Genomic DNA, 133533 nt, shown 5'->3' on the forward strand with positions numbered 1-133533 from the left:
CCCCCCCTCCTATTCACTTTAAGCAATTTATTTTTCCCTCCATAACCTCATCAACCTCCACCTTCCCCTCTTCCTCAACCTCTCTCCCTATGTGTTCTCCTCCTCCTCCTCCTATACCTTGTTTCCCTAAAAACCAGTCCGCGGTCTTTGTTTCTCCTCCTGCTTTGCACGTCCTCTCTCCTCCCCGCAGCCTTGTTAAACAGAGCACCACATTAGCCCCCCTCCTGCCTACATAAGGGGGGGGGGGGGGGGGGGGCTGGCCTGTCAGCCCCAAGCCTTAGTTAATCACTCAGCCGGCCAGGCAGTCCGGCAGCTCGCCGCTAGGTCCCTGGACGCTAATAGCAATGGCTGAGAGAGAGGGGGAGGAGGAGGGGGGCGGAGTGGACTCATTAGGAATACAGGTATTTAACCGGTTCAAACCGGGAAACGCATCTGTGTAACCACTTAAACCGTTATTTTATACTTTGGCTATTCAAAAATAGCAGATATACAAGGTCATAGCACGCTACGAGCTTGTACATGTAGATCTGCTATTTTTGAAAAATTGTGAAAATGTGCGCAAATCCTTTTAATATATATATTTTAAAACGAACATTTTTAACTAAAATTTTGCTTCTGGGGGTCCCTGGAACAACATATTTTGAGATGGGGGACCACGGCCAAATATATATCATTTTGGGGGTCCTTGACATGAAACCATTGATAATATAGCAACATAAGTTTAAAAACAATCTGATTTAGAAGACATTAGAATCCCCAGAAGCAAAGATTTTAGTTAAAAATGTTTGCTTTAAAAATATATAGATATTCAAAGATTTGCACAAATATTCTAAAAAAAATATATAGCAGATCTACAAGCTCATAGCGCGCCCTCGGTGCCGCGTTATGAGCTTGTATATTTGCCATTTTTGAATAGCCAAAGTATAAGATAATGGTTAAAGTGGTTAAAATCTTAAAATGACACAGATGCGTTCCCGGTCTTAATGGGTTAAGGAAATGGTCCATTTCAAATCAAAGGTTCATTTGTCTCTCTGTGAGACATGAGCCAGGTTATATTGGGTTAGTTGCAAATTAGAAGTAGCTGTGCCGTGCTGTTTTTGCTACAGGCTACACGCGGGCTGGGCTGTTGACACTATCAATTTGATAAGTGATAAATACTTCTCATGTAAGGATGGCATATTTTATCCCAAAAGAGAGGGTTTGCTTTTTTCCCAGCCGAGGGTTTTTCTTTTTTTTGCTGACTGCTATGTGCCGGCAGGGTGGGACTGTATAAAGTTGAATTATGACCTCTATTTGCACAATGACAATGCTTGGAATAAGAAAAGGTTGCTGTCAAAGGCTTTCGGGTTTTATCAATGCCTTTCAGCATTTAACCCCTCACCACCCCGTTCTGTTTGCTTGGCTCAGTCAATATTGTGAGGGGAGAGAAATAATCCATTAAAACACTTAGACCATATATAGTTTGTTGACCAGGGTCCCCCAGGGGTCAATACTTGCCCCCCCCCCTCCTTTTATCCCTCTATACCAAATCTCTTGACCAAAAACAGTGGATCTACAAGCTCACAAGTCACAACGCACCACGTTGCAATGTGACGTGAGCTTGTGAGCTATTTGGCTGAACGTTTGCCTATTTTTCCAAATGTTCGGCTATTATGACATGCTCAGAATAGGGTGTGTGGTTCATGTAGACTGGGATCCAAACTGCTTCGCTATACGTTCGGCTGAGTTTTTTTCTCACTCGCTAATATACAGTCTGGAAAGCCTCCTATCTCTGTGCACAAACGAGTGAAAACGACTCACGGCTTCTGATTGGTCTTTAGAAGGGGGCGGGACTAGTGTTGTCCAATGTAAAACTCAAGTCACTTCCTGACTTGCCTATACGTAATTTACATACGACTCAAGTAGGAGGAGGAGACTGATAAGCGAAGTGAGAAAAAAAAATAGCCGAATGTAGGGAATCAGGCTACTGTAGGTCCATGTGGTTAAAAAGATGTGTGTGAACAATTTCCTGCCTCAAGTTCTCTTTGCCACTACACAGTAAAATCCTCAGCGTTAATTATAATCCATCTGTTAAGAGTTTAAACGTTTAAATGAATTGTCACTGAGGATTTTTTTCCTGTGTGGTCATGGGTCAAAATGACCGGTCCATCCACTCTTCTGTCTGTGTCTTCCAGTGCAAATCTGTTTGATGGAACTTAAATAGAATAAAAATAATAATAAATGCATTACTGACAGAGAGATTAGAAATGGCGAGCTAGCCTGTACAAGATGCAACGGCACACCCTCGTGTGTGCAGGGGGAAGTCTGGACCTGTCACCATGTCGACATCGCCACTATTAGAGGAGCGTACTCAGGTGCTGTGGCATGGCAGTCTCCAGTGTTTACCGTGGGAGCATCATTAGCCCGGCGTTTCACAGCCTCCTAAAATGTCATATATCCACAGTAATGAACTGTGAGAGCAACGGCGTATTCCCAAACTTCCCCTGCAGCAGCATACACATTAATCCAAACTGCTCGGATTCCGCAACTCCAGTCCCTCCGCTCATTAACTGTGGCAGGTATCAAGATAGGAATAATGAGGAAGTGCCCGCAAGTCAGGACATGTATTAACCCGTCCGGACCGGGAACGCGTCTGGGTGTCATTTTTTAAGATGTCTTTGGGCTATTAAAAAATAGCAGATCTACAAGCTCGAGTGCCGCGCTATGAGCTTGTAGATCTGCTATTTTTAAAAAATTGTGAAACATTTAGAAAATATTTGAATATATATATATATATATATATATATTTTTTTTTTTTTAAAGCGAATATTTGTAACTCAAATCTTTGCTTCTGGGGGTCCCCGGAACAAAACATTTTTAGATGGGGGGTACGCAGCCAAATACGTATTTAAAAATGTTTTCTAATGTTTTAGGACCCCCCAAATTATATGTACTTGGCCGCCGGACCCCCATCTCAGAATATGTTGTTCCAGGGACCCCCAGAAGCACAGATTGGAGATAAAAATGTTCGCTTTAAAACACAAATTGTCACGATTTTCCCCCAAAATAATGGATCTACAAGCTCGTAGATCTTGTAGATCCGTTATTTTTGGGGAAAACCGTGACAATTTTCTGAATAGCCAAAGAGATCTTAAAATGACACAGATGCGTTCCCGGTCTTAAAGGGTTAAAGAAATAGAAAGAGAGAGAGAGAGAGAATGAGAGAGAACGAGAGAGAGAGAGAGAGAGAGAGGGAGAGAGAGAGAGAGAGAGAGAGAGAGAGAGAGAGAGAGAGAGAGAGAGAGAGAGAGAGAGAGAGAGAGAGAGAGAGAGAGAGAGAGAGAGAGAGAGAGAGAGAGAGAGAGAGAGAGAGAGAGAGAGAGAGAGAGAGAGAGGGGGAGGGGGAGGGGGAGAGGGGGAGAGGGAGAACGCAATGTCATAGATGGGTAAATATCCCTGAGGAACAACCTAGGCTCAGATGGGGTACAAAAACTGACAAAGTGCGTGCATTCACAGCGCTTGGAGTTGATGACAGCCCCTTCTAGTGTGAAGAAAAACCCAATCATGCAGAATGCACATTACAACGTGTCTCTGTGTATAAGCAAAGACAAACGCTCGGTGAATTCCCTTGAAGAAAGACACAGTATCTTGAAAAGGAGGGCATGTTGGCAACAGAGACAGTACAAAATAAATGCTCATAATAGTTCTGTTATGGACAGTTTTGTTCAAAACATTGTTCTTTTCCACTCTCTACGCTGGACCTGGCTTTCTGTGTGAAATACTGTAGTATAGGCACTAGGCAGTGGTGTAAAGTGACTAAGTACTTTTACTCAAGTATACTGTACTTTTTTTTTACAATTTTGAGGTACTTTATTTTACCTCACTGGAGTATTTCCAATTGTCTATACTTCTACTTCTACTCCATTACATCTCAGAGGCAAATGTTGTACTTTTACTCCACTACAATTATTTGAAGACTTTAGTTACTTTGCAGATATAAATCATTACATTATAAAACATTCATTAACCACTTTAGCCCTATTTTATACCTGGGCTATTTGAAAATAGCAGATCTGCAAGCTCACAGCGTGTCGCATCGCGACGCGTTGTGAGCTTGCAGATCTGCTATTTTCAAACATTTTAGTACTTTTGTTACTTTAAGTACATTTTGTACTTTTAGTTTTTAATTTTGAATTCCGGACTTTTACTTGTAACAGAGTACATCTACATTGTAGTGATACTTTTACTTAAGTAAAACATTTGTGTACTTTTTCCACAAGTAGGGTGGAGGTAGGAGTAATATTTCTTTATTTCCATACCCAAGGAATCAAAAACACCCGCTCACTGCCTTACTGTAACCTGCTCAATAAAGATACATTTAATAGGGAACGTTTCGGTCAAGGAGCTTTGGATCTGTTTCAGACATAAGAGGGTCCTTGACCGAAACGTTGCCTATTAAATTGGCTATCTTTATTGAGCAAGTAAAAAGACAGTGTACAGGTGTTTTTGATTCCTTGGATTACTACTCCACCAACGCACCTGTCACAAAGACTTTTGATGTTTAGCGCTATACGCTACCAAAAAGGGTGAGGTTGCTTCTGCGGTTGATGTGTGGAGTATGAAGATTTGCCTCTCAAAAATATACCTCTAAAACTAAAACATGAAGCAGCTGTGTGAAATGGAATATGAAAGGATATCAAACCAGATCTTTGCCACGCCTGTCTGGCCTGTCAGTTGTGGCTTGTGAGCTTGTATATCTGCTATTTTTGAATAGCCAACTTATAAATGGATAAAGTGGTTAAAATGATTGTGACGCTACATCAACTACTTTTGTGGGGACCCCCTGGAACCACCCCAAGGACCCCTGGGGGTCCCCGGACCCCACTTTGAGAACCAATGGTTTAGAGGCGCCTCGATATGTGCAGATCAGACTTCCCCTTGTTTGCCCTTTTTATTTAATTACATTCTTTTTGCAAACTTTGGAAGCCAATCGTAGCCAATTGGAACGCAATCTGAAAAATCTGACTCTCACATCTTAATCACGTGATTTCAGAGAGAGAATGTATGGAGTTCTGGACAAGAAGAAACGGGAACTTTTTCATGCGTGGGCGACTTTCCCGGTTCCAGCATCCCCAGACCTGGCATATATACAGTAACCTGATGGACTTATCTCTTATGCCTTCTCCTCCACACCCACGACTTCCTCTTCTTATCTTAGCACAGCAGACAGATGGGTAAGCACAGCTGAAGGTAAAAAAAACATTAATCGTGGGTGTATTTCATTTAGGTGTTAGTTGTGTGCCAGCATGGACAGCTCTCCTGTAACAGTTAACTTCATGCTGGCACACATGAAACACAGACACCGGTATACCTTAACCCATTGTGACCGGGAACGCATCTGTGTAATTTTTTTGGCTCTTCAAAAATAGCAGATATACAAGCTCATAGCGCGGCACGAGTGCCGCGCTATGAGCTTGTAGATCTGCTATTTTTTGGGAAAAAAACTTGAAAATGTGTGCAAATCTTTGAATATATATAAATACATGTTTAACCCGCGGCCAAATACATCATTTTGGGAGGTCCTTGACATGAAAAAGTTTGAGCACCACTGATATTATAGCAAAATAAGTTGTTTTTTTTCTTTGAAAAACTGTTAGGATTTAGAAGACATTTGTAGAATCCCCCAGAAGCAATAAGATTTGAGTTGCAAACGAAAAAATCAAATCAAACATATACTATATTCAAAGATTTGCACGCATTTTCAAGATTTTTCAAAAATAGCAGATATACAAGCTCATAGCGCGGCACTCGGTGCCGCGCTATGAGCTTGTAGATCTGCTATTTTTGAATAGCCCAAAGAAATCTTAAAATGATACACAGATGCGTTCCCGGTCTGAATGGGTTAAGCTGCATTTAACCTTTCAAAATGTCTGCTGTGAATAAGGTCCATTGTCTGTCTGTCTGTCTGTATGTCTGTCTGTCCTGTGATCCAATACCATGCACCAACACTACAGCGAGAACATTGGTTCTTAAAGTGGGGTCCGTGGAACCTCCATTTGTCCTTGAGTGGGTTCCAGGGGGTCCGGAGTGAAATGTGTAACAGTTGTGAACCAGGTTTTCTGTCTATTTCTGTCAAATGTTGACACATCTTTTCCTATGTGGGTCCCTGGCACAACATTTTAAATGGGGATCTGTGGCTAAATACATATAATAACTAGCAAAGTGCTCCTCGGAACACAGGTCAGGGGGGGGCAGCAATGTTCTGAATTCGCCAATCAGGCTGGAATGTGAAAAATCGGACGGATCGGATGGATCCGTCTTGATCACTTGACTAAAGAGATAATGTAGCGATTTGCGTGATGATTGGACAACATTTGTAGGAGTAATTGTTACGGTCCGCTCCTCGGGCCGTGGACTTTGATGTTCTTATTTAGACCGCCATTGCCCTTATATGGTCGTGGACACTTTAGGCCTGTTCTGTAGGCCTGTCACGGTCCGCTCCTCGGGCCGCGCACTCTGACTTTATTATTTAGACCTTCCTGCCCTTATAAGGTCTTGGACTTATTAGGCCTTTGTTCTGTTCTGTATGTAGTCTTGTTATTCTGTTACTCTGTTGTTGTAGCCCTGCTGATGTTCTGTACCTTATTTTGTAGTATTGTTTCCTGTTGTGCCTAGTTACTGTTACCTGTCTTGTCTCACCTCCCTGTTGATTAGTCATGTTCTCCTCCTGTGTCCTCTTAGTCCCTCAGCCTATCCCAGTGTTGATTGTCTGTTGAGTTCACTGGTGTCTTATCATTTCCCTGTCTATTTAAGCCCTGTGTTTGCAACCTGTCCTTGCTTGTTCATTGTTTCCCATGTTGCGTGTAGTTAGATCTTGAGTTCAGTCCCTTGCCTGTATTATTACCTTTTGAGTTAATAAACCTGTTAAACCGACCAGTTCTGCCTCTGTCTCTCCTGCACTTGGGTCCTACAATCCTGCCCTGACTCAAACCGTCCGTGACAGTAATATGTTTTGCAAAATCAGCCTCCGGTGGTGCTAGAATATGGCAGATGTGGAAAAATGTGGCATTACTTCCTCGGCACAGTGGGAATGTGAGTGCAAAATTTCACAGAAATTGCATGCTGTGTTCGTGATATGAGGCATTTTTCAAAACGGAGCACTCCTCCAAACTTTGGAAGACATTTTTAGCCAATCAGGAGTCAGGATGGAATATGAAAAATCTGAAAGACCCTTTTCGTTTAATGACTATAGAGATACTGTTTACCGATTTGCTGATGTTTGGACAAAATCTGTAGGAGAACTGTCAAAAAATGTTTTGAAAAAAGTGGCACTATAACAGGCCAATGTGAAAAATTGCCCGTTTTAAAAGAGTCCAGGGTCTGCGCTGCTCTCAAATCGATAGGAAGGCTGTTCCACAGGCGTGGTGCTGTCGAGCAGAAGGCCCGGTTCCCCATTGTGCGTAGATTGGTATCGGGGACATCGAGGAGGAATCTGCTCACAGATCTGAGGGTGCGGGTGGAAGTTTGTAGAGGCTCACTTTAACATGTCTTTGGCTATTTTTGAAAAATCTTGAAAATTTGTGCAAATCTTCGAAAATATATATTATATTATTTTTAAGCGGACATTTGTAACTCACATCTTTGCTTCATGGGGGGGGGGGGGGGGGACAAAACATGTTTGAGATGGGGGTCCGCCGCCAAATACATATCTAAAAAGGTTTTCTAAAATTACAGTATGTTCAACATTTCCATGTCAAGGACCACCCAAAATGATATGTATTTGGCCGCGGACCCCCATCTCAAATGATGTTGTTCCAGGGACCCCGCTTAAAGCACAGATCGGAGTTGAAAATGTTCGCTTTAAAACACAAATTATATATATTCAAAGATTTGCACAGACTTAAAAAAAAAAAAAAAAAGATCTACAAGCTCATAGCGCGGCAGTTTATATATCTGCTATTTTTTGATAGCCGAAGAAATCTTAAAACGACACAGATGCGTTCCTGGTCTTAATTAGTTTCTGTAGGGATGTCCGTTTATGCAGTTATGAGTGATTAACAGGAACTAGTAGTGGATCTTGGCTGAAACGGGGAGCCAGTGCAGTGAGAACAGGATGGGTGTTATTATGTGATTGTGCTTACGGACTCTCATTAGGATCCTGGCAGCGCTACTCTGGATGTATTGCAGCTTCTGAGTACCGGTACTCTTGTTTGCCAGGAATCCCAATGAAGAGCGTGTTGCAGTATAGTCCAGTCTAGAGGAGATATCAATTTGGGCGTCCTTGACGTGAGCATGTCTGAGAACCAGTTTTATAGAGCAGTGGTTTTCAACCATTTTCATATCAAGGAGACATTATTTATTTGGTATTTGATCCCTGGAAACACTGTTTGATGAGATTTAGACTCACAGACCCAAGACTCAGAATATTTTGTTAGTTGTTGGATAAGATTTTGTCCACAATTCCATGCTGTATTGATGTGGTACTACAGGAGAGATGACAGGCAAACGTTGATCAAAATAACATTTCTTCTACATTCTCTAATTGTGACTTCTTGTAAATTAAGTAATGCAGATGTTTAACAATATAGTCCATGAGCCAGACAAGATTTCATTATCGAAAGAGTGGGCAAAACCATACCTATATTAAATTGTTTATAGGGTCAATATAAGTAAATAAATATATGATAACCTTTCCACAGGAGTAGCTTTTTCATATTTATCACACATTTTGTTATTTTCCCTGACAGGTGAAAAAATGACAAAATTTAAAAAACAGTTATCATAATGAAACTTCCCCAGTTGATTACTTACATGAAGACAATGATTTATCGTATTACAAGTTTTCTGAAATTGTATATTTAAATATGCAAATTAGACATTAGGAAAATATTCCCGAATTTGCATAACTTTACAGAATCAACATTGGAACATTGGACAAAGCCAGAGTCAACATTCTTATTTCATTTTGTTAAGATGTTGGAGTCAAAGGTTTTTAACGAGGGAATATTCAATATCTAGCTCAATGTTGGGGCTCTGGCTCATGGACTAAATGCTTAATTTGCATATTTAAATATACAATTTCAGAAAACTTGTAATACGATAAATCATTGTTTTCATGTAAGTAATCAACTGGGGAAGTTTCATTATGATAACTATTTTTAAAATGTTGTCATTTTTTCACCTGTCATGTACGTATGGGGAAAATAACAAAATGTGTGATAACCATGAAAAAGCTACTCCTGTGGAAAGGTTATCATATATTTATTTACTCGTATTGACCCTATGAACAATTTAATATAGGTTTGGTTTTGCCCACTCTATCGATAATCATTGCTCAATCTTGGGGCTCTGGCTCATGGACTAATAACTTGAGAGCGTAAAATGAAACCAAATAGACCCTTCATTTTACACTCTCCAGAGTCAAAGATCTATAAGGGTCCATTTGGTTACCAACTCTCCATCATTTAGCTGGGGACCCCCTGACCACTGGTTGAGAACCACTGTTATGGGCATAATTTGCATAATTTGTATGAGCTCTTGTTTTATTGGATCTTGTTTATTTGATACACTTACAGTATTTGTTGTAGCTCTTGCTCATTTGATTTTCCTATTTTTCTCATCTGTTTAAGAAAGTAGGTATAGCTGATATATTGCACTTTTACCTTAGCGCTAGGTATGCTCTTAGTTGCTTGTTTTAGGAGAGAATGCACTTAAGACTTCTGGTGATTAGTAGTTTTCTTGTGAATATGTAAATGTCTTTATTCATTCCATTTAATTGTGTTTTCAATCTCTTTCCCTTTGCTCTCACTCCCTGCCTCTATCCTCTCTCTCTTCTCACAGTCTACAAGAAGACGATGCTTTTTTACACCTGTAAAACTGATTTTGGGACGACAGGTTTCACTTGTGTGTTACAGCAAATTGATTTGAACAGTATTCAACTGTCGTCAGTTCACTGGTTCTGAGCACAAATCTGTTCTTTTTGCTCTGATCAGCATCCTGAAGGAAATTGGCTTATATGCCACCGTCTTGGCAGTACAGTGCTTACAGTAGCATTGACAGCAGTTTTGATATTAACCCATTAAGACCGGGGACACATCTGTGTCATTTTTAGACTGCTTTGGCTATTCAAAAATAGCAGATACACAAGCTCATAGTGCGGCACCGAGTGCCGCGCTATGAGCTTGTAGATCTGCTTTTTTAGAAAATTTGTGCAAAAACAGTTTCAGGAAAAAAACGTATGTTGCTATAATCAGTGGTTCTCAAACTTTTTGCATGTCAAGGACCCCCAAAATGATATGTATTTGGCCGTGGACCCCCAACTCAAGATATGTTGTTCCAGGGACCCCCCAGAAGCAAAGATTTTTGTTAAAAATGTTCGCTTTAAAAATATATATATTTTCAAAGATTTCCAAGATCTTTCTAAAATAGTAGATATACAAGCTCATAGCGTGGCACTCGGTGCCGCGCTATGAGCTTGTATATCTGCTATTTTTGAATAGCCAAAGTATGAAATATGGATAAAGTGGTTACACAGATGCGTTCCCGGTCTTAATGGGTTAAAGAGACAAGTATATTCAAGAGGCTTTGATGGGATGACTTTCATATAGAGCCACGTTTCAGGTAATCTTATTTCACTGACGAAAAGAACAATGACTGAATACTTTTCAGCACCTTTCTAGATCTCATAGCTCACTTTTGTGTTGACATACAAGATGTAGTATTTAAGGTTGTATTTTGACAGCACAGTAAATACAGTGTGCAATTAGTGCCCACTGTGTTTCTGTAAATATGATTTCATTGCACCTAGTATTGATGATTCCTTGCGTGTATAGTATTGTATGTCTTTATGTCTTGATGAATTGAATACATAGGACCACAATGGAAACAAGCCCCCCGGGCGTTTTGTGTTCATCATTTTAGCATTATTGTACAACTGTGCCTCTGTACTTTTTGCATTCAATCAATCAAACTTATAACTCCAAAATAACTGCCCTAGCCCTTCATGCTAGGCTAGGGCTAACTCTATAGCAGTGGTTCGCAAACTTTTTCATGTCAAGGACCCACAAAATTATATGTACTGTAGGCCTATTTGGCTGCGGACCCTCCCATCTGAAAAATATTTTGTGCTAGGGATTCTTTCAAAAATAGCAGATCTACAAGCACATATCGCGGCACTCGGTGCCGCGCTATGAACTTGTATATCTGCTATTTTTGAATAGCCAAAGTATTAAAAGAAATGATTGTGATGCTATGACATTTTGCTGGGTAGTACCCCCCATGAACCCCACTTTGAGAACCAATGCTTCTATAGACGGGTTTCCTGTTAGTAAACATGAGGATATGACCGCGCAGAGGAGGGGGAAGCCTATAGAGGGCGCCATTACCCGCAGCAGTTCTGGTCAAATGTCCATTCATAAAAGAAATGATCTTCACCGGGTTTAATGAAAGTAGATTAAATTATGCAGTTTGTAATACCTTGTTTACTCAATAAAAATGACTTGTCGGAAGTTGGATCTGTTTGTATATAATAGCAGCATTATGCCTATTCTGCCTATAATAGCAGAATTATAGGCAGAACACAACAACAGAGTGAACGGCGCAACAATTCGTTTCCCCCGAGCATGCGCAGATTGCGCATTCTGCTCTGTGATGACGTCGCGCGGAAATCCTTCTATAGCACAGACTGCAACCTGCTATTCCTCCGTAGATGGTGGGGACAAGGGTATCATTTTCCCATTTTCATACTCTAAAATTACCCTATTTTTTCCCATGCTAAAAATCTAAAAGCCCCGTGTGGCATGGCTACTGGATATTACTCTTTGTTATGTCCTGAGTGCTGGTACCTCTACTACAAAGCCACCTCTGGAGTGTACGTGAACAAAGTGCTTCCGTTCTGTTGAATAGTACATGAAAGGAATATTTGATCTGGTACAGTTGTGAGGGGTAGGCTACGCTCCTTGCCGCTGTGTCAGTAAAGGCAAATGCTGGCATGGCTCATTTTTTAGCTGCCACTATGCAGCTAGTATAATCCTTTTTTGTACTCCATCGTGCGTACACGGCAGTGTCCCTCATTGACAATAGATCAATGAGAGACAGACACTTCTATCGGCTGTTTTGGTGCGCAACACCATCGTACGACAAGGGATAAATTAGGCTTAACCCATTCTGTTGGTACAGTAGGGTGGTTTGTCCGTCCAAAATGTTCAAGCAAAACAAAAAAGAGATACTTATCAAAGGACCACAAACTCATTATTCTACACTTTGGCTATTCGAAAATGGCAGATATACAAGCTCATAGGGCGGCACCGAGTGCCGCGCTATGAGCTTGTAGATAAATCATTGCAAATCTTTGAATATATGTTTTTTAAAGGGAACATTTGTTACTCAAATCTTTGCTTCTGGGGGTCCCTGGAACAAAACATTTTGAGATGCGGGTCCGTGACCAAATACATAAAAATGTTGGGTCCTTGACATGAAAAAGTTTGAGAACCACTGAAGTTTTTTTCAAAAAATTGTTAGGATTTAGAAGACATTTTGTAGAATCGGAACCTCAGGCCTTAATGGGTTAACAGTATTGGAATTAAGGTTACAGAAACTGAATATCAAACTAAGAAATGGAAGCATAAATCTTCAAAATAACAAAAACAATCCACCCTTTCTGAAAAAGTACAAAACTAAACTACACCAACCCAAACACAAACAACAATTTACCCTCCCTAACTAAACATAAACAAAGAGCATGTTCATTCATGAAAGTCATCAATAGAATAAACGCTAGGAAGGTAATCAATATTTGCAGCCCTAATTGTGTGCTTGTTGAGATATATATATATATATATATATATATATATATATATATATATATATATATATATATATATATATATATATATATATATATATAGTCATAGTCTCTCAAAAAATGAAAAGCGTTGAAATGTTCTCTGGCATCGAGAAGTCGTTGAACCCAAAAGAAAAAAGGAAAGAAAAGCTGCTCCTATTAGTGCACACATGACCTGAATATATATTATATAATATATACCACTGGAAAATAGAGACTAATTGCTACTATTGTTGTATAGTCACTCAACGTTAAGCTGACCTGTAATGTCAGCTTGGCTTGCGTTCCAGCATGGAGCAGACCTGGATATACGCACACAGAGAGGGTCATAGTGGGCAGGCGCAAAGAGAAGCCCCTGATAATTGCCTGTGTATGCTTGTGTCAGGGCCTCTGGTGGGTGTTCATGCTGCGACTCCGGTGGAAGACGTTGCAAAATGAGCCACTGCATCAAAAAATTGAGGTTGGCAACCCTCGTTGCACGTCCAGGCGATTTTTCAAATGAGCATTTCTTGGGCCCCCAGAGGAAACCATGGCTCTCCCACTATCATAAGCAATTGGAATTGGAATAGAAATGGACTCAAATCAGACCCCCCCCCCTCCCTCCCTTCTTTGCCTGGCATGTGTAAGTAGGCTGGGGCAAGAGGGCAAGCTGTGAACTTCAAAGAGCGTTGGATAAGAGATGTGGAACAAGAAGATGTGTTTTTGTTTTCAATATAAATTAGGTTGGCATGTTTTTTTCCCAAAGCCTTTTTTTTTTTTTTTAACCCATTAAGACCGGGAACGCATCTGTGTTTTGACCATTATTTTACACATTGGCTATTCAAAAATAGCAGATATACAAGCTCATAGCGCGGCACCGAGTGCCGCGCTATGAGCTTGTAGATCTGCTATTTTTTTTTAGAAAAATCTGGAAAATGTGTACAAATCTTTGAATATATATAGTTTTTTAAAGCGAACATTTTTAACTCAAATCTTTGCTTCTGGCGGGTCCTTGGAACAACATTTTGGGTGGTCCTTGACATGAAAAAAGTTTGAGAACCACTGATATTATAGCAACATAATAGAAATAAAAATAAAAAAAACTGTTAGGAGGAGAAACTTTCACGAGTTTAAAAAAAAATAGCAGATCTACAAGCTCATAGCGCGGCACTCGGTGCCGCGCTATGAGCTTGTAGATCTGCTATTTTTGAATAGCCAAAGAAATCTAACAATGACACACAGATGCGTTCCCGGTCTTAATGGGTTAAAGAATGATTGAAGAGAGATCAGAGGAATTTGAGTCCTAATATATACAGGAAGGGCTCTGTGTGCATTGGTCTCATGTTAGCACTGACAGTACTTTTGACAGCCCAGGGGCAGAAATAGCACCGTGTGCAGAATTGGACACTTGGAGCTCTATTAATTCAAAAGTTTTGATAAATGTTACATAGACACGTGTGCAATAAACGTTTTTTTTTTTTACTCCATAGCGGTAAATGGGTCGATGTCAAGTTTTTTTGCGAGTACAAGGCAGCTTGATATATACATTCCATACATGCCTTCCTGTGCCGGACAGATGCTTCAGCTTTGCCGTGTATGTATTCTCAGCATATGGATATCTTTTTGAACAGTCGTCTGTCTGCGAATTGGCATCTAAGAGCGGGACATAAATCATGTATCGCGGTCTAATCTCTTCCCTTTTTATTATACAATTTATTTAATGTACTTCAGAGCTATCCCACAATCTGATGATTTAACTCTTTAAGACCGCGAACGCGTCTGTGTGTCATTTTTAGATTTCGTTGGTCTATTTAAAAATAGCAAATATACAAGCGCGGCTATTTTTGAAAAATCATGAAAAGTTTGCTTCAGGGGATTCCAAGAACAAAATATTTTACAAACGTTCGCTTTAAAAAATATATAATCCAAGATTATGCCACGATTTTTCAGGATTTTTCAAAAATAGCAGATCTACAAGCTCATAGCGCGGCACTCGGTGCCGCGCTATGAGCTTGTATATTTGCTATTTTTTTAATAACCAAAGAAATCTAAAAATGACATCCAGATGCGTTCCCGGTCTTAATGGGTTAAGGGAAAAAAATAACAGGCTTCTCTCCTCTGATCCACTTGAAAAGTCATGCCTGATTGGAACTTGGTGGAGTTGAGTGAGAGGCACATTTGCATTTGGCCGACCAAATCACTATTTTTATAGACCCCTTTTTGCAATTACATACCCTCCATGTTAATGTTACTTTCCAATGGAATTACTTCTTTATGTGCTCCGATGCTTGTACTCCATTAATTTGGTTTTATAGCCACTAAATTAGTTTCACTTACCCCCTCTGGCAGGGAAGCCTAATGTGCATAAAAATAACTTATGCCCCTAAACATTCGTTACGCGCAAAAAAAAAATATATTCAGCTCAAGTTCAACGCAGGTAGGCCCCGGGAATGCCAATTAGGCCTACCTTCAAAACTCCTTCGGTTTTTCCAGACACTCTCAATGTCTGTTAGACTACAATAGCATAACATCCAGGTAGAAAGTCATATGCTGATGCAAGTCATGCTTGTCTGTGCCTGCCTGTACCGTGCGATATTCTGCTAGAAGTCATAGCTAGCTGCCTGTGTGCCTGTGCCTGCCCAGGACACCTTGTCTCACCACCTACATAAAGTTTTGGAAGGGAACATTTTCTCCGGGGAACGGGCATTGGAATAATGACAATATTGTCACCTTCACCCATCACATTCTCGGGGGCGGCCGTTTCACTTTCACGCTTGAACATTACGTTTTAGTGCTACTATTAAGGCATTATGAATTAGCATTAGTGTTTTCTTTGGTGGTGGAGCGGGGTCCACTGCCATTGGGGTCACATTGGGAATTGCGCCCGCTTGCAGCTTGTGTGGTGAACTATGACGTGCTTTTAACAGTGATACATAACTCACTCTGTGGGGGACAGCATCAAGGGCTGAGCTGAGGAGAAACAAAGCAAGACTGGGATACTAGCAATAGCCAAGTACGGGGTATACTACAGTCGCATAGTCAGTGGCGTGCACAGACATTTTGAGGGGTAGGTGCTCAAGTAAATTATACTTTTTTTTGTTTACTTGGTCTGCTCTTTTTTTCCCTCTACACCTATACCTCTTTGCCAAAAATAGCCGATCTACAACGCCTCGCGCTGCGAGGCGTTGTGGGCTTGTAGATCGGCTATTTTTGGCTAAAGTTCTCCTCAGAAAAGGGATGCTAGGTTTCGAGTGGTTATGGTAAAAAGAAAAATCATATCACATAAAGATTTGGCAGACCCCCTGTAGTAACTCGGAGGACCCCCTAGGGGTCCCGGACCCCCTGTTGAAGACCCCTGCTGTAAACTGATTTTTTTTTTCTTTTTTTCAAAAGGGCACTTCTGGTCAAGAGGGCAAAGGGCAGGTGCTCTAGCACCACCTAGAGTCTATCTGTGCACGTCCCTGAGCATAGTATTTAAACAGATTCATTGATGAATGAATGTGCCTTTTATTGAATTAAATGAAATATAGATGTTTGAATGATTATGCTCTTTGCAGCAAGAATTAAAATGGTTTTAATCATTGCCATTTTTTTAAAAGATATCCTTGCTTTTCTCTTTGATCAACAAAGCCTTGAATTACTGTTATGAGTGGGTCATACTGAGGGGAAGATCTATCCCCATAGAAACACCAATTAATTAATCCCAGCCTCTAATATGACAGCGCTGCCACAGGAGAGCTCTTGTCTATACCTCTGATGTTTGAGGTCACAGACTTGAATTACTAGCTAGCTAAAAGTGTCGCTCACAAAAGATATACTATATATACTGTATATATATATATACATGTGTGTAAATATACACACGTGTGTGTGTGTGTGTGTGTGTGTGTGTGTGTGTGTGTGTGTGTGTGTGTGTGTGTGTGTGTGTGTGTGTGTGTGTGTGTGTGTGTGTGTGTGTGTGTGTTTGTATTACTATACTTGTGAGGACCATTTTCTTGGTTCTCACAAGAGAAATTGTTATTTTATGGTTGAAAAAATATTTTTAGAGATACGTTTACAATTAGAAAAAGATTCAGGTTGGGGTTAATACTAGGATCAGACATTTAGAGGTTAGATTTAGGGGTGGGGTTGTAGATTTTTCCCATTTTATACTTAGTTGTGCGGCGATGTCAAACACCGGAAAATAGCCGATCTACAAGCTCACAACATGTCGCAGCGCGACACGTTGTGAGTTTGTAGATCTGCAATTGTTTGGCTTTAGGCTTGCGGTTAAAAATGCCAAAAATATCATAAATCAATCATAAAATCGGCTTCCTAAAATGTTGATGTCCTAGTATAGTAATACAAAAGTGTGTGTGTGTGTGTTTGTGTGTGTGTGTGTCTAACTTTATAATCTTTGTGGCACGAATATAATACATTGTTTTATTATAAATGGCTGCACACACATTTTTCCACATTCCACCATTTGGAAATAATATTATTGGTATTCCTCCTATGTGCCATCTGAACCATCCATAATCTCTGTAAATTAACTTAACAACACTGACTCCTTCAAAGAATGACATTACATTAATGCTACCAAAGTATGCTTCTTTTTTGTAGGGCTTCTTGAGCTCATATATATATTTTTAGAGAGGATCCCAAACTTCCATGCCAAGGACTGACTGACACATAGCCATAGCCTCTTGTCCACTGTGTTGCGATGTAATGCGTTGTGAGCTAGTCAAAATACATGATTTTATTCCCAATGACACATTTTAAATGCTTTTTTATGCTTATTCATAATATATCTTTTTATATTTGTCTTCTCTCAGTCTTAACCTGTGCCCCTGCCCCCCTCATCTTTTTGTGATTTGTTTTTAACCCATTAAGACCTGGAACTGTGTCATTTTTAGATTTGAGCTAAAAAGCATTATTTTACACTTTGGGCTATTCAAAAATAGCAGATCTACAAGCTCATAGCGCGGCACCGAGTGCCGCGCTATGAGCTTGTAGATCTGCTATTTTTGAAAATTTGTGAAAAAGTGTGCAAATCTTTGAATATACTGTATATATTTTTAAAGCAAACATTTTTAACTCAAATCTTTGCCTCTGGGGGGTCCCTAGAACAAAATATTTTGATGGGGGTCCGCGGCCAAATACTTATCATTTTGGGGGTCCTTGATATGAAAAAGTTTGAGCACCACTGATATACAGTAGAAACATACGTTTAAAAAAAAAAAACTGTTAGGATTTAGAAGACATTTTGTATAATCGGAACCTCAGGCCATAATGGGTTAAGGACCATGGACAGCTATACATAATGTGTGCTTGTCCTTTCAGCACCATGGATAGCTCTACATAATGTGTGCTTGCGTTTCAGCACCATGGATAGCTCTACATAATGTGTGCTTGTCCTTTCAGCACCATGGATAGCTCTACATACTGTGTGCTTGTCCTTTCAGCACCATGGATAGCTCTACATAATGTGTGCTTGCGTTTCAGCACCATGGATAGCTCTACATAATGTGTGCTTGTCCTTTCAGCACCATGGATAGCTCTACATACTGTGTGCTTGTCCTTTCAGCACCATGGATAGCTCTACATACTGTGTGCTTGTCCTTTCAGCACCATGGATAGCTCTACATACTGTGTGCTTGTCCTTTCAGCACCATGGATAGCTCTACATAATGTGTGCTTGTCCTTTCAGCACCATGGATAGCTCTACATAATGTGTGCTTGTCCTTTCAGCACCATGGATAGCGCTACATAATGTGTGCTTGTCCTTTCAGCACCATGGATAGCTCTACATCAGTGGTTCTCAACCTTTTTACAACAAGTACCACCTCAGATTTTATCTGTCATTCCAAGTACCATTACCGCCAAACGTGCACGTTTCGATATTTTGCGCGCGCGCAGCGCGCGCGATTTTTTGGGCGGTTATTAGCGGTTATTGATGCTTTTTGGGCGGGTTTAGGATGGATTTAGGGCAGTGGTTTTCAACCTTTATCATGCCAAGGACCCCTAAATTGATAAACATTCGGCCGTGGACCCCCATTTGAAAATGTTTTGTGCTAGGGACCCCCAGAAGCAAAGATATCAGTTCATTTTCGCTTTAAAAAAAAAAAAATATTCAAAGATATGCAACACTTTTTCAAGGTTTTTCCAAAAATAGCAGATCTACAAGCTCATAGCGCGGTGCCTGCTATTTTTGAATAGCCAAAGCTAAGTGGTTAAAAATGATTGTGACGCTATTAACTCATGTCCAACTTGACCATACTGTACAATACCAAGTACATTTTCAAAAAGCCAAAGTTTAAATGGGGCTGAAGCGGTTTATGTATGTTTTGTCATAATAATTAAAATCCACAAAGTTACTAGTAGTAACTAAAGTTTTCAAATAATTGAGGTGGAGTAAAAGTATAATATTTGCCTCTGAGATGTATTGGAATAGAAATAAAAATATTGCAAATTGGAAATACTCCAGTCAAGTAAAATTACCTTAAAATTATACTCAAGTACAGTATTTGAGTACATGTACTTAGTTACTTTCCACCACTGTCAGCATTAGATAAGATGAATTACTCACCTTCTGAAAAGATGAAAGAAAACACACTTTTGTTCCATAGCCCCACATTGTCTTGGTTTCAGAGATCATGGTTGTAAATATGAACTTTTGCCACAAAGTCTTTATATTCCATAATGTCCCATGACCCGCGTCCGTGTTATTGACATTTTGACGATGCACGTTAGTCAAGTGGAGCTGTGTTCCGTGAGCAGAAAGCTGTCAAGTAGCCTCCAGAAAATAAATCTGGTTTCCTTTCAAAACGATGTGCATTTCAGAATAAGAGGTTTTTTAAAACGATCCTTGTAATGTTACAATTCAACACACGTTTTATTTTGAAATCATACTACTGGAAGTAGAAGTACCCAGGTAGCCTAGTTGAAACTACTTAACTTCACGCGAAAGCAGCTGTTTATGCGGAACGGGGGAGAAAAAAAAAAGTCAGACAAACAGTGGGGGGAAATCACGGATCTGTGAGAGTGTCCCGTCGTCCCGTTTGACTTTTTCTTAATGGAACGGCGTTCCGCCACCGAATCTTTTACGGCGTTCCGGACCGTGCCGGCCCACTTTCACCCCTGCCCTTCACCGTGTTTGTTTTGATCGTGGCTACCAGTACCGGCGCATTCAAAGTAACAGCCATAAATGCGCTGTTCCCACACTGACAAAGTGTTCAACAAAACCTTTTTTAAAGTAAATTTGAGTGATATTATGGTAATGTTATTTCCATTCAAAGTAGTATTTCGATAGTTTTATTATGTTTTCATATATATAATTTTTTTTTTTTTTTTCATTTCCCCCCCACTTTTTTCATTTTTGGGAAGATTCTTCCGCGTACCACCAGGGGGGGGCTCAAGTACCACCGGTGGTACGCGTACCACAGGTTGAGAACCACTGCTCTACATAATGTGTGCTTGCGTTTCAGCACCATGGATAGCTCTACATAATGTGTGCTTGTCCTTTCAGCACCATGGATAGCTCTACATAATGTGTGCTTGTCCTTTCAGCACCATGGATAGCTCTACATAATGTGTGCTTGTCCTTTCAGCACCATGGATAGCTCTACATAATGTGTGCTTGTCCTTTCAGCACCATGGATAGCTCTACATAATGTGTGCTTGTCCTTTCAGCACCATGGATAGCTCTACATAATGTGTGCTTGTCCTTTCAGCACCATGGATAGCTCTACATACTGTGTGATTGTCCTTTCAGCACCATGGACAGCTCTACATACTGTATGTCTGTCATACTTCTGTTGTGTGCATCACTGTGTCCCTTGACATGAACAAGATTGAACAGAAACATACGTTTTTCAGAATACTGTTGAGATTTAGGAGACATGTAGAATCGGCTTCAGGTCCTAACCTTGCCTGTGTGAGCTATGGGATATCGGAATTTCCCCTCGGGGATTAATAAAGTATCTATCTATCTATCTGTTGATCTACTATTGTAGCTAAATAGTTTGAAACCATGTTTAAGGTTGGAAGTGTTTAAACTGCCGCAAAATGAATACTCAAATAATTAGATATGAATTTGAATTTCTTTTATTTTTCTTCTCCTTTCCAATTGGCCCCCCTTGGCCACCACTTTGAAAACGTGTGAGTGCTATATTCTACTACTTTGTACTTTGCGTTAGTGCCCTGTTGTTCTGTGTATACGGAGCCCTTCAGTGACTGCTGGCGCTGAGATGAATTGCTCACAGGGGATAAATACAGATGCATCATTATGGCTGTCTAACCCAATAAGACCGCGGGAAAGCATCTTTAAACCATTATCTTATGCTTTGGCTATTCAAAAATAGCAGATCTACAAGCTCATAGTGTGCTATGAGCTTGTAGATGTACTATTTTTTGAAAAATCATGACAATGTGCGCAAATCTTTGTGTATTTTTTTTTCTTTTGCTTCTGAGAGGGGTCCCTGGAACAAAACATTTTGAGATGGGGGTCCGTCCACTCCGCGGCCAAATACATATCTAACTTTTCCATGTCAGGGACCCCCAAAATGATATGTATTTGGCCGTGGACCCCCACATCTCAAAACATGTTGTTCGAGGTACCCCTATTAAGCACAGATCGGAGTTAAAAATGTTCGCTTCAAAACACAAATGTTCACGATTTTTCCCCCAAAAATAGCAGATCTACAAGCTCATAGCGCGGCACTCGGTGCCGCGCTATGAGCTTGTAGATCTGCTATTTTTGAATAGCCCAAAGAAATCTTAAAATGACACAGATGCTTTCCCGGTCTCAATGGGCTAAGCGGGGAAAGAAATAGATTTCCGTGTAGTACCTTCCACTTCACACGTCTGTGACACAAAGGTTGCTGTTTTTCTCGTTCTTTCCTTTTCATCTCCTTTTATAAATCACACCTCTATGTGTCCGTGTGAATCAAAACAAATTGTTAGATTCATTGGATAAAGAGAGAGAGAGAGAGAGCAAAACATTCCTACAGTCAACAGGGATTCTGATTATTTGTTCAGGCCACATGTGAACACAAACAAAGAAAATAAGACCAGAGAACCCTGTGAAGCGTGACAAGGGCTTATTGTTAAGAATCTCTTTGTGTGCTGATTCTGGTTTGAGCAATATAGAGTGCTTTCATTGTGTGAGATAGCTGTACAATGTGAAATCCTCTGTTGATTTACCCACTTTCAACTCGGTTCTCCGTATTTTGGGCTTTGTCATTTCTAGGTGGAAATCTTTTTCAAACATTTTCAGGATTTTTCCAAAATGCAGTGGTGTAAAGTAACTACTGTACTTTTACAGTACCGTTTTGAGGTATTTTTTTTACTTTACTGGAGTATTTCTAGTTTTTTGTACTTTTACTTCTACTCCACTACATCTCAGAGGCAAATATTGTACTTTTACTCCACTGCAATTATTTGAAGTTTTCTGAAAAACAAATAGGGGTTCCCACCCAAAATGGGTTAACCACTTCAGCCCTATATACATTTCGGCCATTTGAAAATAGCCAATCTACAAGCTCACAATGTGTCGCATCGCGACACATTGTAGATCTGCTCTTTTCGAATCATTGTATACATTTGTAAACATGAAATGGCACATTCTGCATAACGAGTACTTTCTATATTTTGGTACTTTAAGTACATTTTGATGCCAATACTTTTGTACTTTTACTCAAGTAAATTTTTAATTCCGAACTTTTCACTTGTAGCATTTCTACATTGCAGCATTGATACTTTTATTCGAGTAAAGCAATCGAGTACTTTTTTCCACCACTGTCACCACGATGGGTTGTGGAGCTTATAGATCTGCTATCTTCAAATTGTCAAATAACTCTTGAGATTGTGCGAAATGTAACCAAACGGATGGATGGCTTACAAAGGGATAACTGAACACTGAGGAAACACAGTGTGGGAGGTAGACAATGGAACAGACTGTCTACATCTGCCTCCATCAGGGCTGTATTATATACAATACACTGTACCCTCTTTGAACCCCACAAACTCTCAACGACTTGAAGAGTCATTATTTTATTTCCAGGCTCGACGTATAAGTCGTTGCCTACGTAAAAGAGAATAATGCTAGCACTCATCCTTCAGATACTTACAGTATTTTATTTTAAAAGTTGTAACGCAAAGGCAACCATTTGCCATTCTGACTTTAAACCATTAAGACTGGGAACGCATCTGTGTCATTTTTTGAAATTTCTTTAGGCTATTCAAAAATAGCAGATCTACAAGCTCATAGCGCGGCACCGAGTGCCGCGCAATGAACTTGTAGATCTGCTATTTTTGAAAATATTGTGCAAATCTTTGAGAATATATTTTTAAAGCGAACATTTTTAACTCAAATCTTTGCTTCTGGGGGATTCTACAAAAATGTCTTCTAAATCCTAACAGATTTTTTAAAAATGCATCTGGCCGTGGACCCCCATCTCAAAATATTTTGTTCCAGGGACCCCCAGAAGTTGTAACAGAGTTACAAATGTTCGCTTAAAAAAAATACATATTCAAAGATTTGCACACATTTTCAAGCTTGTATATCTGCTATTTTTTAATAGCCAAAGAAATCTTAAAAATGACACGGATGCGTTCCCGGTCTTAATGGGTTAAAATACAAGTACTGTACCTGAAGGAGAGAACGTGAGTGCCAGGACTCACGTTCTCTTTACGTTAAACTGTTTGGAGCCGTGCACCCAGTAAGGTTATACCATATCGTTTGTTTAACTGAGAGTTGTGCTCGCATTCCTTCTAGTTTGATGTACAGACAAGCCACAAAGAGAGCCACAGGAGATATGTATATGCTTTGATTTGGATTGTGTCCCTGTCTTATCCATGAATGTAAATCTAAAAGACAGAAGGGTCAAATATTATTCCCTTGTCACTGTCAATGCACAGTGGTTTTAGTAGTACTAGGTGATGTGAGATGAATTTCTGCTTGCACATCATAGATCCAACATTCACACACACACACACACACACACACACACACACACACACACACACACACACACACACACACACACACACACACACACACACACACACACACACACACACACACACACTGTTTCCACATTATCATCATTATTATTTAAAATAAAACACCAATCCAGCTATTTCAGGTTCCATTTTGGATAGGTGAATGTTGCTAAATACTTGCAGTGTAATTCTTGCACGTTTCAATCTCTATGTCTATCAAAGTCACAGCTCACACTTTTTGTCAGGCGCTGAAATGAAGAGTGTGGACTACTGTTGTGTGTATCATGGTAATTACTAATTTGACAATCCTGATCACTATACTGCCTCCCCCTGGTCAGCCGGGGCGCCTGATGGAGGGGAAAGGAACTGCTTGGAATAATGTGTTCCTTCCATGCGCTACGTCCTACCGGGGAAAGTCCCCCCTGTCAGGTGATAAGAAGCGGTCTGCTAACTCATCATGCGTTGAAGGACGCATGAGCTGAGTTCGGGGCTCTCCCCAGGCTGGCAGAGGAAGAGTAGCGCCCAGGATTACACGCTTAGGCATTGGCACTGGGTGAAAAATAGGGGTTACTTTGGCTGAAGATTTAAATAAAAGTTAAAGTAAAGTAGTTAAAATAAAAATTACTAATATGACATCTTTGACATATTTCGGTGGCAATCCATGCGCTTTGCTGTGCATAGCTTTAATAGATTATTCTGTGGCCAGGCCAAATCACCTCTCATCCACGCCATCCGCAGAGGAAGAGAAAAGTCACGGAAACATTTCCGTCTAGACACGTACTGTTAAAAGGTATCACAGAGGGACCGGAGCGATGTAATGGCATCTAATGAGATCCACTTCCCGCTGAATTAATCATACCTCCTCTCCTAAATGAAATGGAATAGAAAGTTAACTTTCGCAGGCACATTTCATCTGTGCAATTTGGAGAGTTTGACTCTAATCAACAGGATTGGAATACTGCACGTTTTAAATTAATTTTTTGTTCTATCAAACACAACTGCAATAGAGCGTCGCAGTACCCGCCCACTTCCAGTTGCTGGAAGTAAATACTCAATGCATTTTTCCCATTGACTTTTCCGAAAATATTTATATAAATTAATTTAAGCCTAGAATCAAACTATCCAGGATCCTGGTGAATCATGACCATAAAACGTTTGATTCTGTGAAAAAGCTTTTTTGAATACGGCAAAACAAAGGGTATTTATTAAACATAGTATATCATATCATTAAATATAACATTTAAAAAATCACAGAAAAAAAGGTTTTATGGTCATGATTCACCAGAATCCTGGATGGCTTGATTCTAGGCTTAAATTCATTGATATAAATATTTTTGGAAAAGTCAATGGGAAAAATGCATTGAGTATTTACTTCCGGCACCCGGATTCTGCGCAACTGCGATGCTCTATAGGCTCTATGTACAGCAGCCATATTGTAAGACATTCACAGGTGTTACCAATGATACTAATGAAGGCTCTGTTCCATTCTGGTCAAACAGAGTCAGGGTGCTGATACTGTGCATTTTGTCTCACTGGAAACACTCTGCTACACCAGTGGGTCTCAAAGTGTGGTCCAGGGACCCTCATGGTTCCTTGAGGGGGTTCCAAATGGCCCCTTACGGGTGCGTAACTCTGAGAGTGTACAAATGGAACCAAATGGACCCTGTAAGGGTCCATTTGGTTTCATTTGTACACTCTCAGAGTTATGGGGGGCGTGGAAATTGAAAAATCGGAGAACCACTGTGCTACACTAAATGGAACAGAGCCTTCATTAGTATCATTGGCAACACCTGTGAAGGAAGTGATACTATGGCTGCTGTGCATAGAGCCTATACTGGATGACAAACTGGAACTTTGAAAATATGACAAGTAATTAGTTGCAACACATTTGTGCATTGCACACGAAAAATGCACAATACTTACAGACCACACATAAAAATGTTTTATTAAGTGTATTAACAAATTGTTTTATACATTTATCGATGTTGTTTTTGTAACCTTTGTTTCACAAACAACAGTATTATAAAAATAAAAGCACATGTAACATAGAATGCCTGTAACATGGCTATCGTGATCATGGTGTATTCTTTTTTTTCCTCCAGTTTTTTTTCTTAAGCAAATTTGGATTAATACAGTATCTCTATTATAATAATTACTTTATTTTTAATACAAAAAGTGAAATAGAAAACAAAAAAAAAAGAACAGATATATCTGCCATTATGTGCAAGTCTATACATGAGGGCACTGCAATAAAACGAGAATGTTTTACGTTGAACTCAGAAACGTAATGCAATGTACCGAAAAAGAAAAACAACATGCTGAAGAATGCATGGCTGGGGATAATACTTCATCAGCGAAAGCGTTTACGTATGTAGGTAATTTATTGAAATCTGTGCAATCTACGAACTTCAGCACATACAGTAGTAGGCAACATCGTCGGGGATGAATAGTTTTTATTTGATGATATAGGTATTTATTTGATATCCATAACTGTCAAGGTTATTTCATCGTGAGCAAGAAGGGGGAGAAAAACAAAATTGTGGCAGTAGAAGTAAAACCTTCCTACCATGTCGTACAAATTCATATGAAAGTTGACATGAGCATCCCAAATGCACACTCTCGACCAGTCATAACGACAATGAAAATGTCCCCCAAATGTCCTTCACTTCTGTTCCAAAATTGTTCTTAACCCTTTAAGACCGGGAACGCATCTGTGTGTCATTTAAAGATTTCTTAGGGCTATTCAAAAATAGCGGATCTACAAGCTCATAGCGCGGCACCGAGTGCCGCGCTATGAGCTTGTACTGTAGATCTGCTATTTTTGAAAAATCGTGAAAATGTGTGCAAATCTTTTAATATAAATTTTTTTACGCAAAGATTTTTAACTCTGTTACAACTTCTGGGAGTCCCTGGAACAAAATATTTTGAGATGGGGGTCCATGGCCAAATACATATCATTTTTGAGAACCACTGATATTATAGCAACATAGTTTTTTTTTTCTCAAAAAAATGTTTTAGCAGACATTTGTAGAACCCCCAGAAGCAAAGATTTGAGTTACAAATGTTCACTTAAAAATATATATATATATTCAAAGATTTGCATGAATTTTCACGATTTAAAAAAAAATAGCAGATCTGTAGCCGAAGAAATCTAAAAAAAATGACTCACAGACGCGCTCCCGGTCTTAATGGATTAGCCATCATCGGGCGCGTGTGATAACCACCGCACGGCCATCTGTGCAATTTGGACGGCGGCCACTTTATTAGCTACACAATTTGGTTGTCTCGTACTCCATCGACTTGGGCTGCTTGGCACTGAAAGTCTGCAGCGCCGCCTGGATCCTGACGACGTCCGTGGTCGACAGTTTGAGCCTGTGTCGCAGCAGACAGGAGAACAGGTCCATCGGCTGCTGTCCCGGAGGGGAGAGCCGGTTGACCCGGTCCCGGATTTCCAGCAGCTGCAGCAGGGCCGAGTCCTGCGATCCCTGAGTGTACGGGTAGTCCAGCTGTAGGATCAGATCCTGGATGGCCTCCGGGTCAAAGTGCATGCTATAGCCGTACACCTGGATGCTGTTTATCTTCATGTAGCCCAGGTTACGCCCCGGCTCCAGGAACTCCAAGGGTTCGTAGTAGACCGACCCGTTCCCGTTGGCCATGGGGGCCTTGATCCGACTCCGCAGGTAAAAGTGGACCGTCTCGAAAAACGTCTTCCACTTGTTCCCCAGGGTCAACGTCCAGTTGTAGCAGTCCAGGGGAATGTCTAGTTTAGTCCTCTCCCAGTCCGGGTAGTCGTTCTGGTCGATGGGCATGATCCAACTCTCCGAATGACTGCCCCCGAACGGGTTGATGTAGACGGACAGCATGGGCTCCAGGGTGCTGTTCTTGGTAAGGCAGATCTGCAGCGATATCCCCAGCAGCATGTGGACGTGGTTTGACTTGTACTTGTTGCTCTTCAGCGTCAGCAGCATCCTCTTCCGCCACGACGGGTCGAACCAGTTGTTCAGCCGGACGTCGTTGCTGACGAAGATCCCGTGGATGCCGATGCGGGCGTCGCGCCTCTGCAGGAGGTAGCGCAGCTCCAGGTCCTGCAGGTCCGTCTCGAAGCCGATGTAGTGGTCCGTGGAGTCGGGCACCTCGTGGCGGCACGCGCCCTGGCTCAGCATGTAGCCCTGGTTGCAGGTGGCGCAGCGCGAGCGGTTCTCGTAGGAGCAGGAGGCGCACGAGGTCCCCTCGCCCACGCTGCAGGGGATCACGCCCTGGCAGGAGGGGTGTTCGTAGGGACAGGAGCAGCTCCGGGTGTCCTCCAGGTAGGAGCCGATGTGGTTGTTCTCGCTGCAGTACATGATGGACAGGATGTAGTTCAGCCAGTAGCTGAAGCGCCTGCGAAAACAAAGACAAGAGCAGCACAGGACATAAGAATACAAGGAACATGGCTTTGTGAAGATTTAGTAGCAGGGACGTGCACAGATAGACTCTAGGTGGTGCTAGAGCACCTGCCCTTTGCCCTCTTGACCAGAAGTGCCCTTTTGAAAAAAAGAAAAAAAACATTCTTTTTTTTTCAGTTTACAGCAGGGGTCTTCAACAGGGGGTCCGGGAACCCTAGGGGGTCCTCAGAGTTACTACAGGGGGTCTGCCAAATCTTTATGTGATATGATTTTTCTTTTTACCATAAACACTCGAAACCTAGCATCCCTTTTCTGAGGAGAACTTTGCCAAAAATAGCCGATCTACAAGCCCACAACGCCTCGCAGCGCGAGGCGTTGTGGGCTTGTAGATCGGCTATTTTTGGCAAAGAGGTATAGGTGTAGAGGGAAAAAAGAGCAGACCAAGTCAACAAAAAAAAGTATAATTTACTTGAGCACCTGCCCCTCAAAATGTCTGTGCACGCCACTGTTTAGTAGTTCCAAACTTCTTTTCAGAAAATGTTCAAAGCGTCATGACATGATCATGGGAGTGATTTTGGACACATTTTGAAAAGCAATATGCATTGTCAAGTTTCTTGGTATGTGGCAGTGATGTTGCTGATTGGACAATAGTCATTTTAGTTTTAGTTCATCTTGGTACCTTTAAGCTGAGAAAAGGTATCTAGGCTTATTTCATATAGCCATTATAGTAATCGTTTGTCTTGGCATTACGCTGTCTAGAGGTTTAGGCTTGTTATGGTAGAACAATGTTAGCCGTAAAGGAGCAGTTCACCCAAAAAATTACTTATTTTCTATCAATTACACACTCCATGCAGCCTTGAATTCATGGTTATTTTTTTGTTTTTGTCGAATTTCAATAATTTGATGACCAGCGGAGACTCAAAGAGTCGCCATTGAATTGAATCCCCCCCTCCATAAAACATAAAAAAGTAAAGCAGAACCGCTAAACTCTGTTGTTAACCTGATCATCTACAATATTTTATGACTCGTGGGTTGTGTAATTTATAGGTGACTTTACATTTTGATTAACATAGCCTTATAATCATAATTGACTATTATGCAAATTGTGATGAGGATAATCAAATATAATGTTCCATGAATCAGGTGCTTCTATTATTGTCAGTAATACCTACGTGACGGTGAGACCAACATTCGACTCAATGTAGGGCAAAGATAATTATATTTATATATTCCTAATTCCTAATATTAAATTAAAGTTATATGCAATTGTTTGACGCACACTTCCATTAATCTCGAAGACTGAGCGAATCTCTTTCAAGTCAGTGCTTAAAGGTAGGGTATAAAGTAATATTTTTTGGTTGAAAACAAAACGTTTTTTGTTTAAAGGTTACAGCACTATATTCTGATAGTAATCATAGAGTGTTTGTTCAGTAACAGGAGTCTCCATGTCTCTCCAGCTCTTTGATAAACAGATAATAAATATAGTGTTCTAGTTCCAATTGTGCCTGCTCATTTCTTTGTGTCATCACTTCCAATTTCAGTTTAATCTGTATCCTGTCTGAGTTCTCTATCCTGATTGGATTAAATTGCTATCCTGACCTGAACATGCATGTTCTGTGTAATATTGATTGATTGAATATTTTATTAGGCAAAAAAAGACTTTGTCTGAAAGGTCCGTTCAAAATGTCTGTTCAAAAGGTCCGTTCAAAAAAGTCCTTGCTGTCTTGTTTCCATTGAGGTCCTTGGTATTCAATTCATAGTCATATATAGTGGCACCAACAGTTCAAATATCATCACAAAATAAAGAGCTGGAGAGACATGGAGACTCCAGTTACTAAACAAACACTCTATAACAATGAGTATTATTAGAATATATAGCTATTTAACACTTATTTTAACAAAAGAAAATCACTTACGCTACCTTTAAAGTTACAACCCTACATGACACAGAAAACAATGATTAATGTTGTATGTGGGTGAAGGTGGCAAACAGAGCACATGGTGAACAGCTGACAGGACAAACTATGTGGGGGGAAAAAAACGATGGGAGCATATATAATATGTTTCTCCCAAACATATAAATAGCTTTATACAGCTGCTAATAAGTATGACTCATGTATGGTAGATAGACCACCAATCCATCCTATTTAACCCATTAAGACCGGGAACGCATTGTCATTTATTGGTTTCTTTGGCTGTTCAAAAATAGCAGATATACAAGTTCATAACGCGGCACTGAGTGCCGGCACTACGAGCTTATAGATCTGCATTTTCTTTTTTTTATCATGAAAGTTTTTGCAAATATTATATTTTAAGGGAACATTTTTGGCTCAAATCTTTGCTTCTGGGGGTCCCTATTACAGCATATTTTGAGATGGGGTCCGCGGCCAAATACATATCATTTTGGGGGGTCCTTGACATGAAAAAGTTTGAGAACCACTGATAGAGAAACAGTAAAAAAAAACTGTGGGATTTAGAAGACATTTGTAGAATCCCCAGAAGCAAAGGTTTGAGTTTAAAGTTTGCTTTAAAAAAAAAATTATATATATATATATATTCAAAGATTTGCACAACATCACGATTCTACAATTCTACAAGCTCATAGCGCAGCACTCGGTGCCGTGCTATGAGCTTGTATATCTGCTATTTTTTTGAATAGCCAAAGAAATGACAGATGCATTCCCGGTCTTAATGGGTTAAATTGAAAAAAGTCTGTTATCATTGGCTATGGAGCCATGTGCCATGTGGGGCATTATTGTGCATCTCTGGCCTGCTCAGTGGAAGCTGTGCACAGCGAGAGGCAGGGAGTCGTCCCATCAGTCTAGCAGCACACAGTATGTAAATTGTCTCGGAGACGCGCGGCAGCCGCCAGGAGGGACAAACCTCGAAGGCAGGCGGGTGTTCAACCGCGCAAGCTGTTCATTGTCGGTCAGGCCGTTTCACTCAGATCACACAACACAGACACAGGCATAATCATAGAGCCAAGGATTCAATTTCCTGCTGTGGGTAAACTGGCTATTTTGTTGGTTAGATGATAGATGTTTGCAATCTCCCATTTAACCCTTTAAGACCTGGAACGCATACTGTATGTGTCATTTTAGATTTATTTGGCTATTTAAAAAAAAATGCAGATCTACAAGCTCATGCCACGCTACGAGCTTGTAGATCTGCTATTTTAAAAAAAAATCATGGAATTTTTTAAAAGCAATTTTTAAAGCAAACATTTTTTAACTCAAATCTCTGAGAAAATCCTAAGAAAAAAACGTATGTTTTGCTATAATATCAGTGGTTTTCAAACTTTTTCATGTCAAGGACCCCAAAATTATATATTTGACCCCGGACCCCCATCTCAAAAATATGTTGTTCCAGGGACCCCCAGAAGCAAAGATTTGAGATATTCAAAGATTTGCACAAATGTTCACGATTTTTCAAAAATAGCAGATCTACAAGCTCATAGCGCGGCACTCGGTGCCGCGCTATGAGCTTGTAGATCTGCTATTTTTGAATAGCCCAAAGAAATCAAAAAATGACACAGATTCGTTCCAGGTCTTAAAGGGTTAAAACATTTCTTTTCCCTTGGAAACACAATAGCCGCATGTCAAATGTTTTGTGCCGCTGCTCTGCTCTGGCTGATATCTGCTGAAACCTTCTCTATTCTCCCGGAACGTATTCAGGTTTTTTTATTCTCCCTGGCTCAGAATAGGCCTTTAGGGAGGGAGAGACTACGCATGACAGTATATCATCATCCGTTCATATCATGACTACATGCAGCAGTACAATGTCTAACCTTATTCGCCCGAATATCTAGCAATTTTTTGACCACCTAAACAAAAATGTCTATTTTGCTTAACTCTTTAAGACCGGGAACGTATCTGTGTCGCTTCAGATTTCTTGGGCTATTCAAAAATAGCAGATCTACAAGCTCATAGCGCGGCACAGAGTGCCGCGCTATGAGCTTGTAGATCTGGTATTTTTGAAAAATCATGAAAAGTTCTTTGCTTCTGGGGGTTCCTGGAACTAAATATTTTGGAAATGTTCGCTTTAAAAAATACATAATCCAAGATTTTGCCACAAAATTTCAAGATTTTTCAAAAATACCAGATCTACAAGCTTGTAGTGCCGCGCTATGAGCTTGTAGATCTGCTATTTTTGAATAGCCAAAGACATCTTAAAATGACGCACAGATGCGTTCCCTTCTCAGTATTAATGGGTTAAGTAAATGAAACCCCAATTAACAAAATGGTTAAACTAATTTAGAACGCCATATATCATTCAAATGGGCAGCTGATTTGGTCAAAATCCTAGTGATTGATTTGTTGACAAATAACACTTCACATACTTTATTCTAAGCTTTGTTTCTTTGTTTTTTAGTGCAAGGAAGTTCTTAATCCACAAGATGGGAAAGCAAATGGATGCATTTCTCTAGAATATGTTACGACCTGCTGCGCAAGTTGTAGCCATTCCTGTTGGCTATTTCTTTATCTCCCTTTTTCAGACAAAGACCACAATGCTTCAGTACATGAACACAGTGTTACCGAGATGCATGAATTCTCTCTTTAAAAATAAAGGAATAAATCCACCATGAACTTCGTGCAAAACAACAACAATAATAATACAAAAGCCAATAAGGAAGCAGGCAATGGAACGGAGATAATGCCAGTGTTTGAGGGAGAGCGAGAGCATTCTCCAGGCAGCGGAATGAGACGCACAGGGTGCGCGCACACACACACACACACACACGCACACACACACACACACACACACACACACACACACACACACACACACACACACACACACACACACACGCATATATATATATTACACCTATATACTGTACATATAAAGCAGTGGATATTTACTCGTAAAAACGTGTCTCACAATGTCATTCAAATTCATATGTCCTGGAACAGCTTTACTTTAGAAGCCTGCTGGTTAAAGCTTTCCTTAACCCATTAAGACCTGAATCCGATTCTACAAAATGTCTTCTAAATCCCAACAGTTTTCTGAAAAAAACGTACGTTTCTATATCAGTGGTGCTGAAACTTTTTCATTTGTATTTGGCCGCGGACCCCCATCTGAAAATATTTTGTTCCAGGGACCCCCAGAAGCAAAAAAAAATGTTTAAAAAAATCGCTTTAAAACAATATATATATATTCAAAGATTTGCACACATTTTCACGATTTTTCAAAAATAGCAGATCTACAAGCTCGTAGCGCGGCACTCGGTGCCGCGCTACGAGCTTGTATATCTGCTATTTTTGAAGAGCCAAAGTGTAAAATAATGCTTTTTTTTAGCTCAAATCAAAAAATGACACAGATGCGTTCCCGGTCTTAATGGGTTAATTCTTTGAGTCAAAGTATTACGCCAAATTAAGAGTTTGAATATTTTACTCTACAACATCTGTCTCTCTCTCACTCCGCTGCGTTTCACATGGTCCCACAGTGGTCTCATCCACCATCAATGTGCTCATAAGTCAAATTAAATTTCAATCCATCCTCGGGGCAGATCCGTGTGCATGTAGATGAAGCCTAGTTATAGGCTAAAATGAATTTCAATGGAAACCTCCTCATGCATATCTCCAGACAGAACTACATAATTCATCTAAGGATTCAAGTTAACCCATTTAGACCGGGAACGCATATCTGTGTCATTTTTAGATTTCTTTGGCTATTCAAAAATAGTAGCTCTACAAGCTCATAGCGCGGCACCGAGTGCCGCACTATGAGCTTGTAGAGCTGCTATTTTTGGAAAAGAATTGTGAACATGTGTGCAAATCTTTGAATATATCTATACATTTTTAACTCAAATCTTTGAATCTGGGGGTCCCTGGAAAAAAATATTTTGAGATGGGGGTCCGCAGCCAAATACATGGCATTTTGGGGTTCCTCGACATAGGTTTTTTTCAAAAAACTGTTCGTATTTAGAAGACATTTGTAAAATCCCCAGAAGCAAAGATTTGCGTTAAACATGTTCACTTTAAAACTATATATATGTTCAAAGATTTGCACAATTTTCCAAAAATAGCAGATCTACAAGCTCATAGCGCGGCACTCGGTCCTGCACTATGAGCTTGTATACATGCTATTTTCTAAAATCTAAACATCTAAAATCTAAAAATGACACACAGATGCGTTCCCGGTCTTAATGGGTTAAATGCTACCGTGCTGGTAGCTTACAGTAGTAGTCCTTCTTTTGCCAAAGAAAATGTAGCCTGGCGCTGTCCCTGAGCTGCATAATGTAGTGCTAATGGCTTGAGTTCATTATTAGCCTAGTTTATGGGATAACAAAGTTGTATTAGTGCCAAATGGACTGCATAGAATAAACAACTGAGCTTTTCTGTTAACTAACACTAAACTAGGCCTAATTGTGCTCAGGTCTTTGGTATTTTTTACTCACTTTTGTGTAACGCATATACATCAACACACCCCCATTATTCGTACATAGGCATGCATGCCTGTGGGCTGTATACTATGTTAAGTAAAAGTACCAATACTACAATAAAGAAATACTCTGTTACAAGTAAAAGTCAAAAACTCTAAATTTACTTGAGTAAAGGTACAAAAGCATTGGCATCAAAATGTACTTAAAGTACCAAAAGTAAAAGTACTAAAATGTTTGAAAATAGCAGATCTACAAGCTCACAACGCGTCGCTTTCTTGTAGATCGGCTATTTTCAAATAGCCTATGTATAAAATAGGGCTAAAGTGGTTAATGTGTGTTTCATAATATCATAATTTATATCTTAAAAGTAACTAGTAACTAAAGTGTTGAAATCATTGTAGTGGAGTAAAAGTACTATATTTGCCTCTGAGATGTAGTGAAGTAGAAGTAAAAGTACTGACAATGGGAAATACTCCAGTATAGTAAAACTTCCTCAAAAGTGTACTTAAGTACAGTAGGCCTACTTGAGTAAATATACTTAGCTACTTTACACCACTGCACACACACATGTACACACACACGCACACACACGCACACACACACACACACACACACACACACACACACACACACACACACACACACACACACACACACACACACACACACACACACACACACACACACACACACACGTACACACACACGCACGCACACACACACACACACGCACACGCACACGCGCACGCACACACACTGTTGTATCGACATCTGTGTTGACAAACAGGCTGAGCAGTGAAGCGTCTTCTCTCATCCTCTCACCTCTCTCTCAGCATAATGATCCTGGGCTGTGTTCGACACCTCTTGCTGAGGGTGAAGAGCTTGCTGACAATGCGTCGCGCTTTGCTGAGAAGCTGTTGGTTGCTGAGCTCCAGCTGACGGTAGCGCTGGTGAGCGGCTGGCTCCATCTTCCAAAAATACTGGATGGCAGATGTGTTGAGGGCATAGAACGTAGGGAGCCTCCGCACAAAGTTCTGGAACTCATCTGAAAGGCAGACAGATGGTGCGGAGAGTTATAAATCAAAAAGTTTGCACATCCAAACAACACATCAGGTGCTGGACAGACAGTGGTTGAAAATATACTCACAGCTCACAATGCGTCGCATCGCGACGCATTGTGAGCTCGTAGATCGGCTATTTTCAAATGGCTGAAATGTATATTTCAGGGGCTAAAGCAGTTCTGGGAGTACCCATTGTGATCCTGAGAAGGATAGGCCAGATAGATCACCGGAAACCGGCTCCCCATCCGCTTCCTGTCTATTTCCTTCTTCAAAACGCCTACAGTATATCTCCGAATCTGTTTACGGTGGGGAAAACCGGTCATGCGCGATCCCCCCTCGTTGTAACTCGCGAGTGAAATGTTATTGTTGCAGGATGTAGCCAGGGTCATGGCGCTACATGAATGGATGCTTTTTTTTACGTGGATTTGCTCGTCGTGGAGTCTAGAGCTTTAAACAGCAAAGCGAAACCAGAAAAAAAAGGGTAAAAAAAAAAGGTCCACACACTGGATCATGCTCCTGTGAACATGTACTGTAATGTATTACCACTAAAGGTGACGTTTCGAGCCTCAGTCAGTTGAAGTGCTTTGAAGTTCAAAACATCTGCTTGGTGGTGGTGGTACATTAAATGTTAATGTTAATGGGAACAGACTCTATTTTTCTGTTTCATAATGATAACTTAATAAACTTGGGGTGAGCTTTTCTTTTTTCTATCAATGTTAAAGGTCATTACACACCAGCGATTATGCGAATATACGCAAAATTCGGACTTGTTCCGAATAATTAAAAGACACCTTTTCGCTTCGCTTTTTCGCTCCATGGAAGCTTGCATTGACTTTATAAGTTTTTTTTTTTAAACGTACTGTATTATTCGCATGAAACATTCGCCCCCGGTGTGTAAGGGGCTTAACAGCTAAAAGCATTGCCCAGACTCAGTAGGTAGGTCTCTGTTCGCCAGAGGTAAATGACCAAACAAGGTCAAACTGATGGCCATAGTGGATTACTGTAACTGCAGCAGGCTTTAGCCATTGAGACCGGGAACGCATCTGTGTCATTTTAAGATTTCTTTGGCTATAAAAAGAACATCTTTGGCTATTAAAAAAAATTGCAGATATGCAAGCTCATAGCTTGTAGATCTGCAATTTTTTAGAAAAATCGTGAACATTTAACTCAAATCTTTGCTTCTGGGTTTTCTACAAATGTCAAATTTATGTTGTCATGTCATCAAACCTTTTTCATGTCAAATCACCCCCAAAATGATATGTATTTGGCCGTGGATGTCAACATTTTTTGTTCCAGGGACCCCCCAGAGGCAAAGATTTTAGTAAAAAAAAACGCTTTCAAAAAATATAAACTGCTTTAAAAAAAATATAAATTGCTTAAAAAAGTTCGGAAACTTAACTTCGGTCAATGATATCTCTAAAGAAGAACGATAGTCCATATTCACACGGTTGTAGCACTGAGACTAGTTGTGACTCTGTCCATGGTGCTGAATTCATGTTGTAACACTGAGACTAGTTGTGACTCTGTCCATGGTGCTGAATTCATGTTGTAGCACTGAGACTAGTTGTGACTCTGTCCATGGTGCTGAATTCATGTTGTAGCATTGAGACTAGTTGTGACTCTGTCCATGGTGCTGAATTCATGTTGTAGCACTGAGACTAGTTGTGACTCTGTCCATGGTGCTCAATTCATGTTGTAGCACTGAGACTAGCTGTGACAACTAGCTGTGACTCTGTCCATGGTGCTGAATTCATGTTGTAGCACTGAGACTAGCTGTGACTCTGTCCATGGTGCTGAATTCATGTTGTAGCACTGAGACTAGCTGTGACTCTGTCCATGGTGCTGAATTCATGTTGTAGCACTGAGACTAGCTGTGACTCTGTCCATGGTGCTGAATTCATGTTGTAGCACTGAGACTAGCTGTGACAACTAGCTGTGACTCTGTCCATGGTGCTGAATTCATGTTGTAGCACTGAGACTAGCTGTGACAACCAGGGACTTGCTGGCCACAGTCAGGCACCTTAACGACACTCTTGCACTACAAACACAAACTAGACGGTATGCACTTTAATTATGCACTTTAAAAATTGCTACATAATTGCACTAAGCAGTTTCTTCTACTGTCTGTACTGTATACATGTGCCAAAGCTGCAGCTTGGTCCTGGTTTGGTTCTGTTTCTTGTGTCTCTTTTTGTTCTTGTCTTTGTGCTGTTGTTTATTGTGTTGTCTTGTATGTGAGAGGAAGCACCAAGACAATTTCCTATCAAACTAGTTTTGAAATGGCAAATAAATACTTGAACTTGAACTTGAAATTCGGGAAAATTCCAGAACGGCCGCGCCATTTACGGGCCGCCAGGTGGCCGGTGGGCCACCCCAAAAAATAAAAAATAAAAAATCCTCCCGTTATAGGATTATTACGGTAATTTCCGGGGCCCAATTATTAGTTACGTTACTGTTTGGGAAGTTTTTCAGCAGTGGCATAATTTACATAGGGTGGCTGGGTTAAAACTGAATTTTGGTCCCGGCACGCCCCTGGTGACAACTAGCTGTGACTCTGTCCATGGTGCTGAATTCATGTTGTAGCATTGAGACTAGCTATGACTCTGTCCATAGTCCATATTCACACGGCGGCCATTTTGGAATTTAACATTGCGTTGCTGTGGCAACTGGGTGGCATTTCATTGACTTAATGGCAATATGGCCGCCGTGTGAATATGGTCTATTACCAACAGAAGCATATTGGGTGATTTTGGCAATTTTTTTGCAGGCGCTACCCACACGTTTGGCTGTGTTGCTCATTCCACGAATGCCCGATCCTTACAAGCTATACTTCGTTGTAAAGGTGACTAATGAACGATAAAAATGATATAAACACAATACCAATTGGTATTATTAAAGGGGAGATATAGTTGACCGAAGTTAAGTTTCCGAACGTTTTTTGAGCAGTTATTATATTCAAAGATTTGCACACATTTTCACGATTTGTGCCACGAAAAAAATGTGCCACGCTATGAGCTTGTAGATCTGCTATTTTTGAATAGCCCAAAGAAATCTAAAAATGACACAGATGCGTTCCCGGTCTAATGGGTTAATCACCGCCGTCTGCTTGGCACAGGACACAAAAATAATCACATCACATTTTCCTACCATTCAATGTCAATACCGTCATCAACGGTTTGTTATCTGAGTAAAATCAATACCAGAAAATGAGAAAATGATTCCAATTTTTGCAATTAATACAAGTTATGCTGATAACACTGTATCTGATTGGAAAACCTCTCTAGACTCATTGGATTGCCTGGTGATTAGTCAGGGCGTACTGCAGTGAAATAACACTTATTAACCCATCAAGACCTGGAACGCATCTGTGTCATTTTTTTATTTGAGCTAAAAAGCATTATTTTACACTTTGGCTATTCAAAAATCATGAAAATGTGTGCAAATCTTCGAATATATATATTTTTAAAGCCAACATTTTAACTCAAATATGTGCTTCTAAGGGTCCCTGGAACAACACATTTTGAGATGGGGGTCGGCGGCCAAATACATATAATTTTGGGGGTCCTTGACATGAAAAGGTTTGAGCCACCACCGATATAGAAACAAACATTTTTCAGAAAAGTGTTGGGATTTAGAAGACATTTGTAGAATCGGCTTCAGGTCTTCATGGGTTAAATTCCATGCAATGAATGCAGTGTATTGAGTGGTTTTCAGGGCCCCTTCCCAAAGCGCAGAGTGTTTCCCAAGTGGAGTGTTTTCTTGCTGTTCTTTTATTTTATGAAGGTATATTGTGAGTGGGAGAGGAGAGAGAGAGAGAGAGGGTGAAAGAGAGACCTGTGCGCTCCATTACAGATTATGTACAGCACATTTCTTTCTCCCTCTGATACCTGCTAAATCAGTCATGCATATTATGCGACCAGAAAAGGCTTGCTTGTTGCCTTTGCAGTCATTCCATTTTTTTTGTTCTTCGTATTCTTCTTCTTTTTTTTTTTTTTAACCCATTAAGACCGGGAACACATCTGTGACATTTTTATTTTATTTCTTTGGCCATAGAAAATAGCAGATCTACAAGCTCTATAGCGCGGCACTTGAGGTTGTAGATCTGCTATTTTTTGAAAAATCGTGAAAATTTGTGCAAATCTTTGAATATAACGTTTTCAAGCGAACATCTTTACTCAAATCTTTGCTAGTGGGGGGGTCCCTGGAACAAAATATTTTCAGATGGGGGTCCCCGGCCAAATACATATAATTTTGGGTGGTCTTTGACATGAATATATTTGAGCACCACTGATACTATATATAGCAACATATACGTTTTTTCAAAAAACTGTTAGGATTTTAGAAGACATTTGTAGAATCCCCAGAAGCAAAGATTTGAGTTACAAACGTTCGCTTAAAAAAATACCTCTTCAAAGATTTGCATACATTTTCACAATTTTTCAAAACAAATGCAGATCTACAAGCTCATAGTGCGGCACTCTGTGCCGCACTATGAGCTTGTAAATCTGCTATTTTTTTATAGCCAAATGAATCTAAAAACAGATGCGTTCCCGGTCTTTAAGGGTTAATCAGACTCACACTATTGTTGTCGGTGGAATTACAGTAGGGCCTACTCTGTTTGCTCTCCAAACGTGCTTATACTGGCAAGATTCCCAGAGGAAGGGGCTAAAGTATCGGCCGCTGCCAAAAACTAGAATGTTATTTTGCCGTGGCGGTGACAATGGCACCTCATCCCTGAAAGCCTGATGTCTTTCCTACCATTATCACCTTGTCAGCCACTGAAAGCAGCCAAAGTAACAATGCCACCCCTTTCATATGACTTCTAAAACAAAAGGGGGCTCTTTGGAGTTGAAGGCACACATCTATAGCAAACAGAGGCTCACTGTGAGTATAAAAAACAACAGTAGTGGAAAAAGTACTCAAATGTTTTACTTAAGTAAAGGTATCAATACTGCAATGTAGAAGTACTGCAATGAGTAAAAGTACAAAAGTATTGATATCAACATGTACTTAAAGTACCAAAAGTAAAAGTACTAAAATGTTTGAAAATAGACGGCTATTTTCAAATAGCCTAGCTATAAAATAGGGCTAAAGTGGTTAATGTATGTTTTAGAATGTACGTTTTCAAATAATTGTAGTGGAGTAAAAGTACAACATTTGCCTCTGAGATGTAGTGGAGTAGAGGTAAAAGTATAGACAATTGGAAATTCTCCAGTAAAATAAAAGTACCTCAAAATTGCACTTAAGTTCAGTACTTGAGTACTTAGATACCTTGCACCACTGGACAAAAAAACATGTACAGTATGTACTAGTTGCATGTGTTTTGTGTTTTGTGTTTTGTTTGCGTGTGCGTGTGTGTGTGTGTGTAAATATAAATCCCATGACATGAAAAAACTGGGAAAATATAATGGCTGATTTATACTTGGCTGTGTGGCGTATCGCACATCGAAAATAGCGGATCTCCAAGCTCACAACACAAGCTTGAAAATCGTCTATGTTAAGTGCGTGATACCAGCGCACAACTATAAACCAGGCTTAAGGGTTGGGGTTTTGTTTGTACAGCCTGGCACTGTTTTTGTTTAGTTTTTGTCTTTTTTGGAAGCCATAGACCTCAATATTATGAGTGTGGTACAAATGTTAATGAATTCATTTGACAAATTAGGCTAATTATGTTAGACTAGTGGCTTGTTGACGATGTGTGAGTAAACACAATGCTGAAACACGAGGCCATTGTAGTCCAGGAGCATGTATTATATCATAGCTAATTGGTAGAACAAAACCCAATTTAACAACTACAAAGAATACAAAGAAACTGAATTATTTCCTAATTGCATTAGTCATAACTATACACTATCTATGTCCAAATGTCCAAAGACATCTTTGTATTTTTATAAGTGCTAAATTGCTCTATATTCCAATAGCGATCATTGCTATAGAGTGTTTGTTCAGTAACAGGGTTCTCCTTCTGGGATAGTTATCCAATCAGTAGAGAGAACTCATACTGTACATGGTACAGGAGAAACAAGTGAACTGTGAAGTGATTAAACAAAACAAAACATGAGCAGACAAAATTGGAACTGGAACAGTAAATCATTTAAGCTGATTAATGATCTTTGTGGAGTTCTCCACTAATCTCAACCTGAAAATGGATTTTCTGTTTACTAAATATCTGGAGAAATGGGAGACCCCTGTTACTGAACAAACACTCTATAGCAGTGGTTCTCAAACTTTTTCATGTCAAGGACCCCCAAATTGACACTTATTCGCCCGCGGACCCCCATTTGAAAAGATAAGCCAGGGACCCCCCATTAGAGAAGATTTGTATGGCTCTCTAGCAGTGATTCTCAACCATTTTAATTTCAAGGACCCCCAGTTTGACATGCATTTTAGGGCTACAGACCCCCATTTAATGGCATTTCTATCACTTGGACCGCAATTTATATTGTAAAATCAATGTTAATTTAACTCTGAGAGTGTACAAATGGAACCAAATGGACCCTAACGGGTCCATTTGGTTCCATTTGTACGCTCTCAGAGTTACAGATCCATAAGGGTCCATTTAGTTCCTATCCATCATTTAGCTGGGGACCCCCTGGAACCCCCTCAAGTACCCCTGGGGGTCCCCGGACCCCACTTTGAGAACCAATGCTCTATAGCAAAAGACCGATTATAGTTCACCATGTAATACTGACTGCTTTTTAACTATATAATACGGTATGTACTTCATTGCTAACTTCTTCATCCTTCTGCTGCAATGCTGCATGAATGTATATTCTGGCATATTTATTCATCCATTATATTCTGTATATGACATCATCTGTATTTTAATGGTGTGGTTACAACATATAGACATACTATACTGACTGTACAGTCTGTATGTAATTCATAGATTCCTTCTTCTATTCTTTATTCTGTATATTGTTCTTTATATATCCTACTTCAGTGACATAGAGAATGTGCAATTCTAAACTCGTTGCTGTCTGGCAGAAAACCAGCTCCATTTTGACGTTTTTGCATTTTTTTCCCCCATAAATCAGGGCCATTGAACAGCCTTAACGTCTGTGTGTTGGTAAAAAAAATATTGAACCAATGAAAAGCATTAAAAAGCGCTTCTGACAAAACCAGCTAACTCCATTGGATCCTCAAATGTTCTGCTAAACCAGCTAACTCCACCTGAGTTAGCTGGTTTAGGAGCTGGTCCAGGCTCCACCCCCTTTTGACCTCAAACCTCATTGTGAGCTTGGAGGTCCATTCAGCTGTTCTTATCAATGATGAACACAACCTCCTAACTCCACTTTTTTTTCACTTCCTGAAAAATGAACATTTCGGAATTGGCTGGTTTCTGCCGGACAGCAGAGATACACTATTATGCTAGTGACCTAGTCTATGGTCAGTTATTACGCCTAATGTGAATACTGCTAATGCAGTTTTTTGCACACTTATTACAGTTTATCACTTACTCACTGTATTATTTATCACTACTGGTAGTACCTTACCTGTATTATAACCTTTTATACAGTATTAACCCATTGAGACCTGGAACTGTGTCATTTTTAGATTTGAGCTAAAAAAAGCATTATTTTACACTTTGAGCTATTTTTGAAAAATCGTGAAAATGTGTGCAAATCTTTGAATATATATATTTTTAAAGCAAACATTTTTAACTCAAATCTTTGCCTCTGGGGGTCCCTAGAACAAAATATTTTGATGGGGGTCCGCGGCCAAATACATATCAATTTTTGGGGGTCCTTGACATGAAAAAGATTGAACACCACTGATACAGAAACATACGTTTTTCAGAATACTATTGAGATTTAGGAGACATGTAGAATCGGCTTCAGATCTCAATGGGTTAATCTTGTATTACCTTGTATTATATTTTGTACTCTGCCTTGTAACACATGTCTGCCACACTAACATTACACTGCTCATACACATATTATACGATGTTACCCATTGCCTCCCTGCTTGGCACTCAGCGTCAAGGGTGTGATTGGGGGTAAGTTTGTTAACCACGGCTACTTACCTTTATCACATTTATTCTCTGCATAATGACTAGCGTTGCGAACTGTTTGTAGGGGATCATTTTAGTGGTGTTCTCAGCTTATTAAATACATTGTATATTTATTTTATTGATTTACTACTAGGGACGGTGAACATTAATCAGCGATTCATTTTCCACATCAATAAAGGCGCCAGAGTTGGGTAATGAGCTCATTTTCATCTGTAGCCTGTGGGCACGTTATTGCAATTGGTGGTCTGGAATTGTAAAAATGTTTCAAGTACATGATTGTATGTAAGTTCGAGTCCGGGCTCCCCCAGAGTTATAGTGTCTAAGTGTCCTTGGGCAAGACACTAAACCCTACATTGCCGCCAATGAGTCGGTCGGCGCTGGCTTGTGTGTGAATGTGGGGAAAGTGAGGACACTGGCGTCGACTGTTCGCTTTACTTCCCAATGCCCCCCCCCCATGTATGAATGAATGAACCATTGTAAAGTGCTTTGAGCACTTGGAAAAGCGCTATAAAAATTGCATTCATTATTATTATTTTCACATTCACTGCCAGGGGCTTTCTACTATTGGCAAGAATAGCTTCTGCCAGCATTTTTAAGCATTCTGACTATTTTTTCAAGAACCACAGAATATTTATCTCCAGTATGATCGATTCCCCTGATGGTTGCTAATCACGGAGGGTTTCACTGTGCTTAAGTGAAAAAAAAAGAAATAGTATGAAAGAAAATAGTATGTTTGGCCAAAAATACATAGTGAAACACAGGAGCCGAGATACAGGATTTTAAAGTAATAAGTTAACCAGGAAGTGAATGGAGCAGTAAATCATATCCGTCAATGGTGGTGAACGGGTGGATTTTAAATGACAGAGATGTCCGTCAATGGTAGTCAATGTGTTATTATGTAAAAGACAGTGTCAGAGATGAGGCAGCATGATTACTTAGCCTATGATTGCAAGTTTGGTTTGTGTTAAGCCATCTCTAAAGATTATGTTTAAAGGTTAGGTAAGGCTCTAACTGAGTAGACTAAACTGAGTTAGCAAACGTGCTATATATCTGTGTTGTACAACACAGTCCCCTCTAGTACAGTAGTTGCCCTTGTTGCCCTGTTACTACTATCCTGCATTATGAATGAATCGGTGGAGGAGGTGCAAGGCCATGGAAGACCGTAAAGACGAGACAAGCATCTCCAAATTAATTATTAAATTATTGTTGTCACGCTTGGTTATGAACAGCTTGTAAAACAATATGTTAAGTGGTAAAAGCTCACAGCATGCATAAAGAGGTTGGCCTGTACAGCCCCTGCATTGGGATCCTGTGGTTTCCGCGGGACCCAATGCCACGGGAGTGAACAAAAAAACACCTGCGGGTCCCAGGATATCCCGGATATTACGCACCTGAAGCCAGTGGTGTAAAGTAACTAAGTACATTTACTCAAGTACTGTACTTAAGTACAATTTTGGGGTATTTGTACTTTACTTGAGTATTTCCAATTTTCAGTGCTTTTACTTCTACTCTACTCCACATCTCAAGGCAAATATTGTACTTTTACTCCACTGCAAGGATTTGGAAACTTCAGTTACTAGTTACTTTGTAGATTTGTATTATTATTACAAAACATACATCAACCACTTCAGCCCGATATACATTTCGGCCATTTGAAAATAGCCGATCTACAAGCTCACAATGCGTCGTGTTGCGACGCATTGTGAGCTTGTAGATCTGCCATTTTCAAAAGATTTTATACATTTGAAAACTTGTGAAACGGGGACATTCTGCATAATGAATTACTTTCTACTGCTGGCACTTTTAAGTACATTTTGATACCAATACTTTTGTACTTTTACTCAAGTAAAGAAATGTAGTACTTTTTCCACCACTGGATAAATGTGAATGCATTTGTTTGTTGAGACATTCGGCCATATGATTTTGTCGCTGGAAACGGTTGTTGGCATAGTTATACAGTTTGTGTAGCCACTAAACATGTCAAAGTAAAAACAAGTCGTGCCTCACCCAACCAGACACATCGTCGGGAGGGCACAGGCACAGCAGGCATCAAATAAAGCCCATCATCAAAAAGTATGGATGTGCCATCACAACCAAAATATATGGACTGGAGGATTACCATAAAACCTCATTCATACCCAGCACCACCATGCAGCTCCATTACACAAGTCACGACTTCGGTCTTGTTTTTTTTAGGGTGTTATTTGCGGCTCCCTTTCGAAGATGGTGTGTCAAAAACAGGACAGAACATCAGGAACCTGCTGTTCCAGAAAAAACTTTGTGCATTTGGAATAGACACGTCACTGCTTGGCCATGTTCTGTTTGTCACTGACCACCGAGCCAACATAATTGCTGCCCTGTGTGTGTGCATACAGCATGGCTCAAACTGCAATGCCAATGCGTTTGCCCCGGCTGTGCTGGCCCAGACACCCGCGCTGACCGACCTATTGACCAGGTGCAACAGAACTGGTCAAATACAGCGGTGTAAAGTAACTAGGTACATTTACTTAAGTACTGTACAATTTCGAGGTATTTTTTACTTTAGTGGAGTATTTCCAATGTTCAATACTTTTACTTCTACTCCACTACATCTCTGAGAAAAATGTTGTACTTTTACTCCACTACAATTATTTGAAAACTTTAGTTACTAGTTACTAGTAGATATATATTATTACATTATAAAACATACATTAACCACTTCAGCCCTATTTTATACCTACAGTAGGCTATTTGAAAATAGCCTATCTCCATGCTCACAACGCGACGCGCTGGGAGCTTGTAGATCTGCTATTTTCAAAGATTTTTGTACTTTGACTTTTGAGTAAGTTTTGATGCCAATGCTTTTGTACTTTTACTCAAGTTACATTTTGAAGACATGCCTTTTACTTGTAACAGAGTATTTTCTATATTGTGGTTTTGCTACATTTACTTAAATGGAAGGGACTTATGGATCACCGTGCCAAAAAAACTCCCTTCCGTCCGCTCCCATTCTATCTCCTTGATAAAAACCTCCGGATCTCCTTAACTTTTTACAGTGGAGCCCTTTTCGATGCGCGATCACTCCGCAATGGCGACTCGCGTGAGAGATGTTATTGTTCCAGGCGTTAGCCTGGACCAACTACCGTCGTACACGCATCCATTGTTTACATCCGTCGTCGATTCTACAGCTCTAAACAACGCAACGTAAACGCTAGGAATGCCAGCACTAGATGTACCCTGTTTTAATAAACCTCTGGCACCGAATGAGTTAAGTAAGATATCTGAGTAGCCTATACTTCTTCCACCACTGGTCAAATATTTCAGTCATTCAGGTCCACAAAACAGCTTGAAGAAATCCCTCGAGCGATCCATCAAGATTGGAATTCAAATTATGATAATGCTGGATTCCATACTGCAACCGCACGAGGAGATCAACAGCATTACTGATGACCGATAAACCAATAATTGCAGATCAATGCAAACACTTTGAAAACAATCGGTTGCCTTCCTCAAGTTATTCAAGGATGCTATGCCAATGACCTTGAGTCTGACAACCAGTGGTGGGAAAAAGTACTTATATTTTTGACTTGAGTAAAAGTATCAATACAATGTAAAAAATACTCTGTTACAAGTAAAAGGCCTGTGTTCAAAACGTTACTTAAGTAAAAGTATAAAGGTATTGGCATCAAAATATACTTAAAGTTCCAAAAGTAAAAATGTTTGAAAATAGCAGATCTACAATCTCACAACACGTCGCGACGCGACTCGGTGCCACACTATGAGCTTGCATACTCTGAACGGGCGGTCTCGTCCTCCCAAGCTATGGTACTAGACACGCCTCTTGCCTCTATGGCAGTGTTGCCAAATTCTGCGAGATAAATAAGAAACAGGTCTAAGCCAATGGGGAGCCACTAGCAGTGTTGCCAGATTCTACGAGACAAATCAGAGAAAACAGAAAGCAAGTTGGTATACATGACTGAGTCATGTCTTGTTTTTGTTGCAATGGCAGATTGGTCTGTAACCAGGCTAAGGATAAGCCACCACCACCCAAAAAAAAACACAAAGCCACAATATGATGCATCCTGTGTTTTGGCACAAAAGGCTGTGGGGTGATGTAATAGCAGAACATCTCAGCAGTCAGCACCCACCTCTCAGAACACCCAGACAGCTGATCTTCCATGGTGGAGGCTCAACAGAGATTGCTTCCTGCCTCCTCAAAATTGGCATGTTTTATCATGAGCGTCCCTGCATCTAGTGCACCCATAGAGAGGCCATTTTTAGTGTCTGTCTGTGGGTGCATCTTGGAAGAGAGACACACAGCACAGTGCATCAGTCCACCAGTATTATTCTCTTCCTCCACAGCAATCTTAGGTAGTCCAAGTGCTTCATTAGGCTACTTTGTCAAATGACTTTATTGTATTATTCATTAGGAGTATTTAGGATGTTTTTTAAATGTGTTATTACTGTACATACACATGTGATGATGTCTGTGTTGTTGAGCAAATAGTAATTATTATTATTATTATTATTTTTAAAGGAAATACATCTGGCTATACAGCTAAAACTTTAAAGCTGCTGTTGTTCTAGTTGTTATTTCGAATGATGTGATATTTGCACGTGTGGTGATTCCGTTGGCTCTGGCCTGTTGTGGTGTTTTCTGTTAAAAGTGGAAAAATGTGTAGGCCTAGGTTAGACTACTTAAATTCATAGGTTTCACAAATTTCATAGGTTTCACAAATTCATAGGCATGTTAAAGCCCCTAACCCATTCAATCCGGGAACGCATCTCTGTCATTTCAGATTCCAGGGACCCCCCACCCCCAAGAAGCAAAGAGTTGCAAAAGTTCCCTTGAAAAACATATATAAATCTCACATTTTTTCTAAAATAGCCCAGAGATATACTAAAATGACAGAAATGCTTTCCCGGATTGAATGGGATAATTTCAGTTTGAATGTCATTCATATACATGTGCCTCAATGGCTATCACAAGGTTTCAGTGTTATTGCTTGTCAATTACTGTGAATTATTGTGCATATATTGCATGTTTGAACACGTTTTTCTAGGCTCCACTACAGCCTAACAATTACAGTATGATGTTTTGTGTAAAAGCAGTTTACAGGGATTTTCACATGGGAAGCAACAGGCACGCCTCTAATTAATTTGTTTCTATTTTTTAACATTTTTATCCCACGATTTTGTAACCCATCTTTTCACCCAGTGCCAATTGTCTAAATAATCCTGGGCACTACACTCCCTCTGCCAGCCTAGGGAGAGCCTAGAGCCAAGCTCATGCCTCCTTCAACGCATGAGAGCTAGCAAGCCGCTTCTTATCACCTGACAGGGGGGAGGTTCCCTGGTTAAACGTAGCGTGTGGAAGGAACACGTTATTCCAACCAGTTCCTTTCCCCTCCATCAGGCGCCCCGGCTGACCAGGGGGAGGCAGTATAGAGACCAGTATTACTGCATGTTTTTGTGAGGGTACCTACCCTAGGAGACACGGGGAGAACATGCAAACTCCACACAGAAAGGCCCTTTCACCAACCCCACCTAGGGCGTTGGTTATCAAAGTGGGGTCCGGGGACCCCCAGGGGTACTTGAGGGGGTTCTAGGGGGTACCCAGCTAAATGATGGACAGGAACCAAATGGACCCTTATGGGTCTGTAACTCTGAGAGTGTACAAATGGAACCAAATGGACCCGTTAGGGTCCATTTGGTTCCATTTGTAGACTCTCAGAGTTAGATTAACATTGATTTTACAATATGAATTCGGGTCCCAGTGATAGAAATGCCATTAAATGGGGGTCTGTAGCCCTAATGCATGTCAAACTGGAGGTCCTTGAAATAAAAATGGTTGAGAATCACTGCTATAGAGCCGTAAAAATCTTCTCTTATGGGGGTCCCTGGCATATCTTTTCAAATGGGGGTCCGCGGGCTAATAAGCGTCAATTTGGGGGTCCTTGACATGAAAAAGTTTGAGAACCAATAGGGTATGAGCGCTGATGACGCGGTTGAGAGAGAGTAATTCCTTTTCAATGAGAAGAAGAGCAGGCTGGTAGGGAGATGCGGAAAATCTGTCAGGTGGAGTGACAAGCGGGCACACGCCCATGAAACGGTGCTCATTTCACACACGCCGCCCGAGACGTTGAAATGAGTTGAAATAATAATGTGTTGAGGTTTTTTCTACGCATGAAAAAACAACTCCACATGAGGTGCGACCTAACGGATCCAAGCGAGAACGCAGTAAAACCCTTTAGTTCAGGCGTTATTTTGAATGCGGTCAAACGGTGGGTCAAGCTTGACATTACATGTATGTAATGTCTAAATGCATAGAAGGAGAACATCATGTCAAATATGTTATTGCAGACAGGTTATGCATCTATTTATGAATAGCCTGCTGATAAGCAGTTAGCCCAGCCCACTGTGTCTCTGTCCATTGTGCTGAAATAGTCCAATTCTCTCTCTCTTTCTCTCTCTCTCGCTCTCTCTCTTTCTCTCTTTCTCATCCTGTCATTCTGTCATTCTGTATGTATTTGATTGCAGATTAAAATTTTGTGGGGGCAGGCGGTACTTAAACTTAGCTGTTGAGGGAGCGGGCGCGGACAAAAATAAACTGCAGTGGGAACGGTCAGTAATCCAGCAGGAAGGAGCAGGCTCTAGTTGGCTGCCTTTTAGTTTTCTAGGCATGGTCTTACAGTATGCCTAAAGTTATCTAGGTTGAATTAAATAGTGCTGCACAATCAAACCCTCAGTGTGACTTTAACCTTCTTGTAACTGAGAGTGTACAATTGTAACCAAAATGGTCCATTTGGTTACAATTGTACAATCTCTAGAGTTAAATGAACACCGACGATTTTACTGTCTGGCTACCTTTTTAACACGTAGTCCCTGCCTTGCCAATGAGGTAAAGTCATTATTTAGTCATTCTTCCGAACTCAAAGAGCTGCCTTTGAGCTTCGTGTCACAGCAGGAGCTTCCTCATCAGCTGATGGTGATTCATTGCAGCGCTCCACATTGTCCTCTGTACACCTCCCATGTGTCACCTCCATTTCAGTTTCACCCAGCTCACTCCCACACACACACTATCTCTCTGACAGTGTCCCAACTTTGTGCATGTGAGAAAAGAAGACGGTAATATGAGGTGTAGGCTGTGTACTTGTTGTGCTATTAACACATCGGGTGCCAGCATTTTATAATAACAGATTACGTTCGGTGCCGAAATCTCACCGTTGAGCTGCGCAGCGCTGTTTAAGCTGTAGACTCCACGACGTGCATTCCATGAGAAAAAAAAGCATGCCTCCATTTTGCCCGATGGTACTGGCTAACGCCTGGAACGATAACATCGCTCACACGAGTAACAATGGCGGAGTGATCGTGCACACAAAATGAGTCGTTTTCCCCAGCGTAAAAGGTTTCGGAGTTATAGGGGTTTTAGAGAAGGATATAGAGCGGAAGCGGATGTGCGCCATGTTTTTTGACACGATGATGCATCTGGCCCATCCTTCTCAGATTCACTGTGGGTGATCCCAAAGCTGCTCCAGCCCCTCCCGTATGGAAAAAAACAAAAAAAACAAAAAGACACCAAACACGGTTCGGACCGTGTTCGGCACCAGAGCGCTACTATGTGAAAACACGGTCCAGACCGTGTTCGGCACCCGATGTGTTAAGCTTAGGGTGCTACAAGCTCCTGTTTCTTTTCCTTGCCTGTCCGTTTCCATTCCGTTCTTCTAAAATTAAAAAAATTACGTATGCGCGAGGTGCAGTGGTATGTGCGTAGCATGTGAGCAATGCCACTTTAAATGAGCCTTAACAGTGGAGGGCAGTGGTGTAAAGTAACTAAGTACATTTACTCAACTACTGTACTTAAGTAAAATACAGGAGTATTTCCAATTTTCCAGTACCTTTACTTCAACTCCACTACATCTCGGAGGCAAATATTGTACTTTTACTCCACTGCAACTATTTGACAGCTTTAGTTACTAGTTTCTTTGCAGATATACATTATTATATTATAAAACATACATTAACCACTTTAGCCCTATTTTATACATAGACTATTTGAAAATAGACGATCTACAAGCTCACAACGCGTCGCATATGCGACGCGTTGTGAGCTTGTAGATCGGCTATTTTCAAACATTTTTAATACTTTTACTTTTGGTACTTAAATACATTTTGATACCAATACTTTTGTACTTTCACTCAAGTAAATTTTGAATTCCGGACATTCACTTGTAACGGACTACTTCTACATTAGCCTGGCTCCACCCCCTGAATCGTTTGCCTCGCATTCAGGGTCTGGTGACGCTGTCGAAGGCGGGTGTTTCTCGGTTGAAAATCTGTACGACGAATCGGGATCGACATAATCCAGTATGAACCAATCGCCAAAGACTCTTTGAAAAAAAAAACTTTGGCCACGCCCCCATCTCAGAAATCGGCTGCATTGAGAGGGCTTTCAGACTGAATAATGGAGAGAGATGAAATGAAAATTCAGGAAAATGTCAAGCTACTTCTACATTGCAGTATTGATACTTTTACTTACTGGTACTCAAATGATAAAAATGTGAGTACTTTTTTTTCCATCACCGGTAATATTCCACACACGTGGGGGGGTGGAGAGGGGGTGGGGCGCACGCACACCGCTATAGCTGAATTAATGTACTGTATGTATACCGACAGCAGCAGCAGCACTAGTGTACAGTACCTGACTCCTCAAAGTCCTGGTTGGCCATAGTCCAGGAATCTCTGATGTGCTGCAGGCTGGCCTCCATGGCTCTCAGGTCCACCTCGGGGCAGTTACACTGGGGGTAGTCTGCGCTGCAGTGGCACCAGCAGTCGTTGTCCCGGCACACCAACTGGCCCTCCTCATTACATCCAATGTAGCTGAGAGCTGCCTGCACGAATCTGACCCGCAGGTACTGTGGCAGTATGGCCTGGAGGCCTGGAGGGTTCAATATGACAGAGAGAACATGTGCAGGTTAGAAACGTCACATGAATTATTGAAGTGTATAACTAACTAGTGGTGGAAAAAGTACTCAAAATGTTTTACTTATGTAAAATGATCGATACTGCGATGTAGAAGTGCTAAGTTACAGGTAAAAGTCCGGAATTAAAAATGTACTTGTGCAAAAGTACAAAAGTATGAAATTAAGTATAAAATGTACTTAATGTACCAAAAGTAAAAGTACTAAAATGTTTGAAAATAGCAGATCTACAAGCTCACAACGCGTCGCGATGTGACGCGTTGTGAGCTTGTAGATCGGCTATTTTCAAATAGCCTATAGGTATAAAATAGGGCTAAAGTGGTTGTTGTTGTGTTTTATAATGTAATATATTTATATCTGCAAAGTAACTGGTAACTGAAGTTTTCAAATAATTGTAGTGGAGTAAAAGTACAATATTTGCCTCTGAGATGTAGAGGAGTAGAAGTAAAAGTTTAGACAATTGGAAATACTCCAGTAAAGTAAAAGTACCTCACAATTGTGCTTAAGTACAGTACTTGAGTAAATGTACTTAGTTATCTAGTTTGGGTATTGCATAAATCTTTGAGTTTTCTACACTCTACTGCTGAGTGTCGTATACCGTGTGCAACTGTACATCTGTAAATCATTCAAGGAAATACTATATTTGTTTTTTGACAAAAGGATTACACTTTCTGTTTGTGGCAACAACCAATCAAACATAGGCGGCGGGTAATGACGGCTAGGGTAGGCTAAGCCTCCCCAAATGTTATGCTGGGAAATTATGGGAATTGTGCAAATTATATAATATATGTGCAGAGCATTATTTAGTTAATTTTTTGATAATAAATCAGTCAAATCAGGCAAAAATAAGAATGAAATAACATAACCGTAACCTCACCCTAACCCTATCCAAAATAAAGTAACCAAAAAACGAAAAGAAACAAACAAAATCCGCCCAAAAAAACGTGTTTGCGCACGACCCCCCCCCCCCAGACTCAAGACAGATCTCCTAGCCTTCCCAATTGTCAGGCTCAACCGCTGCCTATGCAATCAAATCATGGTTATAGTTTATCAACCAATCACATCACATTGACAGGTCAGGTGTCAATGCATTTCTAAACACATTATACAGTTGAGGCTGCAGGGTTGAAATCAGAGCTGATGACACCAGTCTTACTGTAACCAATCATAACTTACAGATGTGCCACTTCAAAACTTCACATGTCCTGCCATCGCCAAGACAGTACATTTTCAGGGGATTCCCAGGGCAATAAGAGGGACAAAGAAGGGCATTTAAAATGCTGAATTATTTTGATGATCACTGCTTTTATGATGCTAATTAATTTGAGCAACTGGTCAAATCACCTTTCGCCTCATAATGAGTCTGACACCTTATTCAACACACATTCTTTTGTTCTCATGTATATGGATGTCTGTTGAAGGGAAAACGGGGGTGTGTAGTGACAACTTCTTTTCAGGGGCAAAACAGTGCATTTTAAGGGCAGAAAAGGGAGGAAAACAATGCATTTTCAGGGCACTATCAGGGAAAGAACAGTAACGTGTGAAGTTTTGAAGTGGCACATCTGTAATTGCTGTCAAAACTTAATTTCAGCTCTGACCACCATAATAACTCTATGTAACACTATTGCCATCTATCACTCTTTATTTTCTATAACTATCAGCTAAGCCTTTGTCATACAACAAAATAGCCAATATACAAGCTCAAAAAAGACACCACGTGTAAGCTTGTAGATCAGCTTAATTTCCACCCCACACGACGCTGTCATATGACAAAGTATTAAATGAGACTTGGATCTTTGTTATAGGAAATGCTGTCAAATCTCACAGACTTCTACTCAAAAGATAATTTTAGAACAGATAAACACCACACTCATGGTCTTACAGCAGAATACATAACAAAAATCACCAAACGAACAGCATGACGCAACACTACACATCAGGTTCCGCCACATAATCCCCCAATGCATTACCATAGTTAAATAACAGAAGCAACACAATTAACACACTTCCGTCCGCCCCAAGTGCATCATGGGAAATCAACATAGAGAGCATCAGCGGGCACGCCCCCAGTTAAACTTGGCAACACTAGCAGCGCAGCTGTTACTAATCGACCAATTTCACACGGAAATTCAGCCAGATTGAAAATGCTTGTAGGCCTACTGTATAAGTCTCATTTTAAGCCTATACTTTGTGTGTTTTCAACAAGCAGTTAAACTATTTTTTTATGATCCAGTAGCAAAAAGTTACCGTATTAAAATTCCATTAACCCATTAAGATGCATCTGTGTCACTTTAGATTTCTTTGGCAATTCAAAAATAGCAGATATACAAGCTCATAGCGTGGCACCGAGTGCCGCACTATGAGCTTGTAGATCTGCTATTTTTGAAAAATCTTATTTTTTATTTTTTTTTGATTCTTTTCAAAAAACTGTTAGGATTTAGAAAACATTTTTAAGAATCGCCTCAGGTCTTAATTTATCATGGAGGAATATATTGTTATATCCTGTTAAACTGGAACCATTGTTTAGTGGCAAGAAGTGTAGTACCAACCATTCTAGATGACTTTAGGATATTGACAGATTTTGCAGATCCGAAATCACCCTAGTACTATTGTGGGGCGAGACATTGTTGTTGTTTTCCCCCCCCTGTTATTATCATGCACTGGGATTCACATGCAATTCGATCAAATTCATTCATTTTAAGTTTTATTTCTGTGTTTCCTAGCGCTGTTGTTCTGAAGCTGCACAGCATGAGAGGAAAGACTGATTGAGGCTAAATTAATTCCGACATCACTGTGTCGCTGTGTTGCCAGATGAACAGAAAGTGTGACAATTCCATCAGAATTTTTTGGTGGGTTCAATTATGAAAAAAGCCAACCTTGTAAATGAATCTTGTTTTCGGGGCTCTGAACCAAAACGGAACTGACAGAGTCGAGGTTGTCATAGTTACTGCATCCGAGAGGGCCCGTCCTTGTTTCGGTCACCTATAACGGGAGGAGAAGAGAGGTTGTATGACAATAATCCATACCGTTAGAGACACCCACTGACATAATTAAATATAACGGAGGGAGTACACATACTGTAAGAGGGAATTCAAGGACAGAAAGAGAGAGAGACAGTAAGAGAGACATTAACATAAGAGAGAGAGAGAGAGAGAGAGAGAGAGAAGAATGTCACAAGAAACACAATTAACAATTCCCTTTTCACTCTCTAACTCCACTTTTAAGGAACACAAAATACATTACGCATTATTTAATCTCCGCCGTGCGAATCACATTTAGGATAATGGCAAAACCAGCGAGACGACGGGGTTGAAAAATTGAGTTGTAACAAAGTGCTCCGGAGTAAACCCTTAATGGAGGTGTCAAGGTGTGATCTGTCAAATGATAGTGCTAATAATAATAATTCTCGACTTATAAAGCACTTATCTAAACAAGGTTACAAAGTGCTTTACATAAAACGAAAGAAATAAAATAAAATCAGCATCAGAATGAATTAAAAAAACAAAACACAATGACATATAAATACAGTATAAAATGCAGTGAGAAATAAAACAGACAATTACACATTTCACAAATTAAATTATGGAAAGGCACTTTTGGATAAGGTTTGTGTGCGTGCTGTCCATGGTGCTGAACTGTTGGTTTTGTGTGTTTGTTTGTGTGCGTGCTGTCCATGGTGCTGAACTCTTAGGTTGCGTGTGCGTTGTCCATGGTGCTGAACTGTTGGTTTTGTGTGCGTGTGTTCGTGTGTGTGGGCGCTGTCCATGGTGCTGAATGGATGTGTGCGTGTGTGTGTGTGCGTGCATTAAAGGACCACTTCACCCATTTTCAACCTAACTTCTGAAAAACATATGTTTCTATATCAGTGGAGCTCAATCTTTTTCATGTCAAGGACCCCCAAAATGATATGCATTTGGCCGCCGGCCCCCATCTCAAAATATTTTGTTCCAGGGACCCCCAGAAGCAAAGATTTGAGTTACAAATGTTCGCTTTAAAACAATATTCCAAGATTTGCACGCATTTTCACGATTTCTCAAAAATAGCAGATCTACAAGCTCGTAGCGCGGCACTCGGTGCCGCGCTACGAGCTTGTAGATCTGCTATTTTTGAATAGCCAAAGTGTAAAATAATGCTTATTTTTAGCTCAAATCAAAAAGTGACACAGATGCGTTCCCGGTCTTAATGGGTTAAAATTAGACACTGATTTAAGCCAGCCTGCAGCTCCTCGGGGCAGGTCGTTTCAGAGTCAAGGAACGCTGACAGCAAAGGCACGGTCACCCCTTTGTCTTCGTCCTCCACTAGAGGACCGACCACTGGGTTCCCTGCATGCCTGAGGACATCGGCGTGCGGCGCACACAGGCTCATAGGGGGTTAATAATTCAAAAATGTAATTATAGGGGCCAGGCCGTGAAGGGCTGTATAAAGCTATAATCCGTAAGTTTAATGTCCATTGTAAGGTAATTGTAACATTATCCGAAGTACAATCAAGATGGCAGCGCATATATCTATTGTCCAATCCGGTGTGGGCAATTAGTGTGGTGAGACCACCTCCAACCACTGCATACAGTATATGTGCTACTGTATTTATATTGTATTAACCAGTGGTGGAAGAAGTACTCCACAGAGTAGAAATACTCTGTTACAAGTAAAAGGCCTGATGTTCAGAAAGTTACTTGAGTAAAAGTGCAAAAGTATTGGCATCAAAATATACTTTTTGGTTTACCAAAAGTAAAAGTACTAAAATGTTTGAAAATAGCTCACAACACGTCGCCATGCTACGCGTTGTGAGCTTGTAGATCGGCTATTTTCAAATGTAAATTTTAAATGTTCAAATTTTCACTACATTTTCACTATTTTCAAATAGCCTATGTATAAAATAGGGCTAAACACATTGACTGCCCCTGATGTAAATCTACATTGTCACAAATCCAATGCTTAACTGCCATGGACGTAAATCTACATCATCTGGTGTTGTCAGTGATTACACTAGAGTGCGCTCTTCACCAACCAATGAATGCTGCTTTGACTTCCAGAGAAGGATAGATCTGGAAATTCCGTCATTTAACCCATTAAGACCTGAGGCGATTCTTAAAAATGTGTTCTAAATCCTAACAGATCCTAACAGATATACAAGCTCATAGCGCGGCACCGAGTGCCGCGCTATGAGCTTGTATATCTGCTATTTTTGAATAGCCAAAGAAACCTAAAGTGACACAAATGCGTTCCAGGTGTTAAAGGGTTAAAAAAAAGAATTCACCTGGTCCACTGCAATGTTATCAGATTTATAAAAAATAAAAAAAATCTCAGATTTCTTTTCCCATATTGCAGCACTATTTTCTGTGGAGAACCTAATCAAGAAATTAAGAGGATAAATTGTCTTCCTTTACAGAAACAGGTCCTGTTTTTCTTTTACCAGTAGAAACAGGGGCGTCACGGCCATTCACTGTGCGTACGACGCGACACCCTCACTCTCACAGATCCGTGATTTCATACCCCCCACTTTTTTTTTTTTGATAATAAATCGGTAAAATCAGGCAAAAATAAGAATTTAATAACCTAAGCCTAAAACCGAAATAAAGTAACCAAAACACGAAAAAAAAACTAACACAATCCGCCCCAAAAAACGCAACATTTTGAAAATACAGAATTTGTTTACATTTGACAGTTACAAATGTTTTTCACGCTTTTTCAAAAATAGCAGATCTACAAGCTCATAGCGCGGCGCTATGAGCTTGTATATCTGCTATTTTTGAATAGCCAAAGTGTAAAGTAAGGGGCATAGTCCACCGAAAGTCCATCCCCCCCATCTTCTGAGAGCCTGTGACGTCCCTGAGTAGAAAGACTATTGTTCAATCTGTAATAATGTCTGTATTTGATCATGGGGTATACTGTATATGCATGCTTCACTCTCCACACTGAAGCCTCTTGAAGTAGTCTAACACAGTGCTTTGCGTTTTATTACTGCCGATGATTATCTCACCCATCACTGTATTTTATATGATTAAGTGGGTTGGCCATCTCTCGCAGTTCGTAGAGAGCAACATTGTATTTTATTTATTTATAAGGCCTTGTGTGGTAAACTTCCTTTATACCTATCCTCGCTTTTAGAACCAAAGGTTACTGGACATTCAACACGTTCACAAACCCACATTAGATATACCAGTCCACGTAAGAACAGCGAACAAGGAAAGACCGCTTTCATGTATTATGCTCCACACAAATGGAACAAACTTCAGGACTCTCTGAAACTGGTGCGATTGGTCTCAATAGAGACATTCAGGGTGCTTCTTGAGGACACACTACACAGTGACTGCACCCGTTTCATGTAACACTGTGTTTATTTGCATCTGTGACATTGTAATGTGATTCAAATGTTTGTTATTGTTTCTCATTATGTATGTGTTTTATATGCCGTTATCGGGGCGTCCTTGAAAAAGAGAGCTTGCTCTCAATGGGGCTTCCCTGAATAAATAAAGGAAAAAGAAAGATTGCGTTTTTGGTGACAACAAGCTAGATTCAACTGCCCATAAATAAAGAACGGAAGATCGCGGTTACAAATAATGTCATCCGGTAGATAGAAGAGACTCTCGTCCTCTCCCCCAGACAGCTTTTGTTTATATCGTCTCCGCATCGTGGGTTTCCGTGGGTCGTCAAAATAAGGTAAAAACGTTGCCGGTGGCGGATTAATTAACCCATTAAGACCTGGAACGCATCTGTGTCATTTTTAGATTTGAGCTAAAAAGCATTATTTTACACTTTTTGAAAAATCGTGAAAATGTGTGCAAATCTTTGAATATATATATTTTTAAAGCGAACATTTTTAAGTCCAATTTTTAACACTTTGCTTCTGGGGGCTCCCTGGAACAAAATATTTGAGATGGGGCAGATGGGGGCCACATCAACCTGGCAGTTGATGTGGTAACATAGGCTACTGTACAGATTTACGGGAATGGGGATGTGTTTGTTTGTCTTGTATGTGTGCCTGTGTACAGCTAATCTCCAGCACTGCTGGACAGATCGGCGTGAAACGTTTGCACGCCGTGAAGACACTCCATCACAAGTGTTTCTAATCGACCTCATGGTGGTGCTTTTAACAGGCGCCGCTTCATGTTCTTGGCCTATAACTCTTGAACCGTAAGGTCGTACAACCAATAAAACATTTCCTCATGATTGCATGGACCATATATGACACAACTCAACCCATATAGGCCACGCACGTTTCCACCTGACTCCATTTTCTGCCATTTTGATGCCACTATTTTCATCGGCACTATTTTCTGTCAGAGGTTTTTTAGGCATCAGTTGTCTGTGGTTGAGATCTGTGGTGTAAAGTAACTAAGTACATTTACTCTACTTGTCTATAGTGCTTGGCAACGTGTCGTCACCACGGGGGGCGTGGCATAGTAACTGCAGACATACTGGTGGGGGTCAATGTTAACTCAACCTGTTTATACCCTACCAAGATGTCCGCCGCTCCAAATGACACTTGTTGACGCCCCTTCAGGATCTTTTGCTATATTTTCACCTCTACTCCACTACATCTCAGAGGCAAATATTGTACTTTTACTAGTTACTTTGCAGATGTAAATTATTACATTATAAAACATACATTAACCACATATATATATATATATATATATATATATATATATATATATATATCTAACTATATAAATGGCGACCGACTTCCGCACCCTCGGTGTCCACACCCCACAGCTCTGTTATCGAATAAACAACGCACCGCCAGACCACATGTCGCCAACTGACTCGCCACGGCGGCCGCGCTGAATTTACGCCTCGCGTAGGGGACATCTCACTGTTCACTACACCTTTTCCACCGCGCAACATAATTAATTCTACTCACCAAATGTCGGACAAAACGGAAGGGGAGGCAGCTTCGTACCGTTTACCGTGCGCACGACCTCATCACCACAACAGCAGGCAGCCGCTGCGGGGGTTTTTTCCTTTTTTTCCAAACTTTTTTTTTGGTCACCATTTTCTCCAGGCACCATTTCTGGTGTAACGTCGGGTGTTTCTTTTCACCAGCCAATCACCTTTCACGTTGCCACGTCCGTTGCCACGTCGCGCTGACGTACGCTAAACAAGCGCTGCCGTGCGCACAATGCAAACGAGCCCAAAGGCGCGCAAAAATAAGCCGACCATTGCTTAGACACAAAGTCAGACCTGGCAACGCAGCCTACGCCAATCATGTGTGAGAGATCTACAAGCTATGGGGCAGAGACGCCACCGTATCTTAGCAACAACTACAGCGCTCACTCTCATTGGTCGTGTCACGCTAAGAGCAGTCTCCAGACAATGGCATCGCAGACAGCTTGCTGTTACTGCTGTAGCCATCACAGGCAGTTGCAGCACGACGGACAGGGCGCTGTGATAGCTGCCATGTCGCTAACGCTAACCTGGTTGTCATGCCTGCAGCGGCTGTGCAATCACTTTGTCAACAATGCACGTTCGTGTGGTGAATGTCTATATTGCTGCTCAGTTCGTCCATTGTAGATGGTGTATGTTTGTGTGTGTCTTCTGGAGAACTATGTAGCTCCACAGCAACTACAGTAACTAACGTAATGGCAGGACCGCCCCGTGCAACGCATGTTAGGCTGCATTATGGTCATGTAGTAATTTCAGATAATTTCGCTCCGATTAGAGCAGTGTTTATCAACCCTTTCACGACGCCCCCCCCCCCCCCCCCCCAAATACACGTACTTGATCTGGGACCCCCCCATTCTGTTTGACTCCGTTCCACAAGTAAATATTGTCAAAATAGCCGATCTACAAGCTCGAAACGCCTCACGTTGAGAGGCTTTGTAAGCTTGGAGATCGGCTATTTTCTACATGATTGCCTCTTTCTTACATTCTTTGCCAATGTGGCCCATGTTTTCATAGCATAGTTTATTGACTACTTCTGTTGCAGAAATGGCCATTTCCTTTACTTTCGCTTTTTTATTGTCTCCGCCAGGCCGAAAGGCATGGCGCAAGACTATGTTTCACCCCCTGTCCGTCCGTCTGTGATAGCTAATCTCTCACATCGTTGACTTGATCGCAGCAAAATAACAGCCCCATGTGGAGAGTCAGTGAGAGCTGGATAAACGACGTAAAATGTGTCAAAAGGAGTCTGTACGGCTGTCGATAAATGAACACATGACGTCGGTGGGAGAGGAGATATTGTGTCTTTTGGACAAACAGCAGCGTGGTGCTGATGTTTGTTGTGTGAAGCAGCTTAATGTCAGAGTGTTTGTGTTGGAGCGCCTCAGTGCGGCTGCAGAGTTCATGTGCAACCTCTTCCAGAGAGACACAGAGACACTAGAAACTCTGCTGGGGAAAAAAAACACTGCTGGGCATTGACTTTCCTATGGACATTGATCTACACACTGCAGGTATATCTGCTACACACACAACATCAAACTACACACTGCAGGTATGATGCAGCGTTTGCATTACAGCCAGCATGCCAGCGTAGTTCCCATATGGTTTCAAGGTGGCCTAAACCATATGGACCCCATGTCAGCAATGTCAGCGGCATCCACTTCAGTCCCAACTGCGATGCCCATGCAGGCTATAAGTAGCTTCTACCTGGCCCTTAGGTGGGCCCCAACTAGCCATGTTTATGTGGGACCAAGGCGGCTCCTAACTGGGTTTGCCCATGCAGGCTTTAACTGGGTTCTACCTGGGCCCTAGGTGTACCCTAACCAACCACAGTGCAGTGCCCATCGCTCCAATTGTTGTGACGTCAGGGCTCTCAATACTGCACATTGGTGGAGGAGGAGGGGCCGCAGGGCGACCGCACACATCGCTGAACCAATGGTAGCCCACGGATGTTTCCTCTGTGGATTTACAATCTGCCCCTCTATGCCACATATCATCCGCACTACAGGGTCTTCACTGACCGAGCCACGGCCCCACTGACCCTCATGACGCTACGCCACTTAAACGTGCGGCAGCATGCGCTGGGTTGCCAGGTTTGCACAGCCTGCGCCAGAAACAAGCAACCACCTTCATGAAAAAAAAACAAACACCGAAATGGTCCGCAATGTTCCAGGGGTGTCCCCGCGCGTCCCAACACTCCACAGGGGGTCAGTGGACCATCAGGGGGTCCGCGGACCCCCTGTGGACCCCCTGAAACATAACAAATATTATTTCTTCAAATTTTTTCCTTTTTCAAAAAAACTTTTCCACAGTTTCACTCCGGCGATTTGGGTCCCCCAATATACACACGGCCACGCTGGGCCCCGTGCGCGGCTGGGGTTGAGGGGGGCGTAGCCCCCCGAAACTCTAGTATATATATATATATATATATATATATATATATATATATATATATATGGCGGCTGCACCCCACGACGATAACAGCCCTAAGTAGGTAACCAGGCCAGGCAGAGATCTGCGCTCTGAGGAGCACTTTTATAGTAGTTCATTAAAAGTCTTGGTTTGCAGCTTCAAACAATATTCAGGAAAAAAAATCTATCCTAGAACAGACAGGCAGACAGTGTAAGGTAGTTAAATTACGAGTAATTATGTTCTCTTCTCCCTGTTTTAGTCAAGAGTCTAGCAGCCAGTGTACAATTTGGAACCTAATGAATGCTTTTTGCCTAAGACATTCTGACATGCATGAGACTAACGCGAGCCATAATTGAAAGCATTTATGATCGTTTTAGGTGCCTTTTAAATCTCAAAATATATCTGATCTTGGATAATGATGGTATTCCTGAGATGATGAAGATATCTCTGAAAAAAAGATTGCAATGTGTTTAAAACGATCATTAAAATGATCACTCGTACCGCCATAATGAGTTTAAAGTCATGCCCTTTAAGACCTGAGGCCGATTCTAAAAATGTTTTCTAAATCCTAATAGTTTTTTTTACATAAGAAATATAAAAATCACACCCAGTGTGAAGTGAGCGTCCTATTTATGAGTTATTAATTTCATCATGCATCTCGGTAGCCAATCACAGCATGTGCTGCGAAGTGACGTGCTTACATTTTTTACATTATTATTCATTTCATCATGCGTCTCGCTAGCCAATCACAGCGCGTCTGTGAAGTTTGAAGTTAATTTCATCATGTGTCTCGCTAGCCAATCACAGCACGTCCTGCTAAGCTTAGCCTATGGGCGTGTTTTCCACAGCATGGCGTCACAGCGAAAGACACATTTTCACGACGGAAAGAAAAACTTTCGCCACGGATGGGTCCTAAACCCTCTTATACAGTAGGAGCGGTTGCACCGCTCAAAAAATAGCAGATATACGTATATCTGCTATTTTTTTTAAATAGCTCAAAGAAATCTTAAAAGGACACACAGCTGCGTTCCCGGTCTAAATGGATTAAGCATGTCTCAAACAATGGCATACAGTGTGCTATACATTATGCTGTTGCTTGGCATGAACTGGCATTACAATTAGGTTGGTTCTAGATTCTTTATCCATCATTACTGTCCTGAAGGTTGTGTTTGTTAACCCATTAAGACCGGGAAAGCATCTGAGTCATTTTAGATTTGAACCACTTGAACCATTACTGTACAAAATCCACCCCCTCTCAAGCTGAGAGTGGGTGGATTAGAGTTCACAAACTGATCATGTCACTTAGTGGTGACTTAATCTGAGACTAGTTTGGTTCAGCTGGGGTGGGCCTATATAGGCTCAGGTTGAACCAGCAGACAAACATTTTGTCTGAAGGGTAGAGATTCACTGCACGAAACCCACAGCTATGTGAGCACTTCCGATGCATTATAAGTGAGTTTGTTTTCTGTTTATTAGACTTTATGTTCCTTGGTTTATTTTGCTTGATAGACATTTATGCCGGTCTGCTTATGCTTTCTGTTTGTTTAAGTTACTGATTGTCTGTTTAAGTTACTGATTGTTTCTGTCTTTCACTCCTATTTAGTTCAATCATCATCATCATCATCATCATCATCATCATCATATGTGTTGTACACAGACTGGCAATAAAACACTTTGAACTCTCAATCCTGGTCTGGTCCAAATGCTCTTGTCGGCATACTGGTGTCGGGGTGTATAAGTTAGCCATGCAGTGAACTCCCTACCAAAGCTAAAGACATTTTACAATTACCATTCAAAAATAGCAGATATACAAGCTTATATGAGCTTGTAGATCTGCATTTTTGGGGGGGAAATCGTGGAAAATGTGTGCGAATCTTTGAATATACATAATTGTTTATGCAAACATTTGTAACTCAAATCTTTGCTTCTGGGGGATTCTACAAATGTCTTTTTTTTTTGTTGAAAAAAACGTATGTTGCTATAATCAGTGGTTCTCAAAAATTATATGCATTTGGCCGTGGACCCCCCATCTCAAAATATTTTGTTCCAGGGACCCCCTCCCCAGAAGTTGTTAAAGTAAAAAAATGTTCGCTTTAAAAAATATATATTCAAAGATTTGTACGAATTTTCAAAAACAACAAACAGAAATAGCAGATCCACAAGTTCATAGTGCGGCACTCAGTGACGCACTATGAACTTGTGGATGCAGAGCTTGTGTATCTGCTGTTTTTGAATAGCCCAAAAAAAAGTAAAAATCACACCCAGTGTTAAGTGAGCGGTGCTATTTATGAGCGAAGTTTTAAGTTAATTTCATCATGTGTCTCGCTAGCCAATCACAGCACGTCCTGCAAAGATAAGTATTCAGACCCTTTGCTGTGACACTTGTATATTTGCACCGCTCAAAAACAACAGTGGTCATCACAGTGATGGAAGCTCACTTAAAAAAAAAAAAAAAATGTTTTGAAGTGAGTGGTGATATTTATGAGTTATTAATTTCATCATGCGTCTCGCTAGCCAATCACAATACGTCACAGCCAATCACAGTACAGCGAAAGACAAATTTCCGCGACGGAGAGAAAAACTTTCGCCACGGATGGGTCCCAAACCCACTTATAGGAGCGGCTACCGCTCAAAAATGAAACACAGATGCGTTCCCGGTATAAACTGGTTAATAGATCAAGACCAAAAAGCTCAAAGATAACGATATGACAAAAACCTACAGTCGAGTCCTCTCCTCATCATTTTGTGAGTGTGTGTGTGTGGACTGTGTGCAATCACAGCTCAATCATCCTTGACAAATGCCTGATATAGAACACACATATACGTACTGTATATATCTAGCCTCCTAGCTGGCACCGGTGAAGACAAAGTGCCAGCCCTGTAGGGAGAATCCATCTCCCTCCCTGTCACCGGGCGAATTATATTGAAACACCAGGGCCGCTTCTTTTAATATTTTCCCAGAGGCTCAATAAAAGTAACCATATCGCCATGTGAGATTAATGACAGCAAACTGCGGGGATCCAGCCAGCAGAAAAAGAAGAGTATAACTTTTCCCCCCATGCGTGCAGAAAAGTTGCCTGTCTGTCTTTTAACCGATTTAAACCGGGAACGCTGTGTGAATCTGTGTCATTTTTAGATTTGAGGTATAACCATTGTTTTATACTTTTGGGCTATTTTTGAAAAATCGAGAATTCTGGGCAAATCTATGATTTTTTTTTTTTTTTTTTGAAGTGAACATTTTTAACTCAATTCTTTGCTTCTGGGGGGTCCCTGGAACAACATATTTTGAGATGAGGATTCCGCGACCAAATACATGTCATTTTGGGGGTCCTTGACATGGAAAAAGTTTGAGCACCACTGATATATAGCAACATTTAGATGGACATTTAGGATTTAGAAGACACACGTAGATGCGTTCCGGGATCGAATGGGTTAACATTTACTTTTAAGGTTAGTGAGGATGTACTGAGGACAGTAATTGATAGGTCGGTGTGTTTGTGCGCGCACGGTTACTTTTTTCCCCCTCTTTCTTATTGATATTACATAACACTACTCATTTCAGTAAAGGTATTTTTTTTCATGGATGTGATGGCATAATTAATTTTTCGGTGACACTGTGTGTTAGAGAGAGTATAACAAAGTGTTATGGTGTGTGTGTGTGTGTGTGTGTGTGTGCGTGTGCGCGTGCACGCGCGTGTGCACTGAGGGAAGACTTTTTGAGTAGACCCACTGCTGATATTTCCTCTTTTCTTTATAGATGTGTCGACACAATTAATTAGAAATCCAAGCGGCCTCCACAGGGATTCAGAGATTAATTTCTGAACACAGACAGATGTCCAACTTAAAGGGAAAAAATTGACCGAATGCAAATCTAAAAGATGGCTTCTCTATGCATAGCAATGAGGCCATCTGCAGCAAGAACCCAGTGGAGCAGAGCATGTGTTCAACGTTATAACCCACTCTATTAGAAACCAATTTAGGAGGAGAGAAAATATCATAGCGTATATATCAAATTGTCATATTTTAGAAATGTTCATTTAATTTCCGTATATTAGAGCAGGACACGTTTTTGTTTAAACCGAAAAGACATCCAAGATATTCCAGAGTCATATGTAAATGGGATTGATTGTCTGGGGTGAGTGTTGTGGGGAAGTATTAATATGCCATAATTGAGTGCAATATATTTGTGCTGACTGCGTTAGAAAAGCCAACAGCTGCATTTAATGGGACCAGTAATTGCACTTAAAGGATTTCCTAGAATAAGCACTTTAGTATTTTGTCTGCTGACATTGCAGACGCGACGCATTCTATCATTGTTTGATTTTTCACTTTCCCTACACACACCATCCATTTTATGTCAAACTTTTTGTTTAAAGGGATTGTAGGCAAGTTCAGAGATAAAAAAAGAAAAAAACTGTTGTCAAACACCGCCCCTACAGCAGTTCGTTTCCCCGACCACCAGGGGGTGACGCAGTGGGGGACTTCTGAACGGGCCATGCCGAAAATAGGTTGCTTTATTCGGATACAATGCGTGCCACTGCCCACCCCTGCCGGTTCTCTGAATTTTTATTTTTAAATAGGCTCTTTCATGATAAATTGACGACATATATGAAGTTAAACAACTAAATTCTATCCAAACGCTATCTTAAAAGTACATTCTGTGCCTCAAAAAAGAAGTTTGAGAGCGTTTTAAAACCGAAAGTAAAAAGTTGACACGGACGCGCACATGTGTGCGTTAATTTACGTCCCGGATACCCGGATGTCAAAACATATAAATACGGATTTCAGAAAGAGGATTGTGTTTCAATGCAGGAAAACACCCCAGCATCATTATATAGTGGCTGATAGAGGGGAAAAAATGCAAAATATATATATATAAATATATTTTTAAATTCAGGCTTAATGTTGCCTAGAATCCCTTTAAGCATTCCTGTTTCTTTCAGACTTGGACAAACATAAGAAAGACCCCTTGAAAATGTAGCTTTCCACTATGCTTGGGAGACTAATTGCCAGACTTTGCTACTTCCAATTTCAATTAATGCCTTATTGAAGGTGATCAGAAAGCACCAGTGGTACCTGCCAGCACACTATTTTTCAAAAATAGCAGATACACAATCTTGTACAGTATATCTGCTATTTTTGAATAGCCAAAGAAATCTTAAAATAACACAGATGCATTGCCGGTCTTAATATTAATAATACTATATTATATTGTAATAATACTAATCGGGCAAAGGCATGAAATGAAGTTTTCATCGTTTTCTGTTAATTTCACCTATGCATAATTCCAGAGGGGCAGAGCCATAAAATGAGCCACTTAGCGAGCTAGCGTTGTCAGATGCCTCAGTAATAATGGACTTTAAAATGCCTGCTTGTGAGAAGAAAGAAAAAAGAGAGGGAAAAAAAGGTATGAAATGACATTAATGTTTCATGAGGATCATTGCTCATTTCAAAATTGCCTCTTTTCTCTGCTCTACCCCAAAGAACCACCCTGTTTTTCCTTAATCACCACCAAGGCACAGCTAGATGACATGCAAATCCACATTTGCATCAAAGATGTTTCTGCATGTTTATTCGTTCTTTGAGGATTCCAGTGCATGTTTAAGCCATTGAGACCGGGAACGCATCTGTGTCATTTTTTGATTTCTTTGGCTATTCAAAAATAGCAAATCTACAAGCTCGGAGCGCGGCACAGAGTGCCGCGCTCTGAGCTTGTAGATCTGCTATAAAAAATTAAAAAATAAACGTGACATTTTTGGCAAATCTTTGAACATAAATATTTTTCAAAACAAACCTTTTTAACTCAAATCTTTGCTGCTGGGGGATTCTACAAATGTCCTCTAAATCCAAACAGTTAAAGAAAAAACGTATGTTGCTATAATATCAGTGGTTCTCAAAGATTTTTCATGTCAAGGACCCCCAAATTCATATGTATTTGTCCGCGGGCCCCCCCCCCCCCCCCCCCCCCCCCCATCTCAAAATATTTTGTTTGTTCCAGGGACCCCCAGAAGTTAAGATTTGAGTTGAAAATGTGTTTATATATATATTCAAAGATTCCACAAATGTTCACGATTTAAAAAAAAATAGCAGATATACAAGCTCATAGCTATTTTTTAATAGCCAAATAAATCTTAAAGTGACACACAGATGCGTTCCCGGTCTTAAAGGGTTAAAAACCACTTTGTTGCACTGGCTTACTCTCTAATGTCATCCAGCTAGGGATCAGCTTATCGGGTAAAAGGAAGAAGACGAAGCAGGGAGGAATAAAAGCAGAAAATAGCATCTGAATAAGATTATCTTTTGTACCGAAAAAGAGAAAATGGGGAACCACAGTATAAGCCACGGGGGCACAACGGGAGACCTTTACAAGTGGAAAGTGGTATTTTATACTTTTTATATATATATATATATATATATATATATATATATATAGTTATGTTTCACTGGGTCTTTTTCTTTCTTTCGTTCTGTCTTTCTTTCTTTCTTTCTTTATTTTGGGGAAGCTAAGCTACTGTATGTAACAGAGAGCGAAACCAACTTGAAGGAGAGGTCTGATATCTGCAATCATTCTAGCTTAACCCTGATGTTAAATTCTTCTGATGCCTTGTAATTTAATCTAATTTTTACTTTATGACACAGCAAAAAAAAACTATTCAAATGAATCAATTTTGTGGCCAGTAGCACTTCTCTGACCCATTCACTCACATAATTATTATCTGAAGCTCCTCCACATTTGACCACTTAGCTTTAACCCATTAAGACCGGGAACGCATCTGGCATTTTTTTTATTTCTTTGGCTATTCAAAAATAGCAGATATACAAGCTCATAGCGCGGCACCGAGTGCCACGCTATGAGCTTGTAGATCTGCTATTTATTTGAAAAATCGTGAACATTTGTGCAAATCTTTGAATATATATATATTTTTAAAGCGAACATTTTTAGCTCAAATCTTTGCTTCTGGGGGATTCTACAAATGTCTTCTAAATCCTACAGTTTTTTGAAAAACGTATGTTGCTATATATCAGTGGTGCTCAAACCTTTTAATGTCAAGGACCCCCAAAATGATATGTATTTGGCCACGGACCCCCATCTCAAAATATGTTGTTCCAGGGACCCCCCATGAAGCAAAGATTTGAGTTACAAATGTTCCCTTTAAAAAAATGATATTCAAATATTTCCACACATTTTCACGATTTTTCAAAAATAGCCAAATAAATCTTAAATATGCTTTCCCGGTGTTGATGGGTTAAGAAATAAAACTATATGGATCTTCTGGTAAAGGGGTGAACTCGGTAGAAGGTGTCGTATAGACAAAGTCAAACGGCATTTGTGACAATTTATCATCCATGGGAATATAAGACACCAACAAAAAAAAGAGCACGTAATGAATTATTCATCAGCACGAGAAAACAGAGTGCTTTCTTTTCTTTTTGTTTTGTTTATATCCTGCAATCAGAACGGTTCCAACTGCAGCGAGCTGCCGCGCTTCCCCGCTGTCACATCTAAAGAGCCATTATCTGATTTTCTAGACTTCAGTTCCAAGACATTTTCTTTTCTATTCTTTCGACAAATGAAGCATAACTCGGGCATGGCTGACTGAACGTTTAAGACTGGCACAGCAAATTGGGTCAAGCAATCCTCATCACTTCTCTTCTTCTCTTCCCCAGTAATGATGATTCTCTCTCCACCCATGCTCACTAGTAATGAAGCTTTAACACAGACAAAACCTGGGCTGTATAAATCATAAGGTAAAGCGCCCTGATTGATGCAGCATTTCCTGTCCTCTCCCCTCAGCTAAAGACCCCTTTATTACACCGCGGCAAAAAGTCTGTCTTCTTCATACGTCTTCCGTTCATTAGCACATGACACGTTAACTCATACCACCAAAATGGCTGACAAATGGAGTTTCAAAATATTGAAATGGAAACGATGATTCATCTCACCGATGTGTACTGTGAATGCATCACCCTCTTTTTTTGTGCCTATGCATCTCAATCCTTTTTTCTTTTTTTTTTTGCCTGATGTACTTGCTTCTACAATACATGCCAGCAGCCCAGACAGACATTTCTTCCATTTAAATTATGCTATCTCTTAAAACCAGTGGGTTACGTGCTTCATTTAAAAGCCCAGCTTTTTGTTTTTGCCTATTCGTCTTCATCAGCGTGAGGTAAAAATCCATGTTCTGAATTAAAGGCTGCTGATGCTGTGAATATTTCACATCCGTCACCTGGAAAAGGCCACACAAACAAATGTAACTCAGAGGTCTTTCTCTCCATTCGTCTCAATCAGAGGGGTTTTTAAGCAGCACTTCGTAGCACTATAGTGCCGCTGCCAAAGCTAGCCCCCGGATTCCCGCGGCCAATTCGTTTTAGAGAAAATATAGGGGTTTTTATCTGTGATGGACTGTATAGTGGAACATCACCGAGGGCACGTCCATGAGAAATGTACTGTGGCCCGGGAAAATGCAAGCAAGTTTTTTAGCTTTAGTCACGCCATCAAGATGGCTGAGATCAATACTGATCTCTCTAATTTTCTTGGAAGAGAGTCTGTCTCGGTGTGGTTATTGTGCTGTTCAGTGACTGCACTCAATTGCTCTAAAACCCTTATTCTCTGCAATGACCTCATCGTGATCTCAAAATTGCGGGTAATTGCAGAATCCCATTCGATCATCAGATCATCCAATCGTAGTCACACACAACCGTTGGTACATGGCTACGCATAGACTATTGGGTAAAACAAGGGTCCTTAACTCATTCAAACCGGGTAAAGCATACAGTGTAACCACTTATATTATTTTATAATTTGTCTGTTCAAAGAATTGCAGATCTACAAGCTCATAGCGCGCGCTATGAGCTTGTAGGGGGGCGGGGGGCAAATACATATCATTTTGGCTGGTCCTTGACATAGAAAGGTTTGAGAACCACTGATATTATACAGTAGCAACATACGTTTTTTCAGAAAACTGTTTTAGATTTAGAAGACATTTGTAGAATCCCCAGAAACAAAGATTTGAGTTTTATAAAATCGCTTAAGAAAATAATGATATATATATGCAAAGATTTGCGCACGTTTTCACAATAAAAAAATAATTGTAGATCTACAAGCTTGTAGCACGTTTCTTTGTAGATCGAGCTTGTAGATCTGCAAGTTCACACAGACCCAGCCCATGGTGTAGCCTTTGCACGAAATGAGAGCGACTGCAGTTCAGCAAGTGACAGAGGAATGAATGAGTCAATGAGAGACATTAGGTAAGGATAATTTAGGGGCACTTTCTCCTATGAAGGCGTTCTGGCAGTGTGTGTGTGTGTGTGTGTGTGTGCGTGTGCGTGTGCGTGTGTGCACGTGCCTGAGATGGTATACATGACCTTAGCTTCAACAACATGAACCATACAGTAGTGTCTCTATTTTGGGGACAATATTTGGCAAAAATAGTTGATCTACAAGCTCATAACATGCTGTGTGAACGTGTAGATCAGCAATTTTTGGCGAAGATATTTGGTGCAGAGAGAAAAAGGGATGAAATCTAACTTTCATCTCAATGTATCTCATAACATCCCACATCAACACATGCCATGGCATATACCATTGGTTCTCAAACGTTTTCATGCCAAGGACCCCCAAATTGACACTTATTAGCCCACGCACCCCCATTTCAAAAGATATGCCAAGGACCCCCATAAGAGAAGATTTTGTACAGCTCTAGCAGTGATTTTCAACCATTTTAATGTCAAGGACCCTCAGTTTGACATGCATTAGGGCTACGGACCCCCATTTAATTGCATTTCTATCACTGGGACCCCAAATTATATCGTAAAATCTCTGTTAATTTAACTCCGAGAGTGTACAAATAGAACCAAATGGACCCTAACGGGTCCATTTGGTTCTATTTGTACACTCTCAGACCCATAAGGGTCCATTTGGTTCCCAACTATCTATCATTTAGCTGGGGACCCCCTGGAAGTCCCTCAAGGACCCCTGGGGGTCCCCGGACCCCACTTTTAGAACCAACGGCATATACAGTATTGTGTCGTACCACATCAAATCATATAGAAGGGCTTTAATGTATGACAACTAGTTTCTTTAGTGCTTGTTATGGGCCGCTGACGTTATTTCAAACTGCAATGTATTAATCTTATCTTTACCGCGAGTCAGCGACGACGAGAAACAGCCACAGTGTGAATACAAATCCCTCTCACTGCCCAAAAGAAATATTCCCTGTGGTGCGAAGGGCAAAATCAGCAGATTAAATTCATTCTCCCAATTGATAACAGCTGACAGAGTGATGAATGATCATAGCCTGAAGGCAGGGAGAAGCAGAAAGATGCACGGGGATAGTTACATCATTGGCACATATCTCTCTTGATATGCATGGGATCTATGTCGCTTTTCCAAGCCAATAAATAAACTATATCTATGAAATAGTGGGGGTTGGAATAAACAATGCTGTTCTTTTCAGCCTCCTCAAATGCCCTCCTCCATATCAGTGGTGTAAAGTAACTAAGTACTGTACATTTACTTAAGTACTGTACTTAAGTACAATTTTGAGGTATTTGTACTTTACTTGACTATTTCCAATTTCCAATACTTCTACTCCACTACATCTCGGATCCAAATATTTTACTTTTACTCCACTATATTTATTTGAAAACTTCATGTCTTCTTTTGGGGGGCTGTCCCGCCTGTCCGGGTTTTTTTTATAAAATCCTTCAAATGTCCGGGGTTTTGAGAGTTTGGGTAGCGTGTACTGTATCAGTGGGGGGGACGTATCTTAGCAACAATGAAAGCGCTAACTCTCGTTGGTCGTGTCATGAGTAAACGAGCCAATGAGCTGCCGAGCAAACTTTCAGACGCCAGAATCCTAGTGTTGCCATGTCCGCTTATTTACCGCAACTTCTGGACAAGATTTGGCTTGTTTTTCTGGCTTGTTTTTGGAGGTATGTTTCCTTATTCCTCTCACGAGACTTGGCAACACTGCTGACAGGCTGCACGCACACAGTGACAGCAACGAGACACACACACACACACACACACACACACACACACACACACACAAACACACACACACACACACACACACACTGGACAGCACATACTGTACATAGCGCTGCCTGTTGTCATTCATTGATTCCCCGACGTGAAAGTAAAAGACGCACAGAGGCGGACGCATGCACTGCCCATGTGAGTGAATGAAAATGCCGAAACGCAAAAGCAATTTCACAGATGAAATGCAGGAATGGGAAGTAGAGTGTACTGTCTGCAAAGCTGGAACCGAATCAACCGAACGCGTGCATGCATGCGTGAAGTGTCCTCTTTTGGGAAATTCAGAATATTGGTCACCCTACTGTAGCTGTTTCCTCTCCTTTCGGATGTGTGTTGTTAAAATCATAGATATAGAAACCTAGATACCTCATTGGCCTCTGCAGTTCATTGGAGCAACCTATATTGCAATACCCTTGTATTGCTTCCGCCCTTAGTCGCGTGCGTCACAGAAGGGGGCGTTCCGTAGGCCTCTGATTGGCCTACCGAACGTCCCCGCTGGTGCGCGCCCGAGATACAGACGCCTCAGAGCCGGAGGAGGCGTCTACCTTTATATGTCTATGGTTAAAATGGGGTCTGACCCTAAACTCCTCCTAAGCTGTTCAAAATCTGCTCACCTCCTCCCCAGGGGCAGAGCTATAGGGCTTTACCAAATCAGGGTCCCAATTTTTTTTGTGTTTTTGTTGTTGTTTAGATTCAATTCAGAATTCTACAACTGTCTACATATACGCTAGGCTGCACCAACGCTCCTGATTTCGTGTATAGAGGGGCGGGTGTATAGAGGGGCGGGTGTATAGAGGCGCAGAGAGATTGCGGCTGATCCCATTGGTTCACCGATCTGTCCGTCAACCCCCGCCCCGTTAACACAACATCACGAGCGACGCCCACAGCACTCTGGTTGGTTGGGGAAATGAACACTTCCTCATACCGGGTACACCGACGCGTTCCTCCAGGCTTTTATTTTTTAGCAAAACTAAACAATACAAGTCTGGAGATCGAGGCTACATATACGCTAACAGTGGAGAGAGTGACATTATCTATACAATTGGGCTTCTAGTCTTAAATTAAACCGTTTCCCATTTTGCTCCGTCTCCCCCTCAAGGACCCCTAGTGGACAGCCTCGCAGAGGGGAGCAATGCAATTTCAAAATGTTATTACCTTTGTAATCTAAATATCTATTTATTAATACTGATCAGCATTTAGACCAAGCTAAAGGCACTTAAACTTTGCTGTGGGCAGGAGTGGGCAATGGGCGGTCAAAAAGTATATATAACTGTGGGAAACCATTGCAGAAATGGGTGGTCATGGTCAGAAATCCAGTATAGGAGCAGGTGAGTGCAGAATTAAGAAAACAGTCCTGCAAAGGCCTCTAACACACACACAAGACATGACTGATGGAAGTCAAACCTTACTTGGGGCTCCATGTTATAACCTTGAATGTGTAATATGCTTATCTCCTCTTGCTCCTGTAATATTCTGTATATATTCTTCTATTCATTTAATTTAAAAAACAATAATCTAATTTCAGATGTGTGAGCCCTCCCTAGCTCTGCCGCTGCCCCTCCATATACCCATGTTTCCCACTATGCTGGATTGTGCAAGATGAGCAAGTAATAGTTACACAAAAATAGCAGATCTACAAGCTCACAGCTTCTCGGTGCCGCGCTATGAGCTTGTATATCTGCTACTTTTGAATAGCCCAAATAAATCTAAAAATGACACAGATACTTTCCGGGTCTTAATGGATTAAATAAACTAAAAACTGTTGTTATAAACTTGACAGGACATGGGAATCCAATTAACATTAGAATGTTAATTCTATGTTGATCCTGACGGCAACGTCTGGGGACATAAATGATCAACTAATTGAGACGGTGCATAAATACTATTGCAACTGAAAACTCTCTCAACAAGGGAGATAGACGCATTTCCTTTCTGCTTTTCATCTTTACTATTCAACGTTAGGATCCTGCAGGAACAATAGGCTAATTTGAATTTCACTCTCTGTGTCGCTCAAATACCGGCAGCTACTGGCAACTTTCTTAAAGTAGATGTCTCGATGCATGAGTTGAAGCAAGTCCCCCCCTCCCCTCCCCAGGCATGACTTGACAGTGTGAGAAATAAGATGTATATCGGGAAAGCGTGCGAAGACTTTCATTTGCGTGTGTCTCATGCTCACTGCGTGACAGTTGGCAGCCATGATCATTCAGATTTTTCTGTTATGGAGTTTAAGTGGGCGTGGCTGACATCAGCAAACTCCACATCTAATGAACCAATCATAAAGCTCCCCATCAGGTGTCCCACAGGTGCCCTGTCCAACGCCTTTTTGCAATTAGCCTTAGCTAACTAAAATTGACTTTGAACTATTGTTCAAATCTGTTAAAATATAGCATTTTCAAACTGTAATGATCTGGTTAAAAAAAGAAAGAAAAAGAAAATAGGTTATGTAAGTCATCTCCGTCGGTAGGTCAGTATCTCTTGATTACACCCAATGAATGGTCTGATAAATCGTGGGGTAGGTCAGTATGTCGCTAGCCTGGGATCAGACGAATCTGCGAGTGCAAAAAAAAAATTGCACTCTGCGATTTGGGTCTGGCACCGCTCCATAGAGAATCCATTTCCTGTTCCAGAAGACGTGCGTAACCAATCAGGGCCCAGTATTCAAATAGGGGCGACTGTAATTGGTAGTTGGTTGTAGGTCTAACCAATTGCGTCGAGGGCCATTGTTTTGATCCCGCCCCTTGGGAAACAAAACGTCCTCATGGAAGCACCAGACTCATATCCACGCAGTGATATAGTCTGGCTACGCCAGGCTAGTATGTCGCCTACTTCTCCCATTCAATGGTCTGATTCAAACGTGATAATGTCCCATTCAATGCATTGATAGCATCCTGACGAGGAGCATATTTTGAATTCTCATTTTCGAATCAATGGAGCAATTATTTTTGATTTCTTGTCCACCTTTGGAGTTACATCATGGCAATGAACCCAGACCTCTACCAAAGTGGTCTTCAGTGTTGCCAGATTCTGTGAGAGAAACAAGCAACCAGGTCTAGGAAAACCAGCCCAAAAGAAGCGACTATGGGCCACACGAGTACTTTAACATGTACATCAGCTATTTGAAAATAGCAGATCTACAAGCTCACAACGCGTCGCGATGCGACGCGTTGTGAGCTTGTAGATCGGCTATTTTCAAATAAAATCTTGCGAGGAAATTATAATAAGCAGATCTGGCAACCTCTGGTGGTCTTGCCCTTTAAGCTTCTGCCACTGACTGCACTAAACACACATAGACAGACAGACAGACAGAGAGAGAGGGAGAGAGAGAGTGAGGTGCTGTACACTGTACCTTAATGGCGGTGGAGGCGATCTGGATGTGGTGCAGCTTGCGCAGGGTGCCCTCTCTGTCAATGAAGTAGGAGGCGGCCAGCTGGTGCAGAGCCTCCAGAGTCACAGCTGTTCCGTTGGCTTCAGTCACTTCAGCCGTCCTACTCAACCTCCGCTTGTCCACGAAGATCATTAATGACTCTTCCCCTGTGAATGCCACGCACAACACATCAGTGGTGGAAAAATACACAGAATTGTGTAAAATACAAATTGGTATCAAAATGTACTTAAAGTGCCAAAAGTAGAAAGTACCCATTATGCAGAATGTCCCGTTTCACACATTTTCAAATGTATGAATTTGGCTATTTTCTAAAATGTTGGAGTGGGTAATGTATGGTTTGTAATAATAATACAAATCTCCAAAGAAACTAGTAACTAAAGTTTTCAAATAATTGTAGTGGAGTAAAAATACAATATTTGCCTCTGAGATGTAGTGGAGTAGAAGTAAAATTACTGAATTACTGAATACGGATTATTTGAAATACTCCAGTAAAGTAAAAATGTAACTTAAGTACAGTACTTGAGTAAATGTACTTAGTTACTTTACACCACTGGCACACATACAGTACAGTCCATATACGAACACAGGCACGCAGACAAAAAAGGAAAGCATTGAGCACTATTGGGTAGGTCATTGCTTCTCAAAGAGGGGTCCTTGGACCCCCAGGGGTTCTTGAGGGGGTTCCAGGGGGTCCCCAGCATAATTAGTTAATATAGCATCAAAATCAGTTTAACCACTTTAACCATATAACCATATATCGGCTATTTAAAAAAAGAAATCTGGAACATTTTGGATTATATTTCAAACATTTTAACAACACAAATCGTGTATGGGGGTCCCTGGTACAAAATATTTTCAGAAGGGGGTGTCCGCAGCCAAATACATCATTTTGGAGGTCCTGGACATAAAAACATTTGAGATACACTGGGGTAGGTAATAGTGCCTGGCCTGCACTGTTAGGTTGGCTGTTTTCGCCCCAAGGTCCTCTAAATTCAATCATATTAACTAAACCAGCTTTGATTTCACATTCTATGCATCTAATGCATTCCAACTCTTTCATTACTCCTAGTCTCCCAGCTCCAGCCTCTTGCTACAGAACTTTCCCTTTCCTCTTCCGTCTCGCTTCAAGCTGAGTAAAGTCAATAGTAAGTAATGAGTTCAAATCCACTCTTCGTTATTTACCCCCCAGAGTGGCAGAGAGCAGGAAGTGGGTTCCGTATTTCCTGATAATACTATCAGTGATGGCGATGAGACTGGGCCTCCTGCCCAGCTGTCTGATGGTCTGGAGGAACTCGGGGTCCAGTGGCAGGGCAAAGCCATTGTTCTCCTGTCTCTCTAGGGCCAGGCTGTTCACCTTCCAGCGGCCGAACTCCCTGCAATGTTACACACACACACACACACACACACACGCACGCACGCACACGCACGCACGCACACGCACACGCACACGCACACAGACACACAGACACACACACACCATTATAGGAAAAGCAAAGCACTTAAACGCACAGTATAAAAGGCAAAACAGCTTACACAAATTGTGTACATTTGTATGTATGCGCGCACACATACAAAGAGGAAACATGACAAATCTATAGCATCGCATCTTAGGACCACTTATACGATGCAATGAAAAGGCACCCACTATTCTAACTCGGGAGGTATAGCACCAGCTCAGCATTACGTCAGTTAAGAGTCTCCGAGACACTTGCCAGAGTGACTAAACGCTAACGGTCCAGCAAAAAAAATTGCCAAGCACTTACAACAAGCCATCAATTTTGAGCCCATGATTCAGTCCTTCAACAAGCAGTGCATGAACTGCCGGGCACAACCTATTTTTCGGAAAACAGCCATTCCAGAAATGCACTTGAAAGTTAGAAAAAACGCAAGCAAGGAGATCAAATAAGTGGACCATTTTTCTGCTACAACGGACATGTGGTCCAGAGTAAATATGATGCCCTACTTGAGCTTCATTTTTGCACCGCCACACTCCCAACTGGGAACTGCTTGGAGAAGGTTTTCACACCAGAAAAACCACAGAGGAATATCTGGTCAATAATGAGAGCAAACAGTGTTGTATTACTACCGATAATGGGGCTAACAGCACTGTAGCCCTGCAGGAATTGGGCTGGCATTTACTAATCTGCTCTGGCCACATGGCACAATCATGGCACCTGGCGGTCACCAAGGCATTGACATGAGAAACGCGTGGCATAAGCCATGTGAATGCCCCCAAAAGGCTTAGTTCTGGTGTGTTAAATAGCATAGCCATTGTCATTTTTAAATCCAATGCTTTGGTTTATTTGAATATATATTTTTATATTAATCATTTAAAAAGCTGATAATAACTGGAAAATAATGCAAAATAATGTACATGAGATAGTTATGATTTTCAAACTGTTTAATTATATTCAGCAGTAAGTTTAATTTATCTTATCTTATTATATTTTAACGATAAATCCATACCCCACTCATTGTATTTTAATTCACAGATTACCCTACCAGATCGGGTATGAAGCAAAAGATGATGGAACGAGTTTTGGAGCAAGCTCCTGCCATTCATATGGCCGGAGTATTAGTGGCCCAACATTAATACTGACTTGGATTTAAAAGCAGGATTTAGTGGTCTTTGAATCTGTCTCCTGAATCTGTCAATGGGACACTCATACTGTACCAGTTCAAGACATCAAAGACACATTGTCATCTGTGAGGAGAATGAAATGGTCACTGCGTCAAACCGGGCGGTCTTAGACCATATAACAACGGAGCTGCTGCTGCCAGCCCAGAAATGGTACATTACCGAGGTCTTACAGAGAAGAAATACAGTGTATCCTCTAATGGAAAAGGCCTCTTTTTTATCCCTGGTACAAGAACAACACTCCCAGTGAGGAACTGAGAGATGCGCTCTCAGAGGACATAATGGAAATCCCTGCGCAGGATGATGGAACTGCGCAGCCACCACCCATTGTGTCAACAGATGGAGGAGACAAGAAAATGAAACTGCCACACCTCCTCAGAAATAAAAAAGAGACCAGACCCAGTCAACGCCCACAGAGAGACTCTGTGCTGACACAGAGTTGACCAGGAGGCCCTGATCTCTCATTTAGATCCTCGACTTGCTTGGTGGCTCAGACAGCTACAGTATACAGTCCTGATACCCACTACGGGCAAAGGTTGCCAGAATATGGCATGGCAATAAGTGCCACCAGCACTGAATCTGAGTGGGTGTTCAGCGCAGCAGGTTATTATGGTCCCCTCTGTAACATTGTTAATTATAAGTGTTATATAATTACACAAAATGTGATACAAATAAGTGCTTCTACTTGACTTAATTCTCCATGGTTCATGTGTATAAGAATACATAGTGCATTAGTTGTCACAGCTCCTTTAAGTCCCCTCCTTCCGTCCCCCGTATAAATGTCCTGCCCCACCTCCACCTTCCTTGTGTGTTTCCGTGTTGGAACGAGGTGGGTGTCTTTTGTTAACTTCTCTGTATAACAAAATAAGAATTGTACTTGCAAATGATGTATACGGTGTTTGTTTAACTTTGTTTAGAGGAGTCCTTGCACTACAAACCGAACTAGCCTGGAGATGTATTTTATGTTATTTCTTGTCAGAATAAATGGAGGTTGTCTCCAAAGACAGTTCTGGGTCAGTCTCCATTCAATACAACGCAGAGATAAAGACAACTGGTTACATCTCTATTGATGGAACTTTCAAAGGCCTTTCGAAAGGGCGGGGGAGAGAGTATGCTGCTAAACTAAAAAGGAAACATAGCCGTCCCAATATGAAGGACAGCCTTTAAGACTTTGCATTGATTCTGCAATGCTGTTATTTATTTACATTTCTGAAATGTGTGTGTGTGTGTGTGTGTGTGTGTGTGTGTGTGTGTGTGTGTGTGTGTGTGTGTGTGTGTGTGTGTGTGTGTGTGTGTGTGTGTGTGTGTGTGTGTGTGTGTGTGTGTGTGTGTGTGTGTGTGAGACAGACACTATGTCGCACACATGATGATGAGACTACTAGTTGTCTCTGCCAGGCCGAAGGCGTGGTCAAGACTATGTTACCGATCGTTGTGAAACTGCGAGGCCAGAGCAGAACCAGTTGGCCACTTTTTTCACATCGGCCTGTTATAGCGCCACCAGCAGGCCAATTATTGCAAAACACATTTTTGGACATTACTCCTACATATTTTGTCCAAACATCACGCAAATCGGTACACATTATCTCTATAGTCATGTGATCAAGACTGATCTGTCCTAATTTTCGTATTCCATCTTGATTGGCTAAGATTGGCAGGAGTTGTCCGTTTTGAACAAAATGCCTCAAATCATGAACAAAGCGTGCGATTGCCGTGCAACCTTGCACGCATATTCCCACTAGGCCAAGGAAGGCATGCCACTCTACATTTTTCAAACCAGCCTCATGGTGGCGCAATAACAGACCGATTTGCGTTGTTACCTATAACTGGACCAATCGGCGTGAAACTTTACATGCACACTCCCTAGAGAGCAAGGAAAAACCTATGCGTTGCATTTTTCACATTGGCCTGTAGCACCACCAGGAGGCAGATTTTTGCAAGAAACATTTTCTGATATTAGTCCTACAGATTTTGTCCAAACATCACGCAAATCGGTACACATTATCTCTATAGTTATGTGATCAAGGCGGATCCGTCCGATTGTTCATATTCCACCTTGATTGACTAAGTTTACCATCTAAAGTTTGCAGGAGTGCCTCGTCTTGAACAAAATGCCTCAAATCATGAACGCAGCGCATTTAATCCAAACATCACGCAAATCTTGTGATCAAGACGGATCTGTCCGATTTGTTATATTCCATCCTGATTGGCTACGATTGGCATCTAAAGTTTGCATGTCTGTGCAATAACTTCATCAACATTAATCCCTCAACTTTGACAGATTCCACTCTATAATAACTGAATGCCGAACATTGCTGGCCCACAATAACCCACCAGACCTGGCGAAGACCTGTGCTCCGAGGAGCACTTTTTATAGTACTGTATGTGTGTTGCTGTCTGTGAGAAAAATGCAGGTTGTGTTGAGTTTATTTCATAGTAGAAAGCGCAGCTGGCAAATGATTACTAATACCATCTGAAATGTTCATAATCAATGTATTGAAAAATATGTTTTATATATTCTTGACACTCCTAAATAAAGACATCTGGTGGCCTGGACCGCTGGCCTAGCGGTCTGGTCACGTAGGCTATAATGTTGCCTGACAGCACATAGCGGGTTCGAGTCCCGTTCCCTATGATCTTTCCTGTTTATCTCTACTATACACTATAAATACAGGCAAAAATATCTTTAAACCTTATTTATTCTGGAAAAGAGCATTGAGGTTCACCCTCATTTGCAATGCTGTCGAGATTACAGAACAAGATTAATATAAAAGGCAGATGTGAAAAATGCAGGGCAAAGGTTTTTCCTTGGCCTCTGGGTCATAAAAGGTTTTACGCTGATTGGTGCAGTTATAGGTAAAAATGCGAACCGGCCTGTTATAGCGCCTTCCTCGGCCTAGTGAGAGTGTGTGTGTGCAAAGTTTCACAGAAATCTCACACTGCGTTCATTATTTGAGGCATTTTGTTCAAAATGTACCACTTCTGCCAACTTTGGAAGCCAATCTTAGCCAATCAGGATGGAATATGAAAAACCTGTTTTGTTTAATGAATAGAGATACTGTGTACCGATATTTTGGACAAAATCAGTAGGAGTTATATAAAGAAAATTGTTTTGCAAAATTCTACCTCCTGGTGGCGCTATAACAGGCCAATGTGAAACATTCGGGGCAGAGGTTCTGCTCTGGCATCCAGGGAGTGTGTGTGCACAGTTTCGCTGAGATTGGCCCAACGGTGCCGGAGATCAGCTGCTCACAGACACACGGACACACTCACGGACGGACGGACAGGGTGCAAATGCAGCCATTGCCTTCTGCCTGGCGGAGACAGTAATGGTTAAATTGGTTAAAATCTAGAATTACACAGATGCTTTCCCGGTTTTAATCTGGTTAAGCAAGCATGTGGACATTACAAATGGACATGTATGCAAATGTAAAGCAGAGATACTAGGACAATCAATTCTCTCATGAAATCAGATTAAACTCTAATATAATTATCATAATTCTAATTCTTGAATCCTAGTCATTATTTTGGTCATTCAGAAATAGGCATCATTGCACAGATGGTATAATTATGGGACCAGCATCAGTTGAGGGAACATGGACACATTAATCTAATTATAAGGCAAAACAAAAATCTTGTATAATCTTTCCACATCAAACATTTATTATAATATTTGTAAATGATTAAAAAAAAATGTGGAAGCCAGTATTTGATCGTTTTTTGTCATGAAGAAAATCAACACAATGTCCTGACACTAATTCATGTAAAAAAATAAAATCTCCATCGGACGAACATGTCACACACCTAAAATAGCAGATCTGCCAACGCACAATGTGTGATGCATTGTGAGCTTGTAGAGTCTCCATTTCCGGTGTGCGAGTGCGACACTGTCGCACTCGCACACCGGAAATGGAGACTCTACAAGCTCACAACGCATCACACATGTACAATGAAGAATAAACAACGCAGGTTTTAGCCTGTCTGAATGAATTGATCTGCTCTGCAGGATAACACTGTGTAACGCTGTGTTTGGAAAAGAAGACGGTTAATACGGTGATTATCGAAAGAGAGTTTGGTTCCCTCCGTAATAACACACCAACAGTGTTATTAGACTGGAGGCAGCAGTGTTAGGGATTATGAAGGTTTTCGCTGTGTCAGTCAGTCACGTCATCTCTCTTTAGGAATGGAAAAGGGACTTGTGAGTTCAAATCTCTGGATATAAAACAAGTGTTAACATCAGCAGCAACTGAAGCTATATGTGTCCCAGGCACAGCCACAACAACAGCTGCTACAGTATAGTGTTGTTGCTGCTACAGTTCCTGAGGCAGGGCCTCTTCATTATAGAGAAAGACCAGACCACGAAAGGGGGAGCTGATTAAAGTCTAAATCCTGTTTATCACAGGGTTCCCACGCATTGTTTTTTTGCAATTAATTTACCATAACGCTTCCAAAAGATTTGATCCCATTTCCTGGCCAATAGCAATCATAATATGGCACAATAAGTGACTAAAGACTCTTACTTCAGTGTGCAATGCCTCAAAGGTTAGGGTTAGTGCGATCTGGCAACCCATTGGCAAAATAAAGGGAAACATTTGTAGGTTGGGTTTGGGTTAGCAAAGAAATTAAGCATAGAATACATTTTGGTATACCTTTGTGTCTACACATTAGAGGTGCGCGGATCACGGTTTTAGCAACGGTTACAATACCACAGGAGCAGCTGATGAGTCTGTGGATTTGTGTATAGCCCAGCAATCTGGTCAAATGCTTCTAAACAAGAACTAAATAAAATCCAGCTAACCCAAAATAGAGCTGCGAGACTAGCTCTGCATTGCTCATTTAGGACCGGTATTGAAATCATGCTTAATGAATTGTCATGGATGAGTGTTGGTGAGAGACTAGCTTGTAGCTTGATTCTGTTTTATTGATCACCAGCAGAGTTGGTTTTAAAAATAGACTGAGAAGAGATGTGATGCGGAAAGAGATTGTTTTAGACACAAAGAGTCTCCTTTGTGTCTCCTACATGGAACCCACTGCTTGTCATCAAATTATTGGCTTAGGAATGCGACAAAAACTTAAAAATATCCATGAATTCAAGTCTCCATGGGGTGACTAATCGATAGAAAAAAAGTAATTTTGGGGGTGAACTATCCCTTAAAGACAAACATTAGACACGATCTAAAACAATCTCTTTCCGCATCACATCTCTTCTCAGTCTATTTTTAAAACCAGCTCTGCTGGTGATCAATACTAAGTACCGGAACCGCTGCCTACCGGTCCGCTGGTCATCAAATTATTGGCTTAGGAATGCGTCAAAAACCTGACCTATGTTTGTTTAAATTCATTCTATTGTGTTCTTTCTAATAAAGAAAAACATCACATGGATGCAACTGGGACGTATCATCAGTGTTGTAGCCTGGGGTCATCGGGTGTTTCGGGTCTCGCAACATACAACATACACCCTCGCCCAGGTGACCCAGCCAGGGTTGATCAAGCCCCGACTTACGTCCCAGTAGCGACCCACGGTCAGTCCTATAGGGCAAGACAGGGCAGTCCGCTTCTCGGGAAGTACTCTGCCGGGACTCAGGGAGGCTCTGGCACGTGGAGGGACTAGGCTCTGTGGGTTGTCTCCTGGCCGGGCTCCTCCTTCGTCTCACCAGGTCCAGGACCTGAGAGAGCTGCGCCAGATCAGATGCACCGCCCCGATCCAAACATTTCCCTCTGGTGTGATGGTTCCTTGGGTCGATACCACTAGATTGGGCCGTCTAATGGTATTAGCTCCACTTGCGGTTAGCTGGAATGGCCCTCTTAAAGGCCTCACCGCGGGTTTGTTGGGCTTCTTCCTCACGGAAGACACAGCCTGGGGCGCTAACTGATTATTGTTATATGGATGTTAAAAAAATCTTGATTTTGTATGTACTTTTGGTATGCGGTCAGGTTTAGGCCTGGCTCAGGGAAGAGGACGCCCCTGCCATGCATAGTCCAGCATGGGAATTGTATTGAGTCTTTATTTTATTTGTGCTTGTCAATTATATTTTTTAATTGCACTGTAACTTTTTTTAATTGTACTGTTTGACCCCAGGAAGAATAGTCAGTGCTGAGGCAGTCACTAATGGGGATCTAAAATAAACAATAAACTACATTGCGACAGTGTGGGTGAGTAACATTATTTAGAAGAAAACCAACGTCAGGAAAATAATAATAATTTGACATGATGATGATGCGGTTGGTGCGGATCTATAAATAGGATGATGTAATTAACCCATTGATGTCTCCTAAATCTCAACAGTATTCTGAAAAACGCATGTTTCTATATCAGTGGTGCTCAATCTTTTTCATGTCAAGGACCCCCAAAATGATATATATTTGGCCGCAGACCCCCATCAAAATATTTTGTTCTTCTGGGGGACCCCCAGAAGCAAAGATTTTAGTTAAAAATGTTCGCTTTTAAAAATATGTATATTCAAAGATTTGCACACATTTTCACGAAATTTCAAAAATAGCAGATCTACAAGCTCGTAGCGCGGCACTCGGTGCCGCGCTATGAGCTTGTATATCTGCTATTTTTGAATAGCCCAAAGTGTAAAATAATGCTTTTTAGCTCAAATCTAAAAATGACACAGTTCCAGGTCTTAATGGGTTAATTATGGCGGGATGGATAATGGACGTGTGCACGCGGATTTGGCTGACGAAAAACCCCATCCGCGCATGCAGTAGACTCTGAGGATTCCACTCCATATTCCGCGCCACATTTTTGCTTCATCACCTAGCCCAGGGCAAACTTTATCATCCCCACTGATTGATTTATAATTGAGTGAACATATTGGGTAATGTCAGACATGCTTTGGGCCAAAAACAATAGCCAAAAAACATTTTCCAAACATTTGATTAATTACAACTCTTTTCCAGGCCTTGAAAACCATTTTTCTAGAATGATTGATAGAATGATTTCCAGTGATTTCATGAAACCGTGGAAACCCTGTTAGGAGAGTTGTTTCGCACCTATTCAGAGAGAAAATTGGCCTATTGTTCCCATTTAAATGTGGACAACCCACGGCTTCCCTCACACGAGGAGGCTTATATTCACAATTTGCTCCATGCCAGGCAGGAAAATATGATGTCTGCATGACCTCAATGCGAAGCTTGTGGGCTATTCTCTAACAAGATGAATGGCATCATGCCGTTTGAAACTCTCTTGCTCTGAGAATTGCTTTCACACCATTGTGAAAAAAGAACATTGTCTTTCTCTACCAATTTTAACCCATTTAGACCCCGGCAAAGACTCTGTGTCATTTTAGATTTCTTTGGGCTATTCATGTACAGTAGATCTGCTATTTTTGAAAAAAAAAAAAGAAAAATGTGTGAGAATCTTTGAATATATATATTTCTAAAGCTAACATTTGTAAACTTTGCTTCTGGGGTATTTTACAAATGTCAGCTGTTTTTGAAAAAAAACATATGTTGCTATTTTTGTCAGTGGTTCTCAAACTTTTTCATGTCAAGGACCCCCAAAATGAAATGCATTTGGCCGCAGACCCCCATCTGAAAATATTTTGTTCCAGGGACCCCCAGAAGCAAAGATGTGAGTTTAAAATGTATATATATATTCAAAGATTTGCACACATTTTCACGCCTTGTTTTTTTCAAAATTAGCAGATCTGCAAGCTCATGAGCTTGTATATCTGCTATTTTTTAATAGCCAAAGAAATCTTAAAGTGATGCAGATGCGTTCCCGGTTTGAATGGGTTAAATAATGGCGCAATCTCCCCTCATTTTTTGAGCCACATTTTCATAAGACGGTGCGGTTGGACGGGCTTGCAATCATGGACGGAGGCCTGCATGCTGCTTCTTGCTAGGGCTGCCTTTTTGAGGGAAGGGCCATACTGTATCATCTGAAGTTTGTTTGAAATAAAGCCTTGGAGCATGCCAGCTGCCTTTATATACGCAGAACAAAATGTGCTCTGCTGCTTGATGCATAGATTAGCCCTGTTCAAACACAGCTGGTAATATAAGCAACCGAGGGTTTCACCGGACAGAAAATAAGGCTATGGAGCAGACCGGGGCAGAGGTCAGTCTATGGAAAATGTTTTACACGATTGAGTTTTTGTGTTTTTTCTCTCTCTCTCTTTTTTTTTACAACAAAGAGAAAGGCAGGCTTTAACCAATTAAGACCTGAGGCCGATTCTACAAAATGTCTTCAAAATGTCTTCTGTTTTGAAAAAAAAAAACTACTATTTTGCGATAATATCAGTACGTGGTTGTCAAACTTTTTCATGTCAAGGTTTATTAAATATTATACATAATTTGGCAACGGACCGCCATCTAAAAATATTTGGTTCCAGGGCCCCCCAGAAGCAAAGATTTGAGTTAAAGATGTTCGCTTTAACACATTTTTTTACGATTTTTGAGTGGCCAATAGCCAAAGAAATCTTAAAAAATGACACAGATGCGTTCCCGGTTCTTAACGGGTTAAGACACGGTACTGGAGCAAACAGGATGTTTGGGTTTTGTAACACAAACACACACACACACACACACACACACACACACACACACACACACACACACACACACACACACACACACACACACACACACACACACACACACACACACACACACACACACACACACACACACACACACACACAGACAGACGCATTATAAACATACAATACTGCAATAAACCAACAAACTCCAAAAGCTTTTTGCCTTTGCTTGCAACACTAAACTTTGTTGTAGGATATCGCAGTGTGGCCCCATGGGTCCTGGCCTGCTGCCAATCAATTTCCTGCCAATAACAACAAGCCCTTGAGAGATGTTACAAAACAGAAAACTGCTCATTAGAGACTGTTTCATGTTGGCATTTCTCTGTAACGAGAGGCCATTAGTGTTTCTTTCTCCTTCCGTCGGGGATGGCTGGAACTAGGAGTCGGTATAGGGGCGTGAGAGAGAGAGAGAGAGAGAGAGAGAGAGAGAGAGAGAGAGAGAGAGAGAGAGAGAGAGAGAGAGAGAGAGAGAGAGAGAGAGAGAGAGAGAGAGAGAGAGAGAGAGAGAGAGAGAGAGAGAGAGAGAGAGAGAGAGAGAGAGAGAGAGAGAGAGAGAGAGAGAGAGAGAGAGAGCTTTAGCTCTGATCGACACAGGGTGCTCACCATCGCTCACTGATGGACAGTTATGGATGGATGGTGCCGCAGGTTATAGCTCGGGTAGTTGCACAGACAGAGTACACACAGACACACAGACACACACGCACGCACGCACGCACGCACGCACGCACGCACGCACGCACGCACGCACGCACGCACGCACGCACGCACGCACGCACGCACGCACGCACGCACGCACGCACACACACACACACACACACACACACACACACACACACACACACACACACACACACACACACACACACACACACACACACACAGGTTTGTGTTATATACTTGTGAGGACAAAAAAAAATTTAGGAGAGCAATTTTACGAATGCCATTTTGCCGTTTTTAACCGTAAACCTAAAGCCGAAAAATAGCAGATCTACAAGCTCACAACGTGTCGCGTTGCGACACGTTGTGAGCTTATAGATCCGCAATGTTTCAGTGCATTAATTGGCACGGAACTATTACGTATAAATCCTGTTTAACTCTAATTCCAACCCCCCTAGATCTAACCTCGAAATGTTTCATCCTAAACCCAACCTGAATATTTTTCTATTTATATCTCTAATAATCTTTTTCAACCATGAAACCACAATTTTTCTTGTGAGGAGAACCAGAGAAACGGTCCTCACAATGTCACAAGTATAGTAATACACGCACACAAGCACGCACGCACGCACGCACACACACACACACACACACACACACACACGCACACACGCACACACGCACACACACGCACACACACGCACCCAATGTGTTTCCACTGCTCTATTCCACCCATAGCGGTTGTCAAGGAAGTGCAAAATGCGTAACCGCAGACACGTCCACAAACATCCACAGATGTGTGCGTGCCACACACACATACAGTACTACACACACACACACAAACAAGGCTGTTATGGAAGTGGTGTGGCCGTGGGTTTATTTCACCCCGTAGCTCCTCTCAGCGAGGCGCATGGCAGCAGGAGGTATACGCTGCAGCGTACAGCTACCTGTCAGGCGCCCCTGTGTGAGTGCCGGGGCGACATAGAACCAAGGGGAGAGAGGAGCCAATGACAGGGATAGGCAGGCAGTCAGTCGGGGGGATAGAGAGAGAGGCCCTGCTGTCCGTCCATCCGCAGTGAGGTGTCACAACACACATAGGACGGCTCCGGGGTGCATGCTAGCCGAGGGCCTCACATAACAAATCATGGGAATCAACCGGGTGGATAATACACTGAGGACTGCACACTGCAAATGAAATGCACTATAACGTAGTCATGCAGATCGTTCGGTGCCGCATGTATTAGCCCTTTAAGACCTGGAACGCATCTGTGTCATGTTTTGATTTGAGCTAAAAAAAACGTTATTTTACACTTTGGGCTATTTAAAAATAGCAGATATACAAGCTCGTAGCGCGGCACCGAGTGCCGCGCTACGAGCTTGTAGATCTGCTATTTTTGAAAAATCGTGAAAATGCGTGCAAATCTTTGAATATATATATTTTTAAAGCGAACACTTTTAACTCAAATCTTTGCTTCTGGGGGTCCCTGGATCAAAATATTTTTAGATGGGGTCGGCGGCCAAATACATACTGTATCATGTTGGGGGTCCTTGACATGAAAAAGATTGAGCACCACTGATATAGAAACATACGTTTTTCAGAAAACTGTTGGGATTAAGAAGACATTTGTAGAATCGGCTTCAGGTCTTAATGGGTTAGACAAGTTATTGCTGAAGAACTGAAAAAGGGCTTCCCGTGCTGAAGCACAAAGCAAAACTGCACAATAGCTTTAAAAATTGCAATGACTGCGATTCCATTATGATACATGTCAAAATTGTGTATCATAATACTCTGCGGTGCATGTGTGTGTGTGTGTGTGTGTGTGTGTGTGTGTGTGTGTGTGTGTGTGTGTGTGTGTGTGTGTGTGTGTGTGTGTGTGTGGTGAGAGAGAGCGAGAGAGAGAGGGAGAGAGAGATATAATTCTAATATCGATGCCAATCTTTAGTGTAATTAGTGTAACGGGAACGAGAACATGCTCTCTTTTTAGGGAAACCTGTCACCAGAGAGAACCGTCATTCTAACCATACTGAAAATAGAATACTGGCATATGTTAATCTTCCCTTTAAAGCCAATGCCATCTGTTTCACTTCCAAGCGAAGCTATCATAAATAATAATAATAACCTCAAACTGCAGAAAGTCAATGAAAATGAATAAAATAAGATCGAAAATGTGTCTCATTTGCATCTGCAAGGCCGTGCTTTTTGCCTCTTTGTGTTTACAGGCATTGCAGAGTGAGAGAACCACCAGAAGGCAAATGTTTCATTTTAAGCTCCAACTCTAATCTCTGTTTTCACTTGTGCTGATGTTGTCTACAAACCATCATTATTTGCTGCACCAGATGCAGACTTGTGAGGGGTGTGTCTTATGTGTGTCGGAGAAGGAATTATACATTTTTTTTAAATTTACTCCAATTCTATGAAACCAGAGAGCACTCATTTAGACTTTTACTGCATGCAGCAACTCCATATGCTACATAGTTTCCTCTTCTACCCCGGTGTTATGTGCTAGCACATATTCACACCTCAGTCTATAGTCTTCCTTTGCTTATGTGTTCACTAATGCTTATTTGTCCTGTGTGTAGCGTCTACCCAGCCTTGCTGGCTCTGCTGCCCTGGTCTGGCTAGAGCAGTGGTTCTCAAACTTTTCATGCCAAGGACCCCCAAAATGATATGTATTTGGCCGCGGACCCCCATCTCAAATATTTTGTTCCAGGGACCCCCAGAAGCACAGATTTGAGTTAAGAACATTCGCATGAAAATATATATATTCAAAGGTTTGCACACATTTTCACGATTTTTCAAAAATAGCAGATCTACAAGCTCATAGCGCGGCACTCGGTGCCGCACTATGAGCTTGTAGATCTGCTATTTTTGAATAGCCAAAGTATAAAAGGTCAAAATTATTGTGACGCTATATCAACACATTTTGCTGGGGACCCCCTGGTACCCCCCCAAGGACCCCTGGGGGTCCCCGGACCCCACTTTGAGAACCAATGGGCTAGACACCTGTCACTCACCTGGGAGTGCTCTGGCTGCCCCTCCCTTTTCGCAGCTGTGCTTCATGTGTGATTAGGGCGTAGGCTATAAGAGGAGCTGTTGCCAGCTCCCATTATCTCCCCAGCACCCCAGCAGAGCACACCTGTATATTTGATCTCTTGCATTTGTTTATTTGTAGTTCTTTATTTCAGTTCCAATGGGCTGGTTGTAAGTATTGTTGTCTCCGCCAGGCCGAAGGCATGGCGAGAGAGTATGTTTTACCCTCCGTCCGTCCGTCCGTGTGTCCGTCCGTGTGTGTGTGTGTGTGTGTCCCTCCTGTCTGTGTGTTACCAGCTAATCTCCGGCACCGTTGGCCCGTTCGCTCCGAAACTGTGCACACACACTCCCTGGATGCCAATTCAGAACCTCTGCCCCAATGTTTTCACATGGGCCTGTTATAGCGCCACCAGGAGGCCGATTTGTGCATATTTACATTACTCCTACAGATTTTATCCAAACGTCATGCAAATCGGTACACAGTATCTCTATAGTCATGTGATCAACACGGATCTGTCCGATTTCCCATATTCCATCCTCATTGCCTATGGTTGGCTTCCAAAGTTTGCAGGATTGGTCCGTTTTGAACAAAAAGCCTCAAACTATGCACTCAGCTTGCGATTTCCGTGAAATGTCACACGCACATTCCCACTAGGCCGAGGAAGAAATGCCACCCTTTTCACATTGGCCTGTTATAGCGCCACCAGCAGGTCTAATTTAGCAAAACACATTTTTGGAACAAAATGCCTCAAATCATGAATGCAGCGTCTGATTGCCGTGAAAGACCTAAGAATAAATGGCACCCATTTCACATTGGCCTATTATAGCGCCACCAGGAGGCCAGAATAACGTACCTGACCTGGCGGAGACCTGTGCTCCGAGGAGCACTTTTTCTAGTTTGTTATGATTTTCGGTTTCTGGTTAGTTTAGTTTATTGTATGTTTTGGTAGTTTATGGGAGTCTGGTGAGACGACGGGCACATATTGCCTGGCTCACCAGACTCCCCTCTTTTTTGTTTGGCCAGCCCATTACTACTTTTGTTTGGTTAGGACATTTATTTAGGTCTTTGTTTTGGTTCATTTATTATACCTCTACCCTCCTGGTATATTTATTGACATGGTTGCTCACAAGAACAACCATGAACCCTTTGCACATGTTTTTTCTTAATATAAAATAAATTTCATTGCAATTGAGACCTGATTTTTGTCCTATTATTATGTTATGGTCACTGGTGTTCGAGCCAAGTGTAGTGGCTGCTATTTTTGAAAATGTGTTCGCTTTTTTTTTTTTTTAAGTTAACATACGTTTTTTCAAAAAACGGTTAGGATTTGTAGAATATATATTCATAGATTTGCACAAACGTTCACGTTTTAAATAAAATAGCAGATCTACAAGCTCGAGCTTGTAGATCTTCTATTTTTTAATAGCCAAATAAATCTAAAATGACAGAGATCGAATGGGTTCACTTCTTCCTCATGTGCCAAATAAACAGTATGGTGCATTGCATTTCTCTATAGTGTTGAACCGTGCCATTGGTACACTCAGCTGAGCAGAAGAGATACTGTGGTGTGACTGGTGAGATAGAAGGCACACACTCTATCGCTTTTGTTTTGACCTCAAAATAGAATAAAAACACAAAAAATGTTGCTACGGAGAAAAGCAGAAAAATGGCCTGTGGGGAAAGCAAGATTAAAATCAAACTAACTGTGTAGACAGCTCAATAAGGAAGATGGAGATAGGAAAACCTAAAAAAAAAGGCAAAAAAGAATCATGGCCCTCCTTTTTGTGTCCATGTAATATACTGTGTAAATCGCAGCCCAAACGCCCAAGGTAAACTGAACTGACCTCATTCGTACCCGTGTTGATAAATCAGGTCCAGAACTACAGGCCCACACCTTTCTTTGTCTTTAGCAAGGTTCTTTTTTTTTTGCCAAAGAAATGTAATTCCTTACTCTTTGTTGATCTTCATTTTAGTTTAACCCATTTAGACCAGGAAAGTATCTGTGTAATTTTTAGTTTTTTTGGCTATTCAAAAATAGCAGATCTACAAGCTCATAGCGCGGCACCGAGTGCCGCGCTATGAGCTTGTATATCTGCTATTTTTGAAAAAAAAATCCTTGAATATGTATATCGTTTGTGGACACAATATTTTGAGATGGGGGGAGATGGGGGTCCGCGGCCAAATACATTTTGGGTGGTCCTTGACATGAGAAAAGTTTGAGAACCACTGATATTATAGCAACGTAAGTTTTTAAAAAAAACTGTTAGGATTTAGAAGACATTTGTAGAATCCCCCAGAATTAAAGATTTGAGTTAAAAATGTTCGCTTTGAAAAATATATATATATTAAAAGATTTGCGACGATCTTTCAAAGAAATTGCAGATCTACAAGCTCGTAGCGCGGCACTCGGTGCTGCACTATGAGCTTGTAGATCTGCTATTTTTGAATACCCAAAGAAATCACACAGATTCTTCCTCGGTCTCAATGGGTTAAAGGACATCTATCCATGCAATGTAGCAAAAAACATTTTACAATAATAGCCCATAATACATTGTCCATATTTACTCAACAAGGTTTCAACAAGGCTGTTGAAAACACAGCACTTGGGTTTTTGTAGTGGGCTTGGCTATCCCAGATACCAAAATAACCCATTGTGCAAAATGGTTGGTATGGGTTATTTGAAGGACCTCCCTGAAGAGAATTCTGTAAAATAGGACTAAGTCTGCCCTGCCAGTGAAATACTCCACAATATGTATTTGCAAGCGCTGTACCGGCAGATTACAAATCCTATTGTATGCTCCTTTGCTAGTTGTATAGATAATAAAGCATTGAATGCTTTAGGGCCAAAATACATCTCTGATCTCTTGTACCACATCATGAATCATCCAGACATCTCTGGTATAGTCTGGTAGATGTACTGCTCTCTGTCCCCCCCCAGAACTGGAACTAGACGCTGAGAAACGGAGTTCAGTTTGCACTGGAACTAAAAATCTCAAGCGAACGTCACGTAAGCTTGAAAGGATATGGCGTTCAACCAAACAGAAAGAATCCTGTATAGCCTGGCAGAACAGCCTTAAAATATATAGGAAGGCTCTCTGCAATGCCAGAGCCACCTATTATTCCTCTCTAATAGAGGAAAACAAAAACAACCATAGGTTCCTTTTTGACACTCTAGCCAAATTGACAAAAAGTCATGACTCTACTGATCCGCGTATTCCTATATCCCTTAACAGCAATGATTTCATGATTTTTTTCAATGGTAAAATCAATACTATCAGAGATAGTATTGATAACCTACTACTCTCAGCCCCTACCGGACCGCCCTCCGACGTAATATCCTCAGAAGTGACTGTACGACACAGTGTATATTTGGACAGTTTCTCCCCGGTCGAGCTCTCCGAATTCACTTTAATGATCACATCTTCCAAACCAACGACCTGTCTCTTGGATCCAGTCCCAACTAAATTGCTTAAAGAGGCCCTGACCCCGGTTGGTGCACCCCTACTCGATATGATCAATATGTCTCTGGTGACGGGCTACGTACCACAGTCCTTTAAGGTAGCTGTCATCAAACCCCTCCTCAAGAAGCCTACTCTCGACTCAGGCATTTTGGCTAACTATAGACCTATATCGAACCTCCCATTTCTCTCTAAAATCCTTGAGAAAGCAGTCGCCAAGCAGTTATGTGATTTTTTACATAACAACAAGCTATTTGAAGCTTTTCAGTCAGGATTCAGAGCACACCATAGCACTGAGACGGCATTGGTGAAGGTCACAAATGACCTCCTGATTGCATCCGATAATAACCTTCTCTCTGTACTGGTTCTGTTGGACCTCAGTGCTGCATTTGATACTATTGATCACCATATTTTGTTGCAGAGACTTGAGCATCTGGTTGGCATTAAGGGTGCTGCATTGAACTGGTTTGAGTCCTATCTGTCTGACAGATTTCAATTTGTAAATGTTAACGATACACCTTCACTACGCGAAAAGGTTAAATACGGAGTCCCACAAGGCTCTGTACTTGGACCAATACAATTCACTCTATATATGCTTCCCTTAGGTGAGATAATTAGGAAACACTCTATAAATTTCCATTGCTATGCAGATGATACACAATTATATCTATCAATGAAGCCAGATGAAACAGATCAACTGGCTAAACTTCAAGCATGTCTTATAGACATCAAGAGTTGGATGACCCGTAATTACCTACTCCTCAACTCGGACAAAACTGAAGTTATTGTACTCGGCCCTAAGCACCTCAGAGATAAATTAATCGATGAGAATTTTACCCTAGATGGTATTACCTTGACCTCCAGGGCCACTGTAAAGAATCTGGGAGTCACGTTTGACCAAGACATGTCCTTTCAGTCCCACATAAAACAAATTTCAAGAAATGCCTTTTTTCACCTGCGTAATATTGCAAAAGTTAGGCACATTCTGTCCCAAAATGATGCAGAAAAACTTGTCCACGCATTTGTTACTTCTAGGCTGGACTATTGCAACGCCTTACTATCAGGCTGCCCAAGTAAGTCCCTAAATAGCCTGCAGCTTGTCCAGAATGCCGCTGCGCGCATACTGACAGGAACCAGAAGAAGAGATCATATCACTCCTTCATTGGCCTCTTTGCACTGGCTCCCGGTTAAATACAGAATAGAGTTTAAAGTTCTCCTCCTCACATACAAGGCTCTCAATGGACAGGCACCAGTATATCTCAAAGAACTCATCGAGCCCCGTAAACCAGCCAGAACACCACTGCGTCCACAGTATGAAAAAATGCTTACGGTTCCAGTAAACCCCCAAAAAACTAGAACAGGAGGTAGAGCATTTAAGTTTCAAGCACCTCAGCTGTGGAACCTTCTCCCAGTCTCAGTCCGTAAAGCAGACACACTCTGTATATTTAAAACTAGACTAAAAACCTTTCTCTATGATAAAGCCTATAGCCGAAGTGTATAGACTCAGTCCCCCTATAGTCATCCTCTCTCCCCTCGTCCTCTCTCTTCCCGTCCTCCCTTTGGTTGTGTGGGTTTGTGTCCCATTGGTACAATCGTAATTAACCCTGTACGGATTCACGCTCTAGTAAGGCCTGCCACTAATTCTACAACCGGGGACTCGTTCCCCGGAGTTTCTTCTACCACCCACGTCGCAGGTCCATGGACTATTACTATGGACCCCCAGCTGCGGCTCAAGACTGTGACTGCGGACCGGGCCTGGGCCTCTCCATGGAGTCTTTGGACTGTTACTACGGACCCCCAGCTGCGGCTCAAGACTGTGACTGCGGACCGGACCGGGCCTCTCTCCATGGAGCACGACCTGGACACGACCGTGGACTTCTACTACACTACACTATACCGCATATTATATTATCTTAAACATTTTTATATTATTCCATTATATACTGCATACACACTATTGCTGTACTATATTATACTATCATATGCTAGTATCTTACACTATTATATTTGCTATTATTGTTATTGTTACTGCTTGCACTGTATCTCTTTCTGTCTCTCCTCTGTCTCTCCCTTTCTCTCTCTCTTCTTTCCCCCAACACGGTCGAGGCAGAAGGCCCCCGCCCTAGAGCCTAGGGTCTGCCTGACGTTTCTTCCTGTTGAATTAAGAGGGAGTTTTTCGTTGCCACTGTCGCAAAATTGCTTGCTCAGGGTGGGATGTTGGGTCTCTTCTCTACATGTAAAGTGTCTTGAGACAACTTGTTGTGATTTGACACTTTAATAAAATTGAATTGAATTGAATTGAATTGCACCGCATATCTTTAACAAACTCCCAGAAAACTGCAGGTCTGTTAAAACTCTTAGTTCTTATAAATCGCAGCAAAAAAAAGTTTTGCAGGATTGGTCCGCTTTGAACAAATTGCCTCAATTCATAAACGCAGCGTCCGATTGCTGTGAAACTTTGCACACACATTCGCACTAGGCCGTGGAAGAAAATGTTCAAACTTGAAAATGTTCAAATCAGCCTCATGGTGGTGCTATAACAGGCCGATTTGCGTTCTTACCTGTAACTGCACCGATCTGCGTGAAACTTTGCACACACACTCCCAAGGAAAAACCTCTGCCCTGCATTTTTCACATCAGACTTTTATAGCGCCACCAGGAGGCCGATTTTTGTAAAACAAATCTTCTTGATATTACTCCTATAAATGTTGTCCAAACATCACACAAATCGGTGCACAGTATCTCTATAGTCATGTGATCAACACTGATCTGTCCAATTTGCATATACCATCCTGATTGGCTAAGATAAAGTTTGCAGGAGTGGCTCGTTTTGAACAAAATACCTGAAATCATAAACGCAGCGTCCGATTGCCGTGAAACTTTGCACGCACATTCCCACTAGGTTGTGGAAGAAATGTCAACCTTTTCACATTGTCCTGTTATAGCGCCACCAGGAGGCCAATTTTTGCACCCAAAAAAAGTATATATTACTCCTACAAATTGATGTCCAAACATCAAGCAAATCGGTACTACACTCTATAGTCAAGTGATCAAGACGGATCTGTCCAATTTTTCATACTCCATCCTGAATGGCAAATTCCTAACATTGCTGGCCCACAATAAAAAGCTCAACACAAGCTCCGAGGATCACTTTTTCTAGATTTTCATCATTCTTCTGCAGTGCAAGTTTACTCTATTCTTTTTGTTTTATTTCAACTTCTTTATATTTTTATTTTGGTTGTTTTCAACTATCCTTTTATAATGTGTTTACTGTGCTCTGTGCCTTGATGTCTTAATGCTTAATGTTTTATGTAAAGCACTAATTGCCTTGTTGAAACTTCAAAGTTACACATTTCAGTTCAGTTTTATTTTACCCAGCTTTTTAACCAGCTTAATGTAATAGACCCCTTAACAGACGACGTCACACTGGTAAGAACCAGTATGCGTGCAACCAGTATGCGTGCAATGAAACCCATTCTATCAGGTCTCGCTAGGACGCGCCTCACTAGCCAAAACACAAGAGGGGGTTGGGGTGTGCTGAAACCAGCGCAGCCCAAAACAACAGGTTGGGAATTGATTGCGTGAAACAATCACCTGTGCGTCCAGTCTCAATGTTAGTAAACAAATAATTGGTCTATATGACATTGATCCTTCTCAATATGCACACGGCATCAGCAACAGAAAATCATCCCAAAATTAAGAACTCCAGAGACTTTGTGATGATGACATCGAAGAAACTTTACACTAACTAATCAACATGCACAGGTTTATGCCAGCTTGAAGTCAAATGCTCAGGGGCACATGTTGACTTTGTTAACCCATTAAGACCGGGAATGCATAATTTGTGTCATTTTAAGATTTATTTGGCTATTCAAAAATAGCAGATATACAAGCTCATAGCGCGGCACCGAGTGCCACGCTATGAGCTTGTAGATCTGCTATTTTTTTCAAACTCGTGGAAAAGTTGTGCAAATCTTTGAATATATATATTTTTTTTTTAATGCGAACATTTTTAACTCAAATCTTTGCTTCACTGGGGTCCCTGGAACTAAATATTTTTTAAATGGGGGTCCGTGGCCAAAGACATAATATTGGGGGTCCTTGACATGAAAAAGTTTGAGAACTACTGATATACGTAGAAACATGTTCTTTCAAAAAACTGTAGGATTTAGAAGACAATTGTAGAATCCCCCAGAAGTAAAGAATTGAGTTACAAATATTTGCTTTAAAAACATACACATATATATTCAAAGATTTGCAAACATTTTCACAATCTTTAAAAAATTAGCAGCTGTACAAGCTCATAGTGCCGTGCTATGAGCTTGTATATCTGCTATTTTTGAATAGCCAAAGAAATCTAAAAAATGACACAGATGCGTTCCCGGTCTTAATGGATTAATAGAGCTACAGTACTTATGATCCAGAGACTGGTTGAAATCAAAAGGGAACAGGGTTCGAAAGACAGTAACGCAGGAATATAATGGAGGTTGTTTTACCCACAGAGAGACCGTGACAGAAAAGAAAGATAAGGGAAAAGATAGGAGATAGAGAGTGTGTAATGATGTCGTTAATAGCTGCAATCTAATATAAGTTAATGACCTCGCTGAACGTATCATGAAAGTGCCACCAATAGTGTTCCGACAACATCAAACAAACATCAGGCTATTAATTAGTGGAAATCCCATTAACCATGCTGAGGGGTCGTATAAACAAGACCACATACCGGTTCCTGCTCATTTCACTTTTTTTCATGCCTTTGATACCGCAAAATTGCTTTCATGTGGATGTTTTAAACAGCCTGATGATCCCCTTAACTTGTAATCTTTGATTTTGATTTGGAAACGCGGTTTTCAATCTGCAACATTAATCCCTTTAAGTCATACATGGGCAACTGGCGGCCCCGTTGGGGCCACATGCGGCCCCCACCTTCACTTAAGGCAGGTTAATATCGGAATACTGATATATTATTGATTTCAGCTGTTACAATTCCAAACATGCAAACATGACCCGCTTTAATTACTTATTTATTCTATATTAGTAGCTTAATGACTAGTATTAAAATTCTATTGTCTTTTTTATGTCCAATTTATTTGTATTTAAGTTCATAAAGGGGCGGCCATAGCTGAGTGGTTAGTGAGCCCGCCTAGGGAGCCAGAGGCCCTGGTTGCCCCAGGTACGATCAAAGGCCAGGCCAGCAAATGTGTCGATGAAATGAAATTTGTCCCTGAGCAAGACTCTTAACACCTAATTGCTCACAGGCCCTCATTGGAAACAAGACCGTAAGGACTTTCATGAACGGACCTGTTAAAGGAATTATCATTATCCTTATATAAAGTTAGCTAAACTAAATGCATACTTTTCAGGATTCCAATTCAAAAATAGCACAAAAAAATCTGGATTCAAGTAGCAGATCTACAAGCTATAAACTCAAGTTTTGAGCTTGTAGATCGGCTACTTTTGCTACTTTTGTGTGACATAGAATTTCGAAGTACGGCATTCATTTACGAAAAAGTGAAAATATGGAGACAAGATGTGTCTGCCCGACAGTATTATGCAATGTGGCCCTCTGGATTGAGTGTGGAAATATAGCGGCCCTCTCCATCATCAAAGTTGCTCACGTCTGCTTTAAATCCCACAGTATTTTGTCAAATGAAATCAGGGGTGTAAAATGGTGTGGGTGAAAGTTATACCTATAGCTGGACAATCAGGTGCTGAGATTTTACGGTGAGCTTTGAACTAATGGGAAACATCCTCCACTTAAGAGTGTTATGGAAGTGTTGCCATTATGTTTATGTCAGTGTTTGTGTTGTACATGATGTGGCTTACTAGTTACTACACAAAATAAATGCTACTGTAAAAGTAAATTATGAGCCACTATTAAAAGTATGACTCGTCTGTAAAGCTTTACTATCAAAGTAGTTAGGATCTTACAGATATGGCCAATCTTTTTTCTTTTTTTTCCCAGATACATATATTTTTTCTAAACTTTTCCGTGTATTTTATCAGGGTACAGTTTTAGTGACATACTGTTAAATGGAATTACTGCACATGCCCCTTGTTATCACACAATTCCCCATGTAGCCCTTAGGGGAAATGTATGTATAAAACAATTTAAGGTAATGTGTTGACTTTCCCCTCTTGAATATTATTTGGGAGAATGTGACAGCTGACTAATGAAACACTACAAATATTATTAACTAAGCACCACGCTGTTTGGAAAAGTGGTTGAAACGACGTAGAATGGTGCAATTTGTTAACCCATTAAGACCGGGAACGCATATACTGTGTTGTTTTAGATGTTTAGCTATAACCATTATGTTATACTTTCGGCTATTCAATAATAGCAGATCTACAAGCTCGAGCTTGTAGATCTGCTATTATTGAAAAATCTTGAACATTTCTGTTGAATACATATATGGGCAGTGACAGCAGAGTTACTGCCCATCTTTCGCCGCAGGCTGAAAACCCACCTCTTCAGGAAACACTATCCTTCCTCTTTGCCTGGCCTACTTGTTGTTAACTATTTGTACGAATGCTTGTTTTATTTTTGTATTGTTTCATTGGATCTTGTTTAGTCGATACACTTATTTGTTTTAGCTCGTGCTCATTTGATTTTGCTATTTTGTCTCATCTGTTTAAGGAAATAGGTAGCTGATATACTGCACTTTTACCTTAGCGCTAGGTATACTCTTGGTTGCTTGTTTTTGCAGAAAATGCACTTAAGACTTCTGGTGATTAGTAGTTTTCGTTCCCTACCTATGTTGAATGCACTTATTGTAAGTCGCTTTGGATAAAAGCGTCTGCTAAATGACTGTAATGTAATGTAATATATTTTCTTGAAACAACATTTTTTACTCAAATCTTTGCTTCTGGGGGGTCCCTGGATCAACGTATTTTTATGGGGATCGGCGACCAAAAACATATCATTTTGGGGGGTCCTTGACAAGAACAATTTGAGCACTACTGATATAGCAACAATAGTTTTTTTCAGAAAAAATTAAGACATTTGTTGCAACACTTGACAAAGATTTGCACAAATATCTGCTATTTTTGAATAGCCAAAGAAATCTAAAAATGACACAGAGTCTTTCCCGGTCTAAATGGGTTAATAAAAAAGCAATCACACTATTGATTTACACCTCCCACAAATACCACGACACAAGAGACAGAGACTAGACATCAAGACGGTGGGGAAAACGCCAGATTTACAACAGAGCTGTGCTGTCATGAAGGATGCAGATCCCTCCCTGTGGTATAGAAATTTGTCCCGGCCCTGATACAGAGTCTGTTCCTTGCAGACAAAAACAAGGAGTGCCCGGAATCACTTTGGGTGCATAATAATGAGGCGTTCCCATTATTGTTAATACAGGCACTGCTTACTGAGGAGAGCTCCCAGACACACTCACTGAGCGGATAGCACCGCAGAGACTTGATGAACTCTTCTTGACTCTCTGCTGCTGGAGATGATATGATTCCATACGCTTTCGCACGCACGCACGCATGCGCACACCCACAGACATACACATACACGCGCAAATGCACGCACACGCACGCACGCACGCTTTTCAAGCTTCAAAGGTTCCTTAGGGGTTCTGAACACCTCTTATTTAGCTCTCTCTCTCTCACACACGCACACGCACACGCACACGCACACGCACACGCACACACACACGCACACGCACACGCACACACATTTTTCAGGCTTCAAAGATTCATGAGGGGTTCTTTTTTTTTTTTTTTTCAAAATTTTTATCCCACGATTTTGTAACCCCATTTTTTACACCCAGTGCCAATTGTCTATGTAATCCTGGGCACTACCTTCCCTCTGCCAGCCTATGGGGGGTCAGGGCCGAGCTCATGCCTCCTTCAATGCATGAGAGCCAACTGACCTTCTTGTCACCTGACAGGGGAGAGTTTCCCTGGCTGGACGTAGCACGTGGAAGGAACACGTTATTCCAATCAGTTCCTTTCCCCTCCATCAGGTGCCCCGGCTGACCAGGGGGAGGCAGTGTAGAGACCAGGATTACTGCATGTTTTTGTGAGGGTACCTACCCTAGGGGACACGGGGAGAACATGCAAACTCCACACAGAAAGGCCATTTTTGCCAACCCCACCTAGGGTATGGGCATGAGGGCTTATTTAGCTCTCTCTCTCTCACGCACGCACGCATGCGCGTACGCACACACACACACAAAGAGTGCCTGGAAAGCACTCTGGCACAGAGTAAACAAAATGTTGTAAAAAGAAAAAAAAAAGCTGGAAAGGTACTGTTCTCACACAATGGATAGTCATTTGATGTGAGGGAACAGTGAAGAATCTGAAAATGATGCCTATTGAATACCTTATTGGTATTGAAACCTCAACACAACATTCCCTGCCACATAGCCATAGTTTGTAATAGCCGCACGCACGCTCGCACACACACGCACACGCACACGCACACGCACACACTCACACACTCACACACTCACACACTCACACACAAACACAGTCTCTTTGAGTGGTGTGGAAGATGCCGTCCTGGATCTCTGCCCCCTGATAACACCCCACATCAAACACTTGTCAGAAGACATAGACCCCGGCACTGGATGAGGTCCTTGTCATTGTGAAACAGACGAGGACACTCTACTGCCCCTCATGTCCTGGAGTCTCATTCGACCTTTGACTGCAGTAGAAGGACTCCTGTGTGTGTCGCCTCGATCAATCAAGCCATCCATTCAAGCAATGGGTGTACAGTAACTAAGTACATTTACTAGAGTACTGTACTTTAGTACGATTTTCAGGTATTTTTTACTTTACTGGAGTATTTCCAAATTTCAATACCTTTACTTCTACTCCATTACATCTCAGAGGCAAATATTGTACTTTTACTCCACTACAATTATTTGAAAACGTTAGTTATTAGTTACTTTGCAGATTATTATATCATAAAACATACATTAACCACTTCAGCCCTATTTTATACATAGTCTATTTGAAAATAGCAGATCTGTCAGAAACTGCAAGGTTCATTTCCCCTCCGCTCCACAAGGAGACACCACAATGGGATTCAGACTGGTACCTGTGGTGGTGACCTCACTTCCTCCCACTATAAAAGCAGGACTGGATTCACATTCTCCCCTTGTCCTTTGTTTCCAAACACATGCGGCCGGCCTGTGTGTTTGCCGTGTGCTGCCCATGCCTCTGATGTTTGCCATGCGTCTGTTAAACCTGCTATAATGTAAGTTCCAGTGTTTTACTTCTAGTGATGTGGATTATGTTGAAGAATTGATGAACTTGAGTTACATGGATATTTAGATGTTTAATATTATGAAGTAAATACTTGGCCTATTATTATTTTGATGATATACCTTAATGTATAATATGAGTTAAAGGCCATATTTATGTTTGATATTTTATCTGGCATGATATTATAATTTGTTTCTTTGTGTCTTTGTTTAGAACCATGGCATCATCATGAAAACCTACTGTCATACTATTCATCAGTATCCGGCTAAATAAACTGGATATTTGATTGCAACCTTGTTTCCTGGTGGTTTGTGGCTCCAGTATGAACTTTAAATCCTAACAAGATCTACACGCTAACAACGCGTCGCGATGCGACACGTTGTGAGCTTGTAGATCGGCTATTTTCAAACATGTTAGAGTCCAGTCCAGTGTGTCTCCCATAGACAGTAAAAAGAATGGACAGCGTTATGCCCATAGACACTAGCCTGGGACCAGACGAATCTGCAAGTGCAAAAAAGAATTACACTCTGCGATTTGGGTCTGGCACCGCTCCATAGAGAATCCATTTCCTGCTCCAGAAGACGTGGGTAACCAATCGGGGCCCAGTATTCGAATATGGGAGTGTCACGGTCCCTCCTCGGACCGTGGACTGTGACGATTATGTAGACCTTCCTGCCCTTATAAGGTCTTGGACTTTGTTCCTTTCTTTTCCTTTGTTCTGTTCTGCACCTACTCTTGTTATTATGTCACACTGTTGTTTTTGCCATGCTGTTGTGTACCTTTATTTTGTAGTATTCTGTGCCTTCCTGTCTGCCCCTGTAGTTCTGTACCTGCCTTGTCTAACCGGTCTTGTGATTAGTCATGTTCTCCTCCTGTGTCCTCTTAGTCCCTCAGCCTATCCCAGTGTTGATTGTCTGCTCAGTTCACCTTTGTCTTATTATTTCCCTGTCTATTTAAGCCCTGTGTTTGCACCTTGTCCTTGCTTGTTCATTGTATTATGTTGCGTGTAGTTAGATCTTGAGTTCAGTCCCTTGCCTGTCTTATTACCTTTTGAGTTAATAAACCCGTTAAACCGACCAGTTCTGCCTCTGGCTCTCCTGCACTTGGGTCCTACAATCCTGCCCTGACTCAAACCGTGACAGGGAGACTGTAGTTGGTAGTTGGTGGTAGGTCTAACCAATTGCGTCGTGGGCCATTGTTTTGATCCCGCCCCTTGGGAAAAAAAAACGTCCTCATGGAAGCACCAGACTCGTATCCATGCAGTGATATAGTCTGGCTACGCCAGGCTACTGTACAAAAAAAAATGCATGGGTTTCCGAGGCTAACTGTACATAGACTCTACAGACAGTAAATTAAGTCTGTTTTTCACCAATTTCAAATCCACCATCTTTCTATATCGCGTCATATCCTACAGTATGACACCGGAAATTAATGCTATTGGTTGGGACCAGAGCGGGGGTGGGGATTGAATGCTATTGGTTGTGTAGCTTGTCAATCAAAGCATCACAAGGTAGCCACGCCCCTCCTACAGCATACCCTACTTTATCATCAGTTTTAAAATAAATGGGACCATAATTTATGGTCCCATTTATTTAAATCACGCACATCATGGTGATTTAAAGAAGACTTTAAACTAGCGACATGGAAGCATATAGTATTTATGACAATGTTTATTAAGGTAACAAAATCAAGTCTAAAGTTCGGCAAAAACCCATCCACTTGCATTGAGAGTTATTTCTTCTGAAACAGCGAAACTACAGGCCATTTATATGAACTGTCGCTTCCTATGTAGACTCAATTTCAAAGGCGGGATACTGGACCCTTGATGTCGCCTCAATCAAAGCCATCCATTGAAGTGCTGTACGACAGGCAAAACTGTAAGGAGCAGCAGTGAAAACTATAAAGCCTATAATTCATATTTCATATGACAAAATATAAATTAGACTTGAGTCCCGCTTTACAGTAATCTGCTCTGTCGAGAACTGATTCCTGCTTCGTTTAGTTTGATTTAATTTATTGCACACGGTTCTGTTCTGTTCTGTTCCATTCCATGTCTTTACATTCTGTAGTACATTGGTTCTCAAAGTGGGGTTTGGGGACCCCCAGGGGTCCTTGCGGGGGTTCCAGGGGGTCCCCAGCAAAATGTGTTAATAGAGCATCACAATAATTGTTACCTTTTATACTTTTAGCTATTCAAAAATAGCAGACCTACAAGCTCATAGCGCGGCATCGTGAATTGTTTTGCAAACCTTTGAATGTATATTTTTTTAAGCGATCATTTGTAACTCAAATCTTTGCTTCTGGGGGGGTCCCTGGAACAACATATTTGAGATGGGGGTCCGCCGCCAATTACATATAATATTGGGGGTCCTTGACATGAAAAGGTTTGAGAACCACTGCTGTAGAATATTCAACATCACGCTCATGACTCTGGTGCTTTGTGCTATTGTTCTCTTGGACTACCGGAATGTTTCCTCTTTCTTCACTGACATGTTTATGTCATGCAGGAATATACCGTCGACCATAAGTTGACACGTTATTTATGCACAGAGAGTTTTACCAGGTATAGATTGCATCACTATCCATTGTAGACTGACTGTTCTGTTCACCCCACATTACTGGGGGTAAATTGCCTATGTACATTTTGGACAGTTTTTTATACCTGTTAATATACTGTTAAAGGACGACTTCACCCATTTTCAACCTATCTTCATTGATCCTCACTAAAAACAATTCTACTCGGTTTGTGTCTCATAGGAGGGCTGTGGACACTTCAGAAACCCGCCTACCAGTGACATCATTGTTTAGCAGATTTTTCTTTTCAAACAAGATTTCAAATGTTTTTGTTTGGATTTACATTTGTATTAACGAGAGAACAATGGCTTCCATTATAGCACGCTAACTTTCCAGGGATAGAAAGCCTGGAGTTTCTATAGGATTCCCCATCGATGATGAACTGTCCACAGCAAATAGTAAATAGACACACACATTGTACCATATTATAATGAGCATTAGTGAGGACCAATTATACAAAGATAGATTGAACATGGGTGAAGTCGTCCTTTAATATTCTGCATTTTAGACCACATTTATATCTGTTAAAAGCTCTTTCACCATGCTAATTCCCAGGCCAAGTGCTAAGGGCCAAGCACGATTGAGTTCTGCTTTTCCTATAATCCCTGTGCGTTGCTAACTCTTTTTCTTTTTTCTTTCTATTATTAGTATTATTTGTTAGTCCTAGCTGTACAGTTAGTATCTCTTTTTCTGTATCTGTCCTGTGCTGTAATGCCATGGCAACTGCATTTCCACCATGGGATCAACAAAGGTCTCTATCTACGGTATCTGAGCACAGATAAAGGATTAACATGCTTTACTTCTGACACTTACAGTACATAATGAACAACAATTACATTGCACAGTTCGGTATAAGAGCTGTCACATGTCCCGCACCATATCATCTTAACCCATTGAGACCTGAAGCCGATTCTACAAATGTCTCCCAAATCCCAACAGTATTCTGAAAAACTTATGTTTCTATATCAGTGGTGCTCAAAATTTTTCATGTCAAGGACCCCCCAAAATGTATATGTATTTGGCCGCAGACCCCCATCTCAAAATATTTTGCTCCAGGGACCCCCCAGAAGCATAGATTTGAGTTACAAATGTTCGCTTTTAAAAAATAAAAAAGATTTGCACACATTTTCACGATTTTTCAAAAATAGCAGATCTACAAGCTGATCTACAATCTCATAGCGCGGCACTCGGTGCCGCGCTATGAGCTTGTATATCTGCTATTTTTGAATAGCCTAAGTTTGAAATAATGCTTTTTTTAAATCTCAAATCAAAAAATGACACAGATGCTTCTCCCGATCTTAATGGGTTAATAAACACATTTTCATACCTAATTGAAACCCTTAATCACTGCCTAATTACGAGAAAGGTCTGCTGCTTAGATGACACACAGTCACAGTAAATTGCAGCAAAAAGCGCTGGGAGCGCAAAATAAAAGCAGGGGATGAGAAATTGTTCCACAGAGGTGGGATCTTAAAAATTGAATGACCCGTGAATGAAGGTTGAGCTGACATTTTGACTAATAATGCCACCGTGTGCAAATGCCTTGGCTAATTATTCCGGATGTAAAAAAACGAAATGAAAACGAGCAGAAAAGAGCATCTCACACAGACACAGACCCACTTTTAGACCACAAACCACAAACAGTGGTGGAAAAAGTACTCACATCTTTTACTTAAGGACTAAAGTATCAACACTAAAAGTATTCTCATGCGTTGAAGGAAGCATGAGCTCAGTGCGGGGCTCTCCCCAGGCTGGCAGAGGGAGAGTAGTGCCCAGGATTACAAGCTTAGGCATTGGCACTGGGTGAAAAAATAGGGTTACAAAATCGTCGGATAAAAATGTAGACAAAAAAAAAGAAAACAAGGAATTCAAAATGTACTTGAGTAAAAGTACAAAGGTATTGGTATCAAAATGTACTTAAAGTACCAAAAGTAGAAAGTACTCATTGTGCAGAATGTCCCATTTCACAAGTTTCCAAATGTATAAAACATATCAAAATTCTTTGAAAATAGCCGATCTACAAGCTCACAGACGCATTGTGAGCTTGTAGATCGGCTATTTTCAAATGGTTACTTTCCACCACTGATCACAAGCCCGGATTATGAGGAACACTCCCAACTTTTCACCTTTTAATTACACACTATCCTCCATCTTAGGTTTTACACTAAACATTCGCTCTTCCAATTAACACCCATTTACATTATTGATGCATGTGCAATAGCATATCTTTTACTAGTAGGAGAGGAGGTGTTTCCTCTATGTGTAATTAAATAGAGTATTTCAGTAATCACAGGTTCACACGGTTTAATAGCGATTGGTGTGGATAGTAAGAGCAGTTGAGGAGATAGATTAGTATGGTGGTATCGACTTGCACTCACATGCAGTAGACTTGGAGATGTATACAAAATGATGTATTTGGTCGCGGACCCCTATCTGAAAATACGTTGTTCCAGGGACCCCCCAGAAGCAAAGATTTGAGTTACAAATGTTCGCTTTAAAAAACATATATTCAAAGATTTTCACGATTTTTCAAAAATAGCAGATCTACAAGCTCATAGCGCGGCACTCGGTGCCGCGCTATGAGCTTGTAGATCTGCTATTTTTGAATAGCCAAAGTATAGAAGGTTAAAGTGGGTCAAATGATTGTGATGCTATATTAACATATTTTGCTGGGGACCCCCTTGAACCCCCCCAAGGGCCCCTGGGGGTCCCCGGACCCCACTTTGAGAACCAACGGTATAGGGGCTCTGGACATGTTCTATATATTTCTAATGTTTTGTAAAACATGAAAATAGGAGACTGTATATTCTACACATATTTGCATTCATTATAGAATGAACATGCAGATGTTGTCAGAACTGTGATCCTCACTGAGAGTATAGGGATACAAACAGATGCTGTACGAATCATACTCTAACAGACCATTGCCCCAAAATACTTCAACGGTTATTTCCAGAATGTTAGTGACCACCACAGCGTGAACACAAGGGCCAGTGTAGCGGATCTTAAACCACCAAACCTAAAAAAAAAACAAGGTAGGTAGAAGATCATTCCAATACACAGGGGGGGTGGGGGGAGTGGAATGATGATCCCTCATGAACTAAAATTTGCCCAGTCTTTGAACCGTTTTAAAAAGCTGTTGAAAATGTGGCTGATGGTCAAGTTAGAACAGAGTCAGGGGCTTCTGGTTGGTTTGCATTGGACCTCGTTGCTATGAGTGGTATTGGGTGTTTTAAATGTAACGTTCTATTTATTTATGCATGTATTTGTCTCTTGTACACTGGTTTTATGACTGTCTATGTTGTTGAATGCTATTACTACAATGATCCTATTTAGTATAGAGAAAAACATCAGATGGATGCAACTTGGACATATCATCAGTGTTGTAGCCTGGGGTCATCGGGTGTTTCCGGTCTCGCAACATACAACATACACCCTCGCCCAGGTGACCCAGCCAGGGTTGATCAAGCCCCGACTTACGTCCCAGTAGTCAGTCCTATAGGGCAAGACAGGGCCACTCAGTCCGCTTCTCCGGAAGTACTCTGCCTGAACACGGGGAGGCTCTGGCACGTGGAGGGACTAGGCTCTGTGGGTTGTCTCCTGGCCGGGCTCCTCCTTCGTCTCACCAGGTCCAGGACCTGAGCGCTGCGCCAGATCAGGTGCACCGCCCCGATCCAAACATTTCCTTCTGGCGTGATGGTTACTTGGGCCGATACCACTAGATTGGGCCGTCTAATGGTATTAGCTCCACTTGCGGTTTGCTGGAATGGAATGGCCCTCCTAAAGGCCTCACCGCGGGTTTGTTGGGCTTCTTCCTCACGGAAGACACAGCCTGGGGCGCCAACCCATACTGCTCCCGGGAATGCCATCTACATTCCGGCTGTCACCAGTCTCTCCTGTGGTCAGCAAACTATTCCTGGTTGTCAGTTATAATAGAATAACACATTGTGTTATCCGTTAGATACTATGTTGCTATTATGTATTTTGGGACCGCAATGGAAAGTATTTCGACTTTTTGTGCCATCCTGATAACTCTACTGTAGCCTACTATGCACCTCGGTAAATTGTATCATGAATTTATCAATATCAAATCAAATCATACAGTCAATCATACTGTTAATATTGTGGATATCGACTATATTTTTCAGTAAATTCAGATGAGTGAATATAGTACCGCAAAGCGGTCGTGGAAAAAAAGGTATACATTTGTCTTAACCCTTTAAGACCTGGAACGCATCTGTGTCACTTCTTGATTTGAGCTAAAAAGCATTTTACACTTTGGCTATTCAAAAATAGCAGATATACAAGCTCATAGCGCGGCACCGAGTGCCGCGCTACGAGCTTGTATATCTGCTATTTTTGAAAAAACGTGAAAATGGGTGCAAATCTTTGAATATATATTGTTCTAAAGCAAACATTTTTAACTCCAATCTTTGCTTCTGGGGGGTCCCTGGAACAAAATATTTTGAGATGGGGGTCAGCGGCCAAATACATATACATGTTGGGGGTCCTTGGCATGAAAAAGATTGAGCACCCCTGATATAGTTTTTTCAGAAAACTGTTAGGATTCAGAAGACATTTGTAGAATCGGCTTCAGGTTTTGGGTCAGCAGCTCTCCCCCGGTGCTATATAAGCAGCCACCAGGGGGGGATAAGGCACTATAGTGACGGACTGACTGTCTCTCCGGTCCCCTCGTCTCATCTCTCCACCAAACCCTCAACTCCCTCGCCTCTGCCCCTGGACGCCAAAGGCCAACGCAGCTCCGGGGAATATTTATGAGTGAAGTAGAGCAATTGGTTTGAAATCATCAGACGGGTGGGCGAGAGTGAGAGAGAGCTAGAGAGAGAGAGAGGGAGAGATAGACGGAGGGAGAGGGAGAGGGAGAGAGCGGCGCTTGTGAAGCTACAGCTGGCGGTAATGACAGAGGTGGAGTCGGGCTTTTAATATCATTATTTAACCTTCTTTTCACCTTGTGGGTTAATTAAGAGTAATTTCTTATTCCTTGTACCCAATTCCGCTCTCTCTCTGTGTGTGTGTGTGTGTGTGTGTGTGTGTGTGTGTGTGTGTGTGTGTGTGTGTGTGTGTGTGTGTGTGTGTGTGTGTGTGTGTGTGTGTGTGTGTGTGTGTGTGTGTGTGTGTGTGTGTGCGTGCGTGTGTGTGTTTTCTGATTGTATGTTGCGCAGTATAATGTATTTGGGTGGTGTGCAAAGACAGAAAGAGAAAGAGGGGGCAGAGAGAGATGCAGAGGCTGTTAGAAAGACGAGAGACAGATCTAGAAGGAAAGCGAGTGATGCACTCTGTAGTAAAGATGAAAAATGTAGACAGAGCGGAGTTAGAGAAGGACAGAGGGAATGGGAGAGATAAAGATATGGAGTGTTGTACACAAATAGACCCATGCATGTTTCTACACAGTGAAATATTTTTTTATGAGACTGTATAAATGGAACCAAATCCATTTGGTTACATTTTACAGTCTCCAAGTATTTGTGTGTGTGTGTGTGTGTGTGTGTGTGTGTGTGTGTGTGTGTGTGTGTGTGTGTGTGTGTGTGTGTGTGTGTGTGTGTGTGTGTGTGTGTGTGTGTGTGTGTGTGTGTGTGTGTGTGTGTGTGTGTGTGTGGTCAACGACTGCAAAATCTGACTTTTAGGGGAATCAGGACTGTCATAATCGGACGTTTAGGGGCTACTGACAGTTCTTCAATAAGTGACTAAATACTTGGAACTTCCCACTGATGTCAGGACAGCAGAGTCACTGCCCATCTTTCGTCGCAGGCTGAAAACCCACCTCTTCAGGAAACACTACCCTTCCTCTTTGCCTGGCCTACTTGTTGTTAACTAGTTGTAGGAACTATTGTTGTATTGTTGTATTGGATCTATTAGCTCGTGCTCATTTGATTTGGCTATTTTATCTCATGTGTTTATGAAATTAGATAGCTGATATATTGCACTTTTACCTTAGCGCTAGGTATACTCTTGGTTGCTTGTTTTTACAGGAAATGCACTTAAGACCTCTGGTGATTAGTAGTTTTCGTTCCCTACCTATGTTGAATGCACTTATTGTAAGTCGCTTTGGATAAAAGCATCTGCTAAATGACTGTAATGTAATGTAATGACTAGTTGGGAGTGAGATTGTGTTGGTGTGGTGGAAAGTAACTAAGTACATTTACTCAAGTACTGTACTTGAGTCAGAAGAGATTCATTTACTGCAAGCTGTATTGGTGACATGAAATAAGGACATTTTACACTGTCTAATGGTCAGCTACACCATCCCACTCACGCTCCTTATATATAATATGTGCGTATCACCAGTGGTGTAAAGTAACTTTAAGTACATTTACTCAAGTACAATTTTTGGGTATTTTTACTTTACTTGAGTATTTCCAATTATCAGTACTTTTACTTCTACTCCACTACATCTCAGAGAGAAATATTGTACTTTTACTCCACTACAATTATTTGAAAACTTCTGTTACTAGAGAGAGAGAGAGAGAGAGAGAGAGAGAGAGAGAGAGAGACCTAGGGTAAGACGAGCTACACAACATTCTCCATCTGTGTCTGATGGCTGCGTCTCCCTCCTCATGTCAGCTGCTAAATGCCTGTGTCAGTCAGAACCCTGTTGAGCTGCCATCAAGCACTCCAGTCGTCGTCAGTTCCAGCCGCTCTGACAGCCTCTCACACTAGTATCACACTCTTCATCGCTGGATCAAAACACTCACCTGGCGCATAGAGATACTGTACCGTATGCACACCGCACAATACAGACTAGAGTCACTCTCACACTGTCTATTGACAACAGACATATTCACAGCAACCGCATTGTCAACACTTATATGATGCACACAAACAACACACTTACTGCTGTAAGTGCTGTAAAGGTTAGGATGCACACAGACACACTTCATGTGTTAATGCTGGCACGTATAGGGTGGGAACCACACACACACACACACACACACACACACACACACACACACACACACACACAGTCAAATACTTGGAGACTGTAAAATGTAACCAAATGGATTTGGTTCCATTTATGCAGTCTCCGAGTTACAGATGAAAAGATGATTTCACTGTGTGTGTGTGTGTGTGTGTGTGTGTGTGTGTGTGTGTGTGTGTCTCTCTCTCTCTCTCTCTCTCTCTCTCTCTCTCTCTCTCTCTCTCTCTCTCTCTCTCTCAAAGGCAAAAGAGAAATAATGAAGTCAAAATAGCAACGCCTAAAGTAATTATACCCTGAATTAAGCTTAACCCTGATTTTCGATGCCTCGCACAAACGATACCAGATCTACAAGCTCACAATAGAATGCGAGCTTGCAGATCTACTACCTTCGGTGGCGAGCAACTAAGTATGTAAAACTGTAGGAACCATTACTATATGTTCTGGCATACAGAAGATTAATTAATTCAGTACAATGTGCTGAGAATTCCCTTTAGGAGAAGCTTTTAACATTTCTGTTAAATGTTAAATTATGTATTTTATCATCAGAATCAGTTAATGATTGCATTACGGTTTAGCAGTTATTAATGTCATGACACCAACATGCAGTAGGCCATGAGCTGCGCTGTGGCACATAACCCATACCATGTAATGTCACCTTTTTTTATTGGTAGAAACGCGTTTTTTGTATAATTTTGTACTTCTAAAATGGGCATCTATTACAGTGGTTCTCAACCAGTGGTCCGGGGACCACCAGTGGTCCTTGAAGGGTTACCACCAGGGGGTCCCCAGCTAAATTAGTCAATATATTGTCACAATCATTCTAACCACTTATTTTATATTTTATACTTTGGCTATTCAAAAATAGCAGATCTACGAGCTTGTAGATCTGCTATTTTTGAAAAATCCCTGGCACAAAATATTTTTTTGAGATGGGGGGTCTGCAGCCAAATGTATGCCATGTTGGGGGTCCTTGACATGACAAAGGTTGAAAAGCACTGATCTATTGGTTGAATCCTTTAAAAAACAGGGAGGTAAATGTCACCTCGGCATGCTTCAAAGCCGACACGTACTGTAACTACAATGCTTCCAAGTCACACCCACAAGTACTACACAACACACACACCCATCCTCATCTACCCCCCCCCCCCCCCCCCCCCCCCCATCCTCATCTACCCTCTGTTGCACATCATCTGGCTCCTTCAGTTATCTTTGACATCCTGCTGCTTCAACCAAAGCCCCTCCTGCGGTACCTTAGCCTGCTTGAAGTCTGTTACTGATATGCAAAGTTCTGGCGTTTGGAACCAAACAGAAGCTTTGAGACTCTCTCTCTCGCTCTCTCTCTCTGAGAGTGTACAAATGGAACAATGGAAGTGGACCCCGGAACTTAATAGGGACCATTTTGGTTACATTTGTACACTCTCAAGAGTTACAAATGGATGAACGAGCTACTAAGGATTTCACTGTGTGCACATTCCTTTACATGCAAAAACTCTCTGATGTCATCGTCCCTCAGCACAAACCCTTGATTCCACACATTGCCACACCTACTAAATATTATGCATCTTTAAAGGGATAGTTCACCCCCAAAATGACTTTTTTCTATTGATTACTCACCCCATGGAGTCTTGAATTCATAGAGATTTTCTCGTTTTTGTCGCCGGTCGTCAAATTATTGGCTTAGGAATGCGACAAAAACGAATAAATCTCCATGGATTCAAGACCCCATGGGGTGAGTAATCAATCGGAAAAAGTCATTTTGGGGGTGAACTATCCCTTTAAAAAACTGTTCCAGTATGTGATTCGATCGCTCGCCTACTCTCTCTCTGGCTTTATCTCAAGCTGCTTATTTTGCTCTCAGCTAAAAATCACATGATTTCAAATTCAAACATTACATAATCTGGTTCTGACTATAGTTGCATTTGATCCTTCAGAACAGTGGTTCTCAACCAGTGGTCCGTGGACCACCAGTGGTCCTTGAGGAGTTTCCAGGTGGTCTCCAGCTAAATGATGGGGGGCTGGTAACCAAATGGATCCTTATACAGTAGATCTTTAACTCTTGAGAGCGTAAAATGAAACCAAATGGACCCGTAAGGGTCCATTTGGTTTCATTTTACGCTCTCAAGAGTTACATTATTGTTAAACATCTGCATGACTTAATTTACAAGAAGTCTACACAATTAGAGAATGGAGAAGAATTGGTATTTTGACAATCTTATCCAATGATAACAAAATATTCCAAATGTTGGGTCTGAGAGGCTAAATCTCATCACATGGTGGTCCATGGCTCAAAAAATGCAGAATAAATAATAGACCTTGATATGGAAAAAGGTTGAAAACCACTGCTTCAGAAACACTGTCTTTCTATGTGGCTATGATGACAGTGTCTCCGTCTCCTCCTCTGCATCGTGGTCCACAGCTTATCACTCACCTGTATATCTTGTACTTGGTGGTGAAACCCTGCTGGTAGCGCTCGGTGAAATCCACAAACTCCGGGGCGTGGTGGAAGGGTCCCTTATCGGACAGGAGCCAGCCGAGGGGCCCCGACGTTCCCGTGCCGCCGCTGAAGCCAGCGCCCGAGGAGGAGGCAGCCGTATCGGAGGCTGCCGCCCTGCTGGCCCCTCGCGAGACCGACACACCGTAGCACTGGAGGAGCAGGCTTAGTGTTAACCACCACCTCCTCCATAGAAACATGAGGGCCACCAGTCTAACGGAGCTGATGGAGCTGCACCGGCCGCTCATGCTGCTTCCCCCGGCCCCCCCGGTTACTCCTCATCTTCTCCCCACGATCTGAAATAATCCTGGGTGGGGAGAGAGAGAAGGAGAGAGAGAGAGAGGAAGGAAGAACAAGGGGAGTCAAGGCTGGGCAGAGAGAGAGGACACCTATTGTTTCCTTCTTTCTTTCTTTCTCCACTTTTTTTATTGGTAGAAACGCGTTTTGTAATTTTGTACTTCTAATTGGGCCATGAATTAATTCATCTATTACAGTGGTTCTCAACCAGTGGTCCGGGGACCACCAGCGGTGCTTGAAGGGGTACCAGGGGATCCCCAGCAAAATTAGTCGATATGGTGTCGCAATCATTCTAACCACTTATTTTATATTTCATACTTTGGCTATTAAAAAATAGCAGATCTACAAGCTCATAGCGCGGCACCGAGTGCCGCGCTATGCTTGTAGATCTGCTATTTTTGAAAAATCCCTGGCACAAAATATTTGTATTTCTATATTCTTTCTTTCTCCCCTTTCTGGGTGTTAGAGAGCAAGAGGGTGAGATTGAGATACATGGAGAGAACGAGAGAAACAGTGAGATAGAGTTTGGAGAGTCATTCATGCACTTTCTATTCCTGTTGGTTCAAACATGCATGGCTGTGATCCACAATGTATTAATAATTGTTAAAAATCAGTCACTGATTATAGGCTAATTTGTTTAATTAAAATGTATTATGTCACATCTGTAGACCAAATGGTGCCCTAAGGAAATCTCCCTTTCTGCCAATTAGTCTTAGCTTAATGTTTTTTTTCTCTTTGCTACATTTTTAGCCTTTTAACTATTTCTCTCTCCTGATAAAGTTGTTTATTTTGATTTGTTTTGTTAAGCAAAGAAAAGCACTGCATAAGTGTGAAGTACTATTAGTATTATTAAGTATTATTAAATAAAGAAGAATGGGTAAAAAGACAAACAAACAACTTGACTTTGAATTAAATGATGCTTTTCTTTACCTGATTGTGCCAGCGTGGTCCTTACGTTGTAATGGGAATGACTGTCCGTAAAATCCCTGTGATGATGATGATGACCAGTGAAGTTGAGATCGAGGGACGGTGCATACAAAGCACTGAGCATGGGAATGTTTCTCCTCTTGTCCTCCTCCTTATTCTTCTCGAGAGATAATTAACAGCAAACACAAAGAGATCGACACTATTACGTGGTCCAAAAAAAAACTTGAAATGAACAGGCGCCCCACTCTCGCTCCCTCTCTCTTTCTCTTTTCACCGTCGCATACTTCCAGGGAAAAGCCTTACAATTGTACAATCCAATAGAATAACGGCTCAACGCGCGCGCAGCGAGGAGGAACAATCCACGAGGTTTTTAACATGCCTATAAGTTTGGGGTTAGCGTCCGACCTTCATCGTTTTACAATGCAAGAACAATCAATAGCACATTCAGGTGAGCATAAGCATTTCTGTAGCCTAACTGCCCTGTTACTATGTATCCTTTCTGAGAGACGCACTTCGGACGTGCGCTGTGCTGCGCCCGGAGAGCGGAGTGGTGCTGATGTTGCGTTGTGGCTACAATGTATCCCCGTGCAGTCTGGAGAGTGAATGGCACTTGCAGCTCTCTCTCTCTCTCTCTCTCTCTCTCTCTCTCTCTCTCTCTCTCTCTCTCTCTTCCTCAGCGTTGCCAGGTTTTGTGAGAGAAATAAGCAACCATGCAGGTCTATGAAAACAAGCCCAAAAGAAGCGAGTCCTTCACCCGGGTCTTTAAACATAATACATTAAAAAAATCTTGAAAGAAATTCTGAAAAAAATGAAAAATATTTTTGAAACATTTTAACAACACAAATCTTGTATGGGGGTTTGATCGATTGATTGCTTGATTGCTTGCTTGATTGCTTGATTGATTGATTGATTGATTGAAAAATCTCGCCTGCCCTAAATGTAAATCCTGGGGACGCCACTGACTATGGCTTATTTTCATTGGGGTCCGTGTATTCCCTGGCATAACATATTTTCAGATGGGGGTCCGCAAACAAATATTAAATATATATTAATTTGGTGGTCCGACTTGAAAATGTTTGAGAACCACTGGTTGAAACAACATTAGGAAACAAGCCCAAATAAGCAACTACGTAGAACAAGCCCCAAAAACGCAACCAGCAATGACCAATATTTACAAGCAACTTCACAGAAAAACAAAGCCCAAAGTCACTTATTAATAAGCAGACATGGCAACCCTGACTTGCAGCTCTCTCTCTCTCTCTCTCTCTCTCTCTCTCTCTCTCTCTCTCTCTCTCTCTCTCTCTCTCTCTCTCTCTCTCTCTCTCTCTCTCTCTCTCTCTCTTTCCTGCCGTACGAAGCGATTAATTTATTCCAGCACCGAGCCCCCTCCTCATTGGCTGAGTGAGTGTATAGGAGGGTTCAGGGCAGTGGTGGAAGAAGTAATCACCTGTTTTACTTGAGTAAGAGTATCAATGCCACGATGTAGAGATACTCTGTTCCAAGCAAAAGTCTGGTATTAAGAATTTACTTGAGTAAAAGTACAAAAATATGCTTAAAGTACCAAAAGTAAAACTACTCGATCATTGTGCAGAATGTCCCAATTCAAGTTTTCTAAATGTATACAAAATCTTTTGAAAATAGCAGATCTACAAGCTCACAACGCATAGCGATGCAACACATTGTGAGCTTGTAGATCTGCCATTTTCAAATAGCCAAAGTAAATATAGAGCTTAAGTGGTGAATGTATGAATACGTAGTGGAGTAGAAGTAAAAGTACAACAAATTGGAAATACTCCAATAAAGTAAAAATACCTCAAAATTGTAATTAAGTATAGTACTTGAGTACCTACATGTTCTTAGTTACTATCCACCACTGGTGTATATAGGAGGGTTCAGGGGCAGCCAGGATGAAGTGGTAGTCACTGGTCAAAGGAAGGGAGGGAGTGGAGGCGTGTGTGTTTGACTCTGCAGAGAATTAGATAGAAGAAGTCAGCTGCAGTTCAGGTTAATATCCGGATGAATAGAAGTGGAGCATATAATCCTAATGAATTCCATACAAGACTGGAATAAAGGAGGATTCTAGAATGTCGCTACAGATTAGATACTATAATACTAATGGTGATGGTGATGGTGGTAGTGGTGATGAAGATGGTGGTGATGATGATGATGATGATGAAAGGTTTTATTCAGCAGACACTATTAATACGGTTCTGGTCATCTCCGTTACCCTCATCCTTTCTGTCGCCACGAATAAATCATCACTCCCAGCATCAGCAAACTTAATTAGATGTGACTTTATCCCACTTGCTGATGAGTTTGGACACTGAGCATGGATCAGCGAGGCACACAGAGCAGACGGAATGGAAGGAGAGAAGAGAAGGATGGTGCATGCTGCTGCCTTTCAGCTTTGCCGTTGAGACGTTCAAAGGGAGGGTTTTATACAGGGATTGGATTAGAGAAATGAACACCATTGAGTCGCTAGATTTGCTGGCTCCCAAACTCAAAGAGGAGCTCAAATCCTGTGGTGCAGCGAGCTACACTCGCAGTATAGAGAGCCGGAGCGAGAGAAAGCGTCAATTTGTCACAGTTTCACCAACCACCGTGTCTCAGGACTGTGTGTGTGTGTGTGTGTGTGTGTGTGTGTGTGTGTGTGTGTGTGTGTGTGTGTGTGTGTGTGTGTGTGTACCCCGCTCTCCCCAACCAACCAACCCCTGCCTCGTGGCATTACGAACTCGTGAAGGACATCTGCGAAATGGAAAGAGACACGCTGTGTTTTGTCCATTGGTATAGAGATGCTTTCTGGTTGAAAAACACAGTTTTCCTTAGATGTCTGCTATTATGCAGTGGTGGAAAAAGTACTTGAATGTTTTGCTTAAGTAAAAGTGTCAATACTGCAATGTAGAAGTGCTCTGTTGCAAGTAAAAGTCCGGAATTCCACATTTACTTGAGTAAAAGTACAAAAGTATTGGTATCAAAATATACGTAAAGTACCAAAAGTAAAAGAAAAAAAATATTTGAAAATAGCAGATCTACAAGCTCACAACGCGTCGCGATGCGACGCGTTGTGAGCTTGTTGATCGGCTATTTTCAAGCAGCCTAGGTATAGAATAGGGCTAAAGTGGTTAATGTATTGTGGAGTGTCGCTTGGGACCCGAGCTATCTGGCGTCTCCACCAAGGCGAGCAGAGGGCTGAGGAGAGGTTTCAGCACCAGAGACAGTGCAGAGCACTGGGGCAAGTAGTGGAAGGAAGGTTATGTGCCTGTTTTCATCCTCAATCAGCTTGATATGATGACACCTCAGGTCTGATTGCCAGAGTGGTGACAGCCTGGTCTGATCAGCCCAACCCTATAAATGTTTGCTGAACAGCTCCTCAGATGAAACTCACTCCCTTGGTGAATGGAAGCAGGCTTGGGCGGTAAGCTAAAACACACTCCAACATGTGTCCTTATATGGCTTGTTAAGACTGAATTAAGACTAATTATGGTTTCTACTCTCTTCCTAGGCACCATAGGGCACTTCATGCATGGACTAGGAACTGTTATTGAAATACCCCAATCCGGGAGGAATTTGTGTTAGTTTTCCCCTACCTGCCTTTGTTAAAGTTTCCCCCCAATAAAAGACTGCTGTTGATGCAAATCAAGTGACTCTGTGGTTGGTTTTGGTCAGCACTCCTCACAGTATGTTTTATAATATAATCATTTATATCTGCAAAGTAACTAGCAAAGTTTTCAAATAATTGTAGTGGAGTAAAAGTACAATATTTGCCTCTGAGATGTAGTGAAGTAGAAGTAAAAGTACAATATTTGCCTCTGAGATGTAGTGAAGTAGAAGTAAAAGTACAATATTTGCCTCTGAGATGTAGTGGAGTAGAAGTAAAAGTATAGACCATTGGAAATACGCCAGTAAAGTACCTCAAAATTGTACTAATTGTACTAACATCTTAAAAGTTTGTCTGCAGACGACCCACGTTAAACTATTTTTTGAGACACACGTATGGGTATTTCGGGGGCGTGGCCGAATCCGCCATTACTTTTTTGGGTGAAACAACACAGCTTTCACCATTGGAATTGCACTACGGAACGCCGCGTACACGTTGTTACATTTTATGGGTTTATTTCGTCATAGCGCAACTATTATGGTGAAGTATAGAAGTGCAGGTCATTGCAACAACCACCGATCTTGTGGAAAATGAAAACAGGACCGCCAAATATTCTACGCGATTCTGCCAATAATCATAATTCTTTGAGACACATCCGAGTTTTTGCCGGGCCAAACAAAGGCATCACGTGACGTTGATTCCCTTCCCCTATTCGCTCATACTAGGACATGACTTGTGTAGGCAGAAGAATAGAGGTTTGTGTAATAGAGTGTCTTTAGGAGAAAGAACAGCTACTGATTAGGAACATTATTTGCACCTGTGCTGATTATCAATATCCCCTGCACCTGTTAAAGGCCTGTGAAGTGTGCCGCATGGGACAGTTCAACCTGTGAAGTCTACCAGTAAAGACCTATGTTTGAAAGCTCACCCAAGTGTGGTTAATTAGTCACCAGTATTACAGTGGTGACGAGGATGTTTTTAACGTCTGTGCGTGAAGGACTTGTTTAGAGACTGTACACTGGCTCTATATGAAACAGAAAGAGTTTTTTTGTTGTTAGGAACCAGGCACAGTTTTCTACAAGTTACCATGGCTGGTACATGTTTGAAAGCTCACCCAAGTGTGGTTATTTAGAGTCACCAGTATATTACAGTTTGAATAAAATATTATTATTTTAATGCAGGGTGTGTAACACCTGATTAATTCAGCAGCATGAGTTGGTATTTAAGGAAGGTTTTACAGCACAAGCCCTAGAGGCACAATGGCACACAAATGTTTGAAAAAAAGGACATTTATACTGCAGTTTATATTGAGTGCATGCAGAGGCATCGAGCATACAGGGTACACACAGGATTGACTGAATGTGAATGCCCACGTGCGAGGAGGCAGTGCAAATCCTTGGATAATCAAAGAGAATGTCAGCTCATTATAATGCCAGAATGACACAGGTTTCGTGTAAGGTCACCGCCATAACAAGGTGTTGTCTCGATGTCTTTGGGGCAGTAGAGAGACCAAATAGTGTACTGCAATAACCCTCTCTTGGGTACTGCGTTACAGTCTCACTTCTTACATGAAGACCTGCTGCTGCAGGCGGCGTTTGTAATTGAAAGCTTGGTGGATATTCGGCCTCTGCCGTTTGATTGGTTAGGGGGCGATCATGTGGCTGAAGCTCGCAGCTGGTTCAGGTTAGGCGTCGTTATCTAAGTATAGGCATGGGTGTGTTTTAATTCATTCATTTTAGTTCAGGTTAGCCGCCGTTATTGGGGTCTTCAACGTTTTTTCAGGCCAAGGACTCCTTAGCTGAGAGAAGGAGACATATTATTTCATACACTTGTTTGACTGTGTTGTGTAAATGAATGAAAGTTATTTTTGTTTGTTTGCTTGTTTACGCACTGTCTTTTCTATCAATATGTTGAATTCATGTTAATGTGTATTTTCTGGTTCTGTACTTAGTCTGCTCTTTTTACCCTCTGCACCAAACCTTTTCGGCGAAAATAGCCGATCTCCAAGCTCACAACGTTTTTGCGCTCCTACGTGAATAGGGATGCTATAGTGATGATATAAAAACGAATCCTATCACACAAAGATGTGGTGGCCACCCTGTAGTAACTCTGGGGACCCCCTGTTGAAGACCCATCCATGGGCATTGGTTTGCTTAGGTTAAGTTTATGATAAGGGTCTGGGGGGTCAGAGTGCGTGCTGCGTTCCATAGCATTTTATTTACCCATGGCTGAATATCCACAACCTAATTGAAATAGTAGTCGAGCTTAACATAATCAGTTATCACTATGCAGACCAGAATAAGTATTCTGCTAGTGAGGTGTGCGTGCGTGTGTGCGTGCGCGCACGTGTGTGTGTGTGTGTGTGTGTGTGTGTGTGTGTGTGTGTGTGTGTGTGTGTATGTGCGTGCGTGCGCGTACGCGCGTGTTCTGTGTGTTTGCCTGAACGAGTGGGAGAGGAGAGCTAGTCAGCCACATTTACTCAGCGGTAAGACAGATAGTCATTAGGGAAGGTAAACATTCACTTAAGCCTGAGCCTGCTCAATGATGCCACTCAAGGGTCTTTGTGTGGAGTGATCTGAGAACCGAGGCAAAGCTGAGGTTTTAATTAGCCTGAAAAGCTGACAGCTTTTGTCAGTGTTTTGTCAAAGCAGAGCCACATGTTGGGCTTTGCCTGTTGTTCTTCTTCTCCTCAACTACAAGACGAGGCAAAATTATACATATCTTTGACATTTCCATGTGCTCAATTACATGTACAAGTAAACTAGTACCATGTCTTCCACAGATTTGTGTCTATATATGCTCGAAATAAACCCCTTTACCGTATCTCTGTCTGCAGCCTACACACGCTATGATGGATAAGGGGCTGCATCTGGTTTTGTTTAGATAATTAGCACAGAGGCACAGTGCCAATAGGAAACTAATCTAAATGATCAATTATTGCCAGACGTTGTCTATGGGGGAAAAAAAAAAAAAACAGCGTTATGTTCTTTGTTGTCGTGGACTGGAGAAATGGACTGTTGTCCACAGACCATATCTCAGCATGACCACAGAGCCGTATTATGCATAATGTGGTGATTAAAAAAAAAAAAAGCTTGTAGGTTGACAAAGCTTTAACTCATTTAGACCGGGAAAGAATCAGTGTATTTTTTTTATTTCTTTGGTTATTCAAAAATAGCAGATCTACAAGCTCATAGCGCGGCACCGAGTGCCGCGCTGTGAGCTTGCAGATCTGCTATTTTTTTTTTTATTGAAAATTTGTGCAAATCTGATATATAAGATTTGCACAAATTATAAAAATATATTTATATTTTTAAAGCGAACATTTGTAACTCAAATCTTTGCAGTTTTTTTTTTTTTTAAACATGTTTTTTTGTGGTGCTCAAAGTTTTTCATTGCAAGGACCCCCCAAAATGATTTGGGTGTGGACCCCAATCTCAAAATATGTTGTTCCAGGCCCCCCCCCCCCCCCCCCCCCCCCCCCCCCAGAAGCAAAGATTTGAGTTACAAATGTTCGCTTTAAAAAATATATATATTCAATGATTTGCACAAATGCTGGATTTTTCAAAAAAATAGCAGATCTACAAGCTCATAGCACGGCACTCTATGAGCTTGTATATCTGCTATTTTTTAATAGCCAAAGAAATCTAGAAAATGACACAGATGCGTTCCCGGTCTTAATGGCTTAATCAGAATTTGTGTTACTTATTGCAATCACGGGTCACTGGAGTTGTCATTAATCAAATGCTTTACCCTCTTTCAAGCCTCTCTGATTGTGTCGTCTATCTTTGGCTGTTACAAGCAGCACAGCAATAGGAATTTCAGAGCTTTCTTTCTTCCACCACAGTACAATAAGAATCCTGTCTCTAATTAACGGACCCGGTTCATTGCAAGGAGTTTTGTTTTCAGCGGCTGTTTGAGAGGGATCATTGTGTGCAATAATATCGTAGGAAGACGAAGCACTAAAGCAGTCAGTGGGAAATGCAGGAGCTAATTACGTGTAGGGTTTTTGCACTCGACTATAATAAGGCAGAGGGTACAGTGAGTGCCATTGCTTAGACTATTGAAACCGGGAAAGCATCTGTGTAACCACTTTATCCATATTGTATACTTTGGCTACAAAAATAGCAGATATACAAGCTCATAGTGCCGTGCCAAGTGCCACGCTATGAGCTTGTAGATCTGCTATTTTTTTTTTAAATCTTGAACATTTAGTGCAAATCTTTGAATATATATTTTCTACAACACGCGTTTTTAACTCTGGAACCCTGGAACTAAATATTTTGAGATGGGGGTCCGCTGCCAAATACATATAATTGTGGGGGTCCTTAACATGAAAACGTTTGAGAACCACTGATATAGAAACATATGTTTTTTCAAAACACCGTTTGGATTTAGAAGACATTTGTAGAATCCCCCTAGAAGCAAAGATTTGAGTTACAAATGTTCGCTTTAAAAATACATATATATTCAAAGATTTGCACAAATTATTAAAAAAAAAAAAAGCAGATATACAAGCTCATAGCGCGGCACTCGGTGCCACGCTATGAGCTTGTCTATTTTTGAACAGCCAAAGAAATCAAAAAATGACACAGATGCGTTCCCGGTCTTAATGGGTTAAATAACATTTCTAGATGATGATGTTGTGGAGTGAGACATTTAAAATGTCAATACAAAGACAGTTAGACACGCTATATATATGCTTTAAATGAAACATTTGAGTAGTTCTTGAGTAGCTCAGCACCAGAGAATTCAGTATCGAGCGTCTTGGAGTCGGGATACAACAGTAGCTAACACAACACCAGAACTTCACTTGTTTACACTGACCACCATTAGCCCCAATTAGCCCCAGGCTTGTGCATTATGCATGTGTGTCTGTGCGTTTTTTTTGTGCACGCGCGAGAGAGAGAGAGAAAGAGTGAAAGAAAGAGTAATAGAATCCGTCAGCCCCAGACAGAATGAAAAGCTCATCCTCTCTTTATACTCCCTCCCCACTTTCCAAGTCGCTCCCTGGTGCCGCGTCTCGTATTAAATGATTCTGACATTCAAATATCCAGTTCAAGAATGTAGTTATGGTCTGTGTGTGTGTGTGTGTGTGTGTGTGTGTGTGTGTGTGTGTGTGTGCGTGTGCGCGTGCGCGTGCGTTTGTTTGTTTGTAATATCATAAGCGCCGGGTCTGGCAACATTCGTTGAGGTTAAACCAGGCATGCTTGCAGGCTTTCCCCCTCACCAGGGAGCTCAGTTCATTTGCAGTAGCAAAATTGTTATTTCCAAAATGTGCCGTGCACTTTTAGTTGGAAAACCAATCACTTCAGTGATTGAAATATATGGTGTGCTACTTAGTAAAAAAGTAAGCCGTTATTGCGTTTTTTATTGCGTGGGAAAAACAGTGCACTGAAGCAACACGAAGATGACTTTGCCTTGCACTGATGATGATGATGATGATGATATCAAAATGTTAAGCTCTTAAGAATGTATCGAACAAAAGGGAGGAGGTGCTGTTGACCTTGGTAAATAAGTATAAAAGTAAAGAACAGGCCGCACACTCGTATATAGCCACAATGCATGATTTATTTGAATGAAAAAACAACGTTTCGACCCTGACATGAAGGTCTTCTTCAGGGGAACATTCCAGAAGACCTTGCTAGGTCGAAACGTTGGTTTTTCATTCAACCATGACAAACCAAAGGCTCTTAAGAATCCTCATTCTTTTCAGCTCTTAAGAATTTCAGCTCTTAAGAATCCTCATCAAGAATTCTAGTTACTGTATGATGGCAATATGGATGGGTACTGCATGAGGTTCTTGGATTAATGTTGTTTTCAACAAATAGCATGGATACCTAAGAGCTAAGAGGGCATTCTTGACTGTGATTGTGTGTATGCCATAGGTTTAAGGGGTTCCTTTGCTCCCGTGTTGTCACCACTTCTAAGCTTGGTTCACAAATTCCCAAATCACATAAAGCATACTGTATCCGACCTTGAAGATTACTTGGCTTGGTTGGAGTTTTTTTTTGTGTTGTTTAAACCTGGTAAATGTTAGTGTATATGTCCCTTCTCAGTTGTTCCCAGTGTTAGGCAAGTTACTCAAAAACAGTAATATATTACCTATTACTAGTTACTTGTTTAAAAAGTAATATTACTTTACATATTACTCCCTGCCAAAACTTTACTTTACTTTTTATTTTCTCGCCCCCAGTAATTGCATCCTTTCTCCCCAAAAGTCTTACTTTGCATTTTCAACATTAGCAGTTTTTTTTTTTTCCCTTTTCTGCAGCCTACATTGTAAAATCCTCTTTGTTGATTTAACTCCGAAATGTAACCTTTGTTTACACTGACGTTAAAGGAGTAGTTCACCCAAAAAACGACTTAGTTTCTATCAATTACACACCCCATGAAGCATTGAATTCATGGAGATTTTTTTTTGTTTTTGTCGCATTCCTAAGCCAATAATTTGATTACCGGTGGAAAGATGCTAATGTATCCGGTAGGAAGAGTCTCCTACCGGAGAGACCGCCGGTCATAAAATTATTGGCTTAGGAATACGACAAAAAAAAACTCCACTTCATTCAATCAAATTATTCAATGCTTCATGGGGTGTGTAATTGATAGAAAATAAGTAATTTTTTGGGTTGAACTACTCCTTTAAGCTCCTTTGACGCATTGGGGCTGATCAATTAATTGTGTTCACCTGCTTTGTAAACAGCTGTGCATGCCTCAACCTGCCCACTGTGAGCTTCTCACTTGTGGTTTGAAGTTGACAATACTTGTGGGGTGTTAGGTGTGTGATATCTTTTTATGGATCTTAGTATCTTACCAACAGCAAGATGCATCCACCACACAGTTCCATCCACAGTTGAGATTTTGCAAATGTAAAAGGAAAACCGAGTGCCACGCTATGAGCTTGTAGATCTGCTATTTTTCAAAAATCTCGAAAATTAGTGAACATCTTTAACCCATTAATACCTGGAACGCATATGTGTCACTTTAGATTTCTTTGGCTATTCAAAAATAGCAGATATACAAGCTCATAGTGCGGCACCGAGTGCCGCACTATGAGCTTGTAGATCTGCTATTTTTTTGTTTTTTTTATCCAAAAAACTGTTAGGATTTAGAAAACATTTTACAAAATCGCCTCAGGTCTTAAAGGGTTAACACAAATCTTTGCTTCTGGGGGTCCCTGGCACAACATACCCGCGGGCTAAATATATATCAATTTGGGGGTCCTTGACGTGAAACATTTTGAAAAACACTGCTATAGGGGGTGAGATACACACTGAAGAGGTGAGTTTTCACACTGCAGCAGAAAAATAGGGAGTGAATCTATGCAGTCCTGGATGAAAGGGGGAGGAGGTCATTCCACAGCTTGGGAGGCAGGAGGGAGAAGAGTCTATAGGAACGATGGCCAAGGTGTTGTTGTTGTAGGTAGGGAAGGGAAGGGAGGGACGGATGCCCTGTGTTAGCTGATCTAAAATGTGTGGGAAAGGGGTGGATCATGTCCTGGAGGTATAGGGGGGTGCCGTGACCTTGGTCACCCGTGTATAGGTCATCACCAGTGTTTTTGAATTGGATGCAGGCAGCCAGTGAAGGGAACCACACAGAAGGGGTGGAGACGTGAGAATTTAGAGAGGTAGAAAACCCAGCGGCACTCTGGATCAGTTGATTGTGTTTTGAGGGAGCATGCCGGCATGCAGGGGAGTTGTAATAGTCAAGCCTGTATAGATGAACCATGAAGCCAGGTCTGCATGCACAGTGAATTAAAAGTAAACAATCACAGAGTGATTGGGAGATTACATTTTTTTGCTATAACAAAACAGTGCATTTATAGTCAGGGCGCTTAAGTCAATTTTTTGGAAGAATCGTTCACTTTGTGATACAAGTGCCACATTTTGCACAAAGTTTCTTCTGGACCTACTTTTTCACAAAAGCCTGTTAGCCACGCAAAAAAAACAACAACATGGCTGCCATTTTCCAAAATGGCTGCGGGTGAAAGACATTTTATGTGTATTTTGACCTGGATTGTGATTGGATAATCCAATTTAGATTATTTTGGCATTGGCATCAGAATATAGTTTTGACCCCCTTCCAGCCCTCCCCCCGTTAGCCATGCAAAAAAATAAAAACTATATGGCTGGCATTTTCCAAAATGGCTGCTGGCGAAAGACATTTTATGTGTATTTTGACCTGGGTTGTGATTGGATTTTGATTATTTTGGTATCAACATATGGTCTCCCCCCCCACCCAATGTCTGGATCACATATTTTTCTAATCGTCACATTTGCAGGCACGCAGCTGTGTGCACTGCAGGCCAAAGCGGTAGCACTTGCATCTACTGTACCACGACATTCAGTCTTGCACCGGCATTTTGTCAGTTGTTCACAAATCTGGGCAATTGGTAGAGTGTCATCCACGCTACTTGCCAAATGTGTCATCTTCTGCTCGCCATCCCCAGTTGGCAGGGCTCTCTGTATGCATTTGACATACAGTTGCCTGGCTCCAGACACGGGCAACTTGATAAGTGGCACGCTTCACATGATGTGCAAGAGATGTCCTTGTAGGTGGAATGGCATCATAGGACCTCCGCTTCCAAGCAACCAGGCAACACCTTGCATCATCAACCCCATCAGCAGTGCTGTTCTTGTCATGCATTGTAATGACAAGTAGGTCCAGAAGAAACTCTGTGAAAAATGTGGCGCTTGTATCACAAAGTGAACGATTATGTCACTAAGCGACCTGGCTATTAGGACAATGTTTGGCATATGGTATGGATCACATAGGTCAGGGATAAACTGCCTTGCATGATGCTCCGATACCCTGAGAGCTTGTCCTTGAGTTTTCCGTGTGATATATACGCAGTGGTTGAAAAAGTACTCACATTTCTTACTTGAGTAAAGGTATCAACACTGCAATGTAGAAATACTGTTACAAGTAGAAGTCAGGAATTAAAAATGTACTTGAGTAAAAGTACAAAAGTATTGGTATCAAAATGTACTTAGAGTACCAAAAATAGAAAGTACTCATTATGCAGAATGTCCCATTTCACAACTAAATTGGATCAAAATCATTTGAAAATAGCAGATCTACAAGCTCACAATGCGTCGCATCGTGACCCATTGTGAGCTTGTAGATCTGCTATTTTCAAATGGCTGAAATATATATAGAGCTGAAGTGGGTAATGCATGTTTTGTAATAATAATCAAAATCTACAAAGTAACTAGTAACTAAAGTTTTCAAATAATTGTGGTGGAGTAAAAGTACAATATTTTCCTCTGAGATGTAGTGGATTAGAAGTAAAAGTACTGACAATTGGAAATACTCCATTAAAGTAAAAGTACCTAAAAATTGTAATTAATTATAGTACTTGAGTGAATGTACTTAGTTACTTTACACCACTGGATACGCACATATTATATATAACTTATATAAGTATATATAAGGAGCGTGAGTGGGATGGTGTAGCTGACCATTAGACAGTGTAAAATGTCCTTATTTCAGCTTGCAGTAAATCAATCTCTTCTGACTATAGCCTACTCAGCAGGCTAATATAGTAGCGTGCTATGGGACTAATTCTAAGTATTATATAGGCTATCCAGACTTAATTTCCTCTGGGTGAGGGGGTGATGAAAGGACCGAGGGGGCGATAGACTGTAAAAGTGCCACCGCACGCTGAGATGTCACCATGAGTGACCTCACAGCTAATGTCCCCATGTCAATCATCATGAGCAACACGGCTGCTGCTGTTGTTGGTGATGTGGTTTAACCCATTAAGGCCTGGAACGCATCGGTTTCATTTTTAGATTTGAGCTAAAAAGCATTATTTTACACTTTGGCTATTCAAAAATAGCAGATATACAAGCTCGTAGCGCAGCACCGAGTGCCGCGCTACGAGCTTGTAGATCTGCTATTTATGAAAAATCGTGAAAATGTGTGCAAATCTTTGAATATATATATATTTTTAAAGCGAACATTTTAAACTCAAATCTTTGCTTCTGGGGGTCCCTGGAACAACACATTTTTAGATGGGGGTCCGCAGCCAAATACATATGATTTTGGGGGTCCTTGACATGAAAAAGTTTGAGCACCACTGATATAGATACATACATTTTTCAGAAAACTGTTGGGATTTAGGAGACATGTAGAATCGGCTTCAGGTCTTAATGGTCTAATTCACGGCTGAGGGGACACTATAGTTTACCCGGCAACTCAAAGGAACCAAAACATAAGAGCGCAAAACAACAGCCTTCAGTAGTTCACAGATGTAGCCGCATAATGGTGAGATATATATATATTAATAAATGTAGCATTGTGGTGATTCATATTTCATAAAGCTCTTTGATTCTGTGTCTGGTTCTCATAGGCAATGACATAGTGATGCCATGTGAACGGAAACCAATACTAGGATTTAAGTATAGGTTCTGAACGGCATATTCCAGACCGCACTGAGAGGTAATGGAACGGCTGCAGATGGACAAATGGCCAGGGTTAATGCAGCACAGAGGGAAGGGAGATGGGCCGGACGGGTGAAATATAGTATGTCCAGATGGGCTTTTGAAGTACAGTTAGAGAGTGTGCGTGTGTGTGTGCGTGTGCGTGTGCGTGTGCGTGTGCGTGTGTGTGTGTGTGTGTGTGTGTGCGTGTGCGTGTGCATGTGTGTTGCGTTGCATGTGTGTGTGTGTTTGGCTGTCAGGCCTGCAGGCAGGGCCAGATGCTGTTTCGGGACATGCTCTCTAGAGAGTAAAAGGCGCTTGGCTCCCTAAGACCCTCATCAGCTGCCATCAGCAGGAACAGAACAGTGGTGCTCCTAGGCACACTGGAACAAAAATGAAACTATTTGATCTCAACAAGCACTTAGCACCTAAATGGGATTCTGTAAAAGGGTGCTGCTTGTGAAATGTACCTATACGCACGTACTGGCCTGGAAGAAGTACAAAATATGACCCAAAAAAGCACTGGATGTAATGTTTTTTTGCTAGATATCTGTTGGTATTCAGCGGTGGTGGAAGAAGTACTCAGATATTTTAAGTAAAAGTATCAATACCACAATATATAAATTGTACAAAAAAGTTACAAGTAAAAGGCCTGTGTTCAAAATGTTACTTGAGTAAAAGTACAAAAGTATTGGCATCAAAATATACTTAAAGTAGCAAGATGTTTGAAAATAGCAGATCTACAAGCTCACAACGCGTCGCGATGCGACGCGTTGTGAGCTTGTAGATCTGCTATTTTCAAATAGCCTAGGTATAAAATGGGGCTAAAGTGGTTAATGTTATGTTTTATAATGTAATCATTTATATCTGCAAAGTAACTAGTAACTAAAGTCGGCTTAATGCCATCCTAGTGTCTGTCACAGATACAATGTTACAGTATTTTCGGAAACAATTGATCATTGTTGCGGAGTCCATATCACCATAAAGGTATCAGTGTTTGTTATTCATCCACCCACCACCGACTGATGTGGTGAATTTTAAACATCAGAACATGCCTTTATTCTGCATTTGAACCCGGGAAAAATAATATGGGTAATATGCAAATTTCACCATGGATATGAGGTACTTCTTTCAAGACAAAGTTCTATGATCTCCTCACCTTCATCTATCCACGATTATTCAGAGGGTGGCTTTTTCGAACTTGAAACCAACATAAATTGCAGGTTTATACGGCAGTGGCAGAACCCTCAGGTCCCATTGTTAAATCCATTCTTTGCACTTCTTTGCCTAAAGTAGATGTTTTGACACCCATCAAAACAGCATCACAAAACAGCTCTGATATACTCTCCTGGTTCTATATTTAAACCGACATAAATTAATCGAGAAGGAGCAATAATTTAGCATCCTGTGTTCAAAGAATGTCATC

At 41.2% G+C, this 133533-nt stretch overlaps 1 protein-coding gene across 1 annotated transcript; it reads right to left on the reverse strand.

Annotated features, from left to right (window-relative positions):
* Positions 1-27025: 27025 nt before the first annotated feature.
* On the reverse strand, positions 27026-117112 carry LOC311051844 (BMP/retinoic acid-inducible neural-specific protein 3-like; the record flags this gene model as incomplete). Its single annotated transcript, XM_084066508.1, has 7 exons — positions 27026-28162; positions 35375-35597; positions 52308-52544; positions 55464-55569; positions 77268-77452; positions 78489-78679; positions 116802-117112. 7 exons carry the CDS (start codon positions 117110-117112, stop codon positions 27046-27048), a joined length of 2370 nt encoding a protein of 789 aa, XP_083922634.1. The 3' UTR covers positions 27026-27045.
* Between the last annotated feature and the right edge of the window lie 16421 nt (positions 117113-133533).

The sequence above is a fragment of the Gymnoscopelus microlampas genome (genome assembly GCF_963454915.1).
Source record: "Gymnoscopelus microlampas genome assembly, chromosome: 9".
Lineage (NCBI taxonomy): Eukaryota > Metazoa > Chordata > Actinopteri > Myctophiformes > Myctophidae > Gymnoscopelus > Gymnoscopelus microlampas.